Genomic DNA, 141,867 nt, shown 5'->3' on the forward strand with positions numbered 1-141,867 from the left:
TCTCTCCCTCCCCAGCTCTCTCTCCCTGCCCAGCTCTCTCCCCTGCCCAGCTCTCCCTCCCTGCCCAGCTCTCTCCCCTGCCCAGCTCTCCCCCTGCCCAGCTCTCTCCCTGCCCAGCTCTCCCCCTGCCCAGCTCTCCCCCTGCCCAGCTCTCTCTCCCTGCCCAGCTCTCCCCCTGCCCAGCTCTCTCTCCCTGCCCAGCTCTCTCCCTGCCCAGCTCTCTCCCTGCCCAGCTCTCTCCCTGCCCAGCTCTCCCCCTGCCCAGCTCTCTCCCCCTGCCCAGCTCTCTCTCCCTGCCCAGCTCTCCCCCTGCCCAGCTCTCTCCCCCTGCCCAGCTCTCTCTCCCTGCCCTGCTCTCTCCCTGCCCAGCTCTCTCCCTGCCCAGCTCTCCCCCTGCCCAGCTCTCTCCCCCTGCCCAGCTCTCTCTCCCTGCCCAGCTCTCTCTCCCTGCCCAGCTCTCTCCCCCTGCCCAGCCCTCCCCCCCTGCCCAGCTCTCCCCCTGCCCAGCTCTCTCCCCCTGCCCAGCTCTCTCCCCCTCCCCAGCTCTCTCCCTCTCCAGCTCCTCTCCCTGCCCAGCTCTCTCCCCCTGCCCAGCTCTCTCTCCCTGCCCAGCTCTCTCCCTGCCCAGCTCTCCCCCTGCCCAGCTCTCTCCCCCTGCCCAGCTCTCTCTCCCTCCCCAGCTCTCTCCCTCTCCAGCTCCTCTCCCTGCCCAGCTCTCTCCCTGCCCAGCTCTCTCCCCCTGCCCAGCTCTCCCCCTGCCCAGCTCTCTCCCTGCCCAGCTCTCCCCCTGCCCAGCTCTCTCTCCCTGCCCAGCTCTCCCCCTGCCCAGCTCTCTCTCCCTGCCCAGCTCTCCCCCTGCCCAGCTCTCTCCCCCTGCCCAGCTCTCCCCCTGCCCAGCTCTCTCTCCCTGCCCAGCTCTCTCCCCCCCCAGCTCTCCCCCTGCCCAGCTCTCTCCCTGCCCAGCTCTCCCCCTGCCCTCCCAGCACGGTCCCATGGGTTTTGTGAGCGCCCACATTGAACCCTGCTCAGCTGCTGCTCTTGCTCTCTCGCAGGGAGTCTCCATGTCCCCAGAGTCCTGTCTGTCGCCACAAACGCCACCCTTGCTGCCCAGGCCTGCCTGCCAGAGACTCGAGGCCCAGCCCCAGTGGACGTGCTGGGCCCCCAGTGCCGGGGTGCTCCTCAGCTCAGGAGACCAGGGCCCCGGCCCTGCCTTCCCGCTCGGTGACCACAGCCCCCCCCAGAGCTCAGGCCTGCAGCTCAGTGGTGGCCCCCAACTTTGGCCAGAAGACCTGGAAGAGACCCACCTAGGACTCTTCTACTGACCACCTCAGCCGCCCCTCTGCAGCAGGAGAGGACAGTGCCGGGCGCCCACGGCAGCTCCTGGTTAAGGGGTGCCCAGTGGATCTGGAGCCTCGGATGACCCCTCTCCCCAGCGCCACCTTTCATGGAAGGGGTGTCGGGCGCAGACACTGGCAGACACAGGAAGCCCTGGCTGGTGTGGCGACTAGGGCAGTGCCCTCCTCTCCTGAACGCCCCTAGAACACCCTCTGCCCAGCCTGGGCTACAGGAAGACCTGGGTGCTGGACCACAAAGGAGAATTGGGAGTCGGAGGGGAGTGGGGAGCGGGCCAGGCAGCAGTGAGGCCAGGCCCCAGCCTCTGCTGCCTAAGTCACAGCTGGCCAGGAGCATGTATTCTTTTTTTTTCTTTTCTATTTTTATTGTGCAAAAATAGTTAGAAACAGAGATGTGTGGGCTAGTCATAGTCCTACTTAATGAGTTTCATTACTTTCTTTCAAGGAGCCTGTATTCTTATTTTGTACAAAAAAAAAGTGAACCATACAAAAAAAAATCTCTTACTTGACTTGGTCTGTTTTTCTTGTACTAACCCTGGTGTTTATTACTGCTGGGGAGGGGCAGGCCAACCTCCTCCTTCTCTCCCTGAAACTAGGCCTACTGCAGGGTGGAGAGGTGGGGGTCCTCTCTTGCCAGTTTGTCAGTATTCACTGCAGGTTGGCACAGGCAGCCAAGTGCTCAGGCCCTGAACTCTCAGCCACGTGGCGCCTCCCACCTGACCCCGTGCCCTGGCGTCACCTGATAGCAGGTCCGTTCAGTCTCTGAAGTTCCTCTCTCTCAAGTTGGCCATCTCGGAAAGGAGCTGACTTAGGACATGAGTGAGGTGTCCCCTCTCACTGTCTGCGAGTAGGGCTTCTGCTTTCAGCTTAGGGGGCCGCAGGCATAGCTGGGGACATGGGAGAACCCCACCAAGTTGGCAGCGAGAAGGGGGTGGGGCACCACTGGCTTGGGCACACATGTAGTCCGGCCTTGGCTTGTAGGGTAACGGTGGGCAAAGGAGGAAAGCACCCTCAGAACTGAAGGGGGGTGCCACCTCTGCTGGCCCACCGTAGAGCCTCCCTACCCAGGCTGCCAGCTGCTGAGTGGCCTGACCCAGGCCCTGCCCTGGGAGTGGCCTGTGAACTCAGGTCCCAGCTGCATTTGGGAGCAGTGGGTCTTACAGCTGAGGCAACAGGACGAGAAGGCTTTCCCTTGGTCTTCCTAGGAATGAATGTCAGACCCTGGGCTCCCCCATCCAGTGCTCTTTCCTTTCCAAGAAGACCTAGGGTCTGCACTGCAGGGTCTCTGCACCTGCATTCTAACCTCAGCAATGGCTCAGGTTCCCCAAGCGTTTGTCATCATAGGCACGGAGGCCTGCCTGGCCAGCTGGGTCACTTATGGCCATGGGTGAGGCATGGGTGGAGCCCAAGGGAGGACTGGCCTGCTGCTTCCCCAGCAGCAGTGGGAGCTGAGGAACTTGGAATCTGACGGCCTGTGCTCCCAGCTCCCCTCAGGAGGTGCTCCTGCAGGCCGGGAGGGGGCACAGCGTGGGAGCACAGGACCCACTGTGTGTGCCAGAGTGCTGCCTGTTTTTCCAGGCAAGGCTGCTGTCCCTGCCTGAAGGCACCTGGGAGAAGGGAGAGGCCACTGGAGCAAGGGCCTTGGGCTTGCTGGCCCAAGCAGAAGGGGAGAGGGGCTGTCACCAGTGATGGTCATCCCACGCCTTCCTGGGGATCCACGTCAGTCTCCCTGGGACTGAACCCCTGCTGACAATCTCCTGCAGGCCCTTGGGTGACCCGGCAGTGTAGACAATGGACACCCGTTCCAAGACTGGGGCTGTGCTGAGCGGGCATGGAGGCAGTGCCCCCAAGTCTCTTGCTGCCCAAGGGGCTTCTTTCCCCTCCATGACCTGGGCTGGGTGTGTGTGGGGAGGTGTCAGTCCTTGGCAGACAGAGCCCAGCCGGCACTTAGTAGGCTGGCTTCCAGCAGGTCCCACTCTGCAGGGGGTGGGGGGAGGGGAGTCACTTTGTCTTGTGACACCAGCCTGCCACATGGCAGACCCTGCTCAGCTCTCAGCGGAGAAGTGCTACGACCCGCCTCCACCCCTCCTCCTGACCCCCCAGGCTCTGGAGTCAGCTTCTCAGCTCTACTGGACTGTGGCTAAACCTCCCCCCTCCCGAGCCTTATCTGCAAAAAGGAGATAAGCTGTGAGGAATGGTGAGTCGAACCTGATCTGCCGGTCCCCTCAGAAGCATCAGATAACATACACATACACCCAGGGCCGGCTCCCTGCAGACCCTCCCCGCAGCAGGAGCCCATCAGCCACCCCAGGGAGTGGACCACCGAGGGGGCCTGGTCTCCAGAAGGTCAAGTGCCAGCCGCAGCTGCTGGGCACTGGCGACAGGAAGGGCTGGCCCAGAGGGATAGGGCCCCGCCTCTCGGCACCCCATCCTTTGATGTGTGGATGGAGGGCAGTCGCACCAGCTTCTCCAACAAAGGATGTGTGGCAAGAGGGCCCAGGCTGACAGGATAACTGCCCCACAGACAAGCTCTCTGGGGCCCACTGCCTCTGTGTGGGGCAAAGCCCAGCAACAGTGTGGGCTGGGGCCTGAGGCTCATGGGGCAGGCACAGGGAGGCTGCTAGGAGCCATGGAAGCTGGGGTTCAGGGCACTCACCCTGGAAACAGTGGCTGAGCTGAGATCCAGGCCCTCCAGATATTACTCACACTCCAGCAGGGTTATTGTCAGGGCTTGGTGCCTGCACCACGAATCCACTGCTTCTGGAGGCCATTTTTCCCCTTTTGTTATCCTGGTTGTTTTACCATTGTTGTGGTTATTGTTATTGTTGTTATTGATGTTGTTGTTGGATAGGACAGAGAGAAATGGAGAGAGGAGGGGAAGACAGAGAGGGGGAGAGAAAGACAGACACCTGCAGACCTGCTTCACTGCCTGTGAAGTGACTCCCCTGCAGGTGGGGAGCCTGGGGCTGGAACCGGGAGCGTCCTTCCGCTGGTCCTTGTGCTTTGCGCCACAGGCACTTAACCCACCGCGCTACCGCCAGAGCCCCTCTGCGACAGCTCTTACCCAACCAGCCTGGGGCTCTGCTGGCCTGCTTGGTCTGAGACCGCAGGGTACCCTGTAGTCCTGTTCTGTCTGCCCAGGAGCTCCCGCAGGGTGGAAGTGGGTCTCGGAGGCCTGTGGATGCTTTCCTTTGGAGCCCCCCTGAGTGTGCCACCTGCCACAGGTGACTTGCCCTCCCCGAGTCACTTGGTGGTTGCTTGCTTCCAAGCCTCATCACTGCCTGTTCCTGTTTGCTACTTTTTTTTTATATTTATTTATGCCCTTTTGTTGGCCTTGTTGTTTTATTGTTATAGTTATTACACCTGCAGACCTGCTTTACCGCCTGTGAAGCGACTCCCCTGCAGGTGGGGAGCCCGGGGGAGGGAGGGACGTGAACTAGGATCTTTCCTCCAGTCCTTGTGCTTTGCGCCACCTGCACTTAACCCGCTGTGCTACTTACTGCCCGACTCCTGTGCTTACTACTTTTTATTTATTTGCTTTATTTATGTCAGGAGATAGAGTTCTGTGTGAGGAGAGAAGCCTGGGGTGCCACTGATAGCTGCAGCACTGGAGGTAGAAGCTGGAGCCTCAAGCATGCAAGTCCCTATCAGCTGAGCTGCCTCCCCGGCCATTCCTGTCTGTTCTTGGGAACAGCCAGGCTGCAGATTGACACCTACTCACAGTTTCTGCAGTGCTGACTGACTGGACAGTCAGTCTGTCTGTCACCAGACCAGGGACCCAGGGCAAGCCGCTCCCATGACGAGGCTCTTCCTCGCGGCCTGTCAGCACCCTGCTCCATGCCTCATTCCAAGGCTGCTCAGTGCAGAGACCAGCACCCAGTTGCTGCCCTGGCCTGTGGGGACTCCCCAGTGCTCAGCATCTTTTTTTTTTTTTTGCCTCCAGGGTTATTGCTGGGGCTCCGTGCCTGCACTATGAATCCACTGCTCCTGGAGGCCATTTTTTCCCATTTTGTTGCCTTTGTTGCCATTGATAGTGTTGTTGGATAGGAAAGAGAGGGAAGAGAAAGATAGACACCTGCAATCCTGCTTCACCGCCTGTGAAGCAAACCCCCCCTGCAGGCGGGGAGCCGCGGGCTCGAACCAGGATCCTTACACTGGTCCTTGGGCTTTGCACCATGTGTGCTTAACCTGCTACACTACCGCCCAGCCCCCAGTGCTCAGCATCTTGAGGCTTCGTCAGGACTTGCGGGGAGCAAGCACCGGTGAATGCACTGGCATTCTGTGGGGAGAGCCTGCAGGCTGGGCCCCCCATATGCCCAGGTTACTGCGACTGTCTCCCCAGCTGCTGTGCAATCATTCCTGTCCCAGTTTACCAGGAGTCTGGAGGCTCAGCTAGAAACCCTTTATTTACATTTTCTTTTAGGAAAAAAAAAAAAAATATATATATATATAGATATAGATCTGATGTCTTGCGGCTTACTTTGGTCCAGGGTCTTTGTGGGGAGATGAGAGGGCTCGGGGCAGTTCCCTAAGGCCATCCATTGTCCACTGAGGGCTTGGACTCATCTAGCCTGGAGTTGGGCTTCCCTGAGATCAGCCCCAGGCCTCTGGGTGATGGGCATCCTGCTAGGCCTGAGGTGGAGTTGGTACGAGGGGTACAGTCTGGACAGTCTGAGCATCAGGCACTGGACTGGCCCCATGGCAGAGCAGAAGGCACATGACGAGACTGCCTTTAGGTGGGTGGGGGTCACCGGTGCTCAGGACCTGGGAGTGAGGGTGAGGGTGCCGTCGTGGGCCACAGGAACAGGCACGTGTGTGTCTCGGATAAGGGGTGGCTTCAGGGACTAGGGCACTGACTACTGGCTATTCTGTATGAACCAATCGAGCACGGCCTTCTTGTTGGCGTTCACCCACTTGATGTTGGCCTTGGTCTTCTCCAAGGCTTGCTCCAGAGCCCGGGTGCCTGAGCCGAAGCCTATGTCGGCGTTGTCCTTCTTGAACTGTTCCAGCTGCAGGCAAAGGAAGATGCTCAGCCTGGGCTGGGTCTCTGACACGGCCTGCAGTCGGGGGCCACCCACAGGAACGAGGACCACAGCCCCTTCTCCAGGACAGGAAGGGCTGGGCCAGCCCCTTTCCCACCTAGGGTCCATGGCCTAATCTGGAGCTTTTACCCTTATCTGGGAAAGGGGTAATTGACAAGGTTAAATCTGGCTTCCAGATGTTTTTGACCCTCTTAGTGTTGGTATTGTTGCTGGAGCTGATCCTCAGTTTTTAATTGATTTACAATCTCAATCCAATCAAAGGAGGAGAGAAGTACAAATTAAATAAACACAGGAAGCATCCAGCCCAATGCAAAATGTGGAAATTTCTGCAATACAAATAGCCCAGTTGCTTCAACAAATATATATAGTGTTAGAAAAGAAAAGATGATTTAGTACTGGCTTTATAGCCGGGGTAATTTGGCAAGAAAAATGAAATAAAAGTGATCAGAGCGATGAATAAAACTACTTTTTGTAGATGATGTGACTTTGGACACAGAAAATGCTAAGGACTCTACCAGAAACCTATTAAAACCAGTGCGGTCAGCAAGGTTGCAGCATTCAAGAGCAACATACAGACACAGACATATAAATCAACTGCATCTTATATGCTGGCAATGACAAACTGGAAACGGAAAATTGTTCCATTTGTAATAGCATCAAAAATAATTCAATAGTAGAAAGTGTTGGTTTACAAGACATTGCTGAAAGAAATTAAGAAGACAAAAGGGAAAATGATGCAAATAAATTTTGTTCATGGATCTGAAAATTTAACATTAATATGGCAATATTCCCTAAGTTGATCTACAGATTCAGTGCAATAACTGAAAATTCTAACTGCTTTTTCTGCAGAAATTGACCAGTTGGTCCTAAAACTCATAAGCAACACAAGGACCACTGAGTAACCAAAATTATCTTGGAAAAGAACAAAGTGGAAGGTCTCACACATCCCATTTTTAAAACACATGACACAACCCCAGGAATCAAGACAGTGGGGTACTGACATGAGAAAGATCAATGAAATGGAATTCAGAGTCCAGAATAAACCCTCATGCTTACAGTCAGATTTTCAACAAGAATGACAAGACCATTAAGTGGGAAAAGATGAATGAAATGTGCTATCTCCAGCCAAGGGAGTTCTATTCAGACATAGAAGAAGGAATGAGTGCTATGGCACGGAAGAAGCTTAGAAACTTTATGCTAAATGAGAGAAGCCAGACATCAAAGGGCACCATTTGTGATGATTCTGTTCTGTGAAATGTCCAGAGGAGGCACAGCCAGAGACAGAAAGCGGTTAGTGGCCACGAGGGACTAGAGACAGGAGTCTGTGGACGGGCTGAAAGTCGAGATGGGGCTTCTCTTTGGGGTAATGAAAATGTCCTAGAAGTAGGTGGTGGTGATGGTAGTACAACCTTGCAAATATACTATAAATCTCTCTAGTTTTATGAACTGTTTTAGTTTACAAAAAAAAAAAAATCCAGACAACCTAATGGAGGGTTAGTTTTGGATTCAAACGTATATGTCAATTGCAAAAGTATTTTTTTAGAAAATTTGAAAATTGATCTTTTTAAAAGATGGTAGTAAGAAATTGGTAATTTTGCCATTCGGGAGGTGGTGCTGTGCATAAGATGTTAGATCCTCAAGCATGGGGGTTCCGAGTTAGACCCCATGTCCAGAGTGATGCTCTGGGTCTCCCTGTGCCTCATTTATTCACAAATAGTATTTTTAAAAAGGGGCTGATAATTTTCTTGAACTTGCTAATGACAATGAAAATATGTTTTAAAATTTTGATATGACTAAAGTACTTATAGGTGAAGTTATCTATTATCAGTGATTTGTTTTAAAATGGTCCATTCCAAATAAGTATAGCAAAATGTCAGTGACTGTTTACTTAGGGAATGCAAAAATCCATGATATTCTTCTTCTTTTTGTGTCTATAATAAAAAAAATAAATATTTTATTTTATTTTATTTCTGAGAGAGATGCAGAGAGAAACACCAGAGCACTGTTCAACTCTGGCTTATGGTGGTGCAGAGGGACTGAACCTGGGATTTCGGAGCCTCAGGCATGAGAGTGTCTTTGCATAACCATTACGCTATCTACCCCAACCCCACCCTATAATAAAAATTTTAAGATGAATTTGTGAGTTAAATTATCACCATTTATTTTTTAGTTTTTTCCCCTTCTTGTTGTTTATCATTGTTATTATTGTTGTTATTGCTGTCGTTGTTAGATAGGACAAAGAAAAATGGAGAGAGGAGGGGAAGACAGACATAGAGGGAGAGAGAAAGACAGACACCTGCAGACCTGCTTCACCTCCTATGAAGCGACTCCCTAGCAGATGGGGAGCTGGAGGCTCAGACCGGTTCCTTATGCCAGTCCTTGTACTTTGCACCATGTGAGCTTAACCTGCTGCACTACCGCCCAGTCCCCTCTTTTTTAGTTTTTAATGTTTTGCTGCCAGAGTTATTGCTGGAGCTCTGTATCTGCATGACTCCACAGGTCCAGGAAGCCAGCCACTTTTAATTTTTTTTTTTTCGCCTCCATAGTTATCTCTGGGGCTCAGCGCCTGCACTATTAATCCACTGCTACTGGTGGCCATTTTTTCCTTTTTTTTTTTTTTTTTTTACTGTTGTTGGAGAGGACAGAGAAATGGAGAGAGGAGGAGAAGACAGAGTTGGGGGGGAGGAGAAAGATAGACACCTGCAGACCTGCTTCACCATCTGTGGAGCGGTCGACCCCCTATAGGTAGGACCCAGTGGCTCAAACTGGGATCCTTGAGCCAGTCCTTGTGCTTTGCACTATGTGCACTTAACCTGGTGTGCCACCACGAGGCCTCGGCCACTTTTAATTTTTAAAAATGTTTAGGTAGATGGTGAGAGACTGAGAGAGATAAAGAGGGAGAAAGAGGAAGAGAGAGGGACACTTGCAGCACTGCTCAGCTGCTCATACAGCTTTATCCTTTTTAAAAAAATTATTTATTTATTTATTTATTTATTCCCTTTTTGTTGCTCTTGTTTTATTGTTGTAGTTATTGTTGTCATCATTGTTGGATAGGACAGAGAAAAATGGAGAGAAGAGGGAAGACAGAGGGGGAGAGAAAGACAGACACCTGCAGACCTGCTTCACCGCCTGTGAAAGCGACTCCCCTGCAGGTGGGGAGCCGAGGGCTCGAACCAGGATCCTTACGCCGGTCCTTGCAACTTTGCGCCACCTGCGCTTAACCCGCTGCACTACTGCCCGACTCCTGAAGCTTTATCCTTACAGGCAGGGACTGGGACTTGAACGCAGATCCTCACATGCTTAATGTGTGTGGTGTGCTCTGCTGAGTGCCACTGGACTGCCAGAAGTTACAAAGTTTTCTCACCCAGCTTGCCCTCTGAATGAGGAGAGCCTGGCGAAGGGGAGCCAGATCCCCTTGGGTCCACACAGCATGCCTTCCCACCCCGGAGCCCCACCTCCCTCTGGTGGGTGGGACAGTGAGTTCTATAAGCAGGGTCACTGGCTCAGCCAGGCATCGTTGTACGTGGCACAAAGCAAGGAGGGAAGGAGGAAGGAATGGATGAAGAGTGGGGAGCTGAATGGCAGCCACCCTCAGGATGGGGGCAGCCCAGTGTCCTGGGCTTCTTACCTGCTGCAGGTCAGACTCAGTGTTGAATCGTCGGGTCACGGCCTGAATGAGGTTGGAGAAGGAGAAGGAGCCACCACCATAACTGCAGAGAGAGGTGGCCATGAGGGACCCTGCCTGGCAGAGGACACTGCGCCCTTACAACTGTCCCTATACTTTGCATGCCTGGAATGACCCTTCTCCCAAGGAGATGCCACCAGGCACTGAAGGCAGGCTTGGCTGTTCCCCATGTGCCAGGCTCCCCAAAATGGGCCTAGAGGTGTATCTTCCTTAATTTCTGCCTTGCCCCCTTAATTTCTTATCATATATATATTTATTTATTCCCTTTTGTTGTCCTTGTTGCTTTATTGTTGTAGTTATTATTGATGTCGTTGTTGGATAGGACAGAGAAATGGAGAGAGGAGGGGAAGACAGAGAGGGGGAGAGAAAGACAGATACCTGCAGACCTGCTTCACCACCTGTGCAGGTGGGGAGCCGGGGACTTGAACCAGGATCTTCTTTGTGCTTTGCATCTGCCGGTCCTTGTGCTTTGCACCACCTGCACTTAACCCGCTGCACTACTGCCCGACTCCCATCATATATATATTTTTATAAAAACATAATTGCCGGGAGTCGGGCGGTAGCACAGCAGGTTAAGCACACGTGACGCAAAGCGCAAGGACCGGCTAAAGGATCCCGGTTTGAGCCCCCGGCTCCCCACCTGCAGGGGAGTCGCTTCACAGGCGGTGAAGCAGGTCTGCAGGTGTCTATCTATCTCTTCCCCCTCTCTGTCCCTCCTCTCTCCATTTCTCTCTGTCCTATCCAACAACGACAACATCAATAATAATTACAACAATAAAACAATAAGGGCAAAAAAATGGAATAAATATTAAAAAAAAAAAAAACATAATTGCCTATTTACCCCTCCACATCCCACCCTGCTAGGTATCACCCCTTTATGTCCCACCCTGCCAGTTGCAGCACAAAGGCCCCAGCCCTTGGGTGACCCCAGAACACTCACTCCTGGAAAAGCTTCTTCCAGTTGTCCCGCACAAAGTTCCAGGCCAGATCTTGCCCAATGACGTTGCTGGCAATGCTACTAATGGTGGAGGTGGCATCCTGCTTCCGGATGAGGTTGGGGTTCAAGGTGTAATCCAGGTACCTGTGAGGGCAGGGTGCCACATCAGCCACCTCTCCGAGGGCTGCAGTGAGGTGGTTCCGGAAGCAGGAAGCAAAGGAGGCCTGCCCACATCCCACATCGCCTGGCCTGGGTCCTCTCCACGTCCCTTGACCTTCGTCTGGTGGGTGGCACGGTGAGTTCCATAAGCAGGGTCACTGGCTCAGCCAGGCATCATGGTGCCTGACGCAAAGCAAGGAGGAAAGAGCGAAGAGCAGTGGGGAGAGGTGGAGGAAGGAGCCTAAAGCCAAAACTCATGCCCAGAGAGGTGGCTGTTATTATCTGACACTGATGAGGGTGGTGTTCAGGTGACAGACGTCAGGAACCTAGTGGGACCTCTGGGGTGTCTAGTCTAGATAAAACATCTGGAAGGACAGCTAACTCTGCCTCCCCTGAAGCCATTGCCAGAGAGGAAACTGAGTAGCCATCAGGCAAAGGCTAGTAGGCTGTGGCCTGGGAGGTGGCACAGTGGATAAGGGACTAGACTCTCATACATGAGGTCCCAAGTTTGATCCCTAAGTTCTCTAAGCAGGGTGACTAAGTCCCCTAAGCAGCGCACCTGCTATTGAATATGCTAGAGTGATGACAAATATAATCAATCAATAGATAAATACACCCCCCCTTTTTTTTGTCTCCAGGGTTATTGTTGGGGCTCGGTGCCTGCACTACAAATCCACTGCTCCTGGAGGCCATTTTTCCCATTTTGCTGCCCTTGTTATTGTTGCCACTGTCATCGTTGGATAGGACAGAGAGAACTGGAGAGAGGAGGGGAAGATCGAAAGGGGGAGAGAAAGACAGACACCTGCAGACCTGCTCCACTGCTTGTGAGTGACCCCCCTGCAGGTGGGGAGCCGGGGACTCGAACCGGGATCCTTTAGACAGTCCTTGCGCTTTGTGCCATGTGCACTTAACCCATTGTGTTACTGCCTGGCTCCCGGTAAACACATCTTAAAAAAAGAAAAAAAAAATCCAAGAAGCTGTAGCAGCTGTCTGGTCCAACAAAGCTTTTGGTACCTGGGCCAGGGGTTTAACTTCCCAGCCTCAGCGGCTTCCTCTGTTAAATGGGGAGATAGTGCAGGCCTTTCAAACAGAGCATGGAGGCCCAGCTGCTTCTCCCTCCCACACAGTCGGGCCCTGGCCCGCTCACCGTACCCCACGCATGCCAGGTTCTCACCTGTTCAGAATCCAGACCTCGTTGCTGCAAGCCAAGGCTGAACGGAGTTTGTCCGCCTCGTTCACTATGGTGGCATTTCGGAACTGCCCCCAGGCAAAATCCCACTCTTCCACACCGCCCCGGGCGATGGCATTGCAGTAGATGGTGGAGCGCAGGTTGGGGTGGATCCTGGTGCGGGGTGGGGGTGTTAGTGGTGGGGTCTGGGTCTGGTCAGAACAGGGCTGGGGCTGGAGGGGCAGGTGAAGACACTCACGGGTTGTTATCAGGGTTGTCCTTCCATTTGGCAAAGAGGCTGGAGGCCAGTGTCTGACACTCAGAAAGCCCGTTGGAGCAGGCGGTGCTGATGGCGTTAACTTCGTTATACCTGGCCCAGAATGACAATGGTCAGCTTTTCTGGTCCGACTCCAGTCTAGGATCCCTCCCTGGCCCACACTCAGCTCCAGGCTGCACTCATGAGTCTGCAGTCTAGGATCCCTCCCTGGCCCACACTCAGCTCCAGGCTGCACTCATGAGTCTGCAGTCTAGGATCCCTCCCTGGCCCACACTCAGCTCCAGGCTGCACTCATGAGTCTGCAGTCTAGGATCCCTCCCTGGCCCACACTCAGCTTCAGGCTGTACTCCTGAGTCTGCAGTCTACTCCTGGGTCCCCCGTCTGCTCTGTGTTTTGGACACGCGCTTCCCTAGTCTCTAAGGCAGCCTGGGGTCTCTGAGGCCCTCATATGGGCTCCAGACCCACCTTCACTACTTAGAAGCAAATGACCTCAAGTTTGGTCCTTGGTTCAAAAAAGCCAGATGGGTCAGACCTGGGCCTCAGAACTGGGCCTTCTATAAGGGTGACATTGGGGGATCTCTCCTTGGGGAAGACACTGCTAGGTGATGCTCCAGACCCCCAGGCCAAAACTGGGCCTCCTGTGACCCCCAGGCCCTGGGTAGGTCCTACTCACTGGTCCATCAGTGTATCTGGGCGCACAGTCCAGTTCTGTGTGGTAGTTTCGAAATGAGTGAAGAGGTGGGTGACCTGCTTCCTCAGGTAATTCTGGGGAAAAGAGAACAAGAGCAGCTTCAGAGATGATGCCCAGGTCTGACCTGCCAGGAATCTACAGACTGGTCCCCAGATTGCTTTCAGAAGGGACAACATGGGCCACATTCAAAGGCTGGAAGTGCATCCAGTCTGAGCTTCTCAACAGCAAGAAGCTTGACCTGACTGAAGCAAGAACTGATTTCTTTTTTTTTTTTTTTTTAATTTTTAATATTTATTTATTTATTTTTCCTTTTGTTGCCCTTGTTGTTTAATATTGTTGTGGTTATTATTGTTGTTGTTATCGATGTCATTGTTGGATAGAACAGAGAGAAATGGAGAGAGGAGGGGAAGACAGAGAGGGGGAGAAAAAGACAGACACCTGCAGACCTGCTTCATCACCTGTGAAGCAAGTGGGGAGCCAGGGGCTTGAACCGGGATCCTGACGCCGGTCCTTGCACTTTGTGCCACATGCGCTGTGTGCGCTTAACCCTCTGCACCACTGCCCGACTCCCTGACCTGATTTCTTTTATGTGGCCCAAATAATGAAGCCAGTGTGTGCATGTGTGAGATAGCACTGAGCTGCCTCCCTGGTCCGACTGAGAAACAAACATGTGGTCCGGGAGATGGCGCAGTGGAAAGACAGGCCTATCTGCAGCTGGGCAAATAGTTCAATTCGTAGAGCACAGGACTTGCACATCTGAGGCTCTGAGTTTGATCCCCAGCAGAAAGTTGTGCTCTAGCTTGTGTCTTTGTATCTCATATGAAATTAACATATATATAAAAAATGGGGAGTCCGCCGGGCGGTAGCACAGCGGGTTAAGCGCACATGGCACAAAGCGCAAGGACCGGCGCAAGGATCCCGGTTCAAACCCCTGGCTCTCCACCTGCAGGGGAGTTGCTTCACAGGTGGTGAAGCGGGTCTGCAGGTGTCTTTCTCTCCCCCTCTCTGTCTTCCCCTCCTCTCTCCATTTCTCTCTGTTCTATCCAACAATGACATCAATAACAACAACAATAATAGCCACAACAATGTTAAACAACAAGGGCAACAAAAGGGAAAATAAATATTTTAAAATTAAAAAAAATAAATTAAAAAAAAAAGACAGGTAGGGTGGAGGGTAGATAGCACAATGTTTATACAAAGAAAATCTCTTGTCTAAGGCTCCGGAAGTCCCAGGTTCAAACCCCCCACCCCCTGCACCACCATAAGCACTGATAAGTGCTGACTAAAATAAATAAATAAATAATAAACAAATAATAAAAGAAGAATAGAACCGGGCAGGGGAGATAGCATAATGGTTATGCAAACAGACACTCATGCTTAAGGCTCCCAAGTCCCAGGTTAAGTGCGTTGGTGGTATAGTAGTGAGCATAGCTGCCTTCCAAAGTCCCAGGTTCAATCCCTGCACCACCATAAGCTAAAGCTAAGCAGTTCCCTGGTGTGTTTCTCTCTGTATCTCTCTCAAAAATAAAATAAGTAAAATATTTAAAAAAGAAGAAGAATAGAATCCACTGCTCCTGAAAGCTATTTTAAAAAAATAAAAACAATAAGACAGCTCTTCTGTTTACAGAACAGTGGCCTTTATAAAAACACTATTTCCAAATAGAAATCAGGCCAGGAGGTAGCACATCTGGTTGAGCACACATTACCCTGTACAAGGACCTGCGTTCAAGCTCCCAGCCCCTCTGCAGAGGGGAGGGTGAAGCAGTAGTGTAGGTGACTCTGTCTCCCCATCTTCCCCTCTTCTCTCAATTTCTCTCTATCCTGTCAAATAAAAATGAAAGGGAAAAAAAGTGCATCCTTGAATCTTTCATTACAGAAAGTGGTGCAGTAAATAAAGTGTTAGACTCTCAAGCACAAGTTCTGAGTTCAATTCTTGGCAGTGCATGTACCAGAATAACGTCTGGTTCTCTCTCTCCTATCTTTCTCATTAATAAATAAAAGAGGGAGTTGGGCAGTAGCACAGCGGCTTAAGCGCAGGTGGCACGAAGCGCAGGGACCGGCGGAAGGATCCCAGTTTGAGCCCCCGGCTCCCCACCTGCAGGGGAGTCGCTTCACAGGCGGTGAAGCAGGTCTGCAGGTGTCTATCTTTCTCTCCCCCTCTCTGTCTTCCCCATCTCTCTCTATTTCTCTCTGTCCTATCTAGCAACAATGACATCAATAATAACTACAAGAATAAAACAACAAGGGCAACAAAAGGGAAAAAAAAGGAAATCTAAAAAACACACAGAAGCCTGTGTCTGTCATTGACCCTGACCAATCTGCTCCTTCAGCCTCCCACCCCTCCCCCAGGATCTGGGATCCCTCCACACATGCCACCCCACCATACCTTCATGGGACCATAGACCTCCGAGCGGTCAAACATCAGCTTAAAGTAGCTCAGACTGTCCAGGGCAGCCTGCCAGGGCATGTACTCAAGCTCTTGGCTGAGGAAGAGGGTGTTGCTCAGCGCCAGGGTGACAGGGACTGTGCCAGCGCTGAGGAGAAGCAGAGGGCCGCATGTCAGCACCCCCACCGGTGAGTGCCAGCCCCGACAGAGGAGTTCCAGCATTCACTGGGGGTGGCGGTGGGGCGTTGAGTGGGGCCGCTAACACTACAGCCACTTCTATTCCTATACTGACTGCATGTGACAGAGGAGGAGAGCGAGGCTCACAGAGGTGAGGTGAGGGATAAAATGTCATGGTCTCCAGTCTCCTGCTCCTCCTCAGGCCTACTGTGCACATTTGCTTGATAAATGCCCTGTCTCTAAGGGACACTGTTCGCATCAGAGAGCTTAGCAGCTGCTAGGAACACGGGGGCTGCTCAATATATGCTTCTTTGTGCCACGTCTGTCCTGACCTGTGCTTCCAGTTTCCTTCCTTCATTCCTTCCTTCCTTCCTTCCTTCCTTCCTCTCCTCACCCCGCCTGCTTCTACTCAGCACTGTGGGTTGTCACAGACAGCCCTGTGGAAAAGTTTGGGGCTGTCCTCCTTGCTCCCACCCTAAATCTGGAGTTCAAATTAATATTTGATCTACGGCATTTTATTTTATTTATTTTTTACCCTATAACCAGGGGTTTGTGAATATATGATTCTTGTAATCCTGGGCTGATCTTTTCATCCTTTTGATTTTCTTATAGTGTGAAAGGGAGAGGCTAAGAGGAAGGAAGACACATCCTGTGGTGTTCACCCTGCCGCCATGGTGTTCACATGTGGTGCTGGGGCTCACACCTGGGGCTTTAAGCATTTAAGTACTTTACAAGGTGAGTATCTCCCAGTGCTCCTTTTTAAAAGAGCCGTTTTATTTCATAGGACAGATTTCCACATGACGGGTGAAACCAGAGCACCACTCTGGCACACCCAGTGGCAGGGCTTAAATTCGAGTCCTGCACTTCACGGGCTGAGCTACGTCCCTGCTGGGGACATATATGTTGTTTTCCATTCAAACTCATGGGAATAGCATTCCCAGATCCAAAGAGGAACAGAGCAAACCCCACCGGTCTGCTTCAGGACAGGAGGGGGCCTGCACAGGTGGCTCCTGCCGGATGCCGCGTGAGCTTGGTAGTGCAGCTTGGACGCCTTGTCTGGGAAACGTTAGGTGGGAGCAGGGAGGGCTGTGGGGTAAGTGCCACCTGTTGCCAGGGCTGCATCAGGTGGTGCCCAAAGAGTGTGTGGTGGATCTCACCTGGCCAGGGTGAAGGCATCATGGATGATCTGCGCCCGGTTGATGACAGGAATGACCTAGAAGGGGAACCGGAGAGAGTGAGCTCGGGCTGACTGGGCGCCCTGCTGGCTGGGCGGTCACTGTGGCTGGAGCTGGGGGCAGGGGCAGGGGCAGGGGCTGGAGCAGGGCATGGATGTGGCAGGCACCCACCTTCAGGTTGGACTGCAGCTGAGTCTGGATCTTCCTCCAGTTGTTCTGGTCATAGTTCACCCGGAAGTAGCCCGTCACATTGATGTTCAGCAGGACCCATTCGTCGGCCGCAGTTTGAAACAGTGAGCTCTGCTCTAGGGGTGGAAGGAGGGCAGGGCTGGGTTGGGCTCTCTGAAGCCCCGACCCTCCTCTGCCCAGGCTGCTTCTCTGCAACTCTCACACAACTGGGCAAAGCCAGCAGGGGATAGGGTGGTGGACAGGACCGGGCTGCCAGACCAACTCAATGCCAAGGTGAACACTGTGGGCTCTGTCCCACAGTGCTGCCCCCTTCAGGCATAGAGTGGCTGAGCACCGACTGGGACCTGGACACCTCCCTCCACCCACACAGTCTAGGCCACTTCTATCAGTTCTGTGCCATCACTAAACAGCCACCTGTGGCCTGCAGGCTACTCAGGAAAGGAAGGAGCCAGCCACATCTGCCTCTGCCTTGTTCTGCCTGTTTCCTCTGCCTAGAACTCTGTCACATGTACACTTTTATTCTTCTCCTAAGACTCAGCATCCCCCTCTCCCCCCGCTTCCAGAAAGCCTTCCTGTCCTCTGTGAACCTGCATCTCCTGTGTTTCTGGCTCCCTGCTCCTGTAGCCTGGCCACACACACTTCTATCGAAGCACAGCTCTTGGAAGTCTGAACTAGCTGCCTTCCTTCTTTCCTTCCCTTCATTTGCAGCCTGGACCTGGCTTTCCTCCATTCCTGGCAAAGCAGGGTGGCTCAAAATGTGTGGCTTCTCTCACCTAGTCCTCACACAATGCAAGGGGGACACCTGCTCTCAGCCCCATCTTACAGGCGAGGAATCGGAGACCACAGAGTGCAGGAGACTAATCCAGGAACAGATATAGAAGCAGAGTGACCAGAACCAAAGAAGTTGGCTACGTAGCCTTTGGGGTGGTACAACTGATAGAGAACTGGACTCTAAAGCACAAGGTTCTGAGTTTGATGCCTGGCATGACATGTGCCAGAGTGATACTATATTATCTCGCTAATAAATAAAAACTGGCTGGGGGTCTGGCGGTAGGTAGCATAGCAGGCTAAGCAAGCGCAAGGACTGGCGTAAGGATCCCAGTTTGATGTAGCTCCAGTGGCACAATCGGTTAGCACGCAGTGCTTATACAGGATCCTGGTTCGAGCCCCCGGCTCCCCACCTGCAGGGGAGTCGCTTCACAGGCGGTGAAGCAGGTCTGCAGGTGTCTGTCTTTCTCTCCCCCTCTCTGTCTTCCCCTCCTCTCTCCATTTTTTCCTGTCCTATCCAACAATGACAACATTAACAACAACAATGATAATAACTACAACAAGAAAACAACAAGGGCAACAAAAAGGAGGAAAAAGGCCTCCAGGAGCAGTGGGTTACTAGTACAGCCACTGAGCCCCAGCAATAACCCTGGAGACTAACTAACTAACTAACTAAATAACTAACTAAATAAAAACTGGCTCCATTTGCTGAATGAAGCTATGAGGAAAGACCTTGGTGAGACCTACTGGGGGTAACCCTGAACATGGCCCAGGAGCTGAGAGCACAGGGTGACTGACTACCTGCCTGCTCTTAAAAGTAGGGCCATACTACCGTTTTTTCCCCTTCTTTTAAAAATTTATTTATTTATTTATTTATTTATTAGATAGAGGCAGAGAGAAATTCAGAGGCGAGGAGGAGACAGAGAGGAAAAGAGACAGAGACACCTGTAGCCCTGCTTCACCACTCATGAAGCTTTTCCCCTGCAGGTGGGGGCTAGGGTCTTGAACCTGAGTCTTACTTTCAGAATTTTACTTATTATTCTTTGATAGAGACAGAGAGAGGGGCCAGGAGGTGGCGCACCTGGTTAAGTGCACATAGTATGTTACAGTATGCAAGGACCCAGGTTTGAGCCCCTGGCCCCCACCTGCAGAAGTAAAGCTTTGCAAGTGGTGAAGCAGGACTGTAGGTGGCTCTCAGTCTTTCTCCCTCTCTCTATCTCTCTCTCTCTCCTCTGAATTCCTCTGTCTCTATCCAATAATAAAAAATAATTAAATAAAAATTATTTTTAAAAAAAGATAGAGGGAATGGGTTAAGTGCACATGGTACAAAGTGCAAGGACCCGTGCAAGGATCCCGGTCCGAGCCCCCCCTTCACAGGCGGTGAAGCAGGTCTGCAGGTGTCTGTCTTTCTCTCCCCCTCTCTGTCTTCCCCTCCTCTCTCCATTTCTCTCTGTCCTATCCAACAACGATGTCATCAATGACAACAACAATAATAACTACAACAATGAAACAAGGGCATCAAAAGGGAATAAATAAATATTTAAAAAAAGATATAGACAGAGAGAAATTGACAGGGAAAAGCACAGATAGAGAGTGAGAGTGTGTGAGAGAGAGATACCTGCTGTCCTGCTTTACCACTTGTGAAGCTTGCCACCTGTAGGTGGTGACCGAGGACTTGAACCTGGGTCCTTGTGCAGTGTAATGTGTGGGCTCTATGGGGTGTGCCACCACCCAGCCCTCACACTACCTTTCTCACTACCATTCAGCCAGTAGTGGTCCTGCTCGACGCCATTTTTCATGGATGAGATGGGCACAATCCACAGGTAGCTGCAACAAGAGGCCCCAAGACCAGGCAGTGAGGGGCAGCCTGGCCTGGCTCCCAGCACCCCAGCAGGGGCAGTCTGCCTTGGGGACCCCATCAACTTACTTGAATGGTGAGGGGCGAGTGACATTGGACTCGGAGTTAAGCAGAAAGTGCTTCTGGTTGATGTTCCCTGTGCTGGTGTCCACGGTGATGACAGGAAAGCCCATCTGTAGGGTCCAGCGGTCCATGATCTGGCTCACGGTGCGAGGCAGACCGAGGTTGGGGTGCTTGTTTACAGCCTGGGCAGACAAGAAGGAGGGCTGTCAGTGGGCACCCCCTCCCACTGACCCCAGGGCAGCCCCTCACTCCCTTAGGTGCCCTGCTAGTGCCCCCTATTAGAGGCCCCAGAGGGGCACTCCACTGGGGGTAGTGGAGGGAAAGCCTGGGGTTCAGGTGGGTTGACGGGCTGAATGGGCAGAGAGGGGAAACTGAGGGAGAGGAAATTGGGTGTGGGAAGCAGCCCCAGGAGGTGGGCCAGGCAGAGGGGAAGCAGGAGGCAGCAGTCAGAGGCCTGGCACATAGTGGGCATGCAGGGGCCACAAGGCAGATAGCCAGTGGGAGGGACGAGAGGGTCAGAGTTCCGGCTGAGGGTACTGGGGTGTGCAGTCAGTCTGGGAGGTGCCGGGCGGAGTGCAGGGCAGGGGAGCGTGGTTCCACGGTTCAGGAGGGGGAGGAGGTCTGGGCTGGGGAACTGTGAGGGTCCCCCTCACCACTCTGAGGAGGGAGGAGCCTGGGAGGAAGGCTCTGGCCCAGACAGCCCTTCAGGGAGCCACCTGGACCTATTTCATTTCGCTTCATAGGGTGCTGGGAATGAAGTCAGGGCTTTACACCCGCATGATGGCGCTGAGTGGATTCTTGGGGCATACAATCTATTTCAAGAGAGAGAGAAGGACCCACAGCCCTTCCCCATCACCCAGGGGCTCCCACCCCCACCACTATGCTGTCTGCGGCGCTCCCATGTGGTGCCAGGCCTTGAGCTTGGGACCTCCCCCTCCAGCACTGTCAGTCACTTCCCTGGCCCGTCTGTCTGTCCCCAGTGTCCAGGTGGTCTGTGTGGCTGTGCAGAGGAGCTGAGCAGCCTCTCATACGTGTACCGTCCCCCTACCCCAGAACTTTCAGCAACTCGAGACTCCAATAGAAAGGTTTTGGGGGCTGTTACTCACCAGCTGCAGGTGGTCCCACAGGTTGCTGTAAACAGTGTTCGAGTATTGATAAGTGTGGAGGTAGGACTGTGGAGAGACAAGCCAGTGAGCACACAGCTGCCACCTGCCAGCCCTGCCAATCACCCTGCTGGCAGGCTGGGGCTCCCCTGCACTGCCACGGCTGGCCTGGGGTACTCACCGCCAGGCCCTCCTTGAACACATTCTCAGTCAGGAAGTTGGAGAGCATCCGGAGGACCGAGGCCCCCTGGGGAAGGGGAAGGGGCTCAGAAGGCTGTACCCCACAGGCGGGGTGGGTACTCCTGGAGTCTTAGCTATGTGGGAATCCTGAACCTCCCTCCCTGCACCCCCACTGTCTTAGTGCCACCTGGGAGCCAGTAAGGGGTGGGGGCGGCACCTTGCTGTAGGCGATGGAGTCAAACTGTTCGCTGATCTGGGCAGGTGTGTTGACCTCCTCAGCCGGGGTGGACAGTGGGTGCGAGGAAACCAGCGCATCCACGGCCATTACACGGTACACTTCGTTCAGCACTATGAGGTCTTTCTGTAAACCCGGATGGCCGTTGGGAGCGTGGCCTGGGAGGGGGGACCCTGTCTCCCACCCCGCCCCCCACCCCACCTAAGGACCCCTGGGGCAGCTGGCTCACCAGATTCCAGTGGGGCTCTGCAAAGTCGGCGCCCAGGTACTCCACGTAGGAGGCGAAGCCCTCGTTCAGCCACAAGTCATTCCACCACCTGATGGTCACCAGGTTCCCAAACCACTGTGGGGAGGGGAGGCAGCCTTCACCCAGGGCCCCCCTCATCCCCCCACGCCACCAGCACATGAGGCCTCCTCGCTACAGGCCCGCCACCTCCCGCCTCTTTCCCTCTCTCCTCAGAGTGGGGTTTACCTGGTGGGCCAGCTCATGAGCAATCACAGTGACCACCCGCTCCTGGTTGCCGATGGAGGAGGTCAAGTTGTCGAACAGCAGCGCGCTCTCCCGATAGGTGACCAGCCCCCAGTTCTCCATGGCACCGGCGTTGAAGTCAGGCAGGCCGATCTGGTCTGGAGAGGCCAGACACTGGCATGAGGACTTCCCCCCCCACCCCCACCACCACCACCCCGCCTTCACTGTCCAAGACCCTCACTCACCAGATTTGCTGAGAGGGTAGGAAGTGTTATAGTGTTGAGCGAAGAAGGTCAGGATGGGGCCTGTGACCTTCAGCGCATAGTCGCCGTGGCCTGCGTCGATGGCCCTGGGCCGAGCCCAGATGCGGATCTGCAAAGAGAGAAGAGGAGGTCGGGGTCCCTCTTGGGTCCTGGTACAGGTGTGTGGTAGGGGACATCGATTAGCTTAAACTGGAGGCCAGGACTATAGAGGTGAAGGCTGGGAGAGTCTAGGCTGGTGTGTCCCAGGGAGGCACCTCTGGGCATGCCAACAAACAAGCTATCCCTGGGTTAGGCATTCCCTTCAGGAGAGGGAACCAGTTCTTTCTTTCTTTCTTTCTTTCTTTCTTTCTTCCTTCCTTCCTTCCTTCCTTCCTTCCTTTCTTTCTTTCTTTCTTTCAAGTTTTCTTTTATTTTAAATCTGTTTTTCTTTTTAAAAAATATTTATTTATTCCCTTTTGTTGTCCTTGTTTTATTTTTATACTTATTACCGATGTCGGATAGGACAGAGAGAAATGGAGAGAGGAGGACAGAGGACAGAGAGGGGGAGAGAAAGACAGACACCTGCAGACCTGCTTCACCACCTGTGAAGCGACTCCCCTGCAGGTGGGGAGCTGGGGGCTCGAACCGGGATCCTTTATGCCGGTCCTTGCGCTTTGCTCCACCTGCACTTAACCCGCTGCGCTAACACCCAACTCCCGGGACCCAGTCTTTTAAAAAAGTGTCTTTAGGGAGCTAGGTGGTTGCACACGTGGTAAGTGCACACATTACAGTTTTCAAGGACCTGGGTTCATGCCCTTGGTCCCCACCTGCAGGGAGAAAGCTTCCCAAGTAGTAAAACACAGCTGCAGGTGTCTCTCTGTCCCTTTCCCTCTCTATCTCCCCTCCCCTCTCAATTTCTCTGTCTCTATCCAATAATGAATAACTAACTAATTAACTAAATAGATAAATAAGTAAAAGACATCTTTTTAAAAAAATTTATTTTCCCTTTTGTTGCCCTTGTAGTTTTTTATTGTTGTAGTTATTATTGTTGTTCTTGATGTCATCGTTGTTGTTAGATAGGACAGAGAGAAATGGAGAGAGGAGGGGAAGACAGAGAGGGGGAGAGAAAGACGGACACCTGCAGACCTGCTTCACCGCCTGTGAAGCGACTCCCCTGCAGGTGGGGAGCCGGGGCCTAGAACCGGGATCCTTACAGTAAAAGGCATCTTTACTTGAGGCTGGGGAATTAGCTCAACTGGTAGTGACTTGCATGTCAGAGGCTCCCAGTGTGACTCCCAGCACTGCCTGTACTGGAGTGCTGCTCCTTCATGTGAAATTCTCTATCTCACAGAAAATCTATAAGTTAAATCTTTTTTTAAAAATTTTTATCTTTATTTATTTATTGGCTAGAGACAGCCAGAAATTGAGAAGGGAGGGAGTAATAGGAAGGGAGAGAGTCAGCAAGAGACACCTGCAGCCCTGCTTCACCAGTCGCAAAGCTTTCCCCTTGTAGGTGGGGACTGGGGGCTTGAACCCGGGTTCTTGAGCACTGTAACATGTGCGCTCAACCAGGTGCGCCACCACCTGGCCCCAGTCAAATCTTTTTTGAATACTTGTGATGTTGGGGGTCAGATTCTAGACCTGATGCTGGAGGGTCCAGAGCTTCATTCACTGTGTCACCTCCCAGACCACAATAAATTAAATGAATCTATTTATTTTGAGAGGGAGAGAGAGAGCAAGAGACAGAGACCAGAGCACTGCTTAGCTCTGACAGAAAGCGGTGCCAGGGATTGAACCTGTGGCCTCTCAGGTCTCAGGCATGCAAGTCTGGTGCTCTAACAAGCCGTGTTGTCTCCCCAGTCTTACAGGGGCCCCTTTCCAGATTCAAGTGTCTCTGAGTGTCAGAGATACTTGCCTGAACTGGGACTCAAACTCTGGCCCCCTCTCAGGGACTGGCACAGGGATAGGCAGACATGGGTCTCTCCTTCAGCCCGAGCTTTATACCTGTATGTCATTGGGAGTCACTGCGTTCACTTCCTTGAACTCGCTCACAATGTAGGCCAGCAAGTATGTGGACATTTTGGGTGTGGTTTCAAACTCAGTGATGAGCCAGTTATTATCTTCTGGTAGTGGCTTGCTGGGACCTGGACAAGGACCATTCCGTCAGGTTCATGTGGCCCCCTTCCCTGGGGTAGGGGGGTGGGGGGGCTCATTCCCCGGCTGGGGCCCTGGGACAGACGCACTCACCTTTGGGCGGCATGTTGGACAGTGCCGTGCGGTCCTTGGGGTGAATGATGGTAATGTTGAAATAGGCCTTCATGGCCGGCTCATCAAAGCAGGGGAAGGACTTCCGGGCATCTGCTGCCTGCATCTGCGTTGTGGCCACCACCCTACCAGAACCAGGGTGTTAGAGTATGCTGGCAGAGTGCCTTTTGTCCCGGAGTGCAGGGAAGAGGTGCCCAGAGGTTGGCGGGCCAGTCCCTGACTCCCTCCCCAGGTGTCTTGGGGGCCCCCAGAAACCAGCTGAGAGAAGGACCCCCTTCAGGACTCGGGTCAGATACCCAGCAGCCTCCATCAGGCATTTGCTGGGAGATGTTGGGCTACCTCCCCTCTCGGTTCCCCAGGCTTCAGGGGCACTGTCATCACTCAGGCCTGTGCCTCTGAGGCGGGACAGGGTTTGCTGGCTCGGAGCTGCTCCACCAGCATATGGCTTGAGGGGCAGCAGAGGGCTCCAGAAGGCTCCAAGGCCTGGAGTAAATGCCCTTACTTGACCTGCAGGGGTCCAGCTCTACCTCAGCATCTGAGGCCCACCCCACCCCACCACAGACCCGGCCCCAGCTTACTTCTTCACGTTGTCTTCCATGTACTCGCTGCGGTAGAAGCCGGCCAGGTCATCCGCCAGCTCCCCCCGAAACGTGCTGTCCATCTCATAGGTCTTGCTCACCTCCAGATTATTCTTGAGGTGCACCACCAGGTACTCAGTGACTTCTACCAGCTCGATATTTTGAATCTGGGGGGCCTGGGCGTCCACGCCGCGAAGGACCACCTTAGGCTCCCTGGTGTAGTTAAGTTTCTTGCTGTGGATGATGATGACATTGGTGGCGCTCTTGCAGATGAAGCGGACGGTGCTGTTGCCCTCAAAGATGTAGAGCCCCTGAGCATTGGGGTCCAGGTAGGGCCTCAGCACCACACTGTAGGAGTGGGGCTCCAGAGACTCGGGGAGGCGGTATCGGTTCCATGGTTTGCTTTGGTCTAAGGTGGTGGCCTGGGAGGTGGTTACGGAGGGGGCGGCGGTGGTGCTGCTGGCTGTGTTCTTGTTCTTCTCCTGCGAGTACACCACGGACAGGGCGATGATGGTGCTCACGGCTGCCACGGCCAGGACGATGCCCAGAATGCCCACAGTCTTGGAAATGAAGAAGCCCTTGGCCATGGTGAGGGTGGGGTGGGGGGAGCTCGGGGAGGCTCAGGGCCAGCCAGGCGGGAGGCAGGCAGGCAGTCCCCGGCGGACTTATATCCCCCAGGGGGAGGAGCCGGGCCCTCAGACTGGGCAAAAATTAACCAGGGCGCAGACAGATGGAGGTCACGGGGCGCTCCACCCAGGCCCCTTGGACAGGAGGCTAGTGGTGGCCCAGGAGAGAGGCTCGGGTGCCTGCGGGAAGCAAACAGTGTCTGGTTACAGGCTGCTGGAGCCAGCCTGGGGCTGAAGGGCAGGCTGTAGGGCCCTGGAGAGGTGCAGCCAGGTGGCATCAATCTCCCGCCATGGCAGGAGAATGGAGGGCAGAGTTGGGAAGGCTTCCCAGGAGCAGGTGGTTGGAAAGCTGGACTTCGGCCCTGGGGCTGGGTCCTGGGAAGGATGTCCAGCCTTCCTGTATTCTCAGGGTCAGGGAATTCTCCCAGATTCCCCTCCTACTCCCCTCAGGCAAGGAACTTCTTCCTCAATCATCAGTTGGCAGGGTAGAATGAAGTGAGTTTGCGTTGACATTTATTTATTTATTTATTTATCTGGTGGAGTCTTTTTAAATTTTTTTTTTCAGTTATTATCTCTACAAATATTGTCCCTTTATTTCTCTATTCTTTTTTTTGGGGGGGGGGATTTTCATTCATCTGGTGGAGTCTTAGCCTGTCACCAGCTGTGACTTTGGGTGGCTACTGTTACCATTCTGAGGCAGTTTTCCTCATGCAAAATACCAGTTCCTAGCTCTCAGCATTGTTGAACAGATGCTAGGGGAAAACACTACAATTCCAACTAGTCCCACTCAGTGTTGCCTTTTTCTTATTTTCCATGGCAAGGGAGACACTACTTCTCGCCCTCAATAATCTGTCTTTGGAGGAAAGTGATGCTGTGGCCCTGTGGCCGTACTGGGACAATGAACTGACCTTGACCTCATCTCACCACATCCTTGGTCAAAGTCACTCGCAGTTTATGAGGCCACTCTCAGCTTCCTGCTCCTCCCAGCATGCTCAACTTGTGTCCCCCACAAATTGAATTATTTGACATGATTGCTTGAAACTCTTTTGAACCTAAGAGATGACTCAGTGAATAGAGCACATGCCCTCCACATGTGAGGTCCTGGGTTCAGTCCCTGGCATGGGGTAGGAACCTCCAGACAGAAATAGATGGAGCTCCTTGGATGGAGGGACAGTCTTTGGTCATCCTCTTCCCTCTAGTAATTGATCTATATATGGCGGGGGGGTGGGGGGGGTGCTGGAGAGCTGACTCAGTGAACAGCACAATAGCTGAATGCATGAAGTCCCGAGCTTAACCAACGCCCCATGTGCCAGAGTGATATTCTGGCTCTCTCATTCATAAATCTTAAAAAACAAAAACTAGGTTCCTGGGAGATGGTTCAGCTGGTAGAGCACATGCTTTGCCATGAACCTGGCTCTGGCTTTGATTCTGGAACCACATGTGAGTGCCATGGGCGTTACCAAGGCAACTTTTCTCGGAACACTTTGACCTCTGCAGCTTTCTGTCTCTGTCTCTGTCTCTGTCTCTGTCTCTCCCTCTCTAAACATACAGAGTAAAAATCAAACTGGGGGGGGGTGGCAGCTCAGTGGTGTCATCCATGCATGAGTTCCTAAGTCCATCCCTGGCACAACATAAAACAAACAAAAAATTCCTTTTTACTCATAAATCCAGAAAAGACCTGAGAGACCTCCCCAGAATAAGGAACTGACAGCCACAAAAACAAGATGTCACCAGGGCAAGACACCTGTGTGACTCAGGGGTCTCAAAGCCAAAAATGGGAGTCGGGCAGTAGCGCAGTAGGCTAAGTGTATGTGCTGCAAATCACAAGGACCAGCATAAAGATCCTGGTTCGAGCCCCCGGCTCCCCACCTGCAGGGGAGCCGCTTCACAGGCGGTGAAGCAAGTCTGCAAGTGTCTGTCTTTCTTTCCCCCTCTCTGTCTTCCCCTCCTCTCTCCATTCCTCTCTATCCTATCCAACAATGACAATAATAACTACAACGATAATAATTAAAAAAAAACAAGGGCAACAAAAGGTAATTTAAAAAAAAACAGGATGTAGCTGGGGGCAGTGACTATATGCCTAGTATCTGGGACAAACAATATGCCTCTCAGGCAAAGCCCCCGCTCACCACAATTACAACACCTGACCGCCCGCCCACCCTTCCTGCATACAACCCCATTCCCTTCCCCCTTTCCTCCTTTTTACTCAGATAGAAACCTTCCTAGACTGTAAGGACGGATCTGACTCTTTTGTCTGGCGATCCCTCTCAGATTTTTTTTAAAAATATTTATTTATTTATTCCCTTTTGTTGTCCTTAGACAGAGAGGGGGAGAGAAAGATAGACACCTGCAGACCTGCTTCACCGCCTGTGAAGCGACTCCCCTGCAGGTGGGGAGCCGGGGGCTCGAACTCCTCTAAGATTTTATCTCAATAAACCTGCCTTCTCTCTCTGAGATGTGAATCTCTCTGTTGCTCTCTTCCTCTTCCTTTGTGACTCGACCCCTGGTTAGTTTTTCCTATTGAGACCTTCCTTCTCAAGGAACTCACCCAGCCAGGTGTCACCAGCTTGTCACATTCAGCCTCTTTCTCAGGGTAGCTGCTCTGGCCTTGCTCCAGACCACCCACGTCAGGACCTTTGCACATGCTGCTCTCCCCTGTGGGCTCACCTCCTCACCCTTCAGCCCCAGCAAGTTCCTCTTCCCCTTCCAGCCTTTCTCAGAGGCTCCCATTAGCTATCAGCACACACACCGATTCCCCAGACCCTACGGCTCAGAGCAGTTTTCCATCATTCTGCCATCTTCCTTGCCCAGGGCCAGGGCTACTTCTGCTCAGCCACATTTGGCGCCTTGTCTGGTGCCCAGGACAGATTCGTACATGTCTGTTGAGGAAATAGCACGTGCGTGAGAGGGTGAGGGAAATGAGTGGAGTCGCTACAGGAGCGGCTCCTTAGTCTCCACTCCTGCTTCCCCCTACCTCGACCCCCCCACCCCCACTCCTGCTTGAACATGTGCCTCAGGGCCCAGTGGATCTGCTTTGCCTGACCAGCTCCCTCCTGCCTCCCTCCTCCCTGTCCTGTGCCTGGGGACAGCAGACAGGAACTGAGATTAGGTGTTTCAGACCAGGCTGGGGGAGAGTCTCAGTCACCTGACTGGGGAGGACAGGCCAAGTACAGGGTCTTCAGGGGAACTGGCACTTGCTGCTTTCTCCCATGGCCGCCCCCCGGGGGACCCTGGTCTGGGAAGTGTGCATGGACTTCCCGCCACAGTGACCATTGGCCACACCCTGCAGGCCCAGGCAGATGTCCAAAGGGGTAGGAGTGGGGAGCCAAGAGACCCAGGCAGGGCTGCAGAGAGGCTTCTGCACCCAACAGCGGCCTGAGAGTGCTCCCAGGCTCTCTCTATCAGGGCAGGAACTCGCTGAGGCTGCTGTCTTTCTAGTGCCCTGTGGGCTGGCACCCAGGGGCTACACATCCCCTCTGTCCCAGGACTGGGCCCGCAGCCCCTCCCACCTCTGTGACAGAAAGCCCCACTGGCTAGCCTGGTCTGATCCCTTATTCAAACAAAGCGGGGGCCCTGCTGACCCACCATACTCTCTTCCTGTTTTCTTTGGACACAGACTACTGGCCCAGCTGGCTGGAATCTGAATGCTTTTGGAGAGAGCCTCTGGGCTTCAAAGTGGGCACAGCAGGCAGCCCAGTGCCCTGGGATGAGCGGGCCCTAACCTGGGCACCACGCCAGCCTGGGCTGGGGGCCTTTTGTGATACTGGCAAGGGCCTGGGCCTCCGCACCCTCAGGGAGCGAGTGGCCCAGCTGAGCACCCCGCACCCCTCGTCCTGTCCATGCTGCATGGGGCAGCCCACCCTGTGTAAACCAGGCCTCAGGAAACCTCAGCTCTGAGCCTCAGGACCTTCTATGAAGCTGACCCTCTGGCCTCCCCTTCCTGGTGCCCACCATGGCACTCACTGTTGGCATTTGACCAAATGCTCAGCCTTTTTCATACCTCTGTGCCTCTGTTCATGCTGTTTCCAGCACCAGGAAGGCTTCCCTCTCCTTCCTGTCAAGCTCCTACTCATCCTGCGAAGCCCAGTTCAAATATCGCTGCCTTGTCGTGCACAGCAGCTCCTCTCCCTTCTGGGGTTTCCTGGCCTTTGTCGGAGCCACGCCTTTAACACAGCATTTGTGAAAAGTCCATTTTTTGTTTGATGTCTGCTGCTCCATCCAGACACCCAGAGGGAAGGCTCTGAGCCTGTGCACAACCCCAGGCCCAGCAGCAGGCAGGAGCAATGACAACAGCTATTCCTGGCATGGTTTAACAGGTCATTCTCTGATCTCATCTCGCTGTGTGACCTTGGACAAATCATTCAACCTCTCTGAGCCTTGCTTTCCTCCTCAATGGGATGAGGAGGCTGTCTCTCCCGTCTCCCCTCTGCGCCCTGCTCCTGGCACCCCCCCCCAGACACCTACCTACAGCTGCCCTTTGGGCTGCAAAGTGTCCATCGTTCCCTCACCAACCCCCAACGTATCCCAGAGGCTCACCTCACAGTGCTGTCCCCCTACCAGCACCCTAAAGACTCAGCACCATGGAAATGGTACCTGCCAACCCAGACAAGCACCCAGGGCACAACAGGTAGGCTACACACAGTGAGTAATGGATGCACCAACGAACAAAAGGAGACATGGCGGTTAAAGATGAAAGGCAATGGAGTCCAAGACAACCCATCACTCAGGGCTCAGGCAGCACCCTACACACACACACACACACACACACACACACACACACACACACACGCGCGCGCACACGCACACGCGTGAACATGCACACACGCACACTCACACGCGCACACACACACTCTGGGCTTCTATGTGCACACAGCCAGAGCTCTAATCCTCCCTCCCGTATACATATGTCACCACTTTCCATCAGCTGAACATTCCCCTCCTGCTGAGCCCCGATGCCCCCCGCCCCCCATGGCCGAGGGTCACTCACTCCTGCTTGGATTGTTCTGACATTTTTTCTGCCACATGTTTCCATTATGCTGTTGTTTAAAACCCATAAATCCAAGGTGCCCTCATCTTATACAGTTAGTTCACCAGGTATAAGTCTGGGGTGGTGCCACTTGGAGGTTACCTTTGGGGTGGGGCCTTTCTGCAGGTGAGCAGAAGGTGGGTGTTCCTCTTGCTGTGAACCTCTGTCTCCAGCCTGCCTCAAACAAAGCTTCTTTTCTTTTTTTTTTAATATTTATTTATTTATTCCCTTTTGTTGCACCTGTTGTTTTATTGTTGCAGTTATTATTGTTGTTGTTGGATAGGACAGAAAGGAATGGAGAGAGGAGGGGAAGACTGAGAGGGGGAGAGAAAGACAGACACCTGCAGACCTGCTTCACTGCCTGTGAAGTGACTCCCCTGCAGGTGGGGAGCCGGGAGGACAAAACTACATTTCTGTGGGCTTCATCCTACTAGGTTTGGTCCAGAAAATAACAGACCCCCCCAAACTCATATATATATATGGCTGGCAATTATGCTAGAGAATATTTAAGATATAGCCACATATGTAGAAGACTCTGCTGACTGAGAAAGATCGCTAAGTGAATGTGGGGGCAGTGAGTGGGGGTGGGGAGCGGGCTGGGACGCCACCTCAGGGCACACTCTGGTCCCTGCCTTCTCCCAGGCTTCCGAGGCCTCCGCCCGCAGCTGTGTGAGGCTGGGCCTGGGCCAGGCCGCAGGGTGCTTCCTCTGGGAGTTGGGACACTGTCTATTCTGTGAGAACCTCCGAAGGCCTGGATGGTAAGTCAGCTCTCGCTCAGCCCTCCAGCACAAGGCAGGACACCCAAAAGGGAGGGGAGCAGGAGCCTCATGGAGGAGCTGAGCTGGGCTGTAGACCCTGCCTGGCAGCATCCTCTCTAGGCTCGACACACATCTCATCATCTCCCCACATCGCCTGCACTTTCCTCCTGCACAGTGACCTGGGGAACAGTGTGCTGCAGATTCTTTCAGTCATGGCAAGGCTTGGGGTGGCTGCTCCCAGGATCAGCTGAGGCTGGAAACTGGGTGGAAGTCAGCTTTGGAGCTCCCTGCCTCCTGGGACTGGACTGGGGTGTGGGGTCACTGCAGGGAGCTTCTCAGCAGTAGCCTGTGCAGGACCCCTACCCACGTCCTCGGGTTCAGCTATAGTGGGGCCTCTGATGGCAGACTCTCAGGCTGGAACCCTGCTTCTGCCTCAGAACATTGAGCAATAGGGTGGGGGAGATAACATAGTGGTTACGCAAACAGACACTCTTGCCTGAGGCTGCGAGGTCCCAGATTCAATCCCTGTACCACCTTAAGCCAGAGCTGAGCAGTGCTCTGGTACAAAAAAAAATTAATTAAAAATAAATAAGAGAATGTTTAACAGGAGTCGGGCAGTAGCGCAGTGGGTTAAGCACACGTGGCACAAAGTGCAAGGACCGGTGTAAGGATCCTGGTTTGAGCCCCTGGCTCCCCACCTGCAGGGGAGGTGTCTGTCTTTCTCTCCCCCTCTCTGTCTTCCCCTCCTCTCTCCATTTCTCTCTGTCCTATCCTACAACAATGACATCAATAACAACAATAAAACAACAAAGGCAACCAAAGGGAATAAATAAATTTTTTTTAAAAAAGAATATTTAGCGATAAAACCCGGGAAGCAAGGGGGCCGGAGGGCATGGCCTAAGGGGTATGGGGGTGCTGAGGAACTGACCCCCTAAAGTGCTGGAGGAAGCATAGGGGAGCAGCCTGGGCCTCCACATATCTCAGAGATGGACTCTGTTCTGGGTAACCTTCTCCCTCCCCTGCCTGGCAGGGCTCTGGGGCTCCTGGGAGCTGGGCAGAGGGTCCACCCTCTGGGGAACTCACCCTGCCCCCCTCAGCCCTCCCTCCCCTTCTCCAGCTGGGTTGGAGGAGCACCCCACTTGCTCCTGGCCACACCCTCACATTGCCACACTCCACCCCACAGCACCACTACCAGAAGACCCTCCTGGGGGTCCCGACCGCCCTTATATAGGTGAACAAAAGGGGGCTGGGGCATAAGCAGGGCTGCTTGGAGACTGAGTGATCCATGTTCTGAACACCCAGCCACAGGGCCAGCTGGGGAGGTCTCTGGACTGGGCCTGGAAAGGGGGTTCTAGTCACAGCAACCCCAAGGCATGGTCCACCCAGGCCCTCCAGTCTGCTGGCAGTCTTAGGGGTGCAGGGTAGGAATCTCATTTTGGAGAAAGTTGTTCTGTTTCAGCTGTTCTCTGGGGAGCAGGCTGGCCACTCCAAGGGTTGCTAGCAGGAGCTAGGAAGGCCCACTGTGAGATGGGTCCTTAAGAACATGGGTTCGGTTCCTCTTCACCAAGGGGTCTGGTAGAGGAGGGTTTGGGAAGGAGGCCAAATGCTACAGGTTGGGGGAGAGCGCCTGCTGAGGCATCTGCTACAGATGCAAGGGACGGGGAGGGTGTGCCCCCGCGGTGGGAGGGGGGATAACAGGGTCCCCGCTGCTGGGCTTCAGGTCGAGGCATTACCATTCTTCCCTGCCATCTGTCCGGGTCCCCGTAGGGCACAGTCCAGAGGGTCCTCTGTCTTTCCCCACTCCCCAGGGGCCAGCAGCCCCCGCCCCACCCTGAAGGCCACTTCTGCGAGTGGGAGGCCTGGGACCCTCGGGTGGGACTTGGCCAGAGTCCCCGGCTCTGTACGCCCTAGCAGCCTGAGAAGCCCGTGGCCGCATTCATGGGTCCTGTTCCCGCTTGCAGAGGGGACCCCAGTCGGCCTGGCCGCTGCCCCCTGAAGCCCTCAGCCCGCCCAAAGCGCCCCGTGTCCCTCTACCACGCCACACTCGCCTGTGACCGACCGCCGGACAGCAAGGAGGAGCAGCCACCTCCGCGCCCCACCAGGACCTGACTCCTCCTTCCCCCTTTTTAAAGGGAAGTAACCTGACCCGACCACTACTCCTCCGGGGTTAACCCCTTGCCGGCCAGCCTCCTGCCGCTACTGCCTGGATCCCCTGCGCCCACCTCAGCCGCAGGCAACCCTGAGCCCCAAGGCGATTGGAGGGGTCACCCAGCCCTCCTGCTGCCGATGGGATGGAGGGAATCAGCCTGAATTGGTTTGGCTCCAGGCTCCTGCTCCCGCCTCCAGCCCCCAGTGACCCAGGGCCCCACCCCTCCACATCTGTATGGCATCTGCCAGTGGAGCAGGGGCAGGAGGCTAAGGGAGCCCTACTCACCCGGAAAAAGAAATCGCGCACCCCTAGATGGGTGTTCCGGTAACTGAATCACAGCAGGTCCTACCTGATGCCAAGCACAAGCGTTACTTTACACTTCAAGGAAATCAAGTTCAAGTGGGTCTCTGTGGGCTAAAGTCAGGGTGTGTGTGCAAGGCTTCCTGGGGAGGGGGGCACACTGCATCCTTTCCTTTGCCTCTTCTAGCTTCCAGAGGCTGCCCACACGCTTTGGCTCCTGGCCCCCAACAACTTCAAAGCCAGTAATGCCCACCCCACCCTGTCTATCTGACACTCACTCCTCCAGGACTGATTGCAGGCAGCATCCACAGGGAGACTGCAAGGCCATCTCCCTAAGAAAGGTCATCTGAGTGTGGTGTCCGTGCCAGCTGCAGCTTCCTTTCCCCTTCGCCAGGAAGCATGGCATACACAGACTGGGGGCTAAGAGGAACACGTCACCTCTGGCTATTCAAGATGCCTGGGACTGAGGTCTGGAGGCAGCTTTAGTGTCCATACGTCCATCCGGGTCTCGCTGGCTCTTCCTCACAAAAGCCAGGACACACACACACACACACACACACACACACACACACACACACACACACACACACGGTCACATGCTCACTGGCAATTGTAAGACTCTCACTTAGTCTTATTCCTGAGACCTGAGAAGCCATCTGCAGTTTCCCTCTCCCTCCAGGCTCTTGCCAACGCTCTCCTCCAGCAGGTTGGGCCCAATCTTCCCCAGGCATTTTTTTGAGAAGAGTAAACAGGTTGTGGCAGAAATGCCACCTGACTTTCTGGAGGGCAGATATGTCTTCTTTAACAGAGCACTGCTCAGCTCTGGTTTATGGTAATATAGAGGATTGAATCTGGGATCTTGGAGCCTCAGTATCTTTGCATAACCATTATGCTATCTACCCCCACCCAAGGGCAGTTTTATGAAGATAGGAATGAAGGTAGCTTCTAGGAATTTATGAAATTTGTAGCATAACCCCCACTCCCAGACAGGGACACTCCTTTCTTGATTTTTTTTTCTTTTCTTTTTTTTTTTTTCTTTTACCAGAGCACCGGCTCAGCTCTGGCTTATAGTGGTGCAGGGGATTGAACCTGGGACTACGGAGCCTCAGGCATGATAGTCTCTTTGCATAACCACTATGCTATCTACCCCTGCCCTTGATGTTTTTTTTTTTTTTTTTTTGTCTTGCAGGCTTTAAAAATACTTACCTTGGGAGTCGGTTAGTAGCACACGTGGCTGGCCTAAGGCTCCCGGTTTGAGCCCCTGGCTCCCCACCTGCAGGGGAGTCGCTTCACAAGTGGTGAAGCAGGTCTGCAGGTGTCTGTCTTTCTCTCTCCCTCTCTGTCTTCCCCTCCTCTCTCCATTTCTCTCTGTCCTATCTAACAATGACATCAATAACTACAACAGTGGTCCAGGAGGTGGCGCAGTGGATAAAGCATTAGACTCTCAAGCATGAGGTCCTGAGTTCAATCCCTGGCAGCACATGTGCCAGAGTGATGTCTGGTTCTTTCTCTCTTCCTATCTTTCTCATGAATAAATAAAATATTTAAAAATAAAAAAATAACTACAACAACAATAAAAAGGGCAACAAAAGGAAAAATAAATAAATAAATATAGAAATAAATGAATCTCTATTTAGTTATTGGGTAGAGACATCCAGAAACCGAGAGGGAAGGGGGTGATAGGGAGAGAGGCAGTGAGACACTTGCAGCCCTGCTTCACCACTTGTGAAGCTTTCCCCCTGCAGGTGGGGATTGAGGTTTTGAACCTGGGTCCTTGTGCTTTTTAACTTGTACTCAACCAGGTGAGTCCCCCCATTGGGGGACTCCTTTCTAAGTATCACCCCAAACCTGTACAGCTTCTGGCCAGGACAGTGGGTCAGTGGTGGAGCCAGGTCCTAGGTACCGTCTGATTCCTGGCACCACATATAAATTGCAAAGACAAAAGAAATACAACATTCGAAATGGTGGAGCAATGCTTTCTCTCTCAAAAAATCAATGCAACCTGAAGTTTCAAGAAAGAACTGATAAACTTAACTACATAAAAAAGCTTACTGCATTGTGAGGCCGGGTGATGGCGCACCTGGTTGAGCACATATATTACAATACACAAGGACCTGGTTTAAGCCCCTGGTCCACCACATGCAGGGGGAAAGCTTTGCAAGTGGTGAAGCAGTGCTGCAGGTGTCTCTCTGTCTTGCTCCCTCTCTATCCCCCCCTTCCTCTCAATTTCTGGCTATCTAGGAAATAATGATAATAATAATAATAATAAAAGAGTTTAGTGCATTACAAACAGCACCCCCAAAAGAAAATCCCCCCTAAAAAAGACCAAAACTTTTCATTGAAAAGAAAGGTATAAAGACAGATGAAAAGTTGTCATGAACCATTTAACAGTGAACCCGCCATGACTCAAACGGGAAGACTGGGCTACGGATATGAAGAAATGGTGACTGGGAAAAGGGGAGTTCAGATTCACCGTGAACATGTGATGCTCAGTAACTTTTAGTTAGACCCCCCAGGTCAGCAAAGATAAGCCTTTGGTAACTTCCTAGGCCTGCACATGTGGGACAACAGGTTCTCCGCAACACACACACACACACACACACACACACACACACACACAAGCTTTGCTGGTCGGTGGTAAACTGACACAGCCTGTCAGAGGCAATTTGGGTATGTTTATCCAACACGTAAACACACATCCTCTTTGACTCAGCATTTCCACTTACAGAGATCTAGAGTCTCACAGGCCAGCTTGCCAGCTCGCACCTGGCGTAGAGGCGTACGGCTCCCCGTGCAGCCTTGCTGGGAGCTCTCTGCTGACGCACTAAGGCTACACAGTGGCAGCCCAAAGAGAAGGCCACTGAGTGACGAAAGCTGTACGCTTCTCACTGTGAGGTGGGGCATCAATTTTTTTTTTTTTTTTAAAGATTGTCTTTTTTGAGGGACTGGGTGGTGGCACGCCTGGTTAAGCGTTCACATTACAGTGCACAAGGACACAGGTTCGAGCCCTCGGTTCCCACCTGCAGGGGGAAAGCTTCACAAGTGGTGAAGCAGGGATGCAGGTGTCTCTCTGTCTCTTCCCTCTCCCATCCCTTTCAATTTCTGGCTGTCTCTATCCAATAGATAAAGAGAATACCAAAAAAAAAAAAATTTCTTTTTCAAAAGAAATTTTTTAAAAGATTTTATTTTTTACATTTTATTTATTTTGGAGAAACATAAATCGAGAAGGAAGGTGGAGATAGGGAGAGAGACACCTGCAGCCCTGTTTCACCACTCATGAAGCTCCCCCTGCAGGTGGGGACCGGGGGCTTGAACAGGGGTTCTTGCATATGGTAACATGTGTGCTCAACCAGGTGCACCACTGCACAGTCCCTCAACTTTCCCTGTTTTTTTTAAAAATTTTTATATATATTTATTTTCCCTTTTTGTTGTCCTTGTTGTTTTTCACTGTTGTAGTTATTATTGTTGTCATTGTTGTTGGATAGGACAGAGAGAAATGGAGAGAGGAGGGGAAGACAGAGAGGGGGAGAGAAAGACAGACACCTGCAGACCTGCTTCACCGCCTGTGAAGCGACTCTCCTGCAGGTGGGAAGCCAGGGGGCTCGAACTGGGATCCCTGCTGGTCCTTGCGCTTTGTGTCACATGCGCTTAACCCGCTGCGCTACCGCCCGGCTCCCTCAATTTTTCTATTCAAAGGCAAAAAGCACGGAGGCACACAGCTTGCTCTTGGACATGTGTATCTACAAGCGCTAAGGACACACAGGAAACTGATAACACAGTCAGACATCTGGAGCACGGAGCACCTTTCCCAAGGTGTCCTTGTGTTTTACTGAATGTTCAACTGTGTGGATGTGCTGCCCACTCAAAATAGAAATGAGAGGAAAATAAAAACTCAACTCATCACAGGGTCTTCCTAAAGACAGGTGACTCCCTTACTTTCACAGCACTAAACTCATCAGAGGGTTTAGCTGAAGACGGGTGGTGACTCCCTCAGAGACATGGCACTACAAACCCGGAGCTCACCCATCCAAGATGCTTCAACCCCAAGTCCACCACCGACTGCCTTTTGTCTCTCGTCAGTGTTTGTGCACAGTTTCACTCTGGGAGCCTGCAGAAAAGACAATGCCACCTCACTGCACAGAGCTACTCTCAGCACTAAAAGGAGGGTGGGGCAGGGCGAGGGCCTAAGGAAAAAATTGTGCAACTTGGCATCTGAATTGTGCAACTTCTTGGGAAGTTTCAAAGGTGAGACTACTGGGGAACGAACCTTACCACCCCCAAGATGTGTCACTTTGTCCTAAGGACCAGTTCCTGGGAGGGGCTCTGGGGCTAGGTGGAAGGAAGCTGCCCTTTTGTAAAGGAAAATCTCTCTTTCTGAGGAAGACTCCTTCACTGCTGGGAAGACGATCTCTGAGACACTTCAGTGGAGAAGGTGGCAAGTTAATCTAAGGCCAGACCCTTGTGCCCAGCCAGCCTCTTCCAGTGACCTCTCAAGTCTGCCCACCCACACTTCCACTCATTTTGTTGAGTGATTGGTTTTACCGGGTTTTCCACACACAGAAGAGGTAGACATACTTTCAAAATTCTTTTTTTTTTCTCCCCTCAAGAATACTCAGTTACCAAAGTTCAAGATGAGGACTGGCAAGATAGCTCCTCTTGACAGTGTGCTTGCTTTGCCATGGCATGGGTCCTACCCCACCATGTTTGAGGAAGCTTTGGTGCTGTGCTATCTTTCCCTCCCCTCTCTATTTGGAAAAAAAAAAAAAAAGTCAGCTCAGAGTGGTGAAGGCCCAGAAACATTTAAAAAAAAAAAAATCAAGATGAAAATACCAGAGGATTAATGGATTTGATAATATTAGAAAAAGGTCGAGCTTTTTGTATCTACAGAAGAATTGGCTGGATGACTGAAATTTTGTTGTTGTTTTGTTTTTAAATATTTATTTATTCCCTTTTGTTGCCCTTGTTTTTTATTGTTATAGTTATTACTGTTGTTGTTGATGTCGTTGTTGTTGGATAGGACAGAAATGGAGAGAGGGGAAGACAGAGAGAGGGAGAGAAAGACAGACACCTGCAGACCTGCTTCACTGCCTGTGAAGTGACTCTCTTGCAGGTGGGGAGCAGGGGCTCGAACCAGGATCCTTACGCTGGTCCTTGTGCTTTATGCCACGTGTGCTTAACCCACTGTGCTACTGCCTGACTCTCTGAAATTTGTTTTGAAGCAATTCAGGTGAAGTGCAAAAGTCAGGGCCAGCTGCTCAATACTGACTTAAGATGGGCAGGGTGGGGAGATGGCTCAAACTGTAGGGTACCAGGTTCATGTCTGAGGCACTGAAGGTCTCAGCTTCAATCCCAGCACCACCATAAATCCCAACTGAGCAATGCTCTCATTTCTCCATGAATCTTTAAAAAATAGAATAAAGTGGGGGTGGGGACATGGCTGACCAATAGAGTATACATCAGGAGCAAGAATCCAGGTTCAAGCCCCAAATTGCCACATGGGAGCCCCTGCAAGGGAAGCCTCACCAGTGGAGCAGTGGAGCAGATACCCAGGCTAGGAGTAAGGGGCATGGTGGGCAGAAGGCTGGGCCAGGCTGGGCTGGGCATGGAGTCCTGAATGCTGAGCTAAGAGGCCTCAACCCAGGGGACAGAGTCCTAGGAGGGCTGTGAAGAAAGGGCATGGATGGAGTTAGACTGGCCTTGAGACTGAGCCCCTGGGACAGTTTGGGGGCCAGCCGGGAGTGGAGCCCCAGGAAGGAGAGGGCTCTCCAGGGTGTAAGGAGCTGCTTTGGGGCTGCCTGGTGACTAAGGGACGGAGGCAGATCGGGGCAGCAGCAGGGGTGGGTGGTTACTGCCGGGGCTGGAGCTGCCAGTGCTGGAGTCAGCCTTTCCTGGAGCTGAGACTCCCCACCCTCCTCTCATGCTGTTGTTTTCAAGAATTCAGTTTGGGTTTTATTATAAAATTGATTAGAAACACATTTTTGGAAAAGAGAGAGAGAGAGAAAAAAAAAAAAAGGAGGACAAAGAGCAGCTTTTTGAGAAGCTGTCTTGGGCAGGCAGGAAGCGGGCCTCTGGATGTCCAGTTGGGCCCAGCAGGGTCAAGTGCGCAGGGCAGGGTGGGGGGGTGGTGGCAGGGGAGAGCCAGGCAGGAAGGCAGAGCTGCACTCTGCACCCCTGGGCAGGCACCCTACCTTTGTTTCCCCACCTGTGAAGTGGGCGCGCTCCCTCAGACTGCAGGATCTGAAAGGAGGCTGTCAGGAGGTGTGTGTGGCACTCAGGGAACAGCATTGCGAGACACTGCCTGGGAGGGTGACCAACCTGGACTCTGGGTCACCTGCCCATAGCCCTGCCAGATCCTGCCCTCTCTGACGGGACCCTTTACTACGCTCCCTCTCGTTCCCCAGGCCCAGCTCCCTGAGAAGTGGCTGTCCACTGTCCTTATCCTTCCACTCAGCACTTTTTTTCTTTCCTCTGGAAACTGGCTGTTACTTTTATTAGTATTGTTGTTGTTTTTCGCTTTAAAAAATATTTTTAATATTTATTTATTCCCTTTTGTTGTCCTTGTTTTATTGTTGTAGTTATTATTGTTGTTGTTGTTATTGATGTCATCATTGTTGGACAGGACAGAGAGAAATGGAGAGAGGAGGGGAAGACAGAGAGGGGGAGAGAAAGACAGACACCTGCAGACCTGCTTCACCGCCTATGAAATGACTCCCCTGCAGGTGGGGAGCTGGAGGCTCGAACTGGGATCCTTATGCCGGTCCATGCACTTCGTGCCCCGTGTGCTTAACCCACTGCGCTACTACCCGACTTCCTTTTTTTTTTTTTTAAATGAGCCCAGGTCTTGTACATATATGATTTCATTGTGTCCATGACACCTTTTCATTCAGACAGAGAAGGAAAAAAAACTAAGAGGAGAGAGAGAGAGAGAGAGAGAGAGAGAGAGAGGCTACAGCACCAGAGCTTCCTCTGGTTTCATGGCATTCCCATGTGGTGCTGGGGTTTGTTCCTGCATCATACACACGGCAAGCAGTGCACCTGCAGGGAGATGTCTGTCCAGACCAACTGGTTTCTATATCTGTTTTCTAAAATTTTATTTAGTTCTTGAGATGACTTTGGTTTAAGACTATAAATATTTTACAAGCATGATTTCGCATCTTCAGATGTTGCCAATATTCCTCCACCAAGTCCACTGGACCCCTGAACCTTGGGGCCCTCACCCCCACCCCACCCCCTTTGGTAACAACAGCTCTGCTGCTGTCCAGGCCATCCATCACCTTCTGCCCACCTGGCCAGCACCCAGGCCACAGCCACCCCACAGCACTGGCCAGTGAAGGTCCTTCCCTAGCAGGTGCCGCCCCAACAATAGGACTTGCCTGTCACTCTGTCATGGACTCAGCGACCATTTCAGCAGCAGCCACATATCCTGCCACCATCCTGCAGGCCAGGAAGCTGAGGTCAGGCACACAAATCAGATGCACAGAAAACATGGCGCCCGGAATGGGCTGTCCCAGGAGAAGTAGGAGCATGGGCCTGAAGTCACTGGGCTCCACTCCAGGCTTCAGGGGGCCCAGCCAGAGGCTTGAGGAAAGGGTTAGCCAGAACCCAAGTCACACACTGGCTCTTAAGCAGGTTGGGGGATGGATAGTGGCCAAGGGTCAGGGTTTGTGTCCTGGCTGGGACACTCATTAGCTGAGTACCTCTGAGCAAGTAGCATCTCCATGCCTCAGTTTCCTTACCTACAGAGGTAATAACACTCTTTCTTTTTAATTTTTTTGTTTTATTTATTTGCTATTGGATATAGGCAGTGAGAAATTGAGAGGGAAGGGGAAAATAGGGAGAGAGAAGCTTTCTCCCTGAGGGTGGGGACTAGGTTTGAACCTGGATCCTTGTGCACTGTAATATATGTGCTTAACCAGGTGCACCACCAACCCCCCTCCTTTTTTTTTTTTTTTTTTTTTACCAGAGCACTACTCAGCTCTGGTTTAGGTGGTGCAGGGGATTGAACCTGGAACTTTGGAACCTCAGGCATCAGAGTCTCTTTGCATAACCATTATGCTATCTACCTCTGCCCATAGCATTCTTTTTTTAATGCACTATTAGGGAATGAATCCAAGGCCTCTGGACTGCCTTCTTGGCCTAGTTTTTATTCTCTCTCTTTTTTTTCCTAGAAGGAGAGAGAGAGAGAGAGAGAGAGAGAGGAGTGAGACACACTGAAGCACCACTCAACCATCCATGAAGTTCTATCCTGGGATCAAACCCTCATGAGTAGAACATGTGCTCTGCACCTGAGTCAGCTCTCAGACCCCTAGGGACAGTGGGTTAGGGTATACCTGACACACAGTAAACTATCATTCACCTAGTGTGTAACCTGTTAAAAGTCTGGGGGCCAGGGATGTAGCTCAGTGGTGGAAGGCATAGTTTGCATGTATGAGGTTCTGGGTTTGATCCCTGGCACGCCATTCCCTCCTGCTCTCAAATACTATACAAACACATACAGGCAGAAAAACATCCTGTCTAGTCTGATCCCTTTGTCCAGCCTCTCTCCAGTCCACCTTGCTGCCCTGTTCTCACAGACGCTGGGCTTTTCCCTGTCATTGTGAATTAGCTTAACTTTTCTGGAACTTTAGGTAAGTGGACCCATGGTATGTGCTCTCTCACCAGCAGGGTGGTTTTCGGATGAGCCGCGCTTTCTTTCCTGCCCATGCTACCTGTCTGCTGAGGGCTGGCTGCAGCCCTGCACCAAGCCAGCCCCAGCAGAACAGCCTGGCTGGAGGAGGGGCCCTATCTGAGGAGCTCCCAGCGCTATAGGTCAATATGGGTGACTGGGGAGATGGTGCAGTGACAGAGCTCAGGACTGGCAAGCTTGGGTCCCAAGTCTTAACCCCAGCACCGAGTGATACTCTCGTTCTCTCTTGTTAGTAAACAAATCTTGAAAAAAGTGAAGGCTACCTCAACTCCTGAAGCTTCATAGAAGTGGTGTGTCACAAGCTGCTGGAGCACTGACGGAGGTCAGTCAGGTCTCCAAGCCTGACTGCAAAGGTGTGAGGGAGTATAGGGCCCCCCCATAGACAGTGCTCCCAGCTGGCTGCCCCACTGTGTGACCCCTACCTAGCTTCCTCCACTCCCTCACAGAGGCCCTTGCCCCGAGGCTGTCTCCTCCGGAAGGCCAGAAGACTGTGGCCCTGGCTGGTGCAGGCTATGTGGCAACGTGTCCTGAAGGTTCCTTTGCTGCAGCCTGGACAGCTAGGCTTGGGGCTTTCCCCTTCTTTCCTGTAAGTGCTTCCGAGTCAGTTGGGCTGGCTTTATTGTTTGTGCCCACAGAACCTGACTGGGCACAGGGAGGGTTTGCCCACTTCACAGGTGAGGAGACATCAGGTATGCTGCCCCACGTCACACTGCTGACAGGCGATGGGGCCGGAATTCAAGCCAAGTTTCTATCCAATCCCAGGCTTTCTGTCTCTACAAGAGCTGCTTTGTTCTACACCACCTACATACAACTAGACCTGGGCAGGGCACCAAGCTCGCACTTTGCAGTGCGGTCTTCCATGCCTGGCTTGCCCCCAGCCCCATCCCTGCACCCCAGGCTGCAGTGATCATGGAGCTCCATGCATGCTGGGAAGGAAACAGGAGTGTGTGTCTTAATTCACTGAGCATCATTTATTCACTGGCCACTAAATATGGGCCAGTCACTATGCTAGGAGCCAGTAAAACAGCAAATAGCAACAGAGAACAAAAAACAGGTGACATCACACACGTGCCAAGCTGCGTGCTATGTGTGGTGTGAAATTGGGTGGCTGATCCAGGCTGGTGGTACAGGGACAATCAATCTCTGGAGGTGACATCTGAGAAGAGGTGAGCAGTGAGGAGGCAGGAAAACAGGCAGAGGGGCTGGAGGGGCGAAGGCAGAAGAAGTGGCAGGAGGGGGAGCAGGTGAGAGCAGGGAGGCAGGTGGGGCTGGCTAAGCTGAGCCTGTGTTTTGCTTTGAGGTCAAAAGGAAGGCTCTGGAATGTTTTAAGCACTGCAGGGCAGTGGTCCAATCTAATTAAGTTTTGGAAGGTTTATCCTGGGTGCTGAGGGATGACAGGGTCCCTTGGGACACAGAGGGTGGGTGTGACAGAAAGACCACCTAGGGTTGGGTGTGCAGTGGGTAGTGCCATGCAGAGGTGGGCAGTGGAGTCTCTGGGAGAGGGGTGACACTGGGGGCCAAGGGAGTGACAATATAGGGGTCAGGGGGTAGAAACCTTCAAGCCACAAAGCTGGGACTGGCAGGCCCAAAGTAAAGGGCTGCCTGTGTGGACATTGGGAGCCAAAGGTCACAGGGAGGACACAAGAAGCCAGAGCAACGCAGCTGGGCTGGGAGTGAGGCGAACGCACAATCAGCCTGACTTTACACTGGGGCGGGGCCTGGCAGGCAGGTCCCACGGCAGGCTGTCACCCTGTGCCAGGCACGAGATGATGCCACAGAGCAACACTGTGACGTCAGCCTGAACTGCACTAAGTCTGCACCTAGGGATTCCCCCACGTTGGAGTCCCCCCACCCTGGAATGTCATCAGACATTCAATGGCAGACAGGTGACCTGCTCATCCCAGGTGGGGGCTGGGCACTTAGGAGGGACTTCACCAGAAATACCCCAATGCTCCCTCCTGGCCTGGCATCTGAGGGAGCAGGCCAACCCTTACCCCCAGGCCACACTGAGAAAGCTCCCCAAAAGCTGTTTTAGCACTTGGCACTGCCAATGTCAGCTTGCCTCAGCTAGAGAAGTACTTCCCAGGGAGAAAAGAGAACTTCCTGGGGGCCTTACTTGGACAGATGGTGTGAGGGGGTATGGCCATGGCTCACAGGAAGGTGCCCAGTGCTCTGAACTCAGGCTAGAGGGGTCAGTCCCAAGCTGCCTGGGGCCAAGGCTGTGATCTGTCTGCACTGCACCTACATTAGGCTGGAAGTGTCCTGGGCCTCCAGTTGCATTACCTACTTACGAGCATCCAGAGACAGAGTGAGCAGACCCTGGCCTGCAGTGCCCAGCAGGCTGAGTCATCAAGTCACACATGGGGCCCTTCCCTCTGTTGTGTCAGTAGAGGTAGGACCTCCAAATTCGGGGCCAATATGGACCACCAGTAACACCCCCACCCCCAGCTGGTGCCTCCACTTGGACAGGCCGGTGACAAACCAGGCTGCTGGCAGATGTTCTGAGTGTCTCTGCAGGTGCAGGCCCCCTGCCCATAAGAAGTCGGCTGCCATCCTATTAATCTCAGCCAGGTGGGCGACAGCCTTCCTCTTGCCTTGAGAAGGAGGGTCCCTGGGCCTGTCCCAGGTGCCAGGAGGCACTGAAGGCAGCCCTGCTCCCAAGCACTCTGCTACCAGGTTGATCCAGAGCAGAACACAATGGAAGGTTTATTTATTTATTGTTGGATAGAGACAGAAAATTTGAGGAGGGTGGGGGAGACAGAGAGGGACAGAGAGAGAGAGAGAGACCTGCAGCCTTGCTTCATCACTCATGAAGCTTCCCCCCTGCAGGTGGGGACCAGGGGCTTGAACCTGGGTGCTTGCACATTGTAATGTGTGTACTTAACCAGATACACCACCACCTGGCCCCATCTTTTTTTTTAACTGTGGTTTATAGATTAAACCTGGAGCCTTTGTTGCCTCAGATATGCATAACCATTATGCTGTCTCCCCAGTCCTGATAAGGCTCACTCTTGAGAAGGCCAGGAGACTCTGTTTCTCGGGGCTCCAGCTCCAGGGCAGGCCGGCCAATGCCTTCACCTGGCCCACCACAGTGCCTGTGGACTTCTCACCCCACCCTTCGAGTACCATCCCCACGGTGGTACGCCCCACCACCCTGAGAGCTGAGCGCAGGACCCCAGGGCCCCAGAGAATGGGAGCCGACTCACTAGAAGGATGAGCCACTGCCTCAGCCCTTCATTCAGCTGACAGTTCTTTATTGCACAGCACAAAATAGGCACAGCACTGGACACCAGGCAAAGCCCTGGCCTCAAGGGCTCACACACTACGGGGGGGGGGGGGTGACAGGAACCACAACCCACACATGCAAGACGTCAGAGCCACACAGAAAGGCAGGTAGAGCAAGGATCACACCACGGCTTCATCCAGAGCACAGTCTGGCTGTAGTGGATGGAGGAGGCCAACGCCAAGGCCAGATGGACCCAACTTCCAGGGGGATCCATTTTGGGCTTGAGTAACCAAAACCCAGGTCTCTGTTTCTGAATCCTGTCAACTGGGAACCCTTGCTTCTATCCAGGTCAAGGGCCTAGGGGCTGAGAGGGGACAGGGCGGTTTTATCACCTTAAGTTGTGAGCTAACAGGAATGCATCTCCCCTTTAAAGCATGAGTTGCATTCAAATGGTGTCTGGAGAAGACTGGATCTTGGTTAAGCTCTAGAAATGTGAGAAACTCCCCTTTCTTGTTCTGGTCATCCAGGCTGTGGAACTTGTGTCACAGCAGCTGGAATGCAAACAGGGTATTTGGAGCATGGCCCATCAGGATACCATGGGGTCAGCTGAGAGCGAGAAATGGGCGACCGTCCTTTCACTATTCCCTACATCACCAACTGCCAGTCAGACTCCATCTGTTCCTGTTCCTGAGCAGACAGAAACACCCGCTTCTCTCCCTATCCTCAGATTCTAGAGCTGAGCCTGGCATTCACCAGGCACTCAGAGACTATACAATGGAGTACGGGGAGGTTTCTAGCCTGGGGCAGAGAGCAGCGAAAACCCCAAATTCCACTTCACCCCGGGAAATTCTCGACACAAACCATCTGGGACACTGACTCCCAAATCCAAACCCAGTCCTTTTCCGTAACAGAAAACATGCAGCAGCATTATCTGTACCTGTCTGTCCCCCTAACCATATTCTCCACCCCACCCCCCAAAAAAAAGAGACCAAAAAGGATTTCTTCTTTAAAAGAAAGTGGCTGGGGATGTAGCTCAGTGGGAGAGCAGCAAGCTGTTAATGAACAAGTACTGAGGCTTGTCCAAAGGGATTGAATCCTCAGGACAACAAGCCAGGGTGGAGTTCTCTGCACCCATAAGAGGCAGTGAGAACGCCGGGGGATCCCCACTGTGGAAGTCTACAGGACCACTGCTGAACTGGGGGCCACGGGTTCTGGCAGGCAACACTATGAGCACTGTCCCAGGAAATCAGCACCAGCCCTGCAGCGCTTTAGCTCTGAAACAGATGACTGGCTTTGTCTCTGAAGGTAGTTTTCATTCTTAGCCCACACGTGTGACCTAGAGCTGATCCTCTAGCCTCTTTCAATCACTTTCCTCAGCTGCAGAATGGAGACAGTAGCATCCCCTCTCAGGATTCTGAAAGGGTCTTTCTTATTCATGTTATCTTATAGTAGATGTAAAATAAATACTGGTTTCCTCCCTTCCTTCCTCGTTCACTTTTGGCAGATGTGTGCTAGAAGGATGTGACTGTGCTGAAATGGGTTTAAACAAGAGCGAACCCTTCTGAGGAATGATGTCAGGGTTCTCAGTCCCAGAGAGATTTGGCTACATTTCTCTCTTCCAGCGTAAGAGGCCTACCTGCCTTCCAACCACACTGCCCAGTTCTGAGGCTCTTGGGAGGTGTGAAAGAGCTAGGACAAGAGCTATAGGGAGCCAGGGGCACCCAGGACAGGAGGCTGTGACCAGAGGCAAAGATGTGAACCTGAAACTCAGTCCTGTTGGGTGACAGCATCCGAGGCTGGAGGAAGCAGCTGGAGTGTTGGCCACACAAAGTCCTTATGATGATGCCCTAGGTCATCACAGGAAAGACTCAGCACAGGTTTCCAAAGTCCTGGGCGAATGCCATTAAGGGGAATAGGCTACGGCCGCAGCTGAGCTCCAGGGAGCAGAGGCTGCCCCTTTCCCATCCATCCAGCCTGGCCCCAGTCTCCGAGCTCCAGGTGCTCAGGCTCCAAAAGCAAGCACAGGTGGCAGTGGGCTTCTTGCTGCGAGAAGGCCCCCAGTTACCACACAACAAGTGAACAGTTGCTTGAGGACAATGTGTTTGCAGCCTGGACAGGTGTTACTTGGAGACAGTCCACGTGCTGGCGGCGCTTCCTGTGCAGACCCACAGCCTCTCCCTTATGAGGGGCTGAAAAGTTCCAGAGTGTATGATTTGGATTGCAACCTGCACATAAGGCCCTGTGAGGACAGAGCTGGGATTTGTACTCTGCAGGAGAGCTTCATCAGAAAGAAGGATTATGCAAAAGGATTGTGGGTAGGGTAACCGAAGCAGTCAGCTGGTAGCTCTGCTTGTCATTCATGCCCCCAATCCAAAGCATCAGTCCTTTCCTAGCTATGGCACCTCGCCAGCAAAAGCACATGTTGCGGGCCCTTAGCAGCCTCCTGGGCTACGCAGCCGAGTCAGCAGAGGTGCTGAGTGCTGGCAGAGGCCTCTCCACATGACCCCGGTCCCTGGATGGCTGCTAGGGGGTGTGTGCCGTGGGGGTGACAGGTGCAAGGGGATTGCATGTTGCCCTCGTGCTGAGGAGGCTGAGCCTCTCACATCTGCAGTGGCCACGTTTCAGAGACCGGCAAGACTGCACATGTGAGAACTAAGCACAGACTGTCAGAGGACACAGGAGTCCCTCCCCACGCAGTGACGGATTGGTCAGGGCCCAAGGCTTGACTCCTCTGAGGCTCAGAGTGGGTTCCGTGTCAGGATAGGCATGGCGTGGCTTGGGTGGAGGACTCCTGTTTGGTCCATTCTGCAACCCTCAGACAAACTGGGACAGGTTGGGGACCTTGATGTTGAGGTCGCCGATGTTGATGTTCCGGGGAATCTCAGGTAGATTGATGTTTTTTACAGCAGAAACAGCCCGGGCGGGGGCTGCTGAGAGACCCCCCTGAGGAGAGAGTAGAGGCGGGCATGAGATCAACCCTCAGTGTCGTCTGCTGCTGGCTTGGAACAAGTGAGAGGCCTAAAGAACATCCAAACTGAACCATGTGATGCAAATCTGGGTTCTCCCTCCACCTCCTCCCTCCCGGGGCACCAGCAGACCCACGTCTAGGTTAGCTGGGGACTAGGGCCCGGGGAGCCAGAGGCACTCTCCCAGAGGTGCGGGTTTCGTTGAAGGTGGTTTTCTGGACCCAGCACTCCACAGTGGCTGGCATACAACAGGCTCTCAGTAAGCGCTTGTGAAATCATCTGAGATGCTTAACCAAGTCACGTTCAGGATTGGGGGCATGCTCCAAGTTGTGAAACAAAATAAAATAAAACCTTCTCCTCCAGTGACTCTTATAGACAAGTGTAGTCACAGGGAAGTTCTCAAAAGGAAAAGGAACGTCACAGCCTCGGGGCAGCAGCTTGCCAGCTAATAACATGAGCTGGAGAAGAGCTGGCTCTGGAGATGTCATGTGGCCACAAGCTGGGGTGGGGTGGTCACAGACATGAAGGTCTGGCACCATGAGCTACAGGGCAAAGGAGTCTCTGCTAGCCTCATCCTCTACCCCCTGCCCCACCCCCACCCCTATGCCCCTGTGTGAAGAGAAGGGGCGTGGACCAAGGTTCTCTTGAAACCATTTCCTATCCACTAATTTCAGGATCCCATGCCAATTCCCCCCTTGTCTAGCACGTCTCTGCTTCCCCTGGTCTCCGACCCTTTGCCTCTGACTCACTCGCTCACTATTCCTGGAAGCCTCCCAGCCTGCCTTTCTAAAAGAACCACCATGGCCACAATAGCTGTGGTCTGGAAAAGCTTCCTCAGTGGGACTGGCAGTCCTCAGAGAGAAGAGATTGTGGTTTCGCAAGATGCAGTTCAGTTACACAAAGCAATAAAGCTCTTGAAGACACTCACGTAGATAAATAACGTAGATAAATAAGGAATTTGCTCTGCTATTTCTGCTGTGTGTGGTAGTGTGTGACTCTGGCCTCTGCACCCAGGGTTGGTTGACGGAGGTGACAGAGACTGAAAGTGATGCTGAGAAGCTGTAGCAGGTCCGGCACTTTGTGGGACAGGCCTTGGTGAGTGATTCCCAAACCAGCCCAGACTCTACTAGAGTTTTCTATAAGGCTATCTGGTACTAGGGAAGTTGCCAGCCCTGAGGTCTGAAAGACACCATGAAAAGTGACTGCTGGGAGAGCAGACAGACAGCACACACCACACGGTAGAATAGAAAACCACACTGGAGTCAGAGAAGGGGACTCTGGGCCTCTCTGGGGATGTGTTGCTTAAAAGGAGGAATTATAAACCACAGACAGAAGCTACAGACACCAGAAGCTGTTAGCCTTCCTCTGCCACCTGGCCTTTCCATCCACACTTTTGGCCTGAGAGTCTGAGAGTTTAAACTTCATCCTTACTGTTTATTTTTCAGGGATGGTCTGCGATTCAATGAGCTTTGATTGACTCCAAGAAGACAGAACATGGGCACAAAGCATTCCCAGGGGTCCACAGCAACACAAACCCACGCGTGCATTCATTCCTCCTCTGCCCCAGGTGTGTTCCAACCAGCCATGGTGGGAGTACAGCTGCGGACTCACCTCAGATTTCTCCAGCCTGTTCTGAGCTTCCATCTGAGCCACGATTTCATTCATGTTTGTTTCCAACACCATGCCACCCATGACCACCTCCTGCAGGATGAAGTGTACCTGCAGGGAAAGCAAAGACAGGAAGGATTAGCACACTGGAAGCGAGGGGGTGGCCCCAAGGAGACTGCTGGGCTTCCCTGCAGCAGCAGAGCGGGCAAGACGCCAAGTCCCGATCCTCCAGACCCCCAGGCCCCTGCCCTGCCTCCTCTCTGCCACCTCAGCACATCACAGCACAAATCTCTTTCATGAGTCACAGCGGAGAGGTGTCTGGCACACTTCTGAAGTCAGACCGCGTGTAAATGTTAGCTCGACTCCGTGTGTGCTGGGTGACTGTGGGCAGACTGTCCTCTCAGTGCTTCCACTCCCTCCCAAGCTCACGGTGGGGACTGAACGAGGTGAGGTAAAGTGCCCTGTCCCAGGCGCACCCACCCACATGGATCCATGGCTTTTGTTACCAATATGCCCGTCCTCAACACTGACTGGCATGGAGCTGGCCAACAAGCCCAACAGCCCCTATGCCAGCATGGGCCAGGTCCATTCTTCCAGGCTTGGGACCAGGTGGTGGCACACCTGGTTGAGTGCACATATTGCAACGCGCAAAGAGCCAGGTTCAAACCCCCAGTCCTCTTCTATATGAGGAGTTTCCTGAGTGGTGAAGCAAGGATGCAGGTCTCTCTCTCTCTCTCTCTTTCTCTCTCTCTCCCCTGCCCTCAATTTCTGGCTGTCTCTATCCAATAAATAAAGATAATTTAAAACCTACTGTCTTCCAGGCTCCTGATTCTATATCCTGCAGCCTGTACTGTCCTCACCCCAGGCCTGACGGGCGAGGTCAGAAACCGCCTCCAGCAGTCATGCTTCTCTGGGCATGAGGCTTTGCTTTTGGATTCAGGTCCCACCCAACCAGCAGTTCTTCCAATGAAGCCAAGTCCCAGTGTCCACAATGCTGAGATGGTAGTTGGGCTGACTGGACGGCTACCCACAGCAGCGGGCAAGTTGCCTTGGAAAGAAAGCCCTGGCAGGTCGCACTGGAGCTGTCCACTGGGTATACATGGTATACGGCACATCTCAAGTCCTACTGACAAAGCTGAAAAGGTAATCCAGGTTTAAATCAGGGTTTCCCAACCTCCCAGCAGTGACAACCAGACACATCTGTAGATGTGGTCAAGTGTCTCTTTGGGCGCACAATCCTCCCCATTGAGACCAACTGGCCTACAGGCTAGACTAGACTTAGGGGCTCGGGTCAGCTTCCTCTGACCACTGAGAGCTGTGGGGAGATGGTCTGCGCCCTGTGCATTTGTGACAGGTGACGTCCTCAGGCACACCCGGCTCCGGGCCAGTCCACAGGGCAATGAGGAAGTGCGGTGACAGGTACCAACCAGGCATTTCTTCTGACCCTAGGCTAGGAGTGCAATAAAACAGACATTCAAATACAAATATAGTTGCCGCCACTCAGCCTTACTAACCACTTTTCTGTCCACATCCTCCTATCTTATACAATATGAATTATTTCACTATCTCTACAAAAGCTATCATATTTGGATAATTTATAAAATGTTAAACAAGACTGGGCTGATGATTACTCCCCGGGGAATGCTTTTAGGCATGACTCTTTTGTATAAACACCATGGTATTTCGTCTCCCCTACCCTGGAAATCATTTTAGATCAGCACTTGGTGTAGAACTTTAGTAGTGGGGATGGTGTGGAACTAGCTATACCCTGTAATCTTATTATTATTCCTTTTTGCCTCCAGGGTTATTGCTGGGGGTCTGAGCCAGCACTATGAATCCACTGCTCCTGGTGGCCATTGTTTTAAAGAATTTTTAAAATATTTATTTATTACTTATTCTCTTCTGTTGTTCTTGTTGTTTTGTTTTTACTGTTGTTATGAGTGGTGTCGTTGTTGTTGGATAGGCCAGAGAAAAATGGAGACAGGAGGGGAAGAGAGAGAAGGGGAGAGAAAGAGAGACACCTGCAGACCTGCTTCACCGCCTGTGAAGCGACTCTCCTACAGGTGGGGAGCCGGGGGCTCGATCCTTGTTCCGGTCCTTGCACTTTGCACCATGTGTGCTTAACTAACCCGCTGCGCTACTGCCCGACTCCCCCCCCCCCCTTTTTTTGGATAGAACAGAGATAAGTTGACAGAGGAGGGGAAGATAGAGAGTGAGAAAGACAGATACCTGCTGACATGCTTCACTGCTTGTGAAGTGACCCCCTGCCACCACCTGCAGGTGGGAAACTGAAGGCATGAACTGGGATCCTTGTGTGGCTCTAATACTATGTGCACTTTGCCCAGTGTGCCAACACCCAACCCCCTACCATGTGATCTATTAAACCATTAATAGAATTTTTAATTTAAAAACTTGCTCTTGGGGGTTGGGCGGTAGCGCAGTGGGTTAAGCACATGTGGCACAAAGTGCAAGGACCAGCGTAAGGATCCCAGTTAGAGCCTCTGGCTCCCCACCTGCAGGGAAGTTGCTTCACAGGTGGTGAAGCAGGTCTGCAGGTGTCTGTCTTTCTCTCCCCCTCTCTGTCTTCCCCTCCTCTCTCCATTTCTCTCTGTCCTAACAATGATGACATCAATAACCACAACAATGTTAAACAACAAGGGCAACAAAAGGGAAAATAAATAAATAAATAAACATATATAAAAAATGAAAAGAGAGAGAGAGAAAAAGAGAGAGAGAGAGAAGGAGGAGGAGGAGGAGGAAGGGGAGGGGAAAAAAGGAGGGGGAGGAGGAAGACAGGCTAGGCCTGGGAGCTGGGAGCTCTGAGAGACCTGCAGAAACAGACTCTTGTGTATGTAAAGGACACACCCTCTGGGGCCAGACAGACAGATCGCTTTTGCAAAGCAGGAATATTCTTGGACCTGGAGTTGGGACTAAGTGAGAAAGCACACAAACAAGATCTATTTCCCTCCCAAATTGAAGTGAAGAAGACAGCCACCGCACTGTGGCAAAGCTCACAGACACCAATCTCCACTGACTGGATAAACTGACAGGTAAAACAATGTACCCAGAGCCCTAAGTCATGAGAATTGCAACTAGCCTGGACCAGAGCCTTGACTCCTGTCCAACACCCTCCCCTCCCCACCAAGACTCTGCAAATAGCTGGTTTCTGAAAAACTCACCTATTTAAAGATGAAAAAAGAAATAGACAGAAATGAAGGTAAATCTGTAGGTACAAAGGTACTGTTGAAAACACAGCAAGGAACAAGGAGGAAAATGAAAACAAAAGCAAGTAAATTGAACAAAATTTAAAAGGACTAGGATTACAGTTAAAGGAGACACAACATATGCATAAAAGGAAACTATAGCATGGAACAAAGTCCAGAGATTATAGAAGATATAATTCGAGATGTTTCTGAAATCAGTAAGATACAGTTCAGGATGTATGTACTGAGAGAGGATGCTACATCAAGTCAGTGTCAAGATGGACCTTTTAGGTAAAATATCTGGAATTCTGCAGCCAAATAGATGGAGTCACTTAAAAGAGGGACAGATCTTGAAAAATGTCACAATAATATCCAATGCTAGCAAAGAAAGACAACAATGAGATACCACTTCACTCCTGTGAGCATGTCATTGGGGCCAGGCAGTGGCACACCTGGTTAAGTGCTCACATTACAATGCACAAGGACCTGGGTTCAAGCCTTGTGTTTCCCCCCCCCCCGCAGGGGGAAAGCCTCACAAGTGGTGAAGCAAGGCTACAGGTATCTCTCTGTCTCTCTCCCTCTATCTTCCACTCCTGTCTCAATTTCTCTCTATCTCTATTCAATAACAAATAAATAAATAAAATATTAAAAAAGAAAAGAGAATGTCATGCAAAGGGTAGATAGCATAATGGTCATGCAAGCAGACTCTCATGCCTGAGACTCCAATGTCCCAGGTTCAATCCCCCGCACCACCATAAGCCAGAACTGAACAGTGCTCTGGTAAAAAAAAAGAAAAGAAAAGAAAAGAGAATGTCATATAGGTTGTAGGGAGAAAAGAACCTTCCTGCACTGCTGGTGGGAAAGTAAATGGGTCTAACCCCTATGGAGAGCAGGCTGGAATGCTCAGAGGGCTAGAAGTGGACCTACCCTATGACCCTGCAATTCCTCTCCTGGGGATATATCTTAAGGATACCCATCCAAAAAGATCTGTATATATCTATGTTCATAGCAGCATAATTTGTAGTAGCCAAAAAATGGGGGTCACCTCATAGGCGGTGAAGCAGGTCTGCAGGTGTCTATCTTTCTTTCCTCCTCTCTGTCTTCCCCTCCTCTCTCGATTTCTCTCTGTCCTAGCCAATAACAATAACAGCAATGGCAACAATAACAATAACAAGGGCAACAAAATGGGAAAAATGGCCTTTAGGAGCAATAGATTCATAGTGCAGGCACCAAGCCCTGGCAATAACCCTGGAGGCAAAAAAAAAAAAAATATATTCAGTCATTGTAATTTTTACTGTGACTTCCCCCAATGTCCAAGTTCATCACCATTTGCTAAAAGTAATGCTTATGAGCCACCAAACTTAAAACGAAAAAAAATATCTGTCTCGCATGAGACAGTTTCACATAACGGAGAGAACACGAGAGAAAGAGAAGTCAGAGTATATGTGGTTGTGGGAATTAAGCCAGGAGTCTCAAGCATCCAAGGCCTGTACTCCACCAGTTGAGCTATTTGTTTTCTAGCTGTCATCAAGCTTAATTTTTTTTTTTTGAAACAGTGATTTATAAGACAGTTGTCATCACACGGGTATAATCTCTGATCTTCCTGTGGTAGACATGCAACAAAACCTTTTTTGCTAATGACAGACCAATGCCATTTTTCTTGCTTCAAATTCGCCTATGATGCTCTAATGAAGCGGAAGAACTCACACTCCTGTGAGGCAGTAAAGATGGAATCCTTATAGATATTTAGGACCCTCCACTTTAGTCCCTCACAGCTATGTACGTTTGTGTGGCTGGAATATTGCACAGGATCAGTTTCAACACTCCAGGGTTGAGTGTCTCACTTTTCCCATTTCAGAGGAGAAGAGAGATACCACAGCACTGGAGGCTGCCCCAGGGAAATGCCACTCCCACGTGGTGCTAGAACTTGAACCCCGGGCTGTGCAGAGGGCAGGCATGCACCCTACCAGGCAATTTGACAGTTAGTTTGTCCAGACCTAGCTCAATTTTGTTTACTTTTCGAAGTAACTTGCCATTCCAAAGCCTTCGTCTTAATTTTCATAGACCACTTCTCTTTGCTCACTCATGGTTGACCTGCACATCACCACCTAAGTTACATAATTACAGGGCAGGGGCGATAGCATAATCATTATGCAAAAATGCTCTCATGCTTGAGGCACCAAAGGTCTTACGTATAACCCCCCCCCACACACACACACACACACACACACACACTACCCTAAGCCAGAGCTGAGCAGGGCTCAGGGTTAAAATACTACTACTACTACTACTACTACTACTACTACTACTACTACTACTAATAATAATAATAATAATAATAATAAGTTGAAATACATCACAACTGGTTTGGTAAACACGATGACTCACAGGGCAAGGTCACTAGGGTGAGTACTCAGGGAGCAGTTTGCCAACTGTTCCACAATCATTCCATAAGTCAGCAAAGACCTCTACCACCAGCATGAAGTGGAACATGTGAGGTGGGATTCTCTTCTTTTTCCCTTCCTTCCTTCCTTCATTTTTTTTCCTTTTGAAGATGTATTTATTAATATATATTTTTAAAATTTTTATTTATAAAAAGGAAACACTGACAAAAGCCATAGGATAACAGGGGTACAACTCCACACAATTCCCACCACCAGAACTCCATATCCCATCCCCTCTCCTGGTAGCTTTCCTATTCTTTATCCTTCTGGAAGTATGGACCCAAGGACATTAAAGAAGAGGCAGAGAAAGAGGGGGAGAGAGAGAGAGGCCAGAGAACTGCTTAGCTCTGGTATAAGATGGTGCCAGGGACTGAACCTATATATAGCTTCCAAGTTGTCTGAGTTGGTGCTCTGATAGGCTGAACTGTTCCCTTGGCCTGAGATCATTTATTCTGAGTGAAGATAGAGGGAACTTGAGGAAGCTGGAGGCTGCCAAGCATGGATGTAGGGAGAAGGCAGCCAGGAATCAATACTGAATAGATGTACCTAGGAAACTAGACTGAGTCAGGTCAAAAGAAAGGGTAAAAAGTCACAAATAGTTCAGTTGAATTAAGTGGAGCTGTCTGATGGACTGATAGAGATGCCAGTGGAAATGTGGGCAAGTACCTGAGAGGACACTGAGAGTTATAATCCCCAGTGGCAAGGGAAGATGGGGGTGGCAGAGTGGGGAGTATGTGGAAGGATGAGCCACTGTAGAAGAAAAAAAGCAAAGTGGCCTGGGAGGTGGCACAATGGGTAGAGCATATTCCTTACATGCAGGAGGATCCAAGTCTGGTCCCCAGCACCACATATGACAGAGGGGTCTCTGGTGTCTTTCTCTTTCATGAAAAGTAAATAAAGTGCATCTTAAAAAAAAAAAAGGAGAAGAAAAGATAAAGCTTCTAATAGTCCTAAGGACAGTCTGAATATGCACAGAATAAACATGAACCATCAAATAATAGCAGTTGACAACTTCTTGCTATTTCAGCATACATATTAAAAACATGGCAGCACCGTTTGCTTCAACAATGATGTTAAAGATTTCTTCATTTGTGGCAAGTGCAATGGAGTCATCACAGCCAGGAACTTTCACTGAACATAAAGATTGTGCTGACCCAGGAAGTCCAGTTTCTCTGGATGTAAGGGAAATAAACACGAGTGAGAAAACACTCTGGAGGATGAAACTGCTACACGTAAATCGCCGGGTGGGAACACAGTTTCCCAGATCAAGCTACATAGATGTATGGCCCCATTTTAATGAGTACACGTAGTTGTTTATTATCTTCTTTTAAAAAATTTTCTCGGGAGTCGGGCTGTAGCGCAGCAGGTTAAGCGCAGGTGGCGCAAAGCACAAGGACCGGCATAAGGATCCCGGTTTGAACCCTGGCTCCCCACCTGCAGGGGAGTCGCTTCACAGGCGGTGAAGCAGATCTGCAGGTGTCTATCTTTCTCTCTGTCCTATCCAATAACGACAACAACAATAATAACTACAACAATAAAACAACAAGGGCAACAAAAGGGAATAAATAAAATAAATATTTAAAAAATTAAAAAAAATTTTTCTCTTGGGATTTTTCAAAACTGCTAACAAGTAGGCATGATTACCAGAATCAAAATGTCTTCTGTGGCTGGGGAACCAGCTCAAGCCGGCAGAGAGCAGGCCATGTCTGCCTGAGGCTTGCCCCCCCCCACACACACACACACACACTGAGGGCACTGGAGTGGGGCCTTGGCTTCTCTCATTCTCTCCTTCACTTAAACCTTCTCAAGGGGGCAGAGGGAAAAATAAAAACAAAACAAAATGAAATAAACCAATCTTCAAATTTTTGTTCTTATTCCTTTGGAGATAATCTGACATTCCATGATGCCCCTGGCTCTCCTTTCTTCCTATCTCCCCTGCCCTCAAGGCACTGGCTTCTACAACTGGATCCATCTAACAGCCAATCTGGTCCCAACACTATTTTCAACTCACGGAATCTAACGGTTCGAGACCTTTCCCATCTCATGTCCTATAGGAAACACAAAAGTCCTGATCAGGGTAAGCACCAGGAAATCTGTGCCCGGGCTCCCCAGAAGCTTTCCAGTGGCCCCAGTTTACTAGCGGGCAAACAGGAAGGACAGATCTGATGAAAGCAGGGGAGTCTACAGTGCTCAGGTACAACTCTGGAGTTCCTCTTCTGTTCTCAAGAGCTTGACTGGGAGGTTCTGATCCAACATGGGCTTGGCCTACAGTTCCACACAGAATGAGGAAAGTAAGAGTAGGAGGTGTCAGGTATTAAGTGACACTTTAGCCTGCTGGGACTTCTTGACGGAACTAAGCACCTCCCCAAACAGGAACAAGGGCCTGGAGTGCTGAAGCTCTGCTGAGATACTGCGAGACTCAGAGCCGCCCTCCCAGCAACTGAGAGGCTGCACCCCCAGGGCCTGCGTGGGGAACTGGCAAGGACTCTCTTCCTGATGGTTCTACTGAGGAGTCTGATTCAGTGCACTGTCATCTTTCTTTCTTCCTCTTGACCATCATTTTCCTTGAGGGCAGGTCTATGTCACAGTCACCTCTGGGTCCCCAGTGCATCTGACCCTGGGCCATCTTTCAGCCCGTTGCTGAAGCAAATGCGTCCCTATCCCTGGCCGCTCCAGAGCTGTGTCCCTGAGGAGCACCCTGTCCTCGCAGTGACACTTTGATTTCCACCATAGGCACTGCCACTCGTGACACGAGGCTCGCAGCCACTGAACCTACTTTAAGGTGTACACATGAGTGTCGATGTGCCAACAAGAAAGAGGAGAAGCGGTCATCACTCTGCCACGTGCACTGCCAGGGAGTGAACTCTGCCTGCTGGGCTTGAGCAGCCAACACTTGTCCGACTGCACTACCTTCCAGGTCACCGTGTTTGCTTGTTTGTAGCTAGGATATCATATGTGAAAAGCATGCACACTCTGCCACATTTTAATCCATATTTATTTGTAGTGATTAACTCTGTATCCTGGGTGGTTTAATGTGCTTCTCAGTGCCAGGATTCAGGGCTTGTTCACTGGCAAAGCCTGTGGCTCTTCAAAGTCAGGGACATGTGAACCAGAGGAGCCTCTTGTTCTTTTAGCTGTGTTTATCAATTTTTAAAAAATATTTATTTATTTATCCCCTTTTGTTGCCCTGGTTGTTTTATTATTGTAGTTATTATTGATGTCGTTGTTGTTGGATAGGACAGAGAGAGATGGAGAGAGGAGGGGAAGACAGAAAGGGGGAAAGAAAGACAGATACCTGCAGACCTGCTTCACCACCTGTGAAGCGACTCCCCTGCAGGTGGGGAGCCGGGGGTTCGAACCGGGATCCTTACGCCAGTCCTTGAGCTTTGCGCCACCTGCGCTTACACCACTGCGCTACAGCCCATCTCCCGTTTATCAAGTTTTTATGCCTTCTTCCTTTTTTCTATTTCTTTCTTCTATGGAAAACGTAGGAACTAGAAACGAACACTGGGTCAGGTGACTCACAGGCCATTTCCTCTTCCCTAACAGTGCTGTATCCACTGGAAGTTCCCCCCTGCCCAAAAAGAGCATCGCACCCTGTAGCATCCCAGGAGTATCTCTTCCTTCCTACTCTAGGAGCCCTTTCCTAGGAATTCCTGAGACCAGCCAGGCTAAGAAAGGGTAGAGGATGTCACCAGCTCTGTGTGGAGGAAGAAGGCACAAAAACGCTGTCTGGAAACCTGGTGCACAGGCCACCTCCTCTCGTAGCCCTGCTTTCATTCCAAAGTGCACTGTTTAATCAGTGCTTTCAACAGGGCTAGGCTGCCTTTGCCAGCTGACTCAAAGACTCTGCATGCAGTGGACAATAGGCGGCACACAAAAAAGTACCAGGAGTGCCTAGCTCCGCACAGACATTCACTTTCCTCCCAGGGACGTGAAACAGCACACCAAAAAGTCCAACGTCAGCTCACTGTTAAATTAAGAAAAAAGATTTGCTTACTTATTATGAAAAACAAATAGACAAGAGCCCTGCTCAGAACTGGCATAAGGTGGTGCTGAGGTGGGAACCTGGAGCTTCTGGGGCCTCAGGCATGCAAGTCCTGTGCTCTAACAGGCTGAACTAGCTCACCACTAAATCATCTTGATGAAAACCTTCAGATGTGTCCTACACATTCCTATGGCTTCTACATCAGAATATTCTGTTTCTTTTTTTTTTTTCCTAATATTTTTGATAGAACAGAGAGAAATTGAGAGAGGATGGGGAGATACAGAGAGGGACAGAAAGAGAGACATAGGCAGACCAGCTTCACTGCTTGTGAAGCTTCCTCCAGCAGGTGGGGAGTGGGGCCTCAAACCTGGATCCTTGTGTGGGTCCTGGCTCTTAGTACTATGTGTGTTTAACCAGGTGCGCCACTGCCTGCCCCCATCAGAATATTCAGAATAATTTTCACCTTTTCTTTGCTACTCATTGTTAATGTTGATTTGTGAGTTTCTTTTCCTACTTAGTTTTAGGGAGAGAAAGATAGAGAAATGGCAAGAGAGTAAATCACCATACCACCACACTTGGAATTCTTGCTACTTCCATATGATGCTGAGGACTAAACACAGGGCACCAAGTACCTGCAGAAGGTGCTCTACTGAGGAACTACCTCCCAGGCCCTGGAACTGGGCATCAGACGAGGTAGCTAGTTTAAGGGCCACAGACCATGGAAACCTGTATGCTGGCTTTAAACATTAAAACCACTCTCTAGCACAAGATGTTTCTGAAGGCATGTGAAGGCATGAGGGGGCAGAAGACAGAAGAGCTGATCTCCCTCCTCACACTCACCCCAGGCACAAGCAGAGTTATGGCAACCAAATTTTTTTAACTTGGAGTCTGGCACATACATTTTCACTCAGATAGAGAGACAGAGAGAAGAAAGAGAGACACCTTAGCACTGGAGCTTGCTCTGGTGTCCAATAGCATCTCCTCTTTTTTTTTTTTTTAATGTTTATTTATTTATTTATTCTCTTTTGTTGCCCTTGTTGTTTTATTGTTGTAGTTATTATTATTGCTGTTATTGATGTCGTTGTTGGATAGGACAGAGAGAAATGGAGAGAGGAGGGGAAGACAGAGAGGGGGAGAGAAAGACAGACACCTGCAGACCTGCTTTATCACTTGTGAAGCGACTCCCCTGCAGGTGGGGAGCTGGGGGCTCGAAACGGGATCCTTACTCTGGTCCTTGCGCTTTGTGCCACGTGCCTGAATCTGCTGCGCTACCACCAGACTCTCCCCAATAGCACCTCCTATGTGGTGCTGGGGTTAGAACTTGGGTCACACACGTCGAAAGCACATGCCCTACCTGATGAACTATCTCTCTGGCCCAAAAGCTTTATTAACAAGAGAGAAAGAAAGAGAACCAAAACATCATTCTGACATATGCGGTGCTGGGAACTGAACTTTAGGATCTCATGTTTGTAAGTTCTGTGTTCTACCACTATACCACTTCCTGTGCCGTGAGAATTCATAACTGAATTCATAATTCAAACGAGAGAGTTGGATTTGTGTAGGCTAATGTCTCCATGTTATCCCACTGTACCCACTACATAGGTCTCATGTTAGGTTCAAGACATTCATTTTTACTGAATGAATGTGACCTGTAATAATGGCTATTTTAAAATATGCTTAACAGTAGAATACTCAGAGCTGTCCGGAAGAAAAGAAGATAAAATGTGGACCCTGCCCTCAAAGGGTTTAGAATCAAGTAAGAAAGATAAAGCCTGCGCTGAATTTGCTATCATAAAAGGGAAGCCGTGATAAGTACCATGCCTCAAGTACAAAATGCTATGAAAGTTCAGATGAGGATGAGAAAGAAGCCAGGTGGAGGGAACTGCAAGTTTCCTGGCAACTCATTTACTAGTCTTCATGCTCTGCTAATAGTTCTCCTGCTTTAATGAAAGGACCGACCTTTACTGACTTTTGAGGGTGTGTAGTGACTGCTGTGAAGTATACACACTGCATATTATCGCCTCTTTATTAAAAAAAAAAAAAAGGATTATTATTATGAGTCAGAGTGCTCTGTGGAGACAGCTTGAAAAAATATTCTAGCAGGACTTTCTCTTTCTGGTCCATTGCTTCATTCCCCCACCTATTTGCAAGAGTGACCCCAGGTGTTGAGCTCAGTATGGGGAGAGGACAGGGTCCAGGTCTGGGCCCCTTGAATGCCAATCTCTCTCTAGATGGTCATCTGCTAACAAAACATGACTGGCATCCATTTCTGTCCATGTTGAGGACGCTGATGAGGAGAGGGTGCTGGGGTGGGAGCAAGGTGGAGGGGTAGGCTCCGCCCTAGGAGCCTACAATCTGAAATCTGCCTGCCCTCACTACTGTGTGGTTCTTCTGTTTCAAGACCTCAGTTCTTTCATTTGAAAGAGGGAGAGAGTAAAGTTCTCACCAGGCAGACCTATTCTAAAGGCACAAAAAAAGAGTTGGGAGATAGCTTGCCGGGTATAGTACAAGTATTGTGGTGCATGAGGCTCTGGGTTTGAGCCACACGGTACACAGGAACACCATGGTTGGGGGAATGTTCCATGGATCATAGAGTGTTGCTGTGATCCTTCTCTTGCTTTAAAAAAATAAAGAATGGAAATTTGCCTGTGGAGGTGGCTATGTCATGTTGTGCATGCATGAGGCCTGGAGTTCATAAAAATAAATATACAGTGGTCCGGGAGGTGGTGCAGTGGATAAAAGCATTGGATCCTCAACCATGAGGTCTTGAGTTCGATCCCCAGAAGCACATGTACCAGAGTGATGTCTGGTTCTTTCTCTCCTCCTATCTTTCTCAGAAATAAATAAATAAATAAATAAATTATTTAAAAAAATATATATATATATATGTAAAAATAATGATGCAGGGGGCTGGGTGGTAGTTTACTAAGTAAAGTACACATGGCACGAAGCACAAGGACTGGCGTAAGGATCCCAGTTTGAGCTCCCAACTCAAAGTGAAGCAGGGCTGCAGGTGTCTGTCTTTCTCTCCCCTTCTCTGTCTTCCTCTACTCTCTCAATTTCTCTCTGTCCTATCCAACAAGAGCAACAACAACAACAACAACCTCCAGGAGCAGTGGATTTGTAGTACAGGCACCAAGTCCCAGCGGATCAGCCTGGAGGCAAAATAATAATGATGATGGTGATGATGATGATGATGCAATCAGAGGATATGCAGAAAATACATGTGAGCATTGGTGTAGCTCACCAAGCTAGCACACGTCTGGCATGTGTGTTAGTGCTTGGAGAATTCTAGTTAAGGCAGTGATCCTAATCAAAGCCCTTTTGTTCACGCTGTTTCCTGATGTGAGACTTCCTTATTGGCTCTGGAGACAGAACAGATCTTTCATCTCAGTGATGAGAGCTCACCACTGTTCCTTCAGCCCTGTCTATCACGGAATAGCAAGAGCTGTCTGACACCCCTGTGTATATTGAGCACTGAGCACAGAGCCCTTCCCCGGCCCTCCTGTGCCCCTGGAACAGCAGAGGTCGTTCAGTCAGAGTCTTCCTCCCAGGAAAGGCAAAGGTGAACGAGCCCTACCCTGCAACAAGCACACGTAGATTATAACTCTAAATGTCAAAAGCCTAGTTAGAACCCAAAAGATCTCTGGCCAAAGGTGTCTCCCACTGGGCAGGGTGTGTGCCTGGCTATGTGCAAGGCCCAGGTGTGAGCCCTAGCACCAGAGGATGCTTCCGTGCCCCCCACCCACAAAAAAGCAGCCCAGAGAAGTGAAACTATCCATGTATGAGGTCCTGAATTCTGGGGGGTGGGCAATTTTTTTCCCAATCTTTATTTATTTTGGATAGCACAAGGACCAATGTAAGGATCCCGGTTCAAGCCTCCGGCTTCCCACCTGCAGGGGAGTCGCTTCATAGGCGGTGAAGCAGGTCTGCAGTTGTCTATCTTTCTCTCCCCCTCTGTCTTCCCCTTCTCTCTCCATATCTCTCTATCCTATCCAACAATGACGACATCAACGACAACAACAACAATAAAAAACCAACAAGGGCAACAAAAGGGAAAATAAATAAATATAAAAGAGAGAGAAAGACAGAGAGAGAGAGAGATACCTGAAGCACTACTTCACTCTACCTTTAAGTGAGGACAGGGATTTTTGAACCCTGGGTCTCTACATATGGCAACATACACCTTCTACCAGGTGTGCCAATGCCTTGACCCCAAAGTAAATCTTTCTCTCTCTCTCTTTTTTAACTAGAGCACTGCTCAGCTTAAAGTGGTGTGGGGGATTAAACCTGAGACTTTGGAGCCTCAGGCACGACAGTCTCTTTGCATAACCATTATGTTATCTACTCCCACCTGGGAAAAAGTTTTTACCTGTCCTAGTCAGAAATCTTATCTGAAAAGTAATTTGAAATGAGAAAACCTGAAAACTACATAGAAAAGAGGACACACCTATATTACACACCAACCAGTCAACTATATTTAAATGTCTTGTGCTGTTCAGATAACCAGCAAGTATTACACACTGGCACTATTCTAAGAGTTGACAATGTATGGAAGCAATCAGGATCAGAACTTTTACCATGAGCTAGAAGTCAAACAGTTTGGAGAACCACAATACTAGATTCAGAGGAGACTTCACCAAATGGGAAACCTGGGCTGGCCCCCAAGTCCAGAGAATTCATGGGGAAAGAGTGAATGCAGGGTGGGCCGTGACCTGGGCAGCTGGCAGGGAATATACGAGCACAACAGCGTGTACAGTTCCCAGGCCCGAGGGAAGAATGTGGGTAGAGGGAGAGAGAAGAAAGGCTTTGTCTGGAAGATCAGATCAGGCAAGGGTGGTGGGGCAAGGTGCTGTAGTGACCTAGAGTTAGTAAGTTAGTTGCCTGGACTCACTTTATTGGAAGGAAAAAGAAAAGGACAGGTGGACCCTGAATGAATACTATGTGTTGGCCACTTGAACATGAAAGGGGAAATAGGAACCCCCAACTTCCTGCCTAGCATCAAGATGCTGACAAAATGTGGCCGGACTCTCAAAGGCTGTGAGATCTGAACCCTGTCACTATAGGGCTCCTTGCTGCAGGCTGAAGGCACCCTGCCTATTGTACCTGCTGTGCACACACTCTGGGTGGGGTGAGGGGGTTAATTTGCAGATTATCTATCCATTTATCTGACTTGAGGTTGGACTTTGCCTCAGAGCATCAGAGGGCAATTTCACTGTTTACCTTGCTAGGTAATAAAGTCTAGGACAGAGGGACTGTATGTGCTCTTGAGAACCATGCCCAGAGACCCAGGAGATAAACAGACAATCTATGTATACCACAACACTCCTGGAAGTCAGTCCCCAGAGGCAGAGACCTTCTGTACAATGCAGTGACCTACTCCCCCATCTCCAATCCTTCCTCCCTTCTCAATTCCACCTTGCAGGCTGGGCTTAGGGGCTTCTGAAATTGCTGTTCCCTTCACACAGAGTGACACTCACTGAAGCTTCCTCTCCCCAGTCCAGCCCATACCCTACATGAAGTAGGATTATATGTCCAGGACCCCTTAGGTGTGGTCATGTGACTTGCTTTGACCAATGAAAAGAAATACAGGGGGGCGTGTCACTTTAAGAGCCCAGGTTGAAGTACACCTGGGGAAGCCTGCCATCAGCCTGGCCCCACCTTTCCCCAAGTGACTACAGTGAGCAGACACACATGGCTGTGTACACACAATGAGCAAGAAGTCAACCCTCTGCTATAGATCACCTAGTCTGCCTAAGATTGATGCAAACATCACAGCTAGAGAAGGAGTCTTAACTGGGGATCAAATTCTGCTTTTTACATGGGAGCAGACCAGTCCTCCGTGGCACTGTAAGAGATGACAGTGAGAGAGAACTATGGTACTCAATCTCAACCCTGTCCTGCAATAGCACAGTGAAAACTATGTGCAGCATATCTGGGCCACATCATAGGCAATAAGCTTTGTTACTGACGAGAGTCTTGATAAACACTGAGTTTTATGGAAAAGATCAAACATCAGAAAGAAAGCTCTAAAGGCTAAGTGTGCTGTTTTGTGTACACTGTCATCCTCATGTCCTTGCCCAGTGATGAGGAATGGCTTAGACAAACCGAAAGGTTCTCTGTGGATTTAAGTGGTGGGCACCAGATGAGATGAGACCTTGTGGCCATGCAAAGTTCAAGTAAGGAAAGTGAGTGTGTGTTGTCATGGCTAGGTAGTTTAGAACAGTATTAGCATGCCTTTCTCCTCCTCCTCCTCCTTCTTCTTCTTTTCTTCTTCTTCCTCTTCCTCTTCTTCTTCTTCTCTTCTTCCTCTTCCTCTTCTTCTTCTTTTTTAGAAAAAGCTGAGCGAAGGGCTGGGTGGCGGCACAGCTGGTTGAATGTACATGTTACAGTGCACAAGGACCCGGGTTCGAGTCCCTGGTCCCCACTTGTAGTAGGAAAGCTTCACAAGTGGTGAAACAGTGCCACAGGTGTCTCTCTGTCTCCCCTTTCCTCTCAATTTCTGGCTGTCTCTATCAAATAAATGAAGATTTAAAAAATTATAATAAAAAAAAAAGGAAAAAGCAGAGTAATGTTAGAAATTCAAGTAATCAGCATTGCTGGTCTTTGCAGTTGTTTCCAGTTATCTTTTAAATAGCTTCTAAAAAATAATGTCCTACCACAAAATTTGTGTCTATCCAGCATCAGCAGAAGGACTCTCATGTCATGTCTAAAGCTCCAAAGTCCCAGGTTCAATCCCCCACATCACCAGAAACCAGAACTGAGCAGTGCTCCTGTAAAAATTAGTTAATTAAGGCCAGGAGTTAAGCACAAGGACCTGTGTAAGGATCCCGATTCAGCACCCGGCTCCCCACCTACAGGGGAATCGCTTCACAATAACAATGATAATAATAACCACAACAATGGTAAAACAAACAGGGTAACAAAAGGGAAAAAATGGCTTCCAGGAGCAATGGATTCGTGGTGCAGGCACTGAGCCCCAGCAATAACCCTGGAGGCAAAAAAAAAAAAAAAAAAAAAAAAAAGAAAGGCATCTTCTGGAAGGTACCTACAGTAGAGCTTTGTAAAGATGAGCAGAGCAAGTCTGACTCCTCACATCACTACTTCAGGAGATACCAACAGTAATTTCCTGATGGCATATTAACAACTAAAAATAGATTTATAAAGCATAAACGAAACCGTTAAGAGCAGCAAAATACTTTATGAACTTATTTGAAGATAAGACATGTGACAAAGAACAAAATGAATTTATGACCTTTAATTTACTCTGAAAGTCATGTCCAATAAAACAGATGGGACAGAATTACTTTACTGCAAATCCTCACCAATGTTTTAAAATAGTATTACAGTGACAAAGCAAAAGTGTCACAGTACTTCAGGAGGTAGAGAAAAGTTCCTTTTTTTTTTTGAGGCTTTACTGCTCCAACACAACCTTTTCAGGTAGAGAGTTAGGGGTGGGTTCGATGGAGAGGAGACACCACAAGGAAGCTTCCTCCCCCTAGTGTGGAAGCACTCTCATGTGGTGGCAAAACAGGTGTCTTCCCGCGTGAGCTACCTTGCCAGCCCCCCGGGACAAGTTTCATATATATATTTAAAAAGCCTCAATCAGTCCAGAGGTAGCACAGTGTTTGCATATATTTCCATGTGAGAGGTCCCAAGTTCAATCCCCAGTGCTATCAATAGTCAAAGCTGAGTGTTGTGTAAGCAAAATAAAACCCCTCAGTCATTAGGAAGAGAGAAGAGACTTCCTTAACCTGATAAAGAATATTTACAAAAACAAACAACAAAAAAAGCTGGGTTAAGCGCAGCTGGCGCAAAGCGCAAGGACCGGCTAAGGATCCCGGTTCGAGTCCCCGGCTCCCCACCTGCAGAGGGGTCACTTCACAGGCGGTGAAGCAGGTCTGCAGGTGTCTGTCTTCCCCTCCTCTCTCCATTTCTCTCTGTCCTATCCAACAACAATGATAACTACAACAATAAAACAATAAGGGCAACAAAAGGGAATAAATAAATAAATATTAAAAAAAAAAAAAAGCTAAAGCAGATTCTGAGTTAGTGGTGAGAGAAACAAGAAGTCCACTATCAGCACTCCTATTGGTCTTTACCGAGAGCGGAATCATGCAAAACCGATACGGAAGGTAACAGGGTGGCAAACAAATGGCAAAATGTTCATGTGTAGAATATTAGAATAAATAGGTTTATTTTTGGAAATATTTATTTATTTACCAGAGCACTGCTCAGCTCTGGCTTATGGTAGTGCGGGGGATTGAATCAGGGACTTCAGTGCCTCAGGCATGAGTCTCTTTTCATAACCATTATGCTATCTATCCCTGCCCTGAAACATTTATCTATTAGCATGAGAAAGAGAACCAAATCATCACTCTGATAAACTGGGTGCTGAGGACCCCAGAATTTCAAATCCAAAGCTATAGCTACTGTGCCAGAATTGATAAATTTACCACAATCTCTGAATTCAACACCAGCATATAGAAATAAAGTGATGCCTATACAGCAGTGATAATCAAACAAAATGAATAAACACCATATACATAAAACTAGGTGCTTGAGAATACATTTAATGAAAGACATGTAAAATCTCTATGGGAAAATCATACAAGTTTGAGAAACCTTGAGGAAGACCTAAAGAAATGGATATACCATAACAGAGATGAAACTCAACACTGGGAAGAAGCAAGTCATACTTAAATGTTCTATAGCTTCAGTGCAGTCCATTCAAGATCCCAAGAGGGCAGGGAAGAAAGTCTAATGGTTATACACAGAAACTTGTATATCTGAGGATCCAGAGTCCCCCCAGGTTCAGGTCTTCCACACCACCAGCCACCAGCTAAGTAGTGCACTGATTAGGGAAGAAAAACAAAAAATGCAAAAAACCCAAGTTCAACTTCCGATAGACCCTGCACTGCCTCCTCTAATGTGTTACTGAGCAGGTCCTCAGTGCTGGGCAGCTGGCATTCCCTGACACAGGCCCACTATGCCACTGGGTGTATTCTGACCATCTGATAAAAAGGGAAGGGAAGGGGGTAGCAGAGACTGGCCCAACACACCTCTCCAGAGACAGTGTGCCTACTCTTCCCTTGTTTGAGAATTTCCCCTAGAAAATTCTCTCCCTTACTCCAAGCGCTGAGATGTGGACCCATCTCTGGAAAAGTGAGCAGCAGGTGGTATCCACAGAGGAATCCATTTTGCACACCAGGTACTTTAAGATACTAATAAGGCTTCTGGGAGGCATACCTCCAGATTGTTAACTCTTTACTCTTCACCTTTCCCTGACCAGTACAGAGGGAACTGTATTTGAAGTATGGTTTTTCTTAGCAGAAATTACAAGACAGTAGCACCAACTAACAACTGACAAGTCTAAAACAGTAAGTGCTTGCAGAGTGAGGAGACTGTGAGGTCACTCAAATTTCCAGATCACTTGACATCAAAAGGGAAAGTGAAGTCTGAGGCCTGAGTGAGCTATCGGGGAGTCCCAAGTCTAGAGGGTCGAGGTTCCTTAATTCTCCAGACAAACCAGATACTGAGAAGAAACTTCTCTGCATCAGCCTGTAAAACACCATCTGAGAACCCTGGAGAGCTTACTGAGACTGAAGATGCTACTAGAAAATGATAATCCCTCTTGGGGACCGGGTGGTAGCACAACAGGTTAAGCGCACCTGGAGCGAAGTGCAAGGACCGGCATAAGGATCTCAGTTTGAATCCCCGGCTCCCCACTTGTAGGGGAATCGCTTCACAGGTGAAGCAGGTCTGCAGGTGTCTGTCTTTCTCTCCCCCTCTGTCTTCCCCTCCTCTCTCCATTTCTGTCTGTCCTATCCAACAACGATATCAGTAATAACTACAACAATAAAACAAGGGCAACAAAAGGGAATAAATATTTTTTTAAAAATAATAAGCCCTTTTGATGGCAACACTATCAGTGAGGGGTCTAAACATGGCACCTCACAGAATAATAATCGACTATGGCACACAATGAGTAGTGGCCTCCCAACAATTGTGACCTCCCTCCAAGAACCACAGATCATAGCATTAGCAATCAGAGGAGGAAAAACCAAGACCAAGCAAGCCTAAGTTGCACCGGCCTCCCCAGTGACCTGGACCAGCTCCAGCATGCGCCCAGGTGGGTGGGAGAGAAGTAGCAGCTCCTGAGCCTTTGCTGGCTGCCTCACCTTCAATATGGCACCTGAGGACAAAGTTCATGCCAGTTATGCAACAGCAGAAACCCAAGAACAAATACATGGACCTTCTCAATTATGCCTCTGACAGCTTCTTACTGAGTATGGCTTGACCTCCAGTTGTACCAATTATCTTAGTTAGTCCACTGTTCTTCAGGAAAAATATGCAAGGTACTAGGCTAGGTGAAAACCCATGTGTCAGTATTATTCTAGATCTCTACTGTCACTGGACTATGCCTAGCAAACTCATTTTACAGTTAACATAAAACTATTTCACCTTTTGCCTGGTAGCCAGTCATTTTACTGCCATCACAGCCCTATACCAAGGTTTGTTTATGAGAAGATGAATCATGATATAGAACTAGTAACAATCTGATATGTGTTAAATCTCTTAAAACCTGGATAAAATAGGTTCTGGGACTATCATCAGAGTAAAAAAAAAAAAAAAGAACAAATGAAAAGAAACATGAAGGTGTAGGGGAGCCTAGAGATGACTTAGGCTCTTAATTTACAGTCATTCTGGTTCGTAGGAGAAGGTACCTTATCCATATGGAAGATCAAGTCCAATTCACAAACATTTTCGAAACACTTATCCAGGGTCTCCACAAAAACCTAGGAAACAATGAGAAATAGGAACACATTTATTTAAATATTCATGCAAATCACATCTGAAATCAAGGGGAGCAGTCATGATATTATTTGTTCTTTTTTGCCTCCAGGGTTATCACTGGGGTTTGGTGCTGGCACTATAAATCCACTGCTCCTGTGGTCATGTTTTTTTTTTCCCCATCTTATTGGCTATGATAAAGAGAAACTGAGACGGGAGGGGAAATAAAGAGGGATAGAGAAAGATAGGCACCTGTAAACCTGCAGGTGGGGAGCCAGAGGCTCGAACTGGGATCCTTGCACTTGGTACTACATGTACTTAACCCAGTGTGCCAACGCCAGACCCCCTTATTTACTCTTTAATGTTAAAAAAGAAAGAAAGAGAGAGAACATTACCCTACTTATCCCAATAACCCAATTTGAAGGGGACCATCTGGGACAGGAAAGCCTTGATTTCCCATCCCTTAACCTTCTGATACTCCATTTGAGGTGGGAGGTCCCTCCCCATTTTCTCCTCAAGTTATTAATTTCTTTTTTTTTTTTTAAAGTTTTATTTATTTATTAATGAGAAAGACAGGAACAGAGAGAGAAAGAACCAGACATCACTCTGGTACATGTGCTGCCAGGGATTGAACTCAGGACCTCAAGCATTAGAGTCTAATGCTTTATCCACTGCAACACCTCCTGGACCACTCAGGTTATTAATTTCTAAGACATCTTTTCCCTTGCTCAGCAATCCAATTTGGCTTGTCTTCATTTACTTCTTTGTGGTCTGAGGGTAGGGGTTTTGTATGACCTCTATTTCCTCTAAGTTGCTTTTTGCTATTTTAGTTTCTGTCTTCCATGTTACAGGCTTTCCTTCAGTGCCTGGTTCTCATTAATCTTTTAGTCGGAAGAATATCACATGGATATGTGTTGGAAATGCCCAACTCCACAGGCTTTTAAAAATTTTCCCCCTTGGAGGGGGTGGGATATGGAGATTGGGCGGTGGGAATTGTGTGGAGTTGTACCCCTCCTACCCTATGGTTTTGTTAATTAATCCTTTCTTAAAAAAAAAAAAAAAACTAAAAAAAAAATTTCCCCCCTTAGGGCAGATTTCCTAAGGAAATTTTACAATCTGCCTGAAGAGTAAAATATTGGTTGCCAGAAACGTGGGAGGTAAGCCGCAGCCAAAGGCTAGAAAGCTCACGCACGATGACCACAACACATACATCTTATCGACCCCCCTCCTCCCCACCCCGGCCTAAAACACCAACCATGTGTAGGGCCCTCACACCAGAGATGTTCACTCTCACCTTCTGCAGAGAAGAAGCCTCTTGTCTGGTGCTGGGGGCAAGGATAATTACAGGAGAAATGGACCTGGGGAGCACTTAAGACTAAGCACGTCTAGTCAGCTTTCCTTCTTCATGTCACCCCATATCACAGTGGGACACTGCTGCCAGCTCTGTGCCTTTGGAGGGTGCTGGAGTGGGCTGACTGTCAGACTTCTCTACTGCTGGGCTTCCTTGGACTTGCCAAGGCAGTTAGAGGCATTCAGAGTCTATCTTGCTTTAAAAAACAAAACAAAACAGAACAAAAAACAAAAACAAAGAGAAAAAAAAAACAAAACCTTGCTATTATGTCCTCTCCTGTTCTCTTTCCTTATGTGTATATGTCCTTTTAGAATTCATGTTCTAGGGGCTAGGAGGCAGCACCCAGCAGAGCACACACTTCACCACCCAGCAATAACACAGATTTGAGGGAAGCTTCATGAGAAGTGTTGTGGTATCTCTCCGCATTTCTCACTGCCTATTGGTCTTCCTCTTTATCTGAAACTATAATGAAAAAAAAAAAAAAAAAAACAACTCACCAGGAGCAGTGAGGTTGTACTGACACAAAGACTTGGCATTTCAAAAACTAATATGAAATTCAACTTCTATAGCTTATAACAGAGAAAAAAAAAAAAAAAAGGAGCACTTATATGTATTCTTCTAGGACCTTGTAACATCATTATTCAAAACAGTAATCATGGCTAAGAGACAGAAAGTGAAAGTGAGCTAATGTAGCAAGAAAATGCAGGGGCCAGAAAAGCAGGAGAAAAAAAAAAGGAAAAATGGCAGCTAGGAGCAGAAGATTCATAGTGCTAGCACTGAACGCCAGCAATAACCCTGGTGACAATAAAAAAAAATTTTTTTTTAAAAAGGAATATAATTTGAATAATCATCTCTTAGCATCTACCGATGCAATTATACTAGCTCCCACTATTTCTCTTAAGTATTTTACCAGACTCCAAGGATTTTTCCTTAAGTTGCCTTGTATCCTTGAGATAATGACTATTTAGACACAATGAATAATTCTTCTAGTATGTGGTATTCCTCAGAGAGAAAGAATTTGAGCTAGCAGAGAACATCTGGCATACTTACAAATCAAAACACACAAACACACAGAAGAGTCAAAACACAAAGTAAAACCCCAAGGCCAACAAATTTTAAAGATTTAAGACAACAGTGCTTGCTAATGGAGACAGAAACAAGAACCAGGTCTTGTAACTTCCCGATTCAACTGACTTTTATTTAGTAGTTTTGTACCAATAGTAACCTTGAATGTTTTCTTGGAAGTTTCTGGGTCAGGGTCAATTTACTCTGTAAAATATACTTGAACATGATTTTTTAGCAGTATGACTAAAAAAACTTAAATATTTATTTTTATGAAAGATCAGAACACTGCTCAGCCTTGGCATATGTGGTATTGGCAATAAGCCTAGTGTATTTCACATGTAAGTCCTGTGTCCTACTCATGAACCACCTCCCTGGCCACTAATTCTAAGTCTTGAGTTCTTTCTTTTATTTTTTCTGACTTTCAATATCCAATCTGACTCAACTGTGAAGAAAGCACATAAAAGGGCTGGGTGGTGGCACACCTGGTTGCGTGTACATGTTACAATGTGCAAGGACCCGTGTTTGAGCCCCTGGTCCGCACATGCAGGGAGGAAACTGTGTGAGTGGTGAAGCAGTGTTGCAAGTATCTCTTTCTCCCTCTCTCTTTAAAATTTTTTTTGTCTATTGGTTAGAGACAGCCAGAAATTGAGAGGGAAGGGGGTGACAGGGAGAGAGACAGAGACACCTGCAGCACTGCTTCACCACTAGTGAAGCTTTACCCCTGTAGGTGGGGACCAGGAGCTTGAACCCGCATCCTTGTGCACTGTAACGTGTGCACTCAATCAGGTGTGCCACCACCCGGCCCCTGTCTTTCTCCCTTTTTTCCCTCTTGACTTCTGGCTGTCTCTATTCAATAAAAAAATAAAGATAATAATTTTTTTAAGAAAGAACTTAAAAATTATTTCACAGTGGCCAAGGAAGCTACATAGCTGGTAGTGTACTGGGCTTATAGACATAAGTTCCCAAATTCAAACCCTGACATACATATGCTACAATGATGCTCTAGCCTCTCTCCCTCTCTCTCTCTCTCAGCATGTGTCCATGCACACATACACACACTATAAAATAAAATAAATAAACAAATCTAAATTAAATGATTTCAGAGGTAAATCTTTTGGAGTGCTTTTATCATTTATCAATATTTCAGGTATAAGTAAGATGCACAGTATTTTCATTTAATCATTTTAAATTGTATCCTAAATGTTATAGGTGTGAGTAAATTAAAAAAAATAAATTAAAGATGTGGTGAGGAGATGGTTCAACAAACAGACCACAGAATTTGCATGTGTGGTTCAGGGTTCAACCTCAGCACAGCATATTCTGGTACAGCTTCCTGACTCTCCTTTTTCCTCTTTTTACTTAGAGAGAGGAGAGAGGTGAAAAGGAACAAAGGGCAAGGTGGTATATCCAGTACTAGTCATTCTTGGAACACCCCCAGTGTTGTCCAGGGTGTTCCCATGTGGTACCAGGGCTTGAACGCAGGGTCCTGGCATGGCAAGGCACATGCTCTACTGAGAGAACTATCTCCTGTTGCCAATAAGTAAACCTTTGAAAAACAAACAGTTGCCATATATAAGAAGAATCTCACTTTCTAGAAGAGTCTGGTGTACCAGAAATGAAAATACACACTCAAATATACCAATGATCCCTAGGTATATTAAACTCAGTTTCTTTAATTTCACTTAAATAAATACAGTCATATATTTAAGGTTTACATTTTATATGTAGAGAATTTTCCTTTCTATAACTGTTGTTTGGTTTTTACCCATACTTCAAACTGAGTGCTTTTACTGAAGCAGCTTATAATAATTTAATAATTCTTCTAATAATTTAAAAGAAGACCATTAAAGTCTGGGGAGGTAGATTACTGGTAAAGTGTATGTCTTCAGGTCTGAGGCCCCGGAAATTGTACTAATTCTTACATATCTCAGTTTCCATAAAAGTAACGAGAAGAATTTGTGGGGCCAGGTGGTGGCGCACCTAGTTGAGTGCATATGTTACAGTGCACAAGGACCCAGGTTCAAGTCCCTACTTCCCACCTCTAAGGGGAAAGCTTTGCGAGTGGCGAAGTAAGGCTGCAGGTGTCTCTCTGTCTCTCTCCTTATCTTCCCCTTCTATCTTGATTTCTGACTGTCTCTAGCTAATAAATAAATAGAAAAAAAACTTAGAAGAAAATAATTTGTAAACCCTTTGGAAGTTTGAAAGAAAAAATAAAAAAGCTAACAGAAATTACAACTGTTTGGGTCAAGACTGTACTGACTAAAACATCAAGCCGCTTTGCTTTAGAGTAGAATTGCAAGTGAAAATAGAGTATAACTTATAAATTGTCAGGGCCAGGAAGTGGTATACCAGGTAGCGCACGAACATTAGCATATTCAAGGGCCAGGTTCAAACACTCAGTCTCCACCTGCAAGGGGGAAGCTTTACTGCCAGTGAAGCAGTGCTACAGGTGTCTTTGTCTCTCCCCCTCTCAATTTCTCTCTGCTCCATCAAACAGAAAATTTAAACAATTAAAGGAAAAATGGCTTCCAGTGAATTTGTACTGCGGGCACCAAGCCTCAGCGATATCCCTGTTGACAATAAAAACAAAACAAAACCAAAATCAAAAAAACAAGCAAACAAACAAAAATAGCTGGTGGGAATGTTGGAGTTATTATGTAGGCATCAAGCCCCAGCAGTAACCCTGGTGGCAAAACAACCCCCCACTTAAAAAGAAAAAAAAAAAAGAAAGAAAGAGAATTAAAACATGACATGCTATCATTTATAATAAGTAATATATATTTGGTATTCATCCCCTTTTCTGGCAGAGCTCCTAAAGTTGTTGGACTGTCCCAAGGGATAAAGGTGTCTTTTGTTCAAGTTAAGGTGACTTGGAAAGCTCTTAAGCATAAGGGTTGGTTGCCGGAGGAACCAATCATGTCTTTAGAAAATTGAAACTTCCCATTATATTTCCCTGGCCTTGGGGAAAGAGGAAGGGTTGGAGACTGAATCAATTAGGGTGGTCTGGGAGATGGTGCCGTGGATAAAGTACTGAACTCTCAAGTATGAGGTCCTGAGTTCGATTCCTGGCAGCACGTGTACCAGAGTGATCTGGTTCTTTCATCTCTCCTCCTATCCCTCTTATTAATAAATAAATAAAAACATTAAAACAGAAAAAAAGAGGGTACCTGGCAGTAGCACACCAGATTAAACAAACATAGTATGAAGAGCAAGACTCGGCATAAGGATCCTGGTTCAAGCCCCCAGCTGCCCACTTGCAGGGGGACTGCTTCACAAGTCATGAAGCAGGGCTACAGGTGTCTATCCTTCTCTTCCCCTCTTCTCTCAATTTATGTCCTATCCTATAAAAATAATAATGGAAAAAATGGCCTCTAGGAGCAGTGGGTTAGTAATACTGGCACCAACCCCCAGGAATAACCTTGAAGGAAAAAGAAAAGACTAAATCAATCATTAAACATGTAATAAAATCATGCCTATGCAATAAGGCTTCTACTAAAAGCCAAGAATGGGCCTTGGCGAGGCTCTGATGACACACAGACTCAGGGAGGAAACAGAAACTGCCTTTTCCCATGTCTAGTTCTAGGCATCACTTCCATATGGCTTCCCTGAGATATGACCTTTACTAATAAACTGGGAATCCAGTAAGTAAAGTATTATGCTAAGCTCTACTAGCCACTCAAAAATTAATCTAGCAGACTGGGAGGCAGTGTAGTAGATTTAGTTCAATTCCTGGCACCATGTGTGCTAAAGTGATGCTCTGGCTCTCTTTCCTTTCTCATAAATGCATATTTAAAAAATAATAAAGTTAGGGGTGGGGGAGATAGCATAATGGTTATGCAAACAGATTCTGAAGCCTGAGGCTCCAAAGTCCCAGGTTCAATCCCCCACACCACCATAAGCCAGAGCTAAGCAGTGCTCTTGTGTTTCTCTCTCTCTGCATCTCTCTCAAAAATAAAATAAATAAAATAGTAAAGTTAGTCTACACTGTGTATGTCAGAGAACACGCCACACAACTGCACTATGATTGCTGCCTGCATATTTCCAGGTGCGGAGTGAGTGAAATGTGAGGGAAGAGCTGAGTTAACTGGTTGTTGTTGGTGAGAAAACACACAGGTGGAGACTAGGATCAGAACTGACCATGAAAGCCAAGGACAGCAAAGGGCTGAGAAGGAGGCAGTGGGGTCCAAGAGTGGGGACCTCCTGGCGCTTTCTCACAGCACCATCTAGTGGACAGACGGCAACTGTTACCAAAACCAACCAAGTACAGAAGGATTCAGAAATCGGCCAAAGTCCAGTGCGAGCTTTCTGAAGGGATCACCATCTTAGCTACCTACCTGGATAAGGTCCAAAATCCCAAGTTCACTCTCTGATGAATCCACACAAAACACAAAGTAGAGGGTTGCATAATGCCGGTAAATCAGTTTGTAGTCAGAGCCACCTATCAAACTGGAAAATGGGCAACATTGAAATGCCTGTATCTTCCTAAAACATAGCAAAGAAAAATCTGTGATAAGGAATGAGAATGGGTCCAAGAAAAGGGGGGGGGGGAGAGACAGAACAAACAATAGATATTTTTCTATCATATACATAGCAACTAAGCCTGGGAAAGGGGGCTAAAGCCACATGCAATTCTGCCCACCCTCTTAGGAACCAAAACTCTAAATGAGTAATAGCTGAAGCACAGTCATTCAACAATTTTCAAAATACAACTAGGCATCTCCCTAAACAGACCATGTACAGTCACTCAGATTGTGTCAGGTGACGCCTGACAGCTGAGTATCCATTGAAGCCATCCTGATGGAGGCCCACCCCTTCAAGGGATGGAGGGAGAGACCGCTGAAGCTGACCGTTTACCTTCCACTCTCCAAAAAGTTACAGATGTTGTCATCACGCTTGAGAACAAGATGGAAGGTTTCCCGAACAATCTGCTGCTGAATTTCTTCTGGCTACAGAGTAAAAGAAAGTGCCGTGCTGTCAGTGGGGAAAGACAGGGAAGGAGTACTAGGAATAGTCTGAATATCGGGTGCCAGTTTAAAAAAAAAAAGAGACAGAAATGATGAGTGGCAAAAAAAAAAAAAAGTGACTATGAAAAAATGGGAACTAGGCTAAGTGAATTTACATTTCTATTTAGGTATTAGACAGATATTTATACATTAGTCATCACTGTCCAAATAGGTGAGTTGGCTTTTTATTTTATAGTTAGCAAGGAAAAGAGAATTGATAAATTCTTTTTAAAAATATTTATTTTCCCTTTTCTTGCCCTTATTGTGTGTTTTGTTGTTGTTGTTGTAGTTATTGTTGTTATTGATGTCGTCATTATTGGATAGGTCAGAGAGAAATGGAGAGAGGAGGGGAAGACAGAGAGTGAGAGAGAAAGGCAGACACCTGCAGACCTGCTTCACCGCCTGTGAAGTGACCCCCTTGCAGGTGGGCTCAAACCAGGATCCTTACTCTGGTCCTTGAGCTTTGCGGCATGTGCGTTTAACCCGCTGCGCTCCTACCCGACTCCCGAATTAATAAATTTGTACACAAGGTCTAGTCCTGATTTTGTCAGGTAACATATGTCAACATGTCGAACATCTCAAGGTCAAGATGTAATCTGATGGGTCAAGAGAGCTCACGCTGTGGAGTCCCTGATAGCACATAGGAATGCCACAATATCACCAAGGGGAAGCTTCAGGAATGGTGGTGTTTCTCCTTCTCTCTCTCTCTTTCTCTCTCTCTCTGCCTTGCTCCCCCCCCCCCCCCCCGTCTCTGAGATTGACAGGAAAAAAAGAAACTGGAGTGGAGAAGTAGAATTATGATGCAGAGACTTTCATGCCTGAGGCTCCAAAGTCCCAAGTTCAATGCCTCACACCACAAGCCAGAGCTGCCCATTGCTCAGGTAAAAAATAAAAAAAAAAATTAAATTAAATTAAAGAGAAGTAGAATTATGTAGACATAAAGCCCTAGCGTAGCCTTGGCAGGAAAGGGAAAAGAAAAAATCACATACTATTAGAGCACTGCTTGGTTCTGGCTTATGTTGGTGCGGGGGATTGAACCTGGGACTTCAGAGCCTCTACTTTTTCTTTTTTAAGTTTTTTAAGTGGTCCAGGAAGTTGCAAACATGAAGTCACAAGTTCAACTCCTAGTATCTCATTCCAGAGTAATGCTCTGTTTTCTCTTGTTAAGAAGTAAGCAGATTGTATTGTTATGTGGAAAACTGACCAATGTTATGCATGTACAAACTATTTACTGTTGAATGTAAAACATTAATCCCCCAATAAAGAAATTTTAAAAAAAGAAGTAAACAAACTACTTTATGAAATTAAAAGTTCAAAGTCTGGGGGCTGGGTTAAGTGCATATAGCACAAAGTACAAGGACCTGCTCAAGAATACTGGTTCAAGTCCCCAGCTCCCTACCTGCAGGGGGGGAGCGGCACAAGTGGTAAAGCAGGTTTTTTGTTTTGTTCTTTTTTAACCAGAGCACTACTCAGCTCTGGCTTATGGTGGTGCAGGGGACTGAACCTGGGACTTTGGAGCCTCAGGCACAAGAGTCTCTTTGCATAACCATTATGCTATCTACCCTCCGCCTGTGAAGCAGGTCTTAAAGTGTCTGTCTCTCTCCCTCTTGTTCTATTTTATTACCTGCAGCAAAGGTGGGTGTGAGGAATCACATCATTGCAAGACTGGCCAGCTCCTCATGGGGCGCGAGCGCTTCCACACTACGATCATCCTCTCTGGCATTATGCTATTCCACTGCAGAATACTGTGCCCCAGTATGGTTCCGTAGCCCCCATGTCCACTTGGTCGATTCCAAATTATATTCCTCCATGAGGATAATTTCTGGAACCATCCATTCCACCCCGGTTCCATGGCTGCCAGTTCTTAGCAACATCACCCCGCCAGATATTCGTCGGGATGCGGCATCATCTAAGTTCATTTCCCACGTCTACGCTCGACCGGACCTGCCAATCTACGCGGATATCTTCGCCCACCCTGTCCAACGCTTGACGTCTCATCATCCAATCCGGTCCCCTACGCCTACACTGAACTTCTCTGTTCCAGACTCTTGGAAACAGAGTTGGCAGTCAGCTGAGGTCAAGAACAAACACCTCATCGCAGACCCCTGCAAGCGTCCACCCGGCTTTGACCTAGCACGTTATGATCGGGCCCTCCTCAATCGCTATCGAACAGGCCATGGCCGGTGCGCCGCTATGTTCCATCGCTGGGGAGCCAGAGACGACCCGAACTGCCCCTGCGGCTCCAGACAGACTATGACCCACATAGTCAACGACTGCCACCTCTCCAGATTCAAAGGAGGTCTCGAAACCTTACATCAGGCTCAACCTGACGCTGTTGACTGGCTACAGAAGAAGGGCAAACGCTAGAAGAAGAAGAGCACTACTCAGCTCTGGCTTATGGTGGTGCAGGGGATTGAGCCTGGGACTTCAGAGCCTCAGGCATAAGAGTCTCTTTGCATAACCATTATGCTATCTACCCCTGCCCTCTCTCTCTCCACCCCCTCTCGATTTTTCTCTGTTCTATCCAGTAACATGGAAAAAATGGCTGCCAGGAGCAGTGGATTCAGGGTGCTGGCAGAGCCCTAGCAATAACCCTGAAGGCAAAAAAAAAAAAAAAAGTTCAAAATCTTACCATTTTTAAAAAGTTTACCATCGTGCTCGCTTCGGCAGCACATATACTAAAATTGGAACGATACAGAGAAGATTAGCATGGCCTCTGCGCAAGGATGACACGCAAATTCGTGAAGCGTTCCATATTTAAAAAAAAAAAAAAAAAGTTTACCATCTTAAACACTTACTACCAGGAATTAGGTCTCATGTGTAAGATGCTGTGTTTGTCACCAGCATGCATTGCTGAGAAAAGTTCTAGCTACAGATAAGAATTTTAGTTGCAGAACTACAATTCTCTTTCACTTGTTATTCACTTACTACAAGTGATAAAGCTCAATTGTGAAGGAACCTCTCATTTAAAAAATTATTCATTTATGTATAGAGACAGAGAAACTGAAGTGGAAGGAGACAGAGAGGGAGGGAGGAAGATGCCTGCAGCCCTGCTTCACACATGTGAAGCTTCCCCCTGCAGCTGGGGGCTGGAGGCTTGAGCCTGGGTCCTTGTGGCACTGCAGTGTGTTCACTCCCAGGAACCTCTCACTTTTTTAAAAAAACTTTTTATTTATTTGTTAATGAGAAACATAGGAGGAGAGAGAAAGAGCCAGACATCACTTTGATACATGTGCTACCAGGGATTGAACTCAAGACCTCATGCTTGAGAGTCCGATGACTCTCCACTGTGCCACCTCCCGGACCACACCTCTCACTTTTTAAAGATTTATTTATTTATGTGGAGTAGAGAGAGAGAGAACCAGGGCATCCCTCTGGCATGTGATGCCAAGAGTCCACACTTGAAAGTCCAATCTTTATTTACTGTACGACCTCCTTGGCTAAGTGGAGGAATCTCTTAATGAGTTACTTTAAGGGGCTGAGCTGTGGAGCACAGAGTTAAGTGCACACAGCATGAAGGGCAGGGACCTGTGCAAGGATCCCTGTTCGAGCTCCCAGCTCCCCAACTGCAGGGGGTTGCTTCACAAGCAGTGAAGCAGGTCTGCAGGTGTCCTTCTCCTTCTCTTCCCCTCCTCTCAATTTCTCTGTCTTATCCAAAATAAAAATAAAATACAATAAAATGGCCACAGAAACAGTGGATTCGTAGTGCAGGCACAGAGCCATAACGATAACTCTGGAGGAAAACAAAAGTTACTTTAGTGACATTTATGTGTATGGAGTTTATAATAAGTATAGTTAAACACATAGAAGGAGAAGGAGTCATTAAGACAAAAGTAATTAAAAGCTATCATTCAGAGCTTCTGAATCTTCCCGCGCATTGAATCACTACAATACTGTTAGGTGCAGTTCCAGTTCAGTGTGTCTGGGTAAGTCCTGAGACTGTTTCTAAAAGCTATCATATCAGTGCTGCCGGACTATACTCTGACTAGCAAAGCTACAAAAAAACAAAACCTGAAAAACAAAACCCTTCAAGTTGTAATTGCTCTAAGAGTCAAAAAGTAAAGTTGAGGCCCCAGAGGTAGCAATGTGGATAAAGCATTGGATTCTTAGGTGTGAAGCTTCATATTTGGCTCTCCACATTGCATGTGCCATAGTGATGCTCTGGTTCTCGCTCTCTTATAAATAAATAGGCAATTCTTTAAAAAGAAAAGGAAGGGAGTCGGGTGGTAGCACAGCGGGTTAAGCGCACATGGCGTAAAGCAAGGACCAGAGTAAGGATCCCGGTTCGAGCCCCCGGCTCCCCACCTGCAGGGGAGTCGCTTCCCAGGCAGTGAAGCAGGTCTGCAGGTGTCTATCTTTATCTCCTCCTCTCTGTCTTCCCCTCCTCTCTCCATTTCTCTCTGTCCTATCCAACAATGACGACAATAATAACTACAACAATAAACCAACTAGGGCAACAAAAGGGAATAAATAAATATTTTTTAAAAAGAAAAAGAAAATAGATTCATGTAATGTTACTCCTTTCCTTTCTACAGCATTGAATTTAGCTTTGAAATGATTAATTATTTAAAATAAATAGAGGGGAAACAGGGAAATGTAACTAGAGAAATTTATTCTTCTTCTTTCTTTTGTAACCAGAGCACTACACAGCTCAGGTGTAAACAGTAGGCTACTCTCTCAGGCATAACAAGTAGACTTGACATTACTTTTCACAACTTTGCCAAGTTGGGTAGAGTAGCTGTCTGTATTTACTGAAAAGATGAATCAAAATTAGCTAATTGGTTTGACTGTGGTGATAGCTGGACATTCCACTACCCTGGAGAAAACGTTGGTGGTGTTGTGTCTCTCCTCTCATTCCCTCTCTGTTTGAAAAAGTTGACACAGAGTAGTGAAGCCCCAGCAATGGAGGGGAAAGTCAATTACTGGTTTCTGTAAGTTCAGGTACATCAGTCACTTCTTTCTGGGTTTCCTTTTCAAGAATCCACAGGGTTCAAGGATGCCAGGGTGCTATAAAGTATTAAATCTTGTGTATTCTGAAATGCAAGGCATGCCATGCACCAGTACTTTTCAAACCAACAAAAACACCTTTCAAGTCAAAGTCTCTTATGTGACCCCAGGAGGCAGAGGCAGTGTCAGTGATTATTGGTATGAAATGCTAAGGCTACCGAATGTCTAGTTTAACAAAAAGCCTTACATGTTCCCAAAATCTTACTAATCCTGTGTATCTTTTAATATTCTCCGGATTTCAAGTTAATGTTCACTTAACAAGGTCATCTGGCTCTCACAAACAAACAAACAAAAACCTGTTTTCCAAAGATATGTGTTAATAAGGACAGAAAAAGTGAATCAACATCATTAATCATTAGGGAAACTGAAAATGAAACTGAGACCACAGTGAGAAACCCACTCACATTCAATAAAAATGCAACCCCTGATAAATGCAGAGATGGGAAAAATCAGAACTCCCACACATTGCTGATGGTGCTATAAAGTGGGGCAGTCACTCTGGATATTAGTTTTGCATTTCCTCAGAAATGCTTACCATAAAGCTGTCATGTGACCCAGCAGCTTCCTTCCAGGCTATGAACATGAAAACATGTGCCCACACACAAAATTATACACGAATGCCCATGACATTGTTTACAAGAACCACAGGGAAAAACACCAATAGATAACCAATCTGGGCAGGGGTAGATAGCGTCATGTTTATGCAAAGAGACTGTCATCCGAAGTCCCAGGTCAATCCCCCGCACTACCATAGGCCAGAGCTGAGCAGTGCCCTGGTAAATGAAAATAAATATTTAAAAACACACGCGCACACACCATGGGGGGGGGGGGAAAGATAACCAATCTATGGTCTAGCCAAACAGCGCAATGCTCTTTGCCAATAAAAAAGAAAGACCTCCCACGTTCAGCAGAGAAGCAATTATAGAAGCCAGACCTTCCATCTTCTGTACCCCATAATGATCCTGGGTCCATGCTTCCAGAGGGATAGAGAATAGGAAAACTTTCAAGGGAGGGAATGGGATACATGTTCTGGTGGTGGGGACTGTGTGGAGTTGTACCCCTCTTATCCTATGGTCTTGTTAATATTTCCATTTTATAAATAAATTAAAAAAAAAGAACTGATATATGCTACATCACAGATTAACTTTGAGAACATTATAGCAATTGAAAGATCCAGGTTGGGTGGGTGGGGAGAATACAGGTCCAAGAAGGATTCAGAGGACCTAGTGGGGGTTGTATTGTTATATGGGACTCTGGGGAATGTTATGCATGTACAAACTATTGTGCTTACTGTTGAATGTAAAACTTTAATTCCCCAATAAAAAAATAGTACAAAAAAATGTAAAAATACAGGGGTCAGGCTGTAGCGCAGTAGGTTAAGTGCACGTGGCACAAAGCACAAGGACCGGCAGAAGGATCCCGGTTCGAGCCCCCGGCTCCCCACCTGCAGGGGAGTCGCTTCACAGGCAGTGAAGCAGGTCTGCAGCTGTCTGTCTTTCTCTCCCCATCTCTGTCTTACCCTCCTCTCTCCATTTCTCTCTGTCCTATCCAAGAAGGACGGCATCAATAACAACAACAATAATAACTACAACAAGAAAACAACAAGGGCGACAAAAGGGAATAAATAAAATAAATAATTAAATAAAAAAAGAGGAAAACCCCTGAAAGTGCTTATCTAGTAAGAGAACAGGTGAAGGCCAGGAGAGCTTTGTTAACTCGCCAACAGATGCTGGAGTGCACAGCCAGCTTGGGGCGGGGCGTGGGGGCAGCTAACAGACATTTCCGGAGCTCCCAGTCACAGCAGCACTAGGTGGCCCCGGCTCGGCCTGCTGGCAAAGGGCCTCCACTCCCCGCCCGGCAGGCTGTCCCCGCTGGAGCCAAAGCGACCCGGAGGAGACTGTGCCCACACACTGCTGAAGCTGAAGCCTTTGCAGCTGAAGCCTTTGACAGGGGCGAGGGGCCCAGGGGTGCAAGTCATGGAGGATCCCCGGGTAGGGAGGGGGGACGGGGCAGAAGAGCCCCAGGTGGGGGACAGGTGACAGAGGAGCCCCGGGTGGGGTCCCGGGAGGGGGGCAGGGGACAGAGGAGCCCCAGGTGAGGGTCGGGGGGGCAGGGGACAGAGGAGCCCCAGGTGAGGGTCGGGGGGGGGCAGGGGACAGAGGAGCCCCAGGTGAGGGTCCCGGGGGGGGGCAGGGGACAGAGGAGCCCCAGGTGGGGTCCCGGGGGGGGGCAGGGGACAGAGGAGCCCCAGGTGGGGTCCCGGGGGGGGCAGGGGACAGAGGAGCCCCAGGTGGGGGTCAGGGGGCAGCGATCGACGGTCCCCGGGGAAGCAGGTGACAGAGGACGACGGTCCCCGGGGAAGCGAGTGGCAAGGCTGAGGGTCCTGGCGGTCAGCGAGCGGCCCACGAGCACCACGGGGCCTCCAGGCCCGGGCCGGGGACACTCACGAAATGCTGGTAGAAGCGCACCAGGCGCGGCTTTCCGTGGTTGTTGAAAACCAGAATGGCTAGGATCATCGTGGCCAGTCCGTCCCGCCGCCGTCAGCACCCACAGTTCCGGAGAGCAGCTTCTTCCGCCACAACAAGAGCACTTCCGGTGGGTGCGGCGCCAACAGTCCCCCCCGGAAACTTAGACCCAGCGCCCCGGGAGCCTGTCGCCCATCGTCCGGCCTCTGGGCGGGAGCGTCATGGCGGAGGCTTCCCGGAGGCGGTGACCGAGCCCAGTTCCGGCCTGTGCAGCTCGACCCACACCGCATCGCAGAGATGCGCGGGGCCCTGCACACGCGCCCTGTGCCGAGGTGCGGTCCGCAGACACGCTGCTCAGATGCGTTACACCAAACGGGTGGGGAAGGCGGCCGGCGGGTGACGTACAACTGACAAGGCTTTCGGAAACAAGGACCGCGTTCTCTGAGAGTTGACAAAGATAGCTATTGTTGAGTCCATTTATTTTTTTTTTAAAGATTTTTTAATATTTTCTTTTTGTTGCCCTTGTTGTTGTAACTATTATTGTTGATGTTGTCATTGTTGTTGGATAGGACAGACAGAAATGGAGAGAGGAGGGGCAGACAGAGAGGGGGAGAGAAAGACAGACACCTGCAGACCTGCTTCACCGCCTGGGAAGCGACTCCCCTGCAGGTGGGGAGCCGGGGGCTCGAACCGGGATCCTCCTGCCCGTCCTTGTGCTTTGCGCCAAGTTGTTGAGTCAGTTTTTAAACAGACATTTATGACGAGTATGTAGCTATATGGGAAATGGCTATAGAACGTTATAATTCATTATTATCATTATCATCATTAGTATTTTAAGCAGAGCACTGCTCAGCTCTGGCTTATGGTGGTGCTGGGGTTGGACCTGAAAACTCAAGAGCCTCAGGCATGGAAGTCTTTGCATGACCACTGTGCTAGTTCCCCAGCCCATTAGAATATTAATTGAAAAGACCGTCAGATTTTATGACCAGACCACCAGACCACCTCCTACTCCTACGGAATTGCCTGTACTCCTCTGCCTCTGGGGCTTTACCCTGCCCTCTTCTTGCATGAAGGGCATTTCCCTTCACGGCCCGAAGCTATAGCCTCACATTGCAACCACTGCGGCCCTGTCTCCTCCTTGGGCTTACTGCCTTCAGTGTACTGTAATCAGGTGACATTTGAAATGTACAAATCAGATGGTAATGCTTTCTCTGGGCCCCTGGCATCCATGATGTCATGGATAAAGTCCCAAAATACAGAATATGCTGAAGATACCACTCACATCCTCACCTCACTTCTAACCAAGTCCATCCTCACCTGTTCTGGGTGCTTCAGCCACAGTGTTCTCTTCCTTCTGGAAGTTGCTATAGGACACTAAGCCCATTTTATTGTGCAGGGCTTCTTCCCATTGACGCACATGGCTCTCCCGAGGATGGTAGTGTGCCCAAAGGAGCTTGCCATATCCTTTGCTAGGGCTCCGGGCAGCAGGGAGCACTCTCCAGTGCTGCCACCCTGCTGAGTGTCCTGTCCTATTTAACTACCTCCCTAGCCAGCCCTGGAGCTGAGGTTCCTGTGGACTCAACAGAGAGCCAGCCCCACTCAGAAACAGGAAGCTTCTACATTAGTCAAGGTAAGAGATCACAAAAGTGAATGAGCAAATTTTAACAACAGCATAATAGTTGTATAAAAGACTTTCATGTGGTCTGGGAGGTGATGCAGTGGATAGTGTTGGGACTCTCAGGCATGAGTTCCTGAGTTCAATCCCCAGCAGCACATGTACCAGAGTGATGTCTGATTCTCTCACTCTCATAAACAAATAACTGTTTTAAAGACCTGTGTGGCTGAGGTTCTTAAGTTCCAGGTTCAATCCCTCACACTACCATAAGCCAGAGCTGAGTAGTGCTCTGCTAAGATTTTGTTTTCTTTTACCAGAGCTCTGCTTAGCTCTGGCTTATGGTGGTGCAGAGGATTGAACCTGGGACTTTGGAGCCTCGGGCATGAGTTTCTTTACATAACCATTATGCTATCTACCCCCAACTGGAAAAAAAATTTTTTTTTTTTAAATAAGAGTAGCAGAGTCCTGAGCAGTTCCGTGACCTGGAGCTTTAGTAATGTAACCCAAGTGTGAGTCCCAAACCTCACAGAGTTGAGTCCAGGCTCTAATATGCAGGAAGACAAATGGAAGCCTGAACCAGGATGACTGATACTGGACACACAACAGTAGCTACTCAGCTGTTGGTGCCAACAGGGCTGATTTCAGGCTGGGTATATCAGCAGTCAAGGGGTTGGGCCAGTACCCACAGCCTGGGGGCATATCTCCACTAGATGCCTGTGTCTCTGGCTCTTCTGTAGGCCAAAGCAGGGAGTAGGGAAGCATAAGCTTTGCTCCCGACAGCCCTGGACTTGAATCCTGCCTCTAACACTTATTAGCTGTGTGACTCTGGACAAGTTGTTTGGCCTCTTTGAGGCCTCTGGGATCAGGATGTGGAGGCAGAGTATCTCATCAGAATGAGAGCTTTGAAATCTGGCTGTCTGGGCTTAACTCCCTCTCTCCTGTGTATACGGCCAGTGGAGCGTCTAAGTAAGCATCAGTCTATAAAAAGTCGGGGTAATAACCACATGTACTTCGAGGGTCTGGTGTGACAGTGAGGTAAGACAGTGCAAGTGCTGCACCGCACAGGCACTAGCAACAGGAAGCACTCGATAATCAGGGCTCTAGTTATTATTTGAGTGTGTGGCGAGGCGAAGAACTCAGTGCTTGTTAGTTCACATACACAACCCCCTTTTTTTTTTCTCTGAGTCAAGGAGGGACCAAATTCCCACCCACTCTCAGGACATGTGGATTTCCATTCCAGATGATTTTCATTCCAGATCCAGGTGTGGGTTCACCCTCTAGTCAGATGTTCCCACCCAAGAGAAGCAGCTTCCTTCTTGCTGGATCACAGGGCCATGCACAGCTACAGAGAGGATGCCTTTCCTGAAGGTTTATTCATAAAACATTTCCAAGGTATAAGACAGTAACAAAAGAGTTGTCAGAAATGGAGCCTGGCAGGGGGAGTCTGAGCAGCTGAGTCAACCAACCACACCTACAGACCCCACTGGCTGCGCTGGGAACAGCCACCAGGAAAGTTGCTGTAATGGACATCAGGGGACAGATGCCGGTAGGACACTGAGTACAGGGAAGCGAAAGCAGGAAACATGGCCAGCACAGGAGCCGTGACTAACTCCTCCTCTGGGCGCCTCTGCAGAGATGAAGGCTGCCCCCAGTGCTATGCCCACACAAAGTCCAGCTGTCCTGGGACTCCCTGGACACTCAACTTCTGCCCACCTCCAGAAATCAGGCTGCCCTAAGGGTAGGGGCTGTGGTGACCATGGCTACAGACCGGAGCCAGTGGGGAGGGCCCCTGAGTCCCAGCACTGAGCCTAGGATTTGACTTTAGCAGAGCCTGTTCAGAGTACTCCCAGGGTAGGAAAAGCAGGCAGGGCCTGGCAGGCTGTCCTCTCCGATGTGGAAGCAGACGGGAAAAACACAGAGCACTGGTGGTCCTGGAGGTGCCATCACCACCGGTTCAGTCATCCTGGGGAAATACAAGCAGCAGAAAGATGTCACCTGAGGATGACTCGTAAATCTCTTGCACGAGTCACCTAACAGGGTTCCAAGGAGTCGGGCGGTAGCGCAGGTGGCGCTAAGCACAAGGACCAGTGGAAGGATCCCGGTTTGAGCCCCCGGCTCCCCACCTGCAGGAGAAGTCATTTCACAGGCGATGAAGCAGGTCTGCAGGTGTGTCTGTCTTTCTCTCCCCCTCTCTGTCTTCCCCTCCTCTCTCCATTTCTCTCTGTCCTATCCAACAACAATGACATCAATAATAACTACAACAAGAAAACAACAAGGGCAACAAAAGGAATAAATAAATAAATTAAAAAAAAAAAAAACAGGGTTCCTGTTAGGTGCCACAGGACTCTGGACACCCGCTATGGCTTCCTCTCACTACAGCAGGTCTAGCTAATTCTCACTGCAAGACATGTTTTGTTTTTTTAAAGACTTTTTAAAATATTTGTTTATTCCCTTTTGTTGCCCTTGTTTTATTGTTATAGTTATTTTTGTTATTGCTGTCATCATTGTTGGATAGGACAGAGAGAAATGGAGAGAGGAGGGGAAGACAGACACCTGCAGACCTGCTTCACCACTTGTGAAGCAACTCCCCTGCAGGTTGGGAGCCGGGGGCTCGAACTGGGATCCTTATGCCAGTCCTTGTGCTTTGCACCACCTGTGTTTAACCCGCTGCGCGACTCCCAAGACATATGTTTTTAAGACAAAACAATTGCACACAAGGACCCAGGTTCAAGGTCCTGGTCCCCATCTCTATACCTCACAAGTGGTGGAACGGTGCTGTAGATATCTTTGTCTCTCCCTCTCTGTCTCCCCATTTCCTCTCGGTTTTTCTCTGTCCAAAGATAAAAAAGAATGTCGTATGCTTTACATTGGTTTGTTCTAGCCCCCCCCCCAAGAGAATTGGATCAGTCCTGTTAATTTCGCGGGCCTGCTTGGCCCCGCCCCAAGTAACCCCGGGAGAGGGTTCCTGAGTTGGAGAGTGCCAGAGTAAGAGAGAGTTCCTGAGTTCGAGAGTGCCAGAGTTTTCAGAGGGTTCCCCAGTACGAGAGTTCTTGAGTTCCAGAGTAAGGGAGAGAGTTCCTAAGTTCCAGAGTAAGAGAGAGTGCTTGCGCCGCCGTAAAGAGACAGCAGAATTTTGTTTGGTGATTAGTTTGTCTTAGTTTATGAATCGTTGTTCCTGAATAAAGAAATACAGCTTCCCTGCCCAGCCGTTGTCTCCGCGTCTCTGTTACCTGCCCGTGAAGCAAGACCGGCCGGCAAAAGCCTCCGAAATTTTAACAACAAAAGAAAACAGAAAAAGAAAGAAAAAAGGGATCCAGACTCTCTGAACACTGCCCCTGGTCTCTCCGGCAACAGCTGTCTTCATCACCCTTAAGTAGGCCACTTCTGTGTCTTTGTTTTAAATGTTCGATTTGGAAGTTTTTTTTTGACAACAATCAAAATAATTCAGGAACCCTGAAAATAATGTTTTAAAATACAGTTTTAAGGGGCCAGACAGTGGCACACCTGGTATAGCACACAGTTTTATCATGCAGGAGGATTTGGGTTCACACCTCTGGTCCCCATGGATGGTGGGGGAAAGGGACCTGAGAAGTTTGGGCAGTGCAGCAGATGTCCCTTTCTACCTCCCACCAACCTCCCCCCCCCCCCGTCCTCTTTCCATCCTTCCCCCTCCCATATATATAATACAGCAGAAGGAATAATGGACTTGTCATAATGGACTTGTCATGCAGGTGCCAAGCCCCAATGACAAAAAAAAAAAAAAAAAAAAATTCAGGAAAGCAAACAATGGTGGCTAGGATCACCTGGGCGGCTGACTCATGGCAAAACAAACAGTGGAGGTCCAAGTCTTCCATTTTCTTTTCTTTTAATTAATTTATTTACTTTCCCTTTTGTTGCCCTTGTAGTTTTTTATTGTTGTAGTTATTATTGTTGTTATTGATATCGTCGTTGTTGGATAGGACAGAGAAATGGAGAGAGGAGGGGAAGACAGAGAGGGGGAGAGAAAGACAGACACCTGCAGACCTGCTTCACTGCCTGTGAAGCGACTCCCCTGCAGGTGGGGAGCCGGGGGCTCAAACCGGGATCCTTACGCAGGTCCTTGTGCTTTGAGCCACGTGCGCTTAACCCGCTGCTCTACCGCCTGGCTCCCCAAGTCCTTCATTTTCAAGCCACCTTGGGCAGGAATTTCAAACCAAAAGAGCAAAAAGACATCAGCTCATCTCTCCTGCAGGGCGACCCATGTGTTCATCTAGAGACACAGAAACCCTTGGGGGTAGCCTCTGCACTCCCCTTTTTCTACCTTTGCTTCCTAAGTCCTTGAGGTTTTCGTGTAGCATTGCATAGTGCATACCTGCCACCAAGGGTGTCGCTCTTTAACCCCTGAAGGAAGTCCTGAGTTCCAGTGTTCTGGGATTCCAGAACAGCTAGGGAAAGGCTGGGGGGCCTATCCCACAGCCAGACAGCCAGTACTTGCTACCACACCCACACCAGGCCCACACCCATCTCCCTCCACCTACCCACTCCTCATCCTCTGCCCCGTCTCCCTGTTCTCGGGTCTCTGCTGCAGTCGCCTTGGAAGACTTCTGAGCCATGATGTTGTCTGTCCAGGATGCCCCTGTCTTTCCATCTCCAGCAAAATTACATTTGGTCACTGTGCCAGCTCCCAGTTTGGCTAGTGAATCTGGAAAGAAGACAGTGAGTGGCTTGCTTCTCTCCTGGCAAGACAGTGGGGGTTGTGCCCATTCTGTGGGTAAGCTACTGTTCTCTATGGGCCTGTGTGTGCTCGGGAAGCCTGGCCGAGACCACTATGGCATCAGGAGGGGTAAGTTAGAGGCACTTCAGAATTGTGCAGCACCTCAAGATTCAGGCTAATGGTTCCAGAGTAATTGTCCTGAGGCCCAGTGTTAACTCTCCAGTGGGCATGGCCTTTAACGTGGGAGGCTTGGGGAGCCTTAGTCAAGAGGTCAGGTGCCCCCAAATTGTGTAGAGCCTCAGGCCACAGCGAGGGCAGCACCACTCACCCACAAAGGGGCCGTCGCCTCGAGTTTTCAGCCTGACCCCAGTCCCCAGCTCCAGCTCCAGCGCCTCCATCTCAGACTCAGGCATCCAGAAGGCCACCGTGTGCTCTGGGGTGAGGCCCTCTGTCAGTGCAAGCAGCTCCGGCTTATTCACCAGCCCTTTCAGGGCCTCGGGGGTGAGTCTGTCTGTGTCCCCCTTCGCCTCCACCTCTGCAGGCATGCAACAGGAAATTGTAACAGAAAGTACCGAGGGAGCCTTCTAGAAGCCCGTCCAGGGCTGAGAGGTAGACGGCCAGTTAGGCCCCTGGGACTTAGAGGGGGACAATGGGGGTCCTCCAAGTTAATGGAGGCAGGATGGAATTCAGTAAGGGAAGGAGATGCTCAGGCTGCAGGGGCTTCAAGGCCAGCCATGCTTTGAAGACACTTTCCAGGAGTCAGAAGACCTAGACAAAAAAAAAAAAAAAAAGGCTCCTGTGCAGGAGGGGCAGAGATACCTACTGTAGGATGACATGAGGAAGCCGGTATTCACCTTCCTGGTGGCGCTGAAATTCGGCTCAATTTCATTTCCTTTGGGGTCGAATTTACGGCGATGTATGAGACTAGGCTGGATATACAGCACATAGTAGCGTTCCTAGGGCCAAGCAGAAAGTGAGGGGACTGCTTTACTCCATTTTCACCTCCCCCCCCCCCCCACACCCCACACAGGGCTCCAGACAGTCCTCCACACTCTCATTCTCTAACTAAAATGCTTGCCTAGTTTCAAAAATTGTTCAGGCTGTGCAGATGCCCACATCAAATAAATGTCCCATTCATTCAAATGTTTAGAGAGAACCCACTACATGAGCCAAGCTAGAAACTCATGTGGAAATGGGCACAGAGCACAATCTCAATGTCTCTGCAGTCGGACACAGGAAATACATACAGAAAATCACACCCCAGGCACCCTGGACTCCAAATGCATGCGACAGATCCCTGAAACTACAAATATAAGGGTGCAGGGAAAATGAGTTCAGGTTGAGGCAGCAAGTGCATCAGACTGAGATGCCCCTGGAATTGCCAATGGAGTCTGGGTTTCATATGGAACAAAAGGAAATATAAAGGGCTTTTGTTTTCAAATTGTCACCAGGGTTATCATTGGAGTCTGACATCTGCATGAGGACTCAGTGCTCCTTGTGGGTTTGTTTTTTTTTTTTCCTCCAGGGTTATCACTGGGGCTTGGTACCTGTATTACGAATCCACTGCTCCTGGAGGTCATTTTTATCCATTTTGTTGCCCTTGTTGTTTTTGTTATTGCTATCATTGTTGGATAGGACAGAGAGAAATGGAGAGAGGAGGGGAAGACAGAGAGGGGGAGAGAAAGACACCTGCAGACCTGCTTCACTGCTTGTGAAGTGACTCCCCTGTAGGTGGGGAGCTGGGGACTCGAACTGGGATCCTTGCTCAGCTCCTTGAACTCTGTGCCACATGCGCTTAACCGCTGTGCTACCGCCCCCCTTTTTTTAGAAGAGACGCTAAGGGAAGGAGAAGATAGAGGAAGCCCTGTTTCACTGTTTGAGAAGCTTCTATACATGTGCGGACCAAGGGCTTGAACCCGGGTCATTGAGCATGGTAACATCCGTCTAAGTGGACGCACCGAGTGAACCTGAAAGACTTCTTTAACCTCACAGAGACATTTGGTAGTACTTTTCAGGCCCTAGGTTGACAGCAGGTTAGGAAATAGTATTGGGGACAGGCAGAAAGCAGGAGGGAAGGTGAAAAGTTAATCAGGACAGGTCGGGGTTTCCATGAGTCCTCCCAGGACAGTGATGAAGAAAGGGAGGCGAAGGGGAGACAGCCGCAGGCCAACAGCACGGGGCATGGTCTCCCCCGCAGGAGGAAGATGGTGGAGGCTTGCAGAACAGGGCTGACAACCAGCTTCATGAGGACCTGGGGACACTCGGGACTAGATGACTGAAAGAGGTTGGTCCCCTAGGGCTTCTTCCAGTGACAGCTGGGGCGGGGGTCGTCCATCCGGTATGACAGGAGGGGAGACAGTGTGATCTTTCCGGCACCATGTGAGGTTGTTTTTCGGCACGATGTGAAGGTTCTACCAGTTCATCACAGCGGTCTTTCCAGTGCGATGCTGGAGGTCTTCTGATTCGGAGAAGAGGGGTCCTTCCAGTATGACGTGTGTGTGTGTGTGTGGGGGGGGTCCGCTCTGGTGTGACGCTGTATGTAGGTAGGGGTTGTTCCGGTGCATCCTGGTGGTCTTTCCGTGCAACACTGGGGTCCTTCCGGCTCTACAGCAGTAGCTCTTCCGGTGAGAAGTGAATGGTCAAGAGGGTCTGTCTGGTCCAACGTGAGGGGGTGCTGCCTGTGCAACATGAGGGGGTCCTTCCAGCGCATCATGGGGGTCATTCCTGTGCCTGTGCGACAACAGGAAGGGGAGTTCTTCCGGCGCGTCTTGGGGGTCATTCCTGCGCGACAGCGGGGGTGGGTGTGTGTGTTTCCGGCGCGTCCTAGGGGGGTCATTCCTGCGCGACAGCCAGGAGGGGGAGTTCTTCCGGCGCGTTTTGGGGGTCATTCCTGCGCGACATCAGAGGTGTGGGTGTAGGTGTCTTTCCGGCGCGTCCTGGGGGGGTCATTCCTATGCGACAAGAGGGGGGCGTCCTTCCTGTGCGACAGAGAGAGGGTCCTTCCCTTCCTGCGCATGGGGGGGTGTTGTTCCTGTGCGACAGCGGGTGGTCCTTCCCTTCCGGTGTGACAGCTAGTGGTTGGGGGGGGCGACCTTTGAGGCACGCAGACCTGTGGCAGCTTGGAGGCGGCGGCCCACAGGGCAGGAGGCCCAGGCCAGCAGGGGCAGCTCCTCCGGCCCAGCAGCTCCCGCCCCGTCACCTGCGGCCTCCCCACCGCCCAGAGGCCCCCGGCGGCCCGGCCCGCCCGGCCATCCCCTCACCTTTCGGCCCTGCGCGTCCAGGATGCCGTGTCGCGACACATCCACGAGCTCCCCCTCCAGCAGCACGCCCGGGCCCCTGGGGAGGGCGGTGGGCGGCGTCCTGTCACCCTCGGCCCCTGAGGGCGGAGCAGGTAGGTGGCCTGGGCTTTCTCCCTCAGGGCTTGGGGCGCCCCCACCCCGCAGAAACGGGCCCCGGGTGACAGCTCGCCCGGTGCGGCGCCGCTCCTGCCGGTGGAATGGGGTCCCTGCCGGGGTGGGGGGGTCTCAGGTGGGGTGTCTGCCGGGGTGGGGGGGTCTCAGGTGGGGTGTCTGCGGGGTGGGGGGGTCTCAGATGGGGTGTCTGCGGGGTGGGGGTCTCAGGTGGGTTGTCTGCGGCGTGGGGGTCTCAGATGGGGTGTCTGCGGGGTGGGGGTCTCAGATGGGGTGTCTGCGGCGTGGGGGTCTCAGATGGGGTGTCTGCGGGGTGGGGGTCTCAGGTGGGGTGTCTGCGGCGTGGGGGTCTCAGATGGGGTGTCTGCGGGGTGGGGTCTCAGGTGGGGTGTCTGCCGGGGTGGGGTGTCTGCGGGGTGGGGGTCTCAGGTGGGGTGTCTGCGGCGTGGGGGTCTCCGATGGGGTGTCTGCGGGGTGGGCACGGCCCACTGGCAGGCGGCTGAGGGCGCCTTTGCGGTGGGCCGCGGGCGGGCGGAGGCCTCACCTGGGCCCCTGCGGCATTGTTGCGGCGCAGCAGCCTGGGCCTCAGGGGCCGCGGGTTCGAGCGCGGGGCGGGGGCACCTACCCCTGGTGCGCGGCGGGGTCCCAGCGGCCGGGCAGCCGCGCGCTCCTCACGGCCCGGGTGCGCAGGGCGCCGTCGAGGTAGATGCGGCTCATCCTCCGGCCGCGCGGAGCCTGACTCCGGATCCCGGCCGTCCGGGGCTGCGTCCCGGAAAGGCGCGGCCGCGGGGCGGGATCTCCGGGGGCGGAGTCGGCGCTCGGGGAGGAGGAGGCCGCGGGGCGGGGGCCTGGCTGCCGGCGGCTTCCCCTGGTGGAGGGAGGTCTGTGCCCGCGGAGCAGGCGCGAGGGCCGTCGAGCCCGAGAGCCTGGCGCGGCCGTCCGAGGAGCGGGATGGAGGAGAGGCGGCGGGACCCGGCGCGGGTGGCCCGGCAGCTTGAAACCCCGGCCCGCCGCGCCCTCTGGGGTCCCGGAGCCCAGACCTGGGGGTCAGCTCGCGGGACACGGCGCGGTGGGCGTCTCGCTTGAGTCCTCAGTGTCAGCGGTTGTAAGTTCAGTTCACTCGCCCTGGGACCGAATTCCACCGCCCGGTACCCTTCTGCCGCCCCGCCCTACCCCGTGCTGCTGTCCGCCGCCCGCCTGTGTCACTGCCGGGGCGTCACTTCGCAAGCCTGGAGGCCGAGGTCTGCCTGACCTCCGGCGGCTGACAGCCTTGGCTCTCTGGTTGCGCCCTGGCACAGCGCCTGGAGTCCAGGTCTGGGCTCTGCAGCGCTCACAGCGGAGCAGCCCCCAGGGCTGATGGCGGAAGAACCACCCTCCCGCTCCGCAGCTCTGCAGCCGGCCCCCCACCCCCTTGCGCGCTCTCTCTCTCTCTCTCTCTCTCTCTCTCTCTCTCACACACACACACACACACACACACACACTTCACACCCTTGCCATGATTTTACCGAGTTAGGCACATTTGTTTTCAGGGACCCCTCCCTCTATTAACAGTTTTTTTAAAAAATAAATTTCTTTTTTTTAATTTTTAAAACATTCCCTTTTGTTGCCCTTGTTGTTTTATTGTTGTAGTTATTGATGTCGTCGTTGTTGGATAGGACAGAGAGAAATGGAGAGACGAGGGGAAGACAGAGAGGGGGAGAGAAAGACAGACACCCGCAGACCTGCTTCACCGCCTGTGAAGCGACTCCCCTGCAGGTGGGGAGCCGGGGGCTCGAACCGGGATCCTTATGCAGGTCCCTGCGCTTTGTGCCACCTGCGCTTAACCCGCTGCGCTAGTGCCCCACTCCCCAACAGTTTTTAAAATTATATTTCATGGTGGGTTAATATGAATAGATTTTTTAAAAATTGGGTCCCCAGAAAGTATTATGGGCCCTGGCCATTGTGCCTGATGCATTAGTCAGTTTTTGTCAGCCCCCTTTTACACACCCCCCACAAACGCCTGAGTGTTCAGTAAAGGACTAAGAAGGAAGGACATAGAGGAACCCCAGAAGAACCCACTCAGAGTAGAGCTGCCCTTTGGAAATCTCCCCAGGCCGACAGGAGGAACTCCTGTAGCAAGCCACCGTTTAAATACCCCAATTTTAAACCATGCAAAATGACTGAATAGACGTTTCTACAAACTTGGCATACAGATGCACAAGAGGTATAAGAAAAGGGCCTCAACACCATAGTTAGGGAAATGCAGACCAGATCACAAATGCACACCAATTCCTATGACTGCTCTCACGCCAACCAGATAGCTCACTTGGAGGGTGCCTGCTTTGCCATGCATGTGGCCGAGGTTCTAGCCCAGCCATTCTTACTACTGCACTGGGAGAAGCTTCATGTCTGGAGGAGCTTAAGGGGCAGAGGTGCAAAAGATACAAGTCAAATAAGCCTTTTTCCCTCTCTCCTTTTGTCTTTTTTTTTCTTTTCTACTTGGAAAAGTTGACCAGGAGCAGTGAGTCCTTAACAATGAAAAGAAGAATGACTGATGGCTGTTATCCTGTAGACAAGGGTAAGTGTTAGCAAGGTTGTGGAAGACAGGGAGCCCTGTACACTCTTGGTGGGGATGTAGATTGGTGCACCCACACTGGAAGGTGGTGTGGAAATTCCTCCAAAACCTAAATATAGTATGACTATATGATTCTGCAATTTTATTTCTGGGGATGTGTCCAGAATAATTCAGCCAGGATTTCCAAGGAGTATCCGCAACCCCATCTTCATTGCAGCACCACTCACAGTAACCGAAACCTGGAAGCAACTGAAGTGTGTGTGTGGATGGATAAATGGTGAAAGAAAGGGTGTGATGTGGTCACATATCACTGAATAAGATAGGCTCTAACAAATATCTGAGTTTGTCCTTGAGCAAATGTCATAGCACAGTCATACAAACCTAGATGGTACAGCTTACCACACGCTGAGGCTAGGAGTATAAGTTACACATCACATTGTCACATAAGTGATCTCTTGTTGGCCAAAAGGTCATGTGTGATGTCTGTTATTCAGTGCCTTTTTTTGATGTGTATTAGGCAAAATAAAATTCTCAGAGCCATTGCTGGACACAAAAATGTTACAGTGAAACAAGTGTGTTGTGCCCTGTGTGTGCCTATATGCGCACGCACACTTCTGGCCTTCTGTGTCCTATCTCTGATCACATCCTAGCATCTCCTTGGGGCCGGGTGGTGGCACACCTGGTTTAGTGCGCATGCTACATCCTGAGTGGGGGAGATAGCATGATGGCGATTCACATTTTGTCCTCACAAAGTCTGGTGGCTCCAGAACAGACAGATTGCCACCAAACACAGCATACTAGCCTGAAGAAAGCACACGCACAGCCGCAACAAGGATTCTGGACTGAGAAGCCTAGCCGTCATTTGACATTTGCACATGTGAATGATGTAAGCCTGGCTTGGAAAGGAAACCTATGATATGTCTTTGCCGCAGACATCTCTCCCTCTTTTAAACACACATTTATTTATGATGAAAGAGAGAGAGCGAGAACATCACTCTGGAGTATATGATGCTGGGGATCAAGCTCGGGAAGGCGCTCAAGGCCTTCAGTCTACTCACTGAGCCACCTCCCCACCTGCCAGACATCTCTTAAAGCCCTTTACATGGGAGTCTTCCTTTTTATTATTATATCTTTTATTAGTTATTTAATATTGGTTTACAAAATTACAAGATAAACATGAGTACAGTTCCACACTGCTTCCATCACTAGAGTTCACTGTCCTACTCCCTCCATTGAAAACTGCAGTGGTTCTCCCAAGATCATAGATATGGGTTGACTATTATTTCTTTATCATTCTATCTATATTTTTGCCTATTTTTTCTATGGCCCTATCTGCTCTTCCTTTTCTTTTTTTAAAAATTTATTATTAGAGAAAAATTGAGAAAGGAGGGAGAAACAGAGAGGAAGAGAGACAGAGAGACACCTGCAGCTCTGCTCCACCACTCGTGAAGCTTTCCCCCTGCAGGTGGGGACCAGGGGCTTGAACCTAGGTCCTTGTGCGCTATAATGTGTGTACTTCACCACCACCTGGCCCCTTCTTTTTTTTTTTTTCACCTGAGCACTGAACAGCTCTGGTTAATGGTGGGGCAAGGGATTGAACCAGGAACTTTGGAGCCTCAGGCTTGACAATCTGTTTGCATAATCATTATGCTATCTACCCCTGCCATTTTCACTTCCTTTTCTAAGCACACCTATGCCTGTTACTACTTCTGAATATCTTTCCATTTTTTTCCTTATTTCTCCCTGGATCCTGATGGAATTGGGGTTCAGAGCTCTCTAGTCATTTCCCCCTAACATTTCTCCTCTCTGGGATCATGGACCAAAATTATTTTTGGAGTGCAGAAGGTAGGAGTTCTGGCTTTTTTTTTTTTGGGGGGGGGCGGGATTAGTGGTTTCTGGTGGATATAGTTGTTGGTCCAAGTGTAAAATTTCTCAGTTTTCTGCAAAACACTCTCACCCCCAACCCAGGTCCTCTGCCACCATCATGCACCAGGACCTGAACCCCTCCCCCCTCAAGTCCTTTACTTTGGTGCAATACACCAATTCCTGTCTCCTTGGTTTATCATAGTGGTCAACTCTGCTTGTACTGTAACTGACCCCACACACCTCTCCCTCTACCACCTGGCCACACCCTTCCACCGGCTTCCTAAGATGTTTGGTCCTAAGAGTGGTCCTTTGAAGCCTCAGACTTGAGAGTCTGTTTGTGTAACCATTATGTTATCTCAACATAGAGTCATCTTTAAAAAAAAGAATTGTGAGGGGGTCGGGCGGTGGCGCAGTGGGTTAAGCGCATGTGGCGCAAAGTGTAGGGACCAGCGTAAGGATCCTGGTTCGAGCCCCCGGCTCCCCACCTGCACGGGAGTCTCTTCACAGGCGGTGAAGTGGGTCTACGGGTGTCTGTCTTTCTCTCCCCCTCTCTGTCTTCCCCTCCTCTATCCACTTCTCTCTGTCCTATCCAACAACAAACAACATCAACAATGGCAATAATAATAACCACAACGAGGCTACAACAGCAAGGGCAACAAAAGGGGGAAAAAATGGCCTCCAGGAGCAGTGGATTCATGGTGCGGTCACCGAGCCCAGCAATAACCCTGGAGGGAAAGAAAAAAAAAAAAGAATTGTGGGCCAGGTGGTGGCGCACATGTTACAAGTGTGCAAGGACCCAGGTTCGAGCCCCCGGTCCCCACCTGCAGGAGGAAAGCTTCACAGGTGGTGAAGCAGTGCTGCAGGTGTCTCTCTCTCCCTCTCTATCACCCCCTTCCCTCTAAATTTCTGACTGTCTACTGAACAAATAAATAAAGAGAAAAAATAATAATAGAAGAGTGAAATTAGGGGTTGCTCACTGGGTTAAGCACCCAGAGTGCAAAGTGCAAGGACTGGCACAAGGATCTTGGTTCAAGCTCTGCTTGTGAAGATCACTTCATAAGCAGTGGAGGTGTCTTATCTTTCTCTGCCTCTCTCTGTCTTCCCCTCCTCTCTCAATTTCTCTCTGTCCTATCGAACAACAACAAAAAAAAAAAAAAAAGGAAAAAAATGACCTCCAGGTAGTATTGCTGAGCCCCAGCAGTAACCCTGGAGGCAAAAAAAAGGTGTGAAATTGGATGATCTGTTGTTATGATGTCAGCAGGGCCACCACTGGCCAGTGGCTGTTGTGCATTTTCAGCATGATGCAGCAGCATGTCAGCGAGGCTGTCCTGGGGTGATTAGCATGGAAGGTGAAATCAAGCTGGCTCATGGAATGCCTGTAGTATTTGGTGTGAGAGCAGTGATAGTTGTAAGAAGTGGGGAGCAGACTGATTTATTAACAGCTTTGGAAACCTCGCACAAAGGGGAGTAATAGCAGCTAGCATTTAACTTCATACAAGTCAATGTTTCAGGGCCAGATGCGAAAAGTCAGACTTGTGTTGCTGAGGATGAGCGATGTCAGAGGAGGCTGAGTGCACAGTTTTGGTGTGTGCCGGGTCAAATCCAGGCCTCAGTGGGGACATCAAGTGGATAGGCCTGAAGACCTGGAGGCCCCCACTCCCCTGCACTCCCCTGGCCAGCAACAGCAAGCCATTCTCTGATCTGGAGACAGTGGCAAGATCTCTGCTGAAGCAGATACCTTTCAAGGTATTCTGTGCTTTCCTTAAGATGTGTCTCCCTCACCACTCTGTGTCCGGGCAGAGAATTCTAAATCCAGATTGGGCTGTCTCCATCCCTCACTGAAAGGTGTTGCCCCCACGCCCAGAGAAGCCTTTTACATACCCAGCAATTGCAGGGTCAGTCAACCTGTGCAACTGGGAGCAAAGGGTCACATCACATTGGATCTGGAGATGAAGGACGAGGGGAGCGAATATGAAGCTGGAGGGTTCACTGACCCAGGGCATTTATCCGGGGTTTGGTAGGTGGGACTCTGGCAAGGACAGCTGGCAATGGAGACCATGTGGAGATGAAGCGTGTGCTTTTATTTACAGAACAGCCCAGAACTGACAGCATTTTAGTGTAGTATTATTATTAGTAGTAGAAGTAGTATTTTACAGGAGCACTACTCAGCTTATGATGGTGCTGAATCTAGAACCTTGGAGCCTCAGACATGAAAAATCTCTTTGCAGAACCATTATGCTGTCTACCCAGACCCTGAGACTGTGATGGAAGCTGAGAAAGGAACATGACAAAAGAGATGTGATAGCAAGCCATTGATACAGAGGGTTCAGAGGTTTCCTTAGAAGTGCTCTGTGAGGTGGAGGAGTGCACGAAGAAATACCGCGAAGCAGAAAAGAGCAGAGTGTGTCAGGGCCAGTGCAGGAGGAGCGTGGTGACTGACGGGGTTAGCAGTTCAGATGAAATCTGAGCTGCAGGCAGGGCTCGGGTTTGCATTTCCGTCTAAAACATGTCCCCACTGTGTGCACAAGGACAGATGTGTCTGTCAGTGCCTTTCTGTTGGCCTCAGTGCTTGTTTATGTCCCGAATGTTTCGAGAAAGAGAAACTGCCACTCATGGTGGCTGCCTCTGGGGACGGGGGCTCTGGGGTGGCGTGTTGCACTGTGTATGCTTTTATGCTGTTTGATGTTTTCACCAAGTACATGAATTACTTTTTCAATTAAAAACTAGTTAAAGTTTAAACTGTGGAAACATCTTAATATTCAGTCTTAGCTGTAATCAGAAAAATGCAAATGAAAACATCAGGGAAATAAGATGGTTTGGAAGGATTTAAAAACCGGGACCCACAATGAGGATATAAGACAGTACTTAAGTTTACTTTGCATATTTATCTGTGAGAATAAGCGCTGCTAAACCTTCCTAAGGATCATTTGGTTATTTTCTGTTGTTGTTGATTTATTTTGGGGGCCTGATGCATGCATGCACTGTTTTACTGCTCTCAGATGGCTTTTTTTTTTCCCCCCCTCCAGGGTTATTGCTGGGCTCGGTGCCTGCACCATGAATCCACCGCTCCTGGAGGCCATTCCCCCCCCCCCCCCTTTTGTTGCCCTTGTTGTTGTAGCCTCGTTGTGGTTATTATTATTGCCATTGTTGATGTTGTTCACTGTTGGATAGGACAGAGAGAAGTGGAGAGAGGAGGGGAAGACAGAGAGGGGGAGAGAAAGACAGACACCCGCAGACCCGCTTCACCACCTGTGAAGCGACTCCCGTGCAATTGGGGAGTCGGGGGCTTGAACCGGGATCCTTACGCTGGTCCCTACGCTTTGCGCCACATGTGCTTAACCCATTGCGCCACCGCCCGACCCCCCAGATGGCTTTTTTTATTCAGAGAGAGAGAAGCATCACAGCAGTGGAGGTTCTCCCAAAGCTGTGGCAGTCCCATCTGGTGCTGGGGCTTGAACCTGGGCAAGGAGCATGCCTTAGCTGGTGAGCTAACTTTCCAACCCTTTTTAAAAAAGCAACAATGGGAGCCAGGTGATGGCACACCTGGTGAAGCTCACATGTCACAAATTAAAGTTAGGAAAATGAAAACATCACGTATGGGCTAGACAATGATAGTGTGCTCTTATTTAAAAATTATAATATAATCACATATACTTGATGTCCAAAAAAAATCCTTTAAAACATTCACTATAAGAAAAGGCTAAATCCAGATATGGTTTATTAATATTTTGTAGTCTCTACATATATCTGCATGTATGTATTTGTGCTAAAAATGGAATATGACATTTCATGATTTTATTTTCACCTAATAGTAAATTGATAACTTCTTATATGTCATTAAATATTATTTAACAGCATTTGAAATATAGTCAAGCAACTCCATTGGATGAATATAGTATAGTTTATTTACATGTTTTTATATTGTACCTCACAGTCTTTAAAAAACCTTAAAAAAGATGTTAAAAGATTTTCAGTGGGCCAGGCCATAGTGCAGTGGGTTGAGCACACATGGCAAAGCGCAAGGACCAGCGTAAGGATCGTTCGAGCCCCCGGCTCCCCACCTACAGAGGAGTGGCTTCATGGTGAAGCAGGTCTGCAGGTGTCTGTCTTTCTCTCCCCTCGCTGTCTTCCCCTCCTCTCTCCATTTCTCTCTGTCCTATCCAACGACAACATAACAAATAATAACAACAACAATGATAAACAACAAAGGCAACAAAAGGGGAAAAAATAACCTCCAGGAGCAGTGGATTCATAGTGCAGGCACCGAGCCCCAGCGATAACCCTGGAGACAAAAAAAAAAAAAAAAAAAAGATTTTCAGACCAAGTTTACATATGCTAGATCATGGTTGTTGCCTAGCCAACAGCTATTATCAGTCAGCTTTGACTATAGGACACACCCTCATTTCAAAGAAATGTAAGTCTTAGAAATGATGATTTATAATAAATCTTAATATTGTTTCTTCTCACACCTTCCCTTGCATCTTTAGGCAGATGAATGCTTCTAGCTAAACAGTAACTCATGTACTTGGAAGGACTCTGCTACTATCTTAAGTATTAATTCTATTAATAAATAATACTGGGAAGGGAATCCTAGACTATAAAACTGACTGTAACTCTGGGATTCCTTCGGATACTTTCTTAGAAGAGGATTTTTTTTTTTAAGATTTTATTATGAGAAAGATAGGAGAAGAGAGAAAGAACCAGACATCACTCTGGCACATGTACTGCCAGGGATCAAACTCGGGACCTCATGCTTGAGAGTCCAAAGCTTTACCACTGTGTCACTGCCCAGATCACGGTTTAGTTTTGTTTATTTGTTTGTTTGTTTGTTTTTATATATATTTTAAAGATTTACCGTTTAGTTCACTAGACAGGTAGATTAAGAGAAAGAGGGAAAGAGAGAGGCCAGAGCAGCACCTGCCCTATGCAGTGCCGGCATCAAACTCAGAACCTTATGCTCCAGAGTTGAGAGCTCACCACTGCGCCACCTCCTGGACCACTGAAGAAGCTTTAGATACTTAAAAATTAAAGGTGATTGTTCTTTTTTATTATAGCATTCTTTTAAAAATTTTTTATTTATTTATTTATTCCCTTTTGTTGCCCTTGTTGTTTTTTATTGATGTCGTCGTTGTTGGATAGCACAGAGAGAAATGGAGAGAGGAGGGGAAGACAGAGAGGATGAGAGAAAGACAGACACCTCCAGACCTGCTTCACCACTTGTGAAGAGACTTCCCTGCAGGTGGAGAGCCAGGGCTCGAACCGGGATCCTTCCGCTGGTCCTTGTACTCTGCGCCACCTGTGCTTAACCCGCTACGCTACAGCCCGACTCTCACTTGACTGTTCTTTTATCTTTGTTGTCACTGAGGCTTCATTGCTCTGGGCCATTTTTAATTTTTCTGATAGAGACAAAGACACACAGAGAGAAGGAAAGACACCATAGCACCAGTGCTTCCTTCAGTGTAGTAGGGGCTGGGCTTGAACCAGGTTGCACGCACAGCGCAACAAGCACCCTGTGCAAGTGAGCTATTCTGCTAGCCCAAGATGATGCCACTGTTGATATTATCTGTGATGTCAGGAGTGTAGTGATTGTCAACATTTTTTTTCTTTTATATCTATTTGACAGGACAGAGAGAAATTGAGAGGGGAAGGGGGAGACAGAAAAGGAGACATTTTACAATACCAAGAACAAAAGAAATCCTTAAGCGTGGAAAGACAGACCAACTAAAAAGAAATTAAAAATTGGATTGACAATCATCTTTTTTAAAAATAATTTTATTTCCCTTTTTAATATTTATTTATTATTTATTTATTTATTCCCTTTTGTTGCCCTTGTTTTATTGTTGTAGTTATTATTGATGTCGTTGTTGTTGGATAGGACAGAGAGAAATGGAGCGAGGAGGGAAAGACGGGGAGAGAAAGACACCTGCAGACCTGCTTCACCACCTGTGAAGCGACTCCCCTGTGGATGGGGAGCTTCAATGGTCTCTTTTGCTCTCTGCCTCTTTGTCTCTGTTTCTGTGTGTGTTTGTGTTTGTGTGTGTGTGTGTGTGTGTGTATGTGTGTGTGTGTGTAGCCAGAAAGAAGAATGAAAGTCAATAAAATAAGAAACTGGCAAACATTAGAGAAAATCAGTGTAGCCAAAAGCAGGTTCTCTGAAGAGATCAATGAAATTGATAAGCCTTTAGATAGACTGACCAAGAAAAAGAGGAAGAAAGACACAGCTTGTCAATACAGCTTGTTTGACTCTAAAATTGAAGTCACATAATTCAAGAGTCATATAGCTCCCACCCATCCCTTCTACCCTGCGTCCTTTCTCTCCTGTAGGTTATCATTTCACTTATATTGTGACATGATCTTTTCACATTTTGGCTTGGGAAGATAGTAAATTAATTTGTGTTGTTGCTATTGGAATATTTTGTTTCTAAGTTGGGGCTCCCATTGGGTTGGTTTATGATTCTTGTGCATAGAGTCATGTAAAACTATACTCAGTACATTCAGACAAACCCCTTTTAGTATCTTCAGCAGATCAGTGACTATGGCTACAATTGGCAGATATTGGGGAGAATACAAAGGGGACTATTCTGACTGCAGAGGGAGAACTCTGCCTTTTTGTAGAGGGATAGAAAATGCGGCCATTTGCTTTGGTTTCTGTATAGAATCAGTCCAATTTGGGAGTCAGGCGGTAGTGCAGTGGATTAAGTGCACGTAGCACAAAGTGCAAGGACCAACATAAGGATCCCGGTTCGAGCCCCCAGATCCCCACCTGCAGGGGAGTCACTTCACAGGCTGTGAAGCAGGTCTGCAGGTGTCTGTCTTTCTCTCCCCCTCTCTGTCTTCCCCTCCTCTCTCCATTTCTTGCAAAGCTGAAACTGTGTAGCATCAAACTGCAACTCTCATTTCCTCTTTCCCTTCAACCCCTGGCAACCACTGTCCTAATTTCTGTTTCTATGAGTTGGACTATCTGAATCCCTCATATAGGTGGAATCAACTTAGCATGATGTATTCAGCATCCATTCATGTTGAAGCATGCTCCAGAATTTTCTCTAAGGTTTAATAATATTCCACTGTGTGTATATCCCACTTCTTGTTTATACACTCACTTTGCTAGTGGGCATTTGGGTTGCTTCCACCTCGGTGGTTGTAACTAATGCTGCTATGGACATGGATGTCCAAATAGCTCTGTGAGCCCCTGACTTCTATTCTTTTGGCTCTGTTCCCAGAAGCAGAATTGCTGGATCATGTGCTAATTCACATTTTATTTTGTGAAGAACTTCCATACTATTTTTCCATGGTCAGCTGTACCTTTCTAAATTTCCAACAGTGCTATAGAAGGGTTTCAGTTTCTTCACATCCTCACTAAAACCTACTTTATATTTTTATAGTAACAACACTAATGAGTACAAGGTGGTATTTCATTCTAATTTTAATTTACATTTCTCTAATTACTAGTGATGTTGAGAATTTTTTTAATTTAATTTTAATTTTTATATTTATTTATTTTTCCCTTTTGTTGCCCTTGTTTTTTAATATTGTTGTTGTTATTGATGTCGTCATATTTAGATAGGACAGAGAGAAATGGAGAGAGGAGGGGAAGACAGATGGGGGAAGAGAAAGATAGACACCTGCTTCACCGCTTGTGAAGTGACTCCCCTACGCGTGGGTTCCCGGGGGCTCGAACCGGGATCCTTAAGCCGGTCCTTGTGCTTTGTGCCACGTGCGCTTTGCACCACGTGCAAGAATTTTTTAATATGCTTATTAGGTACTTGTGTCACTTCTTTGGAGAAACATCTTACTATGTTTTCATCTTGGCATCTTTAGATAATATCTTACTACTTTTCAGAATGATCTCAGTTCTTTGGCAACATAGAAATTGACTTTTTAAAAAATATGTGTTTTTAAGTTTATTTATTTAATCTGATAGGACAGAGAGAAATCGAAAGGGAAAGGTGGGTGGAGAAGGAAAGACAGATTGACCTGCAGCACTGCTTCACCCCTCGTGAAGCTTTCCCCTTGCAGGTGGGGACCAGGGGCTTGGGGCCTGGTCCTTGTGCATGATAACACATACATTTAACAAGGTGTGCCACCACCTGGCCCCAGAATTTGACTTTTTATACTTTAATTTTTTTTTAATTTTTCATTACACTCACACAGCTAAGCAGTTCTTTTTAAAGGTGAACAGATCCAAAAATTCTATCATGTAAAGTAGCATTTCTGTCTATCCTCCTCCTTAGTCTCCTACTGAACATGAACCACTTTTAACATAAGTTAAACATTACATTTTTCTTCCTGGTTTATATATACTGGCAGGGTTAAAAACACACTACCATAAAATAAAGTACTTTGATATATTAAACATGTTAATTAATATACCAGGAAAAAGTCATTTTGATCTCCGCCTCTTGCTTATTCCTAAAAATAGGCCAGAGATATCCTATGTGAAAGGCGCCATCTGTGGCCCAGAAAGTGCAGTGCAGTGAAGAAAGTGCTGGACTCTTAAGCGTGAGTCCTGAGTTTGATCTCTGGCATCACTTGTGCCAGAGTGATGCTCTGGTTCTCAGTCTCTTCCCCTCTCTCTTTCCCTCCTTCCCTCCGTCCCTCCCTCACTAATAAATCTTAGAAAAGAAAGGGCTGTGTGTGGGCTGTGGCACGCCTGGTTGAGGAGCACACGGACCCCCACTTGCAGGGGAAGATTCGAAAGCAGTGAAACTGCTCTTTCTCTCTTCCTATGTGTCCCTTTCCTCTCAGTTTCTCTCTGACTCTGTCATGTTCAGGATATAATATAATAGTTATGCAAAATATTTTTATGTGTGAGGCTTCAAGGTCCCAGGTTCAATCCCCAGCACCACCATAAGCCAGAGCTGAGTAGTGTTCTGGTGTTTCTGTCTCTCTCCCTCTCACTTTCTCTCTGTATTTCTTCTCCTTAAACAACTTTTTTTAAAAAAAATTTATTTATAGAAAGGAAACATTGACAAAACCATAGGATAAGAGGGGTACAACTTCACACAGTTCCCACCATCAGATCTCCATGTCCCATCCCCTTCCCCGATAGCTTTCCTGTTCTTTATCCCTCTGGGAGCATGGACCCAGTATCATTATGGGGTACAGAAGGTGGAAGGTCTGGCTTCTGTAATTGCTTCCCCGCTGAACATGGGCGTTGACTGGTCAATCCATAGTCCCAGCCTGTCTCTCTCTTTCCCTAGTAGGGTGGGGCTCTGGGGAGGTGGAGCTCCGGGACACATTGGTGGGGTTGTCTGTCCAGGGAAGTCTGGTTCACATAATTTTTTTAAATATGTATGTTTTAAGCACCAAAGTAAAAGACTCTGGGATTGGTGGGTGGGGAGAATAGAGGTCCAAGAAAGATTCAGAAGACCTAGTGGGGGTTGTATTGTTATATGGGAAACTGGGGGATGTTATGCATGTACAAACTATTGTACTTAGTGTTGAATGTAAAACATTAATTCCCCAGTAATAAAAAAAAAGAAAAAATAAATATGTTTTAAAAGGTGCTTTCCCTAGACCAGGAGAAGACTTTTTCATCTCCTGAAATAGGGAGTTTAGAGTACAGAAAAGTGTGTAATCCAACCTTGTCAAACTAATCCTCATCGTCCTTATTACTTTTTCACCATTCACTGCCCTTAGCTCAACCTCTTTATCTTGCCAATTTTTCACAAATTAATTAATTAATTAATTTATTTATTTATTTATTTATTTATTTATGTATATAAGGTATAATAACTTCCTATTCCAAAACTTATTCAGGTGTTATTCTCTCTCTCTCTCTCTCTTTCTCTCTTTTGCCTCCAGGGTTATCACTGGGGCTCGGTGCCAGCACTACGAATCCACTGCTCCTGGAGGCCACTATTCCCATTTTGTTGCCCTTGTTGTGGTTGTTATTGTTGTTATAGTTGTTGTTGTTGTTGGATAAGACAGAGAGAAATGGAGAGGGGGAGGAGGACAGAGAGGAGAGAAAGACAGACACCTGCAGACCTGCTTCACACCTTGTGAAGCGACCCCCCTGCAGGTGGGGAGCTGGGGGCTCGAACTCCTCCCTAGGCTGATTCTTGCTCTTTGCACCATGTGTGCTTAACCTGATGCGCTAATGCCCAACCCCCATTTCTCTCTTTCTTATTTAATTTTTAAAAATTTATAAAATGGAGATATTGACAAAGATAAGAGGGATATAATTCCACACAATTCCCACCAACAGAACCCTCTATCCCATCTGTCACTCCCCCCCGCCCCGAAAGCTTTCCTATTCTTCATCCCTCTGGGAGTATGGGCCCAGGGATCATCATGGGGTGCAGGAGATGGAAGTTCGGGCCAGGTGGTGGCACACCTGGTTGAGTGCACGTTACAGTGCGAAAGGACCCCGGTTCGAGCCCCTGGTCCCCACCTGCAGGGGGAAAGCTTCATGAGTGGTGAAGCAGGACTGCAGGTGTGTCTGTCTCTCTCCCTCTCTATCTTTCCCTCCTCTCTCAATTTCTGGCTGTCTCTATCCAATAAATACAGATAATACAAAACAATTTTTTTAAAAAAAATAAAGAAGGTGGAAGGTCTGGCTTCTGTAATTGCTTCCCCGCTGAACATGGGCATTGGCAGGTCAATCCCTACTCCCAGCCTGTCTCTCTCTTTCCCTAGTGGGGCAGGGTTTGGGGAGCCGGGATTCCAGGGCACACTGGTGGGTCGTCTACGCAGAAAGGTCAGGTTGGCATTATGGTGGCATCTGGAGCCTGGTGGATAGCTCGGCTCAGGATCTGGCATGTACGTTGTCCTTTCTATAGCCCGTTTCAGCCTATGTGTGATCTGCGTCTCTCCTCCTTTTTCCTCCTTGACCCCTCCTGTACACCTCCTTTACCACTGGAAATCCTGCCCTCACTCCAAATTCCCAAGATTTCAGCAGCTGCTTTGCAGAGAGACAGTCAGGAGATGTCATCACGCAGCTGTCTTGGCTCCGCCCCCTAATATTATTAATATTAAAGATTTTTTATTATTTATTCCCTTTTGTTGTCCTTGTTTTATTGTTGTAGTTATTGTTGTTGTCATTGTTGTTGGGTAGGACAGAGAGAAATGGAGAGAGGAGGGGAAGACAGAGAGGGGGAGAGAAAGACACCTGCAGACCTTCTTCACCACATATGAAGTGACATCCGTGCAGGTGGGGAGCCGGGGGCTCGAACTGGGATCCTTACGCTGGTCCTTGCGCTTAACCCACTGTGCTACCGCCCAACTCCCTATTATTTTTTTTTAACCAGAGTTTTACTTGGCTCTGGGCTATGGTGATGCCAGGGTTTGTACTAAGAACCTCTGAGTCTCAGGAATGAACGTTTTTAGCATAACCCCTTGCTCTTTCCCCTGCTCTTCATTCTCTTTTGAAAGCGTCAGTGTACACATGAAAAATTAATAAAAGGCTGGCAAAACAGCTCACTTAGATAGTGTGCTGCTTTGTCATGTGCGTGACCCAAGTTTGAGCCTGGCCCCTACCGCACTGAAGGATGCTTTGATGCTGTGATCTTTCTTTCTGCCTCTCTCTCTGTGTAAAGAAATCAGTAAAATATGTTTTTCTCCTGCTGCTCTGTCCTTGTCAGTTTCAATTTCAGACCTAGTCAGGTACCCTGAAAGAGCTGAGAAAGACTCCCTACCCTACAACTTCATCTTTGAAATAATATGCGTAAACAACTACTTTTTGATTTTTCAGTCTGAGACATTAACATTTCAGCTCCCACTACAGAAAATTAGGATTAGACACCAGGCACATACAGACCCCACCTACCTACTCCCACCACTACCACGGACAAACACCTCTTCCTCCTCTTCTTTCCCCGCCAGGAGCCAATGTCACTCACACACAACTTTAGGCCAAATCATCATTTAGTGCTAACATTTTTATGACTAAATATTCATATCTAAACCATGTAGGAATATATAATTACATTTCCATTTTGGAAATAACTTTTTGCTTTTCTGGAATTAGTGATTGCTTTATTTGAAAAGTTGTTTGCAGGGCTGGAGAGAGAGCTCACTGCGTGGCCCATGTATGCTGTGATGCTTCTGTCCCTCCCTCCCCCATATGTGTGTGTGCATATCAGAAAAACAGATTGACCCAGACAAGTGAGATCGTGCTTACACCCGAAGGAAAACAAACTGCTTGTGTCTGTCAGTATTACATGCCCAAATTCTCTGCTAAAACTCCAAAATTTCTCTCAATATTGCCAAATGTGTCAGAGGGTGGAGAGGTGCTGGGGAGATAGCACGGCAGTTATACAGAAAGACTCAGAGGGCTCAGATTCAGTCCTGGTACCACCTTGAGCTGGAGCTAAGCAGTGCTCTGGCAAAAACAAGCTTGTCAGGGGATAAAACAACAAAACATTAATACCTGGGGGGGGGGTGTCAGTTTTGGAGTCCCCATCATTTATTTGTTTCAATGATATTTACTGAGTGTTGTAAATAATGCCCAATTAAAATCACTAGTCAAGGCAAAAGATAAGAGAATTGAAGTAAGGGTCTATGCTTTTGCAAAAAGGCGTTCAGCTGACCGAATGGCTCAGACAGCAGCGCTACCTCCACACCCTCCCTCCCTCCCTTCCTTCCTTTCTACCTGACAGAGGACTGTCCCTTCTACCCTTGGGCCAAGCTTCAGGGCTCAGTCTTCTCGTTGTCTAAATAAGGAAAGGAAGAGAATCTGTGCGTCTTCATTGGAGGACAAGCAAGTGCTGCAAGTAATACCTAAACCTCCAAGAATTCAGAACTAGTGGGCATGGGTAGCTATATATGACAGCAGTCTTTATATTCCACAGTTGTTTCTGTTCATGCTCCTTTGAAGAGAAGAACTAGCCCTCTCTTACACTGAGTGCCTCTCGTGCCACCAAACTGTTTCAGGTACTAGGGATTAGCATGGAACAAAATAGGCAAACAGCTTTCTCAAACTTCCACTCACAAGGAGGCAGGGGAAAACAGCAAGTAAGCACATGGGGACGGTGCAGTGGTGCACCCCTTGGAGGTACCATGCACAGTATCCGGGTTCCAGGCCCCACTCCCCACCTGCAGGGGCAACATTTCATGAGCAGTGAAGCAGGCCTGTGGATATCTTTTTTTAAATTATTATTATTATCTTTATTTATTGGATAGAGACAGCCAAAAATCGAGAGAGAGGGGGGTGATAGAGATGGAGAGAGAGAGACACCTCAACAGGGCTTCACCACTATTTTTTTTCTTCTTTTTTTCTATCAGCTCTGGTTTATGGTGGTGCAGGGGATTGAATTTGGAGCCTCGGGCAAGAAAGTCTGTTTGCCTAACCATTGTGATTATTTATATATATATTCATATATATATATATATATATACATATATATATATATATATATATATTAAAGTCCACCAGAACCAGAAGAAAAAAGTCTTATACTAGAAATCTCAAAAGTCAGTTTAAAAATAAAGACTATCCGGAGTCCGGCAGTGGCGCAGTGGGTTAAGCGCAGGTGGAGCAAAGCACAAGGACCGGTGTAAGGATCCCGGTTCAAGCCCCCGGCTCCCCACCTGCAGGGGAGTCGCTTCACAGGTGGTGAAGCAGGTCTGCAGGTATCTATCTTTCTCTCCCCCTCTCTGTCTTCCCCTCTCTCCATTTCTCTTTGTCCTATCCAACAACAACAATAATAAGCACAACAACAATAAAACAACAAGGACAATAAAAGGGGGAAAATGGCTTCCAGGAGCAGTGGATTCGTGGTGCAGGCACCGAGCCCCAGCAAAAACCTTGGAGGCAAAAAAAAAAAAAGTAATAAAAATTAAATTAAAAAAATAAAGGCTGTGGTCCGGGAGGTGGAGCAGTGGCTAAAGAACTAGACTCTCAAGCATGAGGTCCTTAGTTCAATCCCTGGCAACACATGTACCAAAGTGATGTCTGGCTTTTTCTCTCTCTCCTCCTATCTTTCTCATAAATAAATAAATAAATATTTAAAAATAAATAAATAAATAAATAAAGGCTATCTATAGGAGAAAAAAAAGGCAAATGAGTATTCTGCAAAAGAGGATAGCTAAAATAAGGTAAATTGTCAATGAACATGACAAGCTTTGACATTTACGAAGCCCTGGATTTGAACTCCATGGAGGATAGAAAGGTAGAATATTACCTTTCTGTGTACCTCTTCCCCTTCTATAATTTCAACAATAATTTTAAAAAAAAAAAGAAAAAGAAAAAGATAGTTCTGAGAAGCAATTCATCAGTATCTTCCATGTGCAAGGCCTTGTATTCCTAGTGCCACATAAATTTTAAAAATAAGAAATACAGGGAGTCGGGCGGTAGCGCAGCGGGTTAAGCATACATGGTGCAAAGCGCAGGGACTGGCTTAAGGATCCCAGTTCGAGCCCCCAGCTCCCCACCTGCAGGGGAGTTGCTTCACAGGCGGTGAAGCAGGTCTGCAGGTGTCTCTCCCCCCTCTGTCTTCCCCTCCTCTCTCCATTTCTCTCTGTCCTATCTAACAACGACAACATCAATAACAACAACAATAATAACTGTAACAACAACAACAAAAGGGCAACAAAAGGGAAAATAAATAAATATAAATTAAAAATAAACAACTACAACAACAATAAAAAGAGCCAACAAGGGCAACAAAAGTGAAAACAAATTTTTTTAAAAAATTAAAAAATAAATAGATACAGGAGGCTGGGCAGCAGTGCTTGCAGCAGATTAAGTACACGTGGCGCGAAGTGGAAGGACCAGCATAAGGATCCCGGTTTGAGCCCCTGGCTCCCCACCTGTAGGGGGGAGGGGTCACTTCACAAGCTGTGAAGCAAGTCTGCAGATGTCTTATCTTTCTCTCCCCCTCTCTGTCTTCCCCTTTTCTCTCAATTTCTCTCTGTCCTATCCAGCAGCATTGGCAACAATAACAACAACAACAAGGGCAACAAAATGGGGAAAATGGCCTCCAGGAGCAGTGGACTCCTAGTGCAGGCACCGAGCCTCAGCAATAACCCTGGAGGCAAAAATAAATAAACATTGAACTTCAATGAGGTACCACTACCTATGCCACAATGTATAAATAAAATGTGGTATAGTTGTAGATTTGAGTATTACTCAACCACAAAAATGAGTGATCTGCAACAAACAAATTGCATGATCCATGTGCACAGAGTTAAAAGATCTAATAAGACTAAGCTGCCAACTGGGGAAGTAGTGTAATGGTTCAGCAGAAAGACTTTCATGCACCCAAAATCTCACGTTCAATATCTAGCACCACCATAAGCCAGAGCTAAAAAAATGCTCTAGTAAAAAATATCATAAATAGATATTCAAAGAGCGGGGCTGGGCGTTGACACCCTTGGTTGAGTGTACATGCTGTTATGTGGCAGGGACCCAGACTGAAGTCCCCAGTCCCCACCTGCAGAGGGGAAGCTTCCTGAGTGCTGAAGCAGTGCTGCAGGTGTCTCTCTCTCCCTCATTGTCTCCCCCTCAATTTTTCTATGTCCTATCAAACTAAATAAACAGAATAAAATTTTAAAAAAAACACTAAGCTATGGGGGGCGGGCAGTAGTGCAGCAGATTAAACACACAGGGCACAACAGCACAAGGACTAGTGTAAGGATCCTGGTTCCAGTTCCCGGCTCCCCACTTTTAAGGGGGTCACTTCACAAGCGATGAAGCAGGTCTGCAGGTGTCTATCCATCTCTCTCCCTCTTTGTCTTCCCCTCTCTCGATTTCTCTCTGTCCTATCCAACAACAAAACAAATATAACAACAACAAAGGCAACAAAAATGGCCTTCAGGAGCAGTAGATTTGTGGTGCAGGCACCAAACCCCAGCGATAACCCTGGAGGCAAAAAAAAAAAAAAGACTAAGCTACATTGTGTAGGGACAAAAAGCTAAGTGACATATTTAAAAATATAAAGAAAATCTGGCCTTTTGAAAAATTATTGGAGGTTGGAGTGGAGAGAGTGATTTTGAGAACCCCAGAATGATTTCTGAGAGAAAGTTGCATTCCTCAACGTGAGTACTGGTCACATGGTTGTGCACTTTGTAAGAAACTTTTTGGGTAGGAAGGTATGTTTGTTGTGTGTGTTTCTCTGTATGCATTCTATATTATAAAGTTTAAAAATTTTCTAAAGAGAAAAGATAGGGGCAGGGGGAGATAGCATAATGGTTATGCAGAGACTCTCATGCCTGAGGCTTCCAAGTCCCAGGTTCAGTCCCCGCACCACCATCAGCCAGAGCTGAGCAGTGCTCTGGTATTAAAAGAAAGAAAGAAAGAAAGAAAGAAAGAAAGAAAGAAAGAAAGAAAGAAAGAAAGAAAGAAAGAAAAGGACTTTCATGCCTGAAGCTCCAAATTTCCAGGTTCAGTCCCCTGCACCACCATAGACCAGAGCTAATCAGTGCTCTGATAAAATGAAAATAAATAAATAAAACTTTTAAAAAAGAGAAGATAGCATAATATTCAAAAATATTTTTATGCCTGAGGCACCAGAGGTCCCAAATTTAATCTTTAATTTCCATTGTAACCCAGAGCTAAGCAATGATCTTGTTAAAAATTTTTTTTAAAGAAAGATATGTTCTAGCAAGGGAACATTCCTGGAGTACAGTGAAATAAAACAGTTTACAAAACTATATGGCAAGGTCTTAATTTTACTTTGCACATATATATGTAATTTATTTCTTATTTATTTTTTACCAGAGCACTGTTAAGCTCTGGTTTATGGTGGTGCAGGGGATTGAACCTGGGAATTTGGAGCCTCAGGCATGAGAGTCTCTTTGCATAATCATTATGCCATCTACCCCTGGTCTTAATTAACTAATTTTTAAAGGAGCACTGCTCAGCTCTGGTTTATAGTGGTGTGGGGGATTGAACCTGGGACCTTAGAGTCTCAGACAAGAGTCTTTCTGCATAACCACTATGCTTTCTCCCCTTCCCCATGTTCACATAAATTAACAACCTGGATTCTGATTCTGGAAGGATGTTGGTGTTGAAGAGAGTAACTGCTAATGGCTTCCAGCACTTAAAGGAAACTTTAAGTGTGTGACCTTCTGGCCCAACTTCATATTGTCATCTTCCTGGGGATGGCTCCTTTCTATCTCTCTCTCTGTTTCTTCCTTTTTTTTCTTTTCTTTTTTTTTTGAATAAATTATGTGCTTTATTTTTTATTGCCAACAAAAATCCTTTATACAAGGAAAACTTTTTTTGCATTATTTCAAGTGTATCTTTTACTTATAGTTTTTATGTTTTTAGAGGATTGCTACTTTCTATGAATTGACTATGACTAAATTTAGGGAGAAAACGTACACAAGTTTCTAAAGAAATTATATCTCCACGAGAGATTTTGAGCTGATGAGATCTAGTATCTTTAAGAGTGCAAAGTAATTCTGGACCAAAGAATTTCTTTGCACTGATGATCATAAAAGTTTAACATTGGGAATCGGGTGGTAGCTCAGCTTGGTAAGCGCACGTGGCACAAAGCGCAATGATTGGCTTCCTTAAGGATCCCGGTTTGAGTTCCCGGCTCCCCACCTGTAGGGGAGTCACTTCACAAGTGGTGAAGCAGGTCTGTAGGTGTCTATCTTTCAAATCTCCCCCTCTCTGTCTTCCCCTCCTCTCTCCATTTCTCTCTGTCCTATCCAATAACAATGACATCAATAACAATAATAATAAAACAACAAGGGCAACAAAAGGGAATAAATATTTTTTTAAAAAAAATTTTAACATTTACCTTGTTCCTGAACTATACTTAGCATGAACACGTGCACTTAAGAATAGTTTCCCAGGGGCCCAGTGGTGGCACACTGGGTTAAGCACACATGGCGAGAAATGCGAGGACTGGCATAAGGATCCCAGTTCAAGCCCCCAGCTCCCCACCTGCAGGGGGATCACTTCACAAGCAGTGAAGCAGGTCTGCAGTTATCTTTCTCTCCCCCTCTCTGTCTTCCCCTCCTCTCTCCATTTCTCTCTGTCCTATCCAGCAGCAACAGCAGCAGTGACAACAATAACAACAAGGACAACAAAATTGGGGTTGGGGTATGGCCTCCAGGAGCAGTGGATTCATAGTGCAGGCACCAAGCCCCAGCAATAACCCTGGGAGCAAAAATAAATAGTTTCCCTTGATAGAGAAATAGTTAAAGGAGAGAAAAGCAATCTAGCAATGGGAGAGATAACCTCTGCTGGTAGAACACTGGACTTTACTACTTGAAGTTCCCTGTTTGATCCTTGACACCGTTTAGACCAGAGTGGTAATTTGGCCTCTTTCTCTTTATCCCTCCCTCCTTCCATTTGCCTTGTGAACCTCTCTCTCTCTCATATATAATAAATAAAAACAATTGAGGAAAGAATAATCTAGGGTGATAATACACCAAGGCAGTATGGTAGTTGTCACAGATGACTTCATTTGTGTCTCTATCTGTTGTAGTCTTTCTGTAGTAAGCCTTTATTGTTTTTCTAATAAGAAATAGTCTTGTTGTAGTATCAACACAGGAATAAACTAACAGATCAATAGAGTAGAATAGAAACTGAGAACGAGATTCAATAGCTCCAAGAATGTGATGTGTGATAGAGATGGGAATTCAAATCAGTAGGGAAAAGATGAGTAGTTTTATACATCTCATTGGTTTATGTGACTAATTCTGGAAGATGAAGTTCAGCTCTACCACTTTCCAGATGCTAAAGAAACCTATATTAATTAGTGAAAACAAAATATTTTAGCATACTAAGTAAAAACATGAAAGATTTCTTGTAAGCAAATAATTGCATAACCTTAAAGTAGAGAAGACCTTGTTAAGCCTGGTGTCAAAGCTGACAAACGAAGAGATAGGTGGACAGACTTGATAATATAAAAATAGAGAACTTATATACATATATGTATGTAAATAGCATATGTTCACAGTAATCACTGTAAAATACTTAAGGATACATTTAACACGCTTGGCAAACAGTTCAGTTGGTGGACTACTAAGTTCCTAAGGTGGCTGGCTTGATCCCTGGAGACACTTCTCTCATATGAAACTTTTTAAAAATAGATTTTATTTATTGATTCATGAGAAATGATAGGAGAGAGAGAAAAAACCAGACATCACTCTGATGCATGTGCTGCTGGGAATTGAACTTAAGACCTCATGCTTGAGAGTTCAATGCCATATTCATTACACCACCTCCCAGACCACGGAAACTTTCTATACAGCATATAAAAAATGGGCTTGGGTGGAGGTAGATAGCATAATGGTTATGGAAAGAAACTCTCATGCCTGAGGCTCCAAAGTCCCAGGTTCAATCCCCTGCACCACCAAAAGCCAGAGCTGATCAGTCCTCTGGCAAAAAAAAAAAGGGGGAGGGCTTCATTTTATTTATTTTTCCTCTTGATTGGGGGGTATGGGGTAATATACAGTTGTTGACATGGAGGTACAACTTTTTTTTAATATTTATTTTATTTTCTCTTTTGTTGCCCTTGTTGCTTTATTGTTGTTGTTATTATTGATGTCGTTGTTGGATAGGACAGAGAGAAATGGAGAGAGGAGGGGAAGACAGAGAGGGGGAGAGAAAGACACCTGCAGACCTGCTTCACCGCTTGTGAAGCGACTCCCCTGCAGGTGGGGAGCTGGGGCTTGAACTGGGATCCTTAAGCCGGTCCTAGCACTTTGCACCACCTGCACTTAACCCACTGCACTACCGCCCGACTCCCAAGGTACAACTTCTTATCTCTCCATGATAGGTGTTTACAAGACAATCTAGGTCATTTTCCACTATCATACAACAGGATCCCACAGCCCACCACCCAACCCCGCCCCTCCTTCCCCAGTGTCCATTGCTTTGGTGTATTATGCCACACTAGATCCAGGTTGCACCTTATAATGAACTTTTTTGAAGATTTATTTACTTATATATGAGAGGAGAAGGAAGGAGAAAGCCAGAGTATCACTCAGGCATAAATTATGCTGGGAGGTCCAACTCAGGACCTCATGCTTGAAAGATTAATGTTCTGTCCTCTGCAGTGGGTCACAAAATAAATTCGTTAAATCTTTAAAAACAAAGATCAGGTGGGGGAAGATAACGTAATGGTTATGCAAAGAGACTCTCATGCCTGAGGCTCAAAAGTCCCAGGTTCAATCTCCCTGCTACCACCATCATAAACCTAAAGCTGAGCAGTGCTCTGGGGAAAAAAAATAAAAATAAAAGGAAAAAGATCAAACCCAGGAGGTAATGCATTAAATAAAGCATTGGACTGTCAGGCATGATGTGCTGAGTTTGACCCCCAACATCCCATGTGCCACAGTGATGCTCTGGTTCTCTCTCCTCTCTCCCTTTCATGAATAAATAAGTTAATCATTTTATTTTTTATTTTTTTAATTGCCACCAGGGTTATTGCTGGGGCTTGGTGGTGCCTACATGATGAATCTACCACTCTTGGTGGCATTTTTTTTTTTTTAGATAGAAAATTCAGAGGAAAGGGAGAGAGAGGTGGAGACTCGCCTGTAGCACTGCTTCAATGTTTATGGGACATCCCCCCCTTGCAGTTGGAGACAGAGGGCCTGAACCCAGGGCCTTACACATAGTAACATATGCACTCTATTGGGTGTTCACCACCTGCTCCAATAATAAATCTTTAAAACAAAACTAACATATAATCTGAGGAGTCGGGCAGTCGCGCAGCGGGTTAAGCGCAGGTGGCGCAAAGAGCAAGGACCGGCGTAAGGATCCTGGTTCGAGCCCCCGGCTCCCCACCTGCAGGGGAGTCGCTTCACAGGCGGTGAAGCAAGTCTGCAGATGTCTGTCTTTCTCTCCCCCTCTCTGTCTTCCCCTTCTCTCTCCATTTCTCTCTTTCCTATCCAACAACAATGATATTAGTAACAATAGTAACCACAACAATAAAACAACAAGGCAAACAAAAGGGAATAAATAAATATTTTAAAAAATAAAAATAAAATACAATCTGGGAGGTACTGCAGTGGATAAAACTGGACTCAGGCATGAGGTTTCAAGTTCATTTCACAGCATCACGTGTGCCAGAGTGATGCTCTGGTTTTATTTCTCCCACTTCCTTCTCTAAGAAATAAGTAAATGAGGGAGTTGGGTGGTAGCGCAGTAGGTTAAGTGCAGGTGGCGCAAAGCCCAGGGACCGGCATAGGGATCTGGGTTCGAGCCCCCTGCTCCCCACCTGTAGGGGAGTCGATTCACAGGCAGTGAAGCAGGTCTGCAGATGTCTGTCTTTCTCTCCCCCTTTCTGTCTTCCCCTCCTCTCTCCATTTCTCTCTGTCCTGTCTAACAATGACAACATCAATAACAACAACAATAATAACTACAACAATAAAAAAGGGCAACAAAAGGAAATAAATATTAAAAAAAAAGAAAAATAAGTAAATGAGAAGGGTGGTTTGCACATATGTTACAGTTTGCACATATGTTACAATGTACAAGGACTTGAGTTCAAGCCTTTTCCTACCTGCAAGGGGAAAGCTTCATAAGTGGTGAAGCAGGGTTGCAGGTGTCTCTATCTCTCTCTTCCTCTCTATTTATCCCCTTCTCTCTTGGTTTTTGTCTTTATTAAAATGAAATTGAAAGTAACGTGTTATAAGAAATAAAAAAGAACCAAGTGGTGGCATACCCGATAGAGTGCACACATTATCACATTCAAGGACCCAGGTTCAAGCCCCTAGCTCCCACCTGCAAAGAGGGAACTTCATGAGCAGTAGAGCAGTACTGCATATCTCTCCCTCTCCTTCTCCCTATCCCTCTCCCTCTCTCTTTTTCCTACCAGAGCACTGCTCAGCTCTGGCTTATGGAGGTGTGGGGGATTGAACTTGGGACACTGAAACCTCTGGCATCAGAGGCTTTCTGCATAACCATTATGCTGTCTACCCCCCACTTAGGTGTCTCTCTCTCCTTTCTTGTTTCTTCTTCTCTTTCAACTTCTTTCTGTCTCTAAAAGGAAAGAAAAAGGCCCCAGGCAAGGTAAATTTGTTGTGCAGTAACCCTGCAGAGATAACCTTGGTGGCAAATAAATAAATGAAGTAAAAACAAAGAAATGTGAAGTGCCTCTATAATAAAAACTATCCAATTTTACTGTGTGATGCAAAATAAGACCTGGGACATGGAAAGCTTGGTAGAGGGAGTGGGGTTTATCCCCTGCAATTTTATTTATAGTATTTAAAGAGAGAGAGAGAAAACACACTTGCATAAGAGCAAGCCAGCCTATCTGTTCGTCAGGATTGATTCATCTTCCTGATTTTGTAAAGCTTAGGGGTTTGAAAGAAAAGAATTAGTTCTACATGTACTTTCCCTGCAGGGAAGATTTTTTGGTTGCTTCCTCTCACACACCTCAGCCAGGAGAGGAAGAGTTGCTGAGCTTCGATGGGGCCCTGTTTAGGTGAGGTAACTGGTGTTGGGTGGTTTATTTCTGTGCTGCCCCTGATTGGAGGCCCTGACTTAGCTCCCAGGCTGCCTTGGGGCTGACCTCCACTGCGCTTCACCTTCTGTGCTCACCCTGGGTCATTTGCTCTGCTCCATGGCTCTTTCTCTGCGCCGACCAGACTCCCAGCTCTCCTGCAGAGGCAGGGACAGGAATGGCAGGCCTGCAGGTCAGATTATTCTAACTCAAAAGACAAATGACAGGTCAGCATGGCTTATGGAAGTGTGGCGGACAGGCAGTGTATGATCCTAATTTTTATGACCAAAGGGCAATAGCAAGTATGACCGTGTGTTACGGGAAGGTGTCCCAACAACCTAGATGCTAGGTCTGGGTGATGTACCTGTCCATCAGCCCTTATAGATCAGGGAGGTAGAACAGCACAGTGACTAACTAGTAAGAACACATATTACCTGGATTCAAATCAAGGACTGACATCTACTTGACCATGTGATCATTGAAAAATTAATCATATGGGGGCCGGTGGTGGTGCACTGGGTTAAGTGGACTGGCATAAGGATCCTGGTTCAAGCCCCTAGCTCTCTACCTGCAGGTGGGTAGCTAGCTTCACAAGAGGTGAAGCAGGTCTGCAGGTGTCTGTCTTTCTCTCCCCCCCTCTGTCTTCCCCTCCTCTCTCAATTTCTCTCTGTCCTATCCAACAACAATAATAACAACAATGACAGCAATGACAACAACAACAAAATGGAGAAAATGGCCTCCAGGAGCAGTGGATTCGTAGTGCAGGCACTGAGGCCCAGCAATAACCTAGAGACAAAATAATAATAATAATAATCACACTGTGCCTAAGTGTTATTCTCTGTAAAATACCACTATCCTAAAATACTGTTGAAGTAATATTTATCCTTTGTGGGATTAAATAAGTTAGTATTAAGTAAAGGTTACTTATATTTTTTATTTGTAATTTTTTCCCACTAGAGCACTGTCTCAGCTCTGGTTTATGACAGTGTGGGAATTGAACCTGGGACCTCAGAGCCTCTGACATGAGAATCTGTTGCATGACCTTTATGTTATCTCCCCCATCTTAGAAAACATACTTAGAATTGTGCCTGGCTCAGGGTAACTACAGAAGTGCTAGCTGTTGCCTTCATTGCAGTGGAATCCTAGAGACTTAGACAACTCCTGTTCAGGCAGAGCTCCAGGCAGTATAGCTGGCTGCCCTAGCACCTTGCCTGCCCGAGAGGGAGCCAGGAGCTGGGGGAGCCACTTTCCAGCACTCTAGTCTGTCCTGTCTTAGCAATGCGGGCTGTGTGCTAATTGCAGTAAAATGGAATTGGCGTATAGTGCTGGTTCTCAAATCCAGAGCTCTCTAGTACCAGGCATTTGCTCAGCTTATGGTCAGATGAATGGTGTTTTGATCCTTATTTGGGTCCTGATGCTCATTCTTGAGCTCTTTTGGGAAACTTTTGGGCATTCAACCTCCTAGGGTTTCCCCGGTGCAGCCACCACCACCACCACTACAACCCACACCCCACACCCATTTCCCCCTCAGGATCTCACCTCCACCTTCTGTCAACTAACAACAACAACAACAACAAAAACCCTCACATGTTGCTATGCGAGAAAGCCAAAGAAAGCAAAAGAAAGGATGTGTAATATGTACAGGAAAATTCATTCTCATTCTAGACATTTGTGATTTCCTTTTTTTAATTTTAATTTTTTTTTTTTTTATTTTACCAGAGTACTGCTCAGCTCTGGCTAATGGTGGTGCAGGGGATTGAACCTGGGACCTCAGAGCCTCAGGCGTGAGAGTCTGTTTGCATAACCATTATACTATCTACCCCTGTCCCATTCTAGACATTTGTATGTAAAACTATTTGTGGCTAGTTTTCCCTAATGTGAGGAGAGGGACTTTCACTGTTTGCCATAGTCCTTCCTGTGTTATGTTGTTTTCTCCTTCCTTCCTTCCTTCCTTCCTTCCTTCCTTCCTTCCTTCCTTCCTTCCTTCCTTCCTTTCTTCCTTTCTTTCTCCCTTGAGGCATTTTATTTGCCCTTATGTATTACATCCCTAGAAAAAGAATCCCAGGATTTTCCCTCCTGTGTGTTTTCGTCTTGCTTCTTCATGGTCCATGATGCCAGCTGAGGTTGTCAGCACAATGACACCAAACTGACAAGATGGGAGGAGGTTATTCTGCCATTTTTTAAGTCTTTGAGCTGCACATCAAATCTGGGGCTAATCACTCCACACTTGTTTAACTTACCAGTGAGGTTCATGACAATTTTCCCAGCTCTGTGATCATCAATGATTTCAAATTCGCTGATGTAACCATGCTTCGTTATCACAGTTAGTAACCGAACAATGACTTTGGAGCACAGTCTAAGAACCTGGAGTTTGCCTCTTTTTTTTTTGGCATCGTTGATGCTCCTGAGAGCATCGGCCAGGACATTCATGCGCACCATTATGGCGGCGCAGAAAGATGGCGGAAAGAGCTATGTGATGTTTTCACAGCATTTGTGACTTTTTTACAGGGTGCTAGGGAATGAACTGAAGGCCTTGTGTGTATGTAATACAGGTGAGCAGCCTCTCCACTCAATTTCCTTGTTCTGTGTCTGGAGAGAGAGAGAGAGAGAGAAAGAGAGAGATGGAGAGAGAGAGAGAGAAAAGAAGATACACCATTCAGCCATCCATGCACTTCTGCCCATTTGTTGCACTGTCCATGGTGTTCAGCTATGCTGCTGGAAATTGAGCCCAGGGCCTGGCAAACATTAAAGCATGAAGCTTACCTGTTGAATCATCTCCTGGCCCTGTGCATATTTATTTATTTACTTACTTTTGTGGTACTGGGAACTGAACCCAGGTCTTCACATGTGAGGCATGTGGCATCTCTTCTACTGCCAAGCTGTATTGTCTGCCTTTGCAACATTTCCTGTTAGAAAATAATAAAGATATTTTTCATCAAACATCAGATTATGGGAAAATATAGCACTAGGGGCCACGTGGTGGCGCACCTAGTTCAGTGCACATGTTAAAGTGTGCAAAGAACTAGGTTCAAGCCCCCAGTCTCCATCTGTAGGGGGAAAGCTTCACAAGTGGTCATGTAGTACTGCAGGTCTCTCTCTGTCTCTCTCCCTCTCTAGCATCCCCTTCCCTCTCAGTTTCTGGCTGTGTCTATCCAATAATTAGAGATAATAAAAAAATTTAAAAGAGGGAGTCGGGCTGTAGCGCAGCGGGTTAAGCGCAGGTGGCGCTAAGCACAAGGACCCGCATAAGGATCCTGGTTCAAGCCCTGGCTCCCCACCTGCAGGGGAGTCGCTTCACAAGCGGTGAAACAGGTCTTGCAGGTGTCTGTCTTTCTCTCCCTCTCTCTGTCTTCCCCTCCCCTCTCCATTTCTCTCTGTCCTATCCAACAACAATGACAACAATAATAACTACAACAATAAAACAACAAGGGCAACAAAAGGGAATAAATAAATAAAAATAAATATAAAAAATATTTTAAAACAATTAAAAGAATATATAACACTGATGACAAAGGGTTAAAGTAATAGCTGTAAGGACTTGTGGATAGCAAATAGTCAAGGGGGGCCAGGTGGTGGCACACCTGGTTGAGTGCATATGTTACAATGTACAAGGACCGGGGTTCGAGCCCCTGTCTCCTGCTGGGGGAAAGTTTTGTGAGTGGTGAAGCAGCATTGCAGGTGTCTCTCTTTCTCTCTTCCTCCGTATCTCCCCTTGCCCTCTCTGTTTTCTGGTTGTCTCTATCCCATAAATTAAAAAAAAAGAAAAATAGGGAGTTGGGCGGTAGCGCAGTGGGTTAAGTGCACATGGCACAAAGTGCAAGGACTGGATAAGGATCCCAGTTCAAGCCCCCAGTTCCTCACCTGCAGGGGAGTCGTTTCACAGGCGGTGAAGCAGGTCTGCAGGTGTCTGTCTTTCTCTCCCCCTCTCTGTCTTCCCCTCCTCCCTCCATTTCTCTCTGTCCTATCCAACAACAACATCAATAACAACAATAGTAACTACAACAACAATAAAAAACAAAGGCAACAAAAGGGAAAATAAATAAATATTTTTTTAAAATAATAAAAAAAAGAAAGAAAAATAGTCAAAGGAAATAGAATAAACAACAGCCATGGTTATTCATAGAGAAGAATTTAATGGGATATTTTAATTTGCTTCTTTATACTCTTTTATATATTTTCCAAACAGTTAGCAATAAAAATGTACTGCACTTTCCTAGTCAGAAAATTATGCTTTTTAAATTGTAGGGAAATATAACAATAAAAATAGATAATTAAGGGAGTTGGGCGGTAGCCCAGGGGAGTTAAGTGCACAAGGCGCAAAATGCAAGGACTGGCATAAGGATCCTGATTCGAACCCCCAGCTCCCCACCTGCAGGGGAGTCACTTCACAAGCTGTGAAGCAGGTCTGCAGGTGTCTGTCTTTCTCTCCCCCTCTCTGTCTTCCCTTCCTCTCTCCATTTCTCTCTGTCTTATCCAACAACAAGAATAGCTATAACAACAATAATGACAACAACAAGGGCAACAAAATGGGAAAATGGCCTCCAGGAGCAGTGGATTCGTAGTGTAGACACTGAGCCCCAGAGATAACCCTGGAAGAAAAAAAAAAAACACAAGAAAAACAGTGAAGGTAATACTATACAGAATGATAAAGATAAAGGTGGATGTGCTAAAATAATGCAAAAGAACAAGCTGATATGCTAGGAATCAATATTAAGATGTGTTAGAAATCGGAAACCTGGGAGTCGGGCTGTAGTGCAGCGGGTTAAGCGCAGGTGGCGCAAAGCACAAGGATCCCGGTTCAAACCCCAGCTCCCCACCTGCAGGGGAGTTGCTTCACAGGTGGTGAAGCTGATCTGCAGGTGTCTATCTTTCTCTCCTCCTCTCTGTCTTCCCCTCCTCTCTCCATTTCTCTCTGTCCTATCCAACAACGACGACAACAATAATAACTACAACAATAAAACAACAAGGGCAATAAAAGGGAATAGATAAATAAAATTAATATATATATAAAAAAAAAGAAATCGGAAACTTCTGGGGTGGGGGTGGGTGGGTGGGGAGAATACAGGTCCAAGAAGGATGACAGAGGACCTAGTGGGGGTTGTATTGTTATATGGGAAACTGGGGAATGTTATGCATGTACAAACTATTGTATTTACTGTTGAATGTAAAACATTAATTCCCCAATAAAGAAATAAAATTTAAAAAAAAATCAGAAACCAGGAGAGTCGAGTAGAAAGCAGCCCAGTGGGGGTCCTTAGGTTTTCCATGCAGGAACAACATTGTGAGGGGAGTTCCCCAAGAAGGAGGTGACAGGCAGCAGCGCTGTGACCACCAGCAGCCTGGTTTCTCCTTCCTGGGCCCTCTGCTGAGTTTCAGAATCTTCCGGACATTTGTCTAGCACCTCAAGTGATGCAGGGAGGGCCTTCTGGGCTCCCAACCTGCCTCAGTCCCTGCCACATCGGCACCCTCTCTGCTACCTCTTCCAGGCCACCAACCCCCTGTGCAGCCTGGGCAAGTCACCCCACCCATCTGAGCCTTGGCTCCCAGCCCACTTGGTGGAGACATTGTGGGTCAGATCAAGTAGACGAGGTTTGTGAAGTGCCTGGTAGACTCTCAGCAAATGCTGAGCCCTCAGCAGCAAGCCTCCTCAGTCCCTACTCAGACCACATAGCCCCGGAGCCTGAGCAGCAGCCTGTGAGGCCCTGCCAATCTACTGGGGTACTGAGCTGCTGCCAGGGAGCACACTTGGGGTCATTGGTTAATTGCAGGGTGGTGCTTCTCCCTAAATTATAAAATGAGCCCTTAAACTTCTAACTGTGCTTAGCCCAGGACTTGCCTTTGCTGCTGAGAGTGAGGGAGTCTGGGAGGGGACAGATCATACCAGGTACTCAAATAACCTGGGATCTGGTGAAAATGGAAACTGATTCATTGAGTCTGAGGTGGGGCTTGAGATCCACATTGCAAGCAAGCTCCCTCACTGCTCCTGGACCAGATATCCCACTTTGAGTGGCAGGTTGCTAGCCAGCGCCTCTGTGCCCATGAAATCATTAAGCTGGACAGGACTCCAGAGACCATGCTTTCCTGCTTCCTGAGGTGGCCAGAACTCCTCCCTCAGCATTTCTGATGTGGGACAGTGCCTGGAATGTACTGTGTGCTAAATAGATGCCAGTAGGCCTGAAATAAAATGACTTCCAGGAAGAGGAAGCTCTTCCGATGGAGGCAGTTCTTTCGCAGCTGAAAGCTCCTTCTGTTGAGCCAGCACAAGCTCCCTGAAACTGCCACCCACTGGCCTTGGCACACCCCAGGCCACTTCACCCACCAGGCACTGTGGCATAGCGCCAAGCCCAAGCACAATATTTGCAACCCAGAAAATAGACAAGCAAACAAAAAGATTGACTCCAAAAACTGAGACCAGCACAATTAACGGTTAACGAATGTTTGTCTGCAAAAATTTAGCATTTGTCAAACAGGCAACAGCAATACATTCTTATGTCTTAGCTAGAAATTGTATTCAGTTGTGGATGCATGTGTATTTTATTTTATTTTTATGCAGCTCTGGATTATAGTAGTGTGGGGATTGAACCTGGGACTCAGAAGCTCAGGCATGAGAGCCTCATTGCATAACCGTTATTCTGTCTACCCCCACCCAAGAGTTGTTGTTTTAAAATAAAATCTGGCTGGCCAGTGGTGTTCCAGGTTCAGACCCTTGGTCCCCACCTGCAGGGGAGGAAGTTTCACAAGTGGTAAAGCAGTACTGCAGGTGTCTGTCTCTCTCCATATCTGTCTTCCCCTCTCAATTTCTCCCTGTTCTATCAAATGAAATAAATAAATATTTTTTAAAACTCTATTTTACCCTCCCTTCTCAGTTTTTCTCTGTCTCTGTCCAACCATAAATAAATAAGTAAGTAAATAAACATTTGATTGGGAGAAAGCATGCTTTTGCAAGGTAGTAGCTGTCACACACGCAGTCTGTGTGCCGCCGCGCCCAGCACTAATTGATGTCTTCTTTCACCACTGTGTGCTAGGCCTCCAGTGATTTCTGTGCCTCCTTCTGCTCCCCACTTCATAGTCCTTAAGTCTTTGGTTCTGCTACATTGACCAGAGATGATGTTTCTTTTTCTTCTTCTTTTAATTTTTTAAATCATCTTTATTTAGTTATTGGATAGACACAGCCAGAAATTGAGAGGTAAAGGGGTGATAGAGAGGGAGAGAGTCAGACACCTGCAACACTACTTCACCACTCGTGAAGCTTTCCTCCTGCAAATGGGAACCGGGGGCTCAAACCTGGGTCCTTGTGCACTGTAACATGTGTGCTCAACCAGGTGCCACCACCTGTCCCCTCCTCCTCTTCTTCCTCCTCTTTACCTTTTTTAAAAAAATTTCTTTACTGGGAGTCGGGCGGTAGCACAGTGGGTTAAGCGCATGAGGTGCGAAGCGCAAGGACCGGCATAAGGATCCCAGTTCAAGCCCCCGGCTCCCCACCTACAGGGGAGTTGCTTCACAGGCGGTGAAACAGGTCTGCAGGTGTCTATCTTTCTCTCCCCCTCTCTATCTTCCCCTCCTCTTTCCATTTCTCTCTGTCCTATCCAACAACGACGACATCAATAACAATAGTAATTACAACAACACGACAACAAGGGCAAAAAAGGGAAAATTAAAAAAAAATTTCTTTACTGGGGGGGTCAGGCGGTAGCACAGAGGGTTAAGCGCACATGGTGCGATGTGCAAGGACCAGCGTAAGGAGCCTGATTAGAGCCCCTGGCTCCCCACCTGCAGGAGAGTCATGTCACAGGAGGTGAAGCAGGTCTGCAGGTGTCTCTCTTTCTCTCCCCCTCTGTCTTCCCCTCCTCTCTCCATTTCTCTCTGTCCTATCCAACAATGATATCAACAACAACAATAACTATAACAATAAAATAACAAGGGCAACAAAAGGGAAAATAAATAATTAAAAAATTATTTACTGGGGTATTAATGGTTTACAGTCAACAGTAAAATACAATAGTTTGTACATGCACAACATTTCCACATAACAATACAACCCCCACTGGGTCCTGCTCTGCCATTATGTGCCAGGATCTGAACCTCCGCCACCCACCCCAGAGTCTTTTGCTTTGGTGCAATACACCAACTCCAGTTCAAGTTCTGCTTAGAGTTTTCCCTACCACAATTTTTTAAAGTACTCATATGTTGTTGAGCATTTGGGCTGTTTTCAAATTTGGGGCTATTACAGATTGTGCTACTGTGATCATAGGTATGTAAAGATCTTTACGGACATGTACTTTTGTGTTCTTAGGACAGATTCATAGGAAATGAATTGTCAGATAATAACTTAGGTCCATTTCTAATGTTCTCGGGAATCCTTAAATTATTTCCATGGGCTGAACCAATGTACATTCCCACCAATGGTACAGAGGAGTTATGGGTTTGTTCTTCTGTTCAAATACATGTGTGTCTACCAGAAAAGTGATATTATAGACATATGGGGAATGTGCACTGTTCGAAAATGAGTGCCCCACAAATGTTACCATGGAAAAATTGCAAGAGTTTACAAAGCTAACTAGCATGCTGTTGCTTTGTTATAAACAAGTAAAGGTCAGGTTCTTGCCAAGAGAATTAATGTTCATATTGAGCATATTAAGCACTCTTTGAGCAAGGATAGCTTCTTGAAATGTGTGAAAGAAAATGATCAAGAGAGACAGAGAGAGAGAAAAAAAAAAGGAAGCCAAAGAGATGGGCCCTTGGGTTCAGCTGAAGCACCAGCCTGCTTCACCTGAGAACACTTCCTGGTAGCCATTGGGAAGGAGCCTGAGATGCTGGGACCATTCCCTATGAGGTCATGTCAGAGCAGCTGTAAACATATAATGAACACTTGGCTGCAAACTGTTTCTCTTAATTGAGCAGAAGCGTGGTGTCCTCTCCTCGTCCAAGTTATTTATTTTTTCTTTTTGCCTCCAGGGTTATTGCTGGGGCTCAGTGCCTGCACTACGAATTCACTGCTCCTGGAGGCTTCCCCCCCCCCTTTTGTTGCCCTTGTTGTTTATATTTATTTTTTTCAATGTGGTTGGAGCAGGGAGATAGCATAGTGGTATCCAAAAGACTTTCATGCCTGAGGCTCTAAAGTCCCAAGCTCAGTCCCCTGCATAACTGTAAACCAGAGCTAAGCATTGCTTTGGTGAGATAAAATAAAACTGGGGGCCAGATGGTAGTGCAGCAAGTTAAGCGCACATGGTGTGAAGCGCAAGGACAGGCATAAGGATCCTGGTTCAAGCTCTTGGCTCCCCACCTTCAGGGGGAGTCACTTCACAAGCAGTAAAGCAGGTCTGCAGCTGTCTGTCTTTCTCTCCCCCTCTCTGTCTTCCCTTCCTCTCTCCATTTCTCTCTGTCCTGTCCAACAACAACAATGAAAACAATAATAACAATAAGGGCAACAAAAATGGGAAAAATGGCCTCCAGGAGCAGTGGATTTATAGTGTAGGCACAGAGCCCCAGAGATAACCCTAGAGGCAAAAAAAAAAAAAAGAAAGAAAGAAAATTACAAAAACCTAAATAAACAATGCCAGACATAGACTTCCTCATAATGCTTTGGAATAAGGAGTCAGTGCAGTCTTAAACAAAAGGAAATGATTGGTACTTCCAGTTGGTGAATCTGAAAGCAATGTGTGGGACAACCCTGTTCCTGCATCAGGCAAAAGCCCAGTCAATGTAAAACAGGTGATAAATAGGTATGCAAGTTGGTAGTCAAAAGAAAGTAAGCCTGAAGTAGGCACTCCATCCTATATCTCTTGTCCCCGTCATTCATAACCCTCTCCACTGGGTAACTCTGCTTCCCTGGTCCTCAGGTCTCCAGATACCTGCCATGCTCTTGCTGAGCAAGAAAACCTGATGTAGAGATTCTCCTGCAGTTGGGTTGCTGATCCAATGGGCATTGGTTGGCATGAGGACATTTTTCTGGCTCAATGAGCGCCCTCTGCTGGGCTGGGAAGGGTCTTCAGGTGTTGACTAGGCCTGTTTGGCCCTTCATTGATTTTTTTATTTTTTTTTGCCTCCAGGGTTATCGCTGGGGCTCAGTGCCTGCGCCATTAATCCACTGCTCTTGGAGGCCATTTCCCCCCCCCTTTTGTTGCCCTTGTTAATGTAGCCTTGTTATTTTTTTTAATATATATTTATTCCCTTTTGTTGACCTTGTTGTATATTGTTGTTATTGATGTCATTCTTGGTGATGTCGTTATTGTTGGATAGGACAGAGAGAAATGGAGAGAGGAGGAGAAGACAGAGAGGAGGAGAGAAAGACAGACACCTGCAGACCTGCTTCACCGCCTGTGAAGCGACTTCCCTGCAGGTGGGGAGCCGGGGCTCGAACCTGGATCCTCATGCTGGTCCTTGCGCTTTGCGCCACGTGTGCTTAACCCACTGTGCTACCGCCGACCCCCTGGGCTTTTTTTTTTTTTCTTTTCTCTCTTTTTTTAAAAAATTTATTTCTTTATTGGGGAATTAATGTTTTACATTCAACAGTAAATACAATAGTTTGTACATGCATAACATTCCCAAGTTTCCCATTTAACAATACAACCCCCACTATGTCATTTATCATCCTTCATGGACCTGTATTCTCACCCCAGAGTCTTTTACTTTGGTGCAATACGCCACAGGGCTTTCGTTTTTTATTAGAATGATAGTCCATCTTTCCAAGCCTAGGTGATAGTAATTACTGTCCATTGTATAACAACCTGAGTTTTCTCAGAGAACAGCACTCTCTGCCCCAGGGACCACTACCCTCCAAGATATCACCCCATCCTCAAAAAAACAAATGAACTTTTCAAAGATTCTGGATTTCCTCCTCTTTCTTCTAGTTAGGATGAGCCTTCCTCCCCTCACTGCACCCTCAGAACAATAAAACACTTCTGGAGCTCTTGGAAGATTGTGCTGGAAGTTACTTCTGAAGAACAGAATATTGTAGAGGCTTGAGAGGTGGCACAATGACTACAGTATGAGACTTAGAAGCCTGAGGTCCGTGGTTCAGTCCCTGCTGTAGTGTGTGCCAGGTGATGCTCTGATTCCCTCTCTTTCCTTCTCTCGTGATAATAAATAAATGTTTTTTCTTAAAAGGAATGGAATATAGGGAGTCAGGCAGTAGCGCAGCTGGTTAAGCACATGTGGTGCAAAGCGCTCTGTCTTCCCCTCCTCTCTCCATTTCTCTCTGTCCTATCCAACAACAACAACATCAATAACAACAACAATAACTACAGCAGCAATAAAAAAAGACAACAAGGGCAACAAAAGGGAAAATAAAATAAAAAAGAGTGGAATATTATAAAAACTTGATCTAAGAGTTGGATGCCAATCAGTGTGCTAAGACAGTAAATTTCTTCCATAATGAAAGAAACTAATGACATTTAGCTTTTAGGGTGCTTCTAAGAAAGTCCTCCGCATCATGCCTGACACCATAATGTGTTCTCGAATTGACCTCTGGGGTCTTCACCCTCGTTTAACAGCAAACCCTTGGAACTCTGCTCACCAAGGCTGGTCTATAGAGTCCAGGATTCCTAGGCCATAGCTGTAAGCCCTAACAGTGTCCCTCCCCACTGTGAGAGCCCATGCTTTGCTATTCTAAGACAAAGTACTAAATAAAGGACTACTAGTCTATAGCCATATCCACCCTGAATATATTCAGTCTTGTCTGATCTCAGGAGAAGGCATTTGAAAATCAGATTCACCTTTGAAGGGTCCAATGTTCATTTCTGATTTAACCCAGACTGGATTTGGGGTTTCTGGTTCTTTTTCCTATTCTGGTAACAAAATAATGTTCATGAGGTCTGAAAGCATACCGGAAACCATACAAGTTCTTTAAACACATTTCTCTGTTCATTCTCTTAGCAGCATTCTCCTCCAGAGGCCAAGGGGAGGCTGGAAGTCCATAAGCTAGTTGCCCAACATCACCCACTGGACACCACGACTCAGAGCCAGGTTTGTCTGCTGCCCTTGCTAGTGGCAGTTCTCCCCACCCCTTTGCTCTCCTTTTCCTCTGCCTCCTTTACAGCCCCACCTAGCCATCCCTCCACCAGTTTACTCCACGTGCTATGTTTCTGTCTTCCCCACTTGGTCTGCACCATGTTCATCATTCAGTGCATGAAATAAAGAGAGAAAATATGTTAAAATGTTTAGCCACCAAGGAACTGGGCAGTGGCATATCCAGTTGAGTGTACACATTACTGTGTGCAAGGATCTGGATTCAAGCCCCCAGTCTTCACCTGCAGTGGGAGAAGGTCATGAATGGTAAAACAATGATGCAGGTATCTCTCTTTCTCTGCCCCACTCTATCTCCCCCTCAAAAAAATGGTCTCCAGGAGCAGTGGATTCATGGTGCAGGCACCAAGTCCTGGAAATAACCCTGGAGGCAAAAAAAAAAATGTTTAGTGGCCAAAGGAGTGCTCAGTCACAGCTTGTATATGTGAGGTCCAGATTCAGTCCCTAGCAGTGCATATGCCAGGATTGAGAAGTGTTCTTGTTCTCTCTCTCTCTCTTTCATAATGAAAAATAAAGTTAGGGGTTTGGGCGCTGATATGCCTGGTTGAGCGCACAGGTTATAGTGCACAAGGACCCCGGTTCAAGCCTCCTGTCCCCACCTGCAGGGGGAAAGCTTGTGAGTGTTGAAGCAGGGCTGAAGGTGTCTCTCTCTTCTCTATCTCTCCCTCACTATCACCCCCTCCCTTCTCAATCTCTGCCTGTTTCTAACTAATATCTAAAGATAATTAAATAATAAATTTAGGGGGCTGGGTGGTGGCGCACCTGGTTGAGTGCACATGTTACAATGCACAAGGACCCAGGTTCTAGCCCTTGGTCCCAAACTGCAGGGGGGAAGCTTTATGGTGAAGCAGTGCTGCAGGTGCCTCTCTGTCTCTCTTCTCTATATTAATAGAGCAAACACATTACTGTGTGCAAGGACTCAGGTTCAAGCCCTTGGTTCCCACATGTGAAGAGAAAGAGCTTCATGACTGGTGAAGCTGTGCTATTTCTCTCTCTCTCTCTTAAACATTTTATAAATTATCTTTATCGGATAGAGGCAGTTAAAAATTGAGGGGAAGGAGGAGATAAAAAGAAAGAGACAGAGAGATACCTGCAGCCCTGCTTCACCACTTGTGAAGCTTCCCCCTTGCAGGTGGGGACTGGGGGCTTGAAACTGGATCCTTGCACATTGTAACATATGCACTCAACCAGATGCACCACCACCCGGCCTCCTATTTATCTTTCTTTATCTCCCCCTTCCCTTTTAACTTCTGTCTCTTAAAAAAAAAAAAAGGGGGGGGTGGGGGAATGGCCATTAGAAGCACTGGATTCTTCAAGCAGACACCGAGCCCCAGCAGTAACTCTGGTGGTGGTGGTGGTGGTGGTGGTGGTGGTGGTGGTGGTGGTGGTGGTGGTGGTGATGATGGGTTGTGGAAAGTCATGATATGTTTTTCTGTTTTTCAATGCAAAAAAAATGCATCATGGCTTGTCTGACAGTTTAATGATGATGATGATGATGATGATGATGATGATGCTACTTTTGCAATGTTTAATGTGCATTGGAAAATAGGAGAACCCAAGCCATATCTGTTAGGGATCCCTGAGAGGATTCTAGAACATTCTTAACCTGTGGCCACTTTCCACATTCTATTTAATCCCCACATCCACACTGTGTAAGAGACCATATCAACAACACATTCTGTTTTGTCCTTATTCTTCTTTGTTTATCTTCTCTCACCAGAGATTACATTCCTATCTAAGGAGTAATTAATTCCACCTAAATAAAGACAGTGGTAGCCTCATTCCATGCTCACATAATTATAGGTCATCCTTGCAGGGTCAGCCCACAGACATACCGAGTGTGTCCATTACCTGTTGAGCTTTGGATAATGGGCCAGGCAGGTGCCTGCATTCACTCTGCTGCAAACTTTCCATTTTCCTACTTTACAAACAAACTGGAAGCATAGTGGTCACATAGATCACAAATGATAGCACCAGACTTGAACCCAGGAGTACCTGAGGATAAACCCCATATTTTTCACCCTGGGGTTCCTAGTGAGGGGTAGCCAGATGACAGCCATGCTTAGGACTTTTCCAGGAAGCGAGATGTTTCCATAGGCCTGTCGATGAGGCAAGGCTTGGAGATGCCTAATGGCAGTAGTACTAGTAGATCATTTACCCCCACACACACACACACACACGGTGCTGATTTCAAGCCTTGCACTTTACCTTATTGGGTTATTCAGGTCACCAGTACTTTGTGAGGTTGGCACTATTCTTCCTGACTTACAGGTGAGATCACCCATGTTCAGGGCACTCGGGGACTTACCATCAGCAACAGCCTGTGAGGGGTCAGATGAGAATTAGGAAAACTATCATATCAGGCTGGCTCCTGAGTCCTTACCTTCTGCCATCTCTCTCCCCACCTTGCTACCAGGTTTACCCTTTTTGTGAAAACTGAGTGAATTTTCCATAGAGGGGCCTGGAGACACAAGACTGATCAATGTGGCTACTAGGAGACTCAGGACACCTGAGTCTTGTCACATTATTTCTGCCCAAGGCTGAATCTATGTGGTACATAGAGTTTTAGGACAGGTGCCAGGTAACAACTAGAGTCTCTGTTGGAACCCAGGGAAACATATGTGACTCAACTACTTGAGACACAGAGGAGTGTGGAGCTCAAACTGTTTTAAAAACATTCCTCAAGCAGGAAAGAACTCTACCAACAAAGAAAACTATAGGCGTATATCTCTGATGAACATTGATGCAAAGATCCTGAACAAAATCTTGACAAATGGAATCCAACAACATATCAAGAGAATAATCCACCAAGACCAAGTGGGATTCATCACTGGCAAACAGAGATGGTTCAACATCCACAAATCAATCAATGTAATTCACCATGTCACCAAAAAGAAATATAAAAATCACATGGTGATATCAATTGATGCCAAAAAGGCATTTGAAAAGATCTACCACCCATGTATATTAAAGACCCTTTAGAAATTGGGAAGAGAACGACAATTCCTCAGCATGACAAAGACATTTAGGGGGCCGGATGGTGGCACACCTGGTTGAGTGCACATGGTACAGTGTGCAAGGACCTGGGTTCAAGCCCCCAGTCCTCACATGCGGGGGGAAAGCATCATGAGTGGTAAAGCAGGGCTGCAGGTGTCTCTCTGTCTTTTTCCCTTTCTACCTCCCCCTTCCTTCTCAATTTCTGGCTGTCTCTATCTAATAAAAAAAGATAATTTAAAAAATAATTAAAAAAACATTTACGCACAAGAACCGGCGGAAGGATCCCGGTTCGAGCCCCCGGCTCCCCACCTGCAGGGGTGTTATTTCACAGGCGGTGAAGCAGGTCTGCAGGTGTCTCTTTCTCTCCCCTTCTCTGTCTTCCCCTCCCCTCTCCATTTTTCTCTGTCCTATACAACAACAATGACATCAGTAACAACAACAATAATAACTACAACAATAAAACAACAAAGGCAACAAAAGGAAATAAATAAATACCAAAAAAAACATTTACAACAAAACCACAGCTAACATTATTTTCAGTGGGGAAGATATCAAAGTGTTAGCCCTAAAACTGAGAACCAGAAAAGATGTCCACTATCTCCATTATTATTCCACATAATCCTTGAGGTCCTCACCACCACAATCAGCTAAGAAAGAGATATCGAAGATGTACATATTGGAAAGGAAGAAAGCAAACTATCATTATTTGCTGATGACATGATAATATACCTAGACAACCCCAAAGACACCACCAAATAAATAAATAAACACTACTGGAAGTAATAAGTTCAGTAAAAGTAGCGTAGTACCTGCACCACCATAAGTCAGAGCTGAGCAGGTAAAAAAAAGCTCTCTCGGCCTTAGCGTCATCTTCCTAGAACCCTTTGAATGATGAGAGCCAAGTGGAGGAAGAAGTGAATGCACAGGCTGAAGCACAGAAGAAGACAGATGAGGCAGAGGTCCAAGTATACGAGTGAGCCCACGGGAGCAGAAAGAAGGGAGGCCGGAGGCCAGAGGCACTGGGGCAAATTGGACTTCTGTGCTGCAGCCTAGAACTTGTTTCAGCGGATCTAGAACCTCATCACCACTTGATCCTACATGACCATCTTGAGTGACCTTCATTGCTCACACCGAAACATAGCCCCTTTTGCTCCTTTGCCTTGGACTTGTCATTCTGGACTAGTTCTGCTCTCCTTGTGGGTGAATGTAACCTGTGTACAATAAATAGCCTCTTCTGCTATCTTAGCTGAAGGGAGAGAGAAAAAAAAAAAAAAGAGAGAACAACAACAATACAAAATACACATAAATCTGTAGGTGGCATTTCTTTTTTTAAAATTTTATTTATATTTATTTATTTGCCTCCATGGTTATCGCTGGGGCTCAGTACGTACATTACAAATCCACTGCTCCTGGAGGCTATTTTTTTCCTTTTGTTACCCTTGTTTATCAATGTTGTGGTTATTATTGTTAGTGCTGTCGTTGTTGGATAGGACAGAGAGAAATAGAGACAGGAGGGGAGACAGAGAGGGGGAGAGAAAGACAGACACCTGGAGACCTGCTTCACTGCTTGTGAAGCGACTCCCCTGCAGGTGGGGAGCCGGGGGCTCGAGCCGGGATCCTTGCACTCGTCCTTGCACTTCCTACTATGTGTGCTTAACCCAGCGCACCACCGTACAGCATTTCTTTTATTTGTTTGTTTGTTTGTTTGTTTGTTTATTTGATAGAGACAGCCAGAAATCAAGTGGGAAGGGGGAGAGAGAGAGACAGAGAGTTACCTGCAGCTTTGCTTCACCACTCACAAAGCTCTCCCCCTGCAGGTGGGGAGCGGGGGCTCGAACCTGGGCCCTTGCACATTGTAACAAGTGTGTTCAAACTGGTGCGCGGCCACCCGGCTCCCCCGCACAGCATTTTCATATACAAACAAGCAGTCAGAGGAAAAGGCAATGAAAGACTCATTGACAATTGAACCAAAAAAGATAAAATACCGTGTAGCGAATCTCACAAAGGAGGTGAAGGACTTTTACAATGAAAACATGGTTCAAAGAAATAGAGAGAGGGCAGGGCTGTGGTGCGCTGGGTTAAGTGCACATAGTCTGAAGCTCATGGACCCAAGCAACGGTCCAGTTCGAGTCCTCGGCTCCCCACCTGCAGGGGGTCACTTCACAGGCAGTGGAGCAGGTGTGCAGGTGTCTATCTTTCTCTCTCTCTCTCCCCTCTCAATTCCTCTCTGTCCTGTCAAAAATAGAAACAAAAAAAAAGAAAAAAGAAAAATAGCTGCCACAAGCAGTGGATTTGTAGTGCCAGCACTGAGCCCCAGCAATAACCCTAGTGGGGGAAAAAACCAACTCCAAAACAGAAAACAAAACTAGAGTAAATAAATAGGATTAGATAAAACTAAAGAGCTTCTTATACATTCAAAGCAAACTACCCAAGGAACCCAGTAAATGTGGGAAGATATTTCCCATCACACATCAATACAATACAGAATTGATACAGTTCTACAAAGGTAAAACTAAGCCAATAAAAAACGTGGGCCAGGGGCCAGGTGGTAGCGCAGCAGGTTAAGCACACATGGCGCCAAGTGCAAGAACCCAACGCAAGGATCCCAGTTCGAGTCCCCAGCTCCCCACCTACAGGGGTATCACTTCACAAGCAATGCAGCAGGTCTGCAGGTGTCTTTCTCTCCTCTCTGTCTTCCCCTCCTCTCTTGATTTCTCTCTGTCCCACCCAACAGCAACAGCAATGGAAACAGTGGCAATAACAACAACAATAACAAAGGCAACAAAATGGGAAGAGTGGCCTCCAGGAGCAGTGGATTCATAGTACAGGCACCGAGCCCCAGCAATAACCCTGAAGACAGAAAAAAAAAAATGTGGGTCAAAGAACATGCTATAGAAATGATCTCTGAAAGTAGAGTCTTGTGGGCCAAAGAACTAAACTGTTTTCTACAGAAGAGATACACATGGCTCACAGACACATGGAGAAATGCTTCGCTTCATTTATCCTTAGAGAAATGCAAATTAAAACTACACTGAGATTCAACCTCATTCCTGTGAGAAAACATCAACAAAAGAGGAAATGACAGGAAATGTTGGCGAGGTTGTGGAGAAAAAGGGCGTCTGCTCCACTCCTGGTGGGAATGCAAAGTGGGGCAGCCCCTTTGGAAGGCTGTAGGGAGAGTCCTTAGACAAGCAGACATGGAGTCACCGTATGATCCAGCACTGCCACTCTCAGGCATTTGTCCAAAGGAAACACAAACATGAATTCAAAGGGACATATGCACCCCTGTGTTCATTGCTGCAATATTCACAAGAGCCAAGAGTGGAAACAGCCTAAATGCTTATCAACAGGTAGTCTAGGGCTCCAAAGAGGGCTCTCTAGAATCTCTTTTATGGTTTGCAGGAGTTGGGGCAACCATGTGGGGCAGAGGTGTGAGGACTGAGGTGCAACAGGGGCTACAGTGAGCGGAGGAGGCTGCTTTAGGAGGCCAGGGAGTTCCGGGCAGGTTCTGGGGGCTCTTTGAAGACTCAGCGCCATGCCTGGAGCACGCAGGCTTAGTGGGAGTCCTGACAGGCCTTCAGCAGGTTTCTCTGTCTGTTTCCATTCCTCTACCTGCAAAACTGATGTCTTCTCCAAAGCTTAGCAAAATGTGATAAGCAGGGCAGGGGTAGATAGCATAATGATTATGCAAAGAGACTCTCATGCCTGAGGCTCCAAAATTCCAGGTTCAATCCCCTGCACCACCAAAAGCCAGAGCTGATCAGTGCTCTGGTAACAACAACAAAAAAATGTGATAAGCACTTTATTTGATGTGACTTGGTCCTCACAATGACCCTATGTGATAAGGTGGCATTGGAACACTGAATGACTTAGTGTAGGTAAGCCAGCTGGAAGCAGTGGTGGCTACCAAGTATGGCTGAGTGCACAGAAGAGATCCTGTCTGTGATACACAGATTCGCTCGGAGCTCTCCAGCGTGTGCTCTTTATTCTAGTTTCTCTTGAGCACAATGAGGAGTTGTTGAAAGGCTACGAGTCATTAAGATGATGCTATTTTAATAACTTATATATTAGGTATATATCAAGAATCAGAGCATCACTCTGTCATATGCAATACTAGGGATCAAAATCAGGATTCCACATCTGCAAATTTTGCATTCTGTCACTAGGCTACCTCCTCAGCCACAAGAAAATAAATAGATATATTATTTTTTAATATTTATTTATGTTAATTAATGAGAGAGATAGGAGGAGAGAGAAAGAACCAGATATAACTCTGGTACATGTGTGCTGCTGGGGATTGAACTCAAGACCTCATGCTTGAGAATCGAACACCTTATCCACTGTGCCACCACCCAGACCACTATATATATATTTTTTATTAGGTGATGGGGGAGATAGCATTATAGTTGCAAAGACTTTCATCCCTGACATATTAAAAGTCCCAGGTTCAATCCCCTATATACCATCATAAGCCCGAGCTGAGCAGTGCTTTGATGAAAGAAAAAAAAAAAACATGAATGGGGGTGTGGGGTAAGAAAACCAGAACATCACTGTGGTGTAATTGACCTCAAAATGACTGGGGACCTCTGCTGTTAAGTCTAACACTGCTGTCTATTGTGCCACCCTGCGGGCTACAGGAAGGTTGTTTTTTGTTTTTTGCCTTAAGGGTTATTTCTTTATTATTTTTTTTCTATA

At 48.1% G+C, this 141,867-nt stretch overlaps 3 protein-coding genes, 1 long non-coding RNA gene, 1 other non-coding gene and 1 pseudogene across 12 annotated transcripts in view; 3 read left to right on the forward strand and 3 right to left on the reverse strand.

Moving 5' to 3' along the window:
• The window catches only part of MESP2 (mesoderm posterior bHLH transcription factor 2), a 3,529-nt gene extending 1,696 nt beyond the window's left edge, over positions 1 to 1,833 (forward strand). Inside the window, exon 2 of the mRNA XM_060179614.1 lies at positions 1,053 to 1,833. Coding sequence (XP_060035597.1) covers positions 1,053 to 1,322 — 270 coding nt within the window. The 3' untranslated portion in view covers positions 1,323 to 1,833. The remainder of the gene's footprint in view (positions 1 to 1,052) is intronic.
• Positions 1,834 to 5,740: 3,907 nt separating this feature from the next.
• Positions 5,741 to 26,140, reverse strand: ANPEP (alanyl aminopeptidase, membrane). The gene is made up of 20 exons (XM_007516375.3): positions 25,000 to 26,140; positions 24,404 to 24,546; positions 24,161 to 24,300; positions 22,160 to 22,286; positions 21,918 to 22,072; positions 21,675 to 21,788; positions 21,428 to 21,571; positions 21,212 to 21,277; positions 21,034 to 21,099; positions 19,934 to 20,109; positions 19,754 to 19,833; positions 17,221 to 17,354; positions 17,032 to 17,087; positions 15,698 to 15,845; positions 13,294 to 13,385; positions 12,603 to 12,713; positions 12,350 to 12,517; positions 11,020 to 11,160; positions 10,023 to 10,104; positions 5,741 to 6,361 (listed from the first exon to the last, which is right to left on the reverse strand). The coding sequence occupies exons 1-20, from the start codon at positions 25,584 to 25,586 to the stop codon at positions 6,209 to 6,211; spliced, it is 2,883 nt and encodes a 960-aa protein (XP_007516437.1). The 5' UTR covers positions 25,587 to 26,140; the 3' UTR covers positions 5,741 to 6,208.
• LOC132534878 (uncharacterized) lies at positions 16,510 to 70,787 on the forward strand. Of its 3 annotated transcripts, none has more exons than XR_009546625.1 (3): positions 16,510 to 16,609; positions 50,182 to 50,451; positions 70,703 to 70,787. It is a non-coding gene; the product is annotated as an uncharacterized LOC132534878 (long non-coding RNA). The 3 variants fall into 3 exon arrangements; XR_009546626.1 differs by lacking the exon at positions 16,510 to 16,609 and adding an exon at positions 43,599 to 43,710; XR_009546624.1 differs by lacking the exon at positions 16,510 to 16,609 and adding an exon at positions 49,711 to 49,831.
• Positions 48,563 to 96,441, reverse strand: LOC103116654 (AP-3 complex subunit sigma-2). Of its 6 annotated transcripts, XM_060179433.1 has the most exons (10): positions 96,008 to 96,229; positions 95,233 to 95,308; positions 92,796 to 92,928; positions 92,301 to 92,507; positions 91,797 to 91,960; positions 78,044 to 78,135; positions 77,524 to 77,635; positions 70,703 to 70,778; positions 50,348 to 50,451; positions 48,563 to 48,713 (listed from the first exon to the last, which is right to left on the reverse strand). In XM_060179433.1, exons 1-10 carry the CDS (start codon positions 96,097 to 96,099, stop codon positions 48,585 to 48,587), a joined length of 1,185 nt encoding a protein of 394 aa, XP_060035416.1. In that variant the 5' UTR covers positions 96,100 to 96,229; the 3' UTR covers positions 48,563 to 48,584. The 6 variants fall into 6 exon arrangements, with proteins under 6 accessions (XP_060035416.1, XP_060035412.1, XP_060035413.1 ...); XM_060179429.1 differs by lacking the exons at positions 91,797 to 91,960; positions 92,301 to 92,507; positions 92,796 to 92,928; positions 95,233 to 95,308; positions 96,008 to 96,229 and adding an exon at positions 85,647 to 85,803; XM_060179430.1 differs by lacking the exons at positions 91,797 to 91,960; positions 92,301 to 92,507; positions 92,796 to 92,928; positions 95,233 to 95,308; positions 96,008 to 96,229 and adding an exon at positions 85,668 to 85,789.
• Positions 80,847 to 80,953, forward strand: LOC132535205 (U6 spliceosomal RNA). The gene has a single exon (XR_009546974.1). It is a non-coding gene; the product is annotated as a U6 spliceosomal RNA (small nuclear RNA).
• A 27,710-nt stretch (positions 96,442 to 124,151) lies between the features above and the next one.
• Positions 124,152 to 124,608, reverse strand: LOC103107345 (small ribosomal subunit protein uS8-like; annotated as a pseudogene).
• Between the last annotated feature and the right edge of the window lie 17,259 nt (positions 124,609 to 141,867).

The sequence above is a fragment of the Erinaceus europaeus genome, chromosome 20 (assembly GCF_950295315.1).
Source record: "Erinaceus europaeus chromosome 20, mEriEur2.1, whole genome shotgun sequence".
In the NCBI taxonomy this organism is placed as follows: Eukaryota; Metazoa; Chordata; class Mammalia; order Eulipotyphla; family Erinaceidae; genus Erinaceus; species Erinaceus europaeus.

Excerpts from the sequence above, each read along its gene's own strand:
- ANPEP (XM_007516375.3), bottom strand. The coding sequence starts at position 25,586 with ATGGCCAAGGGCTTCTTCATTTCCAAGACTGTGGGCATTCTGGGCATC. Across the intron at positions 12,714-13,293 it reads CCAGATACACTGATGGACCA|GTATAACGAAGTTAACGCCA; the intron begins GTGAGTAGGACC and ends ATTCTGGGCCAG. Across the intron at positions 6,362-10,022 it reads CTGAGTCTGACCTGCAGCAG|CTGGAACAGTTCAAGAAGGA; the intron begins GTAAGAAGCCCA and ends CTTTGCCTGCAG.
- LOC103116654 (XM_060179433.1), bottom strand. The coding sequence starts at position 96,099 with ATGAGCCGCATCTACCTCGACGGCGCCCTGCGCACCCGGGCCGTGAGG. Across the intron at positions 70,779-77,523 it reads GGATTTTGGACCTTATCCAG|GTTTTTGTGGAGACCCTGGA; the intron begins GTAGGTAGCTAA and ends ATTGTTTCCTAG. Across the intron at positions 48,714-50,347 it reads ACAGGCTGGAGAAATCTGAG|GGGGGTCTCTCAGCAGCCCC; the intron begins GTGAGTCCGCAG and ends CTCTCTCCTCAG.